At 37.3% G+C, this 144,179-nt stretch overlaps 7 protein-coding genes across 19 annotated transcripts; 2 read left to right on the top strand and 5 right to left on the bottom strand.

Moving 5' to 3' along the window:
* Positions 1-641: 641 nt before the first annotated feature.
* Positions 642-7,136, bottom strand: LOC115925442 (mucin-5AC-like). The gene is made up of 6 exons (XM_030989262.1): positions 6,960-7,136; positions 4,990-5,092; positions 4,654-4,688; positions 3,505-4,587; positions 2,808-2,958; positions 642-703 (listed from the first exon to the last, which is right to left on the bottom strand). Exons 1-6 carry the CDS (start codon positions 7,134-7,136, stop codon positions 642-644), a joined length of 1,611 nt encoding a protein of 536 aa, XP_030845122.1.
* A 26,223-nt stretch (positions 7,137-33,359) lies between these two features.
* LOC115925438 (neuromedin-U receptor 2-like) lies at positions 33,360-34,278 on the bottom strand. The gene is made up of 2 exons (XM_030989253.1): positions 33,836-34,278; positions 33,360-33,369 (listed from the first exon to the last, which is right to left on the bottom strand). Exons 1-2 carry the CDS (start codon positions 34,276-34,278, stop codon positions 33,360-33,362), a joined length of 453 nt encoding a protein of 150 aa, XP_030845113.1.
* A 3,815-nt stretch (positions 34,279-38,093) lies between these two features.
* On the bottom strand, positions 38,094-42,424 carry LOC115925434. The gene is made up of 4 exons (XM_030989246.1): positions 42,144-42,424; positions 39,504-39,709; positions 38,997-39,140; positions 38,094-38,113 (listed from the first exon to the last, which is right to left on the bottom strand). Exons 1-4 carry the CDS (start codon positions 42,422-42,424, stop codon positions 38,094-38,096), a joined length of 651 nt encoding a protein of 216 aa, XP_030845106.1.
* Positions 42,425-47,909: 5,485 nt separating this feature from the next.
* On the bottom strand, positions 47,910-48,944 carry LOC115925433 (somatostatin receptor type 5-like). Its single transcript, XM_030989236.1, has one exon. It carries the CDS (start codon positions 48,942-48,944, stop codon positions 47,910-47,912), a length of 1,035 nt encoding a protein of 344 aa, XP_030845096.1.
* Positions 48,945-53,706: 4,762 nt separating this feature from the next.
* On the top strand, positions 53,707-90,724 carry LOC100888195 (formin-like protein 7). Of its 10 annotated transcripts, XM_011683899.2 has the most exons (19): positions 53,707-54,160; positions 56,437-56,721; positions 59,827-59,898; positions 60,517-60,697; positions 61,991-62,146; positions 63,907-63,930; positions 65,481-65,531; positions 66,554-66,619; positions 68,331-68,483; positions 79,608-79,823; positions 80,518-80,715; positions 82,038-82,325; positions 83,435-83,485; positions 85,659-85,931; positions 86,836-86,906; positions 87,784-87,894; positions 89,034-89,128; positions 89,648-89,717; positions 90,079-90,724. In XM_011683899.2, exons 1-19 carry the CDS (start codon positions 53,897-53,899, stop codon positions 90,307-90,309), a joined length of 2,856 nt encoding a protein of 951 aa, XP_011682201.2. In that variant the 5' UTR covers positions 53,707-53,896; the 3' UTR covers positions 90,310-90,724. The 10 variants fall into 10 exon arrangements, with proteins under 10 accessions (XP_011682201.2, XP_030845313.1, XP_030845323.1 ...); XM_030989453.1 differs by lacking the exon at positions 63,907-63,930; XM_030989463.1 differs by lacking the exon at positions 66,554-66,619.
* A 15,242-nt stretch (positions 90,725-105,966) lies between these two features.
* LOC115918752 (gastrula zinc finger protein XlCGF57.1-like) lies at positions 105,967-117,198 on the top strand. 4 transcript variants are annotated; one of them, XM_030989430.1, is made up of 5 exons: positions 105,967-106,186; positions 109,348-109,461; positions 111,488-111,727; positions 113,412-114,837; positions 116,051-116,335. In XM_030989430.1, exons 1-4 carry the CDS (start codon positions 106,111-106,113, stop codon positions 114,833-114,835), a joined length of 1,854 nt encoding a protein of 617 aa, XP_030845290.1. In that variant the 5' UTR covers positions 105,967-106,110; the 3' UTR covers positions 114,836-114,837; positions 116,051-116,335. The 4 variants fall into 4 exon arrangements, 3 of the variants coding, with proteins under 3 accessions (XP_030845290.1, XP_030845294.1, XP_030845300.1); XR_004064742.1 differs by having other exon boundaries at positions 105,968-106,186; positions 113,412-114,895; positions 116,051-116,154; XM_030989434.1 differs by having other exon boundaries at positions 105,986-106,186; positions 113,412-113,600; positions 116,051-117,198.
* A 10,822-nt stretch (positions 117,199-128,020) lies between these two features.
* Positions 128,021-139,782, bottom strand: LOC100889805. The gene is made up of 11 exons (XM_030989419.1): positions 139,666-139,782; positions 138,880-139,161; positions 138,337-138,471; positions 137,368-137,517; positions 136,719-136,850; positions 135,671-135,841; positions 134,890-135,021; positions 133,258-133,554; positions 130,995-131,369; positions 130,142-130,253; positions 128,021-129,325 (listed from the first exon to the last, which is right to left on the bottom strand). Exons 2-11 carry the CDS (start codon positions 139,082-139,084, stop codon positions 129,094-129,096), a joined length of 1,941 nt encoding a protein of 646 aa, XP_030845279.1. The 5' UTR covers positions 139,085-139,161; positions 139,666-139,782; the 3' UTR covers positions 128,021-129,093.
* Positions 139,783-144,179: the final 4,397 nt, after the last annotated feature.

Below are 144,179 nucleotides of genomic sequence, written 5' to 3'. Positions count from 1 at the left end.
AGTAAAAAAAGTGGAATGGATTGTAAAGTTTAACGTCAAAATGACGGAGGTTTTTTTTCAAGTAAGGGCATGGTTTTACATAGAATGTAAAGGAAATGTTTCCTTCTTCTCATATCTCGATTGAGGATATTATACTCAATTTCGATTTTTAATGGTAAAGAAAAGTGTAAAAAGATGTCGAGAATTTTACAATATGTCATGTAATATAAAATGCGCGCGGGTCGGTTGATCACCCAAAAGGAGTGCGAAGGAATTGATATGCACCCTTGGTTTTGCAGGACGAATGCCGGCCTCATTCCCCAACGTGTATGCTGCCTCGTACATCTCACGGTGCTTACTTTCTAAGCAGTCGGTCCAGATCTAATGGGAGTTGAATAATTACAGAAAAGTTTGGTAAACATCTATAGCAAATAGGGAAAAAATAATATATCCAATTTTAATGTTTGATCATTAAATGCATGCATAAACATAATTGACTTGACTCACCTGTTGAAGCCTTTGTTCAACCATCTTCACCTGCATCAAGCCCAATGAAATGTCTCTCTGCCTCCTTTGTAGATTCCAACCCACAGATTTTATATACCCGAGACGATACCCAGCAGTGTATAGGCAAGTGACAAATGCAAACTTAGTAATCGCTGCTAGTAGTCCCACGGCATCTGTAGCAGTTTTCCTGGTTTAAAATCTTCCGATGTCGTCATGTCTGTGAGCGTTTCAACAATCTATATAAGATTTAATAGTAATTGGACTCTGTCAATGAAAAGTTTTCGTTATCAAACTGCCCTAAAATGTTGATTTGATCACAAATTCAATAGAAAACGTAAGTTTTAAACATACTTGAAAACATACTTGAAGAGAAAAAATATTCTCAAAAAGAATGAAATGCTGATAATACTCCTAAAACAATAACTAGGGGTTACTTGTAAATAAACTATAGGTCCTAATATGGAGGGAAAAAAGCATGATGAATGGACGTTTCTGCATTAAAAGTGTGCTGCGGGTGGTTGTAAGTTTCGTTATAATGAATTCCTTTTTTTGCTTGAAATTCCCTTTTTTTGCCATCATGTTTCCCTTTTTTGGTCGCACAAGGTTGGCAGCTCTGTCCTCATCTTTTACCTCATCCTGCTCCATCCTTATCTTTCACATCTCATCAATACCATCCTCTCTTCCATGATGGCCGGTCAGCATCATCCCTGTCAATGATCTCATGACATCGCTTGTTCCTTTTGGAGGAAATGTTGAAAAAGGAAACCACCTGAATTGTCTTTCAACCTGATTAGTTGCAAGTAGACTTCTGGAGCCTCATCTGTCCTGTCTACTAGTGCCTCCTTGCATTTATCACAGGACTGATTGTGAAAAAGAAAGAAATATGTATATATAATTGCGATCAGCTCCAGTGATTTACGTTCCCGGTTCTCCTTCATCATTATATTGTGATCAAGAAGCTTGATCTTGTAGTTATTCTTGCAACGGCCCTCCTTATACCCCTCTTGATCAAAAATATATATTCACAAGCATATCCTATGGTAAGCAAGCAAGTATAAATCACAAAAAAATGTCCGCTCCGTGCCTGATTTTTTAGTTTTTCAGTCGGAGGCAATGATGCGTCTCCATCAACTATCAAATCCTCTGGTTGTAGATTTTGTGAGTTATCTTTTTCAGAAAATAGTGGCCTGGTTATACCGGAGCAGCTAGAGGCAACTGCACCCTCTGAAAAAAGGAATAATCTGCCATTCCATTCTCATGTAGTTGGTCAGAAGTCTTCTTGAGTCTGAAAAAGGGACATCTGCTGTTGCTCCTTCATCTGGTTTTCTGAAAGAAAGGTATACCTCTTTCGAAAAGAACATTCTGCACCACACTGCAGGCAAGATGATGTGATGATGTCCCGCAGGAATTTCCCGGCGTCATGTTGCTCATTGTTGGCGTATTTGGGCATCAATTATTTAATCTCCATGACAGCCTACTTGACCCCGCAGTTTGTTCTTGCTGCCTTCAGTTGTAGGATTTTTTCTAATGATGGAATCTTGTGCTCTGTTTGCCCTGGATACTTCTGCGCCAATGGGGAGGCTCCAATCACTTGAGCCGTTGCGTCATATAACATGTGTTACCAAGGTTTGGTATTCCCTGTTTGAAATAAATGAAAGTTTTGTTTATCAAAATAAAGCAAATTTTATCAAATGTTGACAATGTTATGGGTATAAACTTATATTCACAGAAAAAATTTAATTGAACTTTGTGCATTCATGGATTTTGCTTCACAAATTAATGATTGTCTTGACTTAAGAAAATCATAATCACATGTCTTTTTGGTCTCTCTGATGATACCACATTATCTATCTTGTTTCTTTTGACTTCGGGGCTTCGGAGTCTCCAACTTCTTCTCCAGTTTGGACTTTCATTCCCTGAAAACAAGTCATGAGATAGACAGCTGAGAAAAAACAAACAATCAAGATTATACCACTTTAATTTTGATGTTGGCTGCAAATGGGATATAGTACCTTTAATTACTGATTAATTATCTTATAATGTTTTTTTTTTAAATCCTTCCTTGCATTTGTGACCTTGTATGCAAACTTTCGGGATACGTCTGCTGGAGTTAGCATTGCCTATCCCCTCTTCTTTGACAAGGCTAAGACGAATTCTGCAAGATAAAATGAAAGTTTCTGGATAAACTGACAGATATGTTGAATGATTCAATATGGAAGCAGACATTCTGACAACTTTGGTACACTACTTGTAAAATAGGAAAGGCTCTAACTGATCAAATAGGTTCACTTTGTATGATATATTAGAACATGCTGACATACCTTGCACTGCTTCAACTTTTGCAGAGTCCAGGGGCGCCTTGTTATTTTTCCTTTTGCCCATGCCCCCGGACTCTGCAAGTTCTTCCTTGGCAAAGACCAAATCAATCGCTCCATTCAACAGGATGACAACAGGCATTAGTGAGGCCCCTGCCTTCGTGATTAGGGAATGGAGCTCCTTGGATCGTACAAGGATTTTGTTGTACTTATTGTCCTTTTTATTAATCATAAGTGGAACTTGCAAACAGAAAACAAAACCACAGTTTATAAGAAATCTTTGACCGATATGTTTTATATTATCACTATTGATTGATTAAAGTGCTCACAGTAAATCTCAGTAAGTGCAATTGATGATCATGAAATCAGTTAGTCTGGATGTTGCTAATATTTAATTTTCAATTTAACAGAAGACAAAACCTCACTTCCGTACCCAAATCTGGAAATTTAAGGAAAAAAATTGTTTTTCTTTCATGTGGATGTGCTTGGCACAAATTTTTAGGCTGGTGGGAATTAATGCTTAAGCAATTTTATTTGCCCTTTTGATCCAATCTGTATCTCCAATACAAACCTTATCAATAAATTTACAATATTTTTGATTTCCTTATATCATGCATTGTTCTATGCTTAAGGTATATTCACATTTATAGACAATACAATTTGGAGAACACACATGTAGAAAAATGCAGAATTGGAAATACACTTCCCATTGGGTCTGTGTTATCAAGAGGTTGAGAAGTTTGAGGAGATGAGGAGTGGCATGAGGAGTGACGTGAGAGACATGAGAAGCGTTAGGAGTGGCATTAGGAGTGACATGAGGAGTGAGGGAAAAGGTTTGAGGATGATTGAAAGATGTGATAGGAGAGAAGGAAGACTCCGGAGGAGAGAAGGCAGAGGTGTTAGGAGCAGAAAAGGTTTCATGAGCAGAGAAGGAAGACTCCGGAGGAGAGAAGGCAGAGGTGTTAGGAGCAGAAAAGGTTTCATGAGCAGAGAAGGAAGACTCCGGAGGAGAGAAGGCAGCAGTGTTAGGAGCAGAGAAGGTTTCATGAGCAGAGAAGGAAGACTCCAGAGGAGAGAATGTGGCAGTGTCAGGAGCAGAGAAGGTTTCATGAGCAGAGAAGGAAGACTCCGGAGGAGAGAATGTGGCAGTGTTAGGAGCAGAGAAGGTTTCATGAGCAGAGAAGGAAGACTCCGGAGGAGAGAAGGCAGAGGTGTTAGGAGCAGAGAAGGTTTCATGAGCAGAGAAGGAAGACTCCGTAGGAGAGAAGGCAGAGGTGTTAGGAGCAGAGAAGGTTTCATGAGCAGAGAAGGAAGACTCCGGAGGAGAGAAGGCAGCAGTGTTAGGAGCAGAGGTTTCATGAGCAGAGAAGGAAGACTCCGGAGGAGAGAAGGCAGAGGTGTTAGGAGCAGAGAAGGTTTCATGAGCAGAGAAGGAAGACTCCGGAGGAGAGAAGGCAGAGGTGTTAGGAGCAGAAAAGGTTTCATGAGCAGAGAAGGAAGACTCCGGAGGAGAGAAGGCAGCAGTGTTAGGAGCAGAGAAGGTTTCGTGAGCAGAGAAGGAAGACTCCGGAGGAGAGAAGGCAGCAGTGTTAGGAGCAGAGAAAGTTTCATAAGCAGAGAAGGAAGACTCCGGAGGAGAGAAGGCAGCAGTGTTAGGAGCAGAGAAAGTGTCAGGAGAGAAGGCAGCAATGCTAGGAGCAGAGAAGGTGTCAGGAGGAGAGAAGGCAGAGAAAGAAGAGGCGTTATCGTGAGAGACAGATGTGTTAAGAGAAGAAAAGTTAGCTGGCTAGAAAGGAGAGGTATAAGGGCTGGGAGAAGATGAGTCTTGTCTCTGACATTGCACAATATACACTAAATTCTCCATGGTATTGATGTCATCTGCTGAACCTAGGGAAGAGAAAAATGAGAAATAAGTTTCAAAATTAGATTCATATTGGTGACCATGTGAATGCCATTGTATTGCGTTCAAATTATTTTAATATCTTGGGTTTTGTATTAAAATTTAGAATCCATCCCGACTTTTAATATGCATGTTTAGTTTAGGGCGTGTACGAAAGCATGTATGATAATGAACATAATGCCATATTTCACTCCTGTAAATAAGTTTTGGGTTGGTTAATACATTTTCAACTGGTAAGTTATGGCATGTCAAAACATTACAATGATATCAATTTTTTTAAAGACTTACCATCAGAAATTTTGCCAGCTTGAGCTCTCTTGACAGCTTTCTTGTTTACCTCTTCTGGTTTCTCTGTGAAATAATCGACAATAATGTCTTCAAAATAAGTGGCCTATTCAACAACAAGAGCAGCACAACAGCGGGTAGCATGGGTGTCGATTTGTATCCGTGGTTGGGGGGGGGGGGGGGGGGGGATGAAAGGTGTCAAAATATTTTTGGCAATGTATCAAAGCAACCAAGAGGTAGAAGCGTGTGGCAGGTTGCACCCCCTCCCTCCCAAGTTATTAACTTTTTCAAGTCACCCTCAATAAAGATAACATTTCAGAGAATATATGAGTGGTAATAAAATTAATAACATGCTAAATGTTAGTCCTGACTCTTGCCTGCAGTGTAGGCCTACCAGACTGATATCATCTATTTTTAAACAAAATTTAGACATTACCAACAAAAAATCAACTTGTGAAAGTATTGTGTTACCAGTGGGCAAATGCATTAGGTTGGTTTGGTTAACTTCCAAGGAATCCTTCCTCATCTCTTTCCCCTCCTTCATTGCTTGTGGACATGGTGGAAGGACCACTTAGATCATGTTCATCATTTGCCTCTGTAAGGACATTGGTTTTGGAACTTCTTTCTCAGATTCCTTGTCTCTTTGATCTATGTTTGGTTCATTTTGCAGGGCAGAACTTTCACCTTCTTTATCTTTTTCTTCTCTTCTAGTAGATACCTGGAAGAAATTGGTTATCTTGGAGTACTTCTTGCGCTTTGGGGGGGGGGGGGGGGGGGGGGGGGGGTACTCAGATTTTAGTCGGACGGAGGTGTGTGGCTGAGACCTCCAAACCCATACCCACATCCAAGGGTCCTTTTGCTGTAAATAATAGGTACCCATGTCTAAGAATTTTTTGTGAAATACGGACCCATGTCTAAGAATTTCAAACTTTAAATATTACATTTTTTTAGCTGTAATAATACAATGGCCAATCATTTTGCAGTTTTCAATAAAATTCTTTATCAGTAAACTGTACCATACTACATGTAGTTTACAAGTACCTCTAGCATCTGTTTTAATTGAAGGACTTTTCCTGTTTTAATTAAAAGATTTTTCAAAGTACACCAGAATTTTTGTTGTACCTAGTATAAACCATTTATACATTCCTTTTCAATATGACATGGTTACCTTTTATGTTCACTAAAATGCACTTTTATTGTACTTTAATTGTTTGTACACTATCAAAACAGAGCTATTTTAAATACATGATGATTACGGGTATGAATACACACAAGGGCCAATAGGTATAGAGGTTTGCAGCTGCTTGAAGCCTGTATTGTTCTAACCCATAGATAGAGGTACAGAGTTTTTGAAAGGTTTAAATGAGTCGGGATTTCCTCCTCAAATTGGCAACAACTATATCTGTATTTCACTCTGTATATCTGTATATCTGTATATCAAATGACCTAGTATAAAACAATTTATACACTCCTTTTCATATATGGCAAATATTTCCTTTATGTTTACTCTATGTTTTAACCATTTTTCTTGTACTTTCTTTGGACACTTTCATAGAGATCTTTTTCAAATACAGTCATGATGAATACACACAAGGTCCAATAGGAAGTGTGACTGATCTACATGTACTAACCAAGATAATAGATAGGCAACTATATTTGCTGTTACGAACAGAAAACTTACGGGTATTAAAAAGCCGTAATTTGTGGTAAACTTCACAAGTCTTGATGTTTTGAGTAAAATTATCAGGCTTGCATTAGGTGACATATTCAGTCGCAGTACGTGTACGTTTTAGATCGTCTTATTACTTCTACTTCTACGACGATACTCAGCAGGATCCATAAGTCAGGATGTATAGTGCTGAGGAATAAACTATCTAGTTCTTGGTCTAGATGCTGGGTGGAAGCGCTCCCTTGAAGCCCTCCAGTGAAGTAGCGTCAAGGGTGATCTTTGAAAGTGCATTCCACGCAGTTACTGTCCGAGGGAAAAATGAGTTCTGGTAGAGCTGGGTGCGGGATCGGATAGCCAGCAACTTCTTTGAGTGATACTGTCGTGTGTTGCTGGCAATCATGGGTGCTGTGTAATGGTGTGCATTGATGGCTACTGTGTTGTTTTGGATCTCCAGGCTCTCCCATTTCAGATGTTGAATCATGGCCGAGACACTGGTTAGAAGAAGGCTCTTCAGGACGAATGGTCACTCGCACAGTGCCATCAAAGCTGTCTTGCTCTCGCTCCCTTGGTCTTCTAGAAGTACATCTAGTTGTTTTTGCTCTTACCAAACTATCAGACTTTTTCCTGAGCTCTTCTATCTCTTCCTTTGGCGGAGTATAACTATCCCCCTTGCATGACAAATTCACTTTAGTAAAAATATCAACAAAGGCAATAGTGTTTACATCACTTACTTCTATGTAGTTCTGTGAACCATCTTCATTGAAGTCCACTAGCTGATATGGAGAAATAATAACACTAAGGGATGTCCTTTTCTCATTATTGTAATCCACATGTATACTGTAGTCTTTGCGTCCATGTTGCCCTGACAAAATAATGCGATTTACCTTACCCAAGTGAAAAGATTTAAAAGTTTGGTCAAAATATGCCTAGTCACTGGATTTCGAATAATTAATAATCTAAAGTAGATATTAAGTTAGACTTATTTTTGCCGGCTGATTCGAATTCGATCATTGAATTTCTATAATTTTTTTAGAAAACTGATTGTAAATAAGTGAGAATTAACCTCAAAATCCATGGCCGTAAAAGGCTCGTAAGGCTGTTCTCCCAGTGCTCCAGCTTGGGGCGTGATCGTCAGTTGGCGTTGACACAGCGTACAGCTAGCTGGCGGCACGTGGCGAATGGCGCTGCTGGACCGGTACTGTAGATATCGATGCATGCAGCTCAGCGCAGTACATGGATCTTCCGCAGCCGCCCCGTAGCCGTACACAAGTGCTCAAGCATCGGCTATATAGCTCCCTGCTTGAGCCTTTGAGCCCCGCTGCTTCCCGGCTGCTGAGCAGAGGGTACGGGCAGGGTATAGCTGCCGATCATATCATTTCCAGCGGAGAAAAAGAGGGGAGAGGAATAAATGAAAAAAGGGACCCATGTCTAAGTTTTTTTTTAGAATGGGACCCATGTCTAAGGATTGTTTTTAAATGAAAAAGGGGACCCATGTCTTAGGATCTGTCCTGAAAAAGTCACCATTCCGAGCACCCCCCCCCCCCCGTCGTCCTTTATTACGCAACATTTTGCGTTGACTTTGTGATCTTCTCTGTACAGTAAAGACTTTTGGTGCCGCTCGCAGATGTTTCCATTTTTTTTATTTAGCCTTCATCCACTTGATCGCTTCTTCTCTTCGGCACTCTCCCAATCTGCAGTGAATGATGCTGGAGTTGATGACAGCGAACCCTTCCTGATTCTAAGTTCTTTTGCAGCAGATTGTCCCCGCCATTAATTCTGTACTCCAGAAATGCTCAGAAATTGCCACAGTGGCTGATTTCATCGGCTGTCATCCATGTGGCCGCGGAGAGCACAATTCTGCCTACCACAAAGTAGGACCGTTTCAGCTTTGCCTGAAGCATTTGCTTTTTTTTTCTTCTTCCCGTTTTACAAGCATTTTATCCATGGTCGTGTTGTTGTTGTTTTTATTTCAGCAATTAAGCCCCCAAATCCCGTCTTTGATGTCGTTCATTTGCTTGTTTTTGCTAGCATTTATATTGCTGATCACTAGTCTCGTTCAGGTATCACGCGGTAAACCGCCGGAAAAACAAAAAATTATATAAACGCAAAAAAGGTCCCACGTACGCGTATTCACAGAGCTTGTGTTATGAAATGCAGATAAATATGAAGCGTATTCACTTTAATAGGCTGTCATTTAAAAAAAGAACCGCCTCTGTTTTACCTCCTCATTACTGAACGATCCTTAATTGAGACAAAATGGTAAAGAAAACAAAAAGCTTGTGTCATATGTATAAGAATATACCAAAATTGGAAAGAGGCCGAACAAAATGATATTTTTAATTGTAAATGATGTCATTTTATTGATATAGAGTCAACTTAAATAATTACTGAAGAAAGAAGTTATCTGAGTTATAGTGATGCACATAGTATTGTACAAACAACAGGGTCGTACTGTTCTAAATACCATTATCGAGTCTTACTATTAATGCTCGTGATAACATTTACATCATCGAAATGATTCACCTTGTACATGTTTATTATTTCTTCGATATATATATGTATATGCAACAATTTCAATGTTACGTTCCTTTCTTTCTTGATATGTGTTATATTGCCAATACTGTTTTAGTTGTAACTGCTGTATCGAGAGGGGAACAAATTAAAAATAAATGAATATGACCAGTATTTCCTTTTTGTCTTTCTTCTTTCTCTTTTAAAAATAACTGGTATAACAGAGTGAACTGTGTGGGGAGGGGGGGGGGGGGGGGGTGCTTTGTCTACGTGTAGGTGTATGACGCCGTCCCTAGGTAGTATTTACATTTCTAACAATGCTGCTACCAGTTTGTACAATGCACGTGACTCTGAGCAAGACAGAGCAAATCTATTATCATTTTTGACGATTCCAGAACCATCACAGTGTTCACCAATAGTTATGTGTTACATGATAGCCCTATTCTAATTGCTTGCATTATGGATCAATATTCCAAAAACACAGTCATAACAAAAATCATACATATAATAAATACATTAAAATAAAATTGATGCATTTTTCAACATCCTTTATCCTCAGCTCAGCTTCTATTAAACATAATGACAATCCTTTTGAATAGCAATACTCCACTGGGTTCATTGAGCTAACACTGGGAGAAATATCGGTTACTCGAAATGAATAATATCATGGCCTTAAGTAGAAGAACTGTCTTAAATGTAATGCAAAGTTTGGGTACGGGGTCATGAATTTGGTTCAAATAAACATTGAAAGTATATGCGATCCTACAATAACGTCGCGGTTGAAATCGAGTCTTAGGTGGTGAAATTGTAAGTTGTATAGCTCCCTCTCAAGTTCAAGATATACTACATATTCTGGATTTTTTTATGGTCGCAGCTACTACTATTGTATGGCCGTAGGGGTTATTTGAAATTCATGAAAATTTACCGGGAGCACCGGTACATTTTGATATTTACTTTTTCTCGAAAGCAGAAGTGTTTTAGGGGCTAAATTTTCTAGTGCTTAGTAAACATCACAGGGGGATCCAAATATATCAAAATTGTAAAAAAAAAACACTTTCCAGCCAATTTTCAAAATTTCCAAAACTTTATAATACCTTTAAAGGCCGTCTGTACTAGTTTGGCTAGGAGTGATTAGACCACCCAGGGTGGTCACTGACAGGTGGCTATCTCATCAACAAAAGAGGATCATGGGGGAACCAATGGTCACCGATTAGGCATGGTTTTCTATATGGAGGGAGCAAGTAGTTACAAGTAGTACAGTGGGGCTTTAAAGTGTTTTTTAAGGATTCTTTTAACCTTTCAACTCAAAACCGGGAACGTCGCCCGAATCTCTCAGGTTTCTAGCTGGTGCAGTACACACGTATATACACGGGGCCGGGGTCTACTTGTTTACGCTATCAGACTTTCGAAACTAGGGCAGAAAACGAGTGAGAATTTGGGATTAATTTGATGGTTGTATGTATTTATATCTCACTTAAAGGCCCACTGCACTACTTGTAGCTACTTGCGCCCTCTATATAACAACCAAAGCCTAATCGGTGACCATTGGTCCCCCATGATCCTCTTTTTCTTATGTTAACTGAGAGCTGAGTTGATGAGATAACCACCTGTCCAGTGACCTTGCAGAGCGCTCTAATCCCTCCTGTAAACTATGGCAGATAAGCTTTAAACAAACAAAATACATATTTGTTTAATCATTAAACGTTAGAAAACAAATTATTCAAAAGCCGGCCGTAGATTTTAAGATTTTTGGGTCGGCCGCATAGGGCAATACAACTCTTTTTATTTAACGCCTACTTGTATGACAATTATGTCTTTGCCTTCCCTCATTTCCACATTCTGACCGTGTAATGCTATCTTCCAAGTGTATTTTCGACGAAAAGAATAATACTGGCCGTAATAATTCCATCATAACAACATCAGTGGAAACATTAATGGAATAATCAATAACTGGCTATGCTAATCGCCTAAAAGTATTGATCATATGAATTGATTTTAAATGAAAAGGTTTATTGATAAAAATTAAAAAAAAAGCTAAAAGCTGAAACATGTTGAATTTACAACAAAAAAATGCAACGTATAACATACATGCAAATAGTAAAATGTAAAATAGGTAAATATATGAAATTAAAATATTCGGTTATTACACTGTTCAAGTTCAAGTTCATTTTATTAAAAACCACACAAAACGTGAAATATTAGTTTACATAAAAAAAAAAGGATAAGTAATAGTACATTAATCAACATATATAACATGATTACATTATGAAATGAATGGCTTTAGGACCCTTTTAGAAGCTAAGCTTATGATATGATAAAAGGCGTAGAAAAAAGAAGAAGAGAAAGAAGAAATATAGGAAGGAGGAGTAAACAAAAGAAACAAATAGAGAGAAAGAAGGAAGTAAGGTTTAAAGTGAAATAAGAGTTTACAATTGATGTTTATGAGGACCAGTAAAACACAGTAGGGGCCTACACACTATAAAGAAATAAGGGTGCAGATTTGCACCCACCTAGTACGGGTATTTCGCAGAGGGTGCTGATCTGTTCCTTTTAGGGTGCAGTATCTGACAAGCGGCGCAAATATGCACCTGTATGGATGCGAAAAGTTGTAGGGTGCGCAATATGCACCCGGCATAGTCTGTATCAAGGCCTAATAATAACTAAATGATAATTTAAAGTTGAATATGTCCTCAAATTTGTGCCGATATTCCAAGAACAAGATTAAACATGTTCAAAGATAAATTGATTTCACCTTTTCTTAATATAACTGTACAAAAAGCAATGAACTCAATATCACTTGAAACAAATTGAAGTCAGTACATCTTCTATACAGACTATCAATCCCTCTCAATAAGCGGACTGCGTCTTTGTTTCAAACTAGACCAGCCATCCGAGGAACTTTCAATTGGTAATCCGAGAGTAGTGGGTTCGAATTCCAGTAATCTTTCATTCCAATTTTTGCCTTTATAAATAATGAGGCAAATCAGCACAATCAATGAACAAAGTCTAATTGGTTATGACCGCTTTCAAAGCGGTTTTAATTAATTAATAGGATGGCTTGCCTAGGTAAAAACAACTGACGCAAGTGGACTTGTGTATTACCTTTAACTCGACAGACTACTATGTCGAGTCCAACTTTACTTCTGCTGAAGATGATTACGAAGGTCCAGGGAAGTACAACTGCATGTAGAGATTTTGGCAATTCTTCATGCATAACAGAACCGACAGTAGTGGAATTGCAGAACCAAATCTGACGGCCTGTTAATCAGTGAACCTGCTGAGAAAGCTGATGCCCTGAATAGACAGTTCAATATGGTTTACACAGGGAATTCCAACACAGAAAATTACATTTACGACCTGCCAGAAGACAAGCTCAACTCACCAATACGTCTCCTCGCAGACGACGACATCATCTACCTAGCAATCAATGGCAGACAAGATAAACTACAGGAGGACCTTAATAGACTTGCTAAATGGATGATGGAGCTCAATACGAGCTGAAAACGGACAAGTGCAAGGCCATCACAGTGTCCAGGAAGAAGAGCCAGATACGACACCAGTACATCCTGAACATCACACGACTGGAAGAAGTCTCGTTGAGTACAGTGCCACAGTGTGGGATCCCTCCTCTACAAACCACATCCATCAAATAGAAATGGTACAAAGACGGGTCGCTAGATTCACCCTAAATCGGTACCACAACACCTCTAGCGTGACCTCCATGCTCCAACAACTTGACTGGACCACACTCGAGCAACACAGAGAAGATTACAGACTGGTGATGCTGTACAAGCTCCACAACAATTAACCTTGTAGCATTCGACACCGCATCCTACATTAACCCTGTCACAAGACCCACATGAACTGCCCATGCACATAGCTACCAAGTTCCCGGCCGTTCAAGAACTGAGCAACAAAATCAGTCCTTCTCTCCCAGGACTGTGAGGAGTTGGAACTTGGAACAACCTGCCATCTGCTTATGCCTTCCGTCAATGCCTGACGGGAGGCCGCAACTTAGTCTGGGAACGGTTTACTTGCACCATGTAAATATCGTTGCACCATGTACCTGACTCTCGTTAACACACACACACACACACACACGCACACTCATCAGCTTGCAAGGATCTTCAACTGTGAAGGAGGTATAAACTTAACCCAAAGAAAAAGAAGAAGATCCGACGTCTACACCCTAAGGGTGCACATTCTGTTCCCTCTAGGGGCGAGTTTTCACCCCCCCCAAAGAATTGCACCCTAAAGTAGGTTGAAGCATTGCGCCCTATGGGCCACATGAGGTACATGTTAAAATTAACCGGGCACATATATGAAAAGGCGTACTTATGAGAAGGGGAAGGGGCACTTGTCAAAGTAAATCGAGTATCTCTCAGATTTGAATAATAATAATAATAATAATAGCTCGTTCTTATATAGCGCTTTTCAGGACCGGAGGCCCTCACAAAGCGCTTTACAGATAAGTATATTATTACCCCGGTCATTGGATTCAGACTTACCCGCACACAATGTATGCACATTCTCCACTCCCTGGGGAGCATTCCAGCCAGGCGTCATTTTTACATGCGCACACTTGCTAATCTAACCACATTAGCTTTCGCATCCTAGCGGGTACCCATTGAACACCTGGGTGGAGAGTGGCAAATGTAGATCAATGTCTTGCCAAAGGACATTAGTGCTGCGGCGGGACTTGAACCACGGACCTTGTGATCCACAGTCCGGCGACTTATCCACTCGTCCACAACACCTCTACGGGCAATTGTCGGAGCTGAAGGGGGCACTTATCTGAATTGAAAAGTAGTATCATCTCGTACCTAAAAAAAGGATCATTTACCAGAGATGAGGAGGGGCAGTTATAGAATGAAAATGGACACTTTTCAGAGATGAAAATGAGCATTTGTGAAAAGGGGTGAAGGGGCCTAACTATATGACGGTCAAGCTACGTCGTGCAGGCCTTGTGTGTATTACAAGCGCATGGTGGCATGTCAACGCCGACACTTCTGGGTGGATATTTTTAATGACTACAAACAAAGAAGACCTTTCCAGACTACGGACAGCCCACAAGCCCAATATTCTGGTGATATCGTCCAAATCTTCATTTACTTGCTCTTCCTGGTCAAATACTCTTCACAGGAAGTGCAGTTATCAAAGTGTCACGTTTGATAACGTTGTATTAATGCATGTCCGTGATGATTATTCCTCTAGTCATATTTGTTGCTACTCCCCAATGCTCAAGGTATAATACCCAGAAGCTCTAATTCTCTTAAATTAAGATTGTATCATAAGACTCCAATCTTCATTTTCCTCAGGCCGTGGCTGTGTCGTTCGTGTTCAGAATACAAATTAAAATGTCACTTTTGACAAGGCAGTGCCGTGTGGTGATATTAACTTATTTTGTTATGTCCTCATGCATGCATAGCCTACGGGGATGGTAAGGGGGTGGGGTAGATTGTAGGCTTCCCTAATTCCCAGCCAATTAGGATGTATTTTATGTGATTTAATTTTTAATGACGCAATTAATGTCCCGCTTTTAAAGATTTGTTAGGATGTTTGCTTGTTGCAACATTAAGAAAACAGAAAACCTGATATGGGGGGGGGGGGGGGGGGGGGGGGGGCGTTAGAACCTCCTCACTTTCAGATTATATCACAAGATTATTTCCTAAGAAATATTGTCTCAATGTATGGAGTCCACTTCATTTTAAAGCCATATTTAGTAACTTATGACTTATACTGATGGTTATCGAAAATACATTCCCAATAGTTGTATAGATTCTGTGCATGTATATGCATTGGTTTCTAAAGATTTATTTTCATATCCATATTTATATTATTTTGCGTGAATAGATACATACATGAAACTCGACCTCTACATATTTTTTGTGACATAAATATTTTGTAAAGTAAAGCTGTTGCACAGAAAAATCAACATCAGCATCATCATCATCATTATCACCATCATCACTATTTTCAAAGTCATCATGTATAGAACATTATCCTCACCATCATTCATAATAATAATAATAATAATAATAGCTAGTTCTTATATAGCGCTTTTCAGGACCGAAGACCCTCTCAAAGCGCTTTACATATATAAATATTATTACCCCGGTCATCAGATTCAGGCTTACCGGCACACAATTTATGCACATTCTCCACTCCATGGGGAGCATTCCAGCCAGGCGTCATTTTTACAAGCGCACAATTGCTAATCTAAGCGCATTAGCTTTTGCATCCTACCGGGTACCCATTTAACACCTGGGTGGAGAGTGGCAAATGTAGATCAATGTCTTGCTAAAGGACATTAGTGCCGCGGTGGGACTTGAACCGCCGACCTTGCGATCCTCAGTCCGGTGACATATACACCACCATCACAATTATCATTATATTTCCTCCTCCTCATCATCATCACAATTATCAACGGCATCATCTTCATCATCAGCACCAACATCACCATCATCTTCATCACCACTATCATCACCTGAATTGTAGGCCAATTTATAACATTATTTTATGTCCAATATTCACGCTTTTTGTCGACCTGACCCAATCCGTTACTGTGCAGCGAACCCACACATTTTCATTTGTGTCAAAGGAATTTCATCAAAATAGAGAAGAGGGATTTTGTGAAAAGGACCTAAACTTTACAAGCGCGTAGGATTTCATTTTAGGGGGCGGTAGTGCGAATCACTTAAAGTAGCGCGCTCCCTGAGGGGGTGGTTGCAGGAAGGGGGTAGTTTTCCCCCTCCCCCTCCCGCGCGAAGCGCGGAAGCTTTGAAAGAAGACAATTCGTTGTGCCTTTCTCGACTCATAATCCTTGTCTGAATTCAGTCCGCCCCTCCTGCGCATAGCGCGGAAGCTTTGACGTTTCATTAAGTTATTAGAGAAAGAAGACGATTCGTTGTACCGTTCTCGGCTCCTTTCCCTTTTTCTTCCTACGTCCACTTACTTTTTTTCTTCTCTTTCTCTTTTTTTTTTTGGCCGGCGTTTTTTTTTTTTTTTTTTTTTTTTTTTAATTTTCGCCCCCCCCCCTGGCTACGCGCCTGAAATAAATAATGGTTATGGTTGGTTATTTGTGTGTTATTTAAATTTTTGGTAACTTCAGGAAACACTATACGCCAACAAAATTATTTCTCAATTGATTTCCAAGCTCTTAAACCGCAAATATATGAGAGATAAGAAGGAAACAGAGATAAAGCGAGAAAGAGAGTGTGTGTGCGAGAGAAAGATAGATAGAGAGAGAGAGAGATAAAAAAAAAAATAGGGAGAGAGAGAGAGAGCATGAAGGTGGGCTGTAAAAAACTAGAAAACTTTGTTAAGTGATGTCATGCACATAATTGGTTGTCGATGTTCCGAGAAATTGAATGACTTTCAGTTGAAGGCCAGCGACTTCGCTCTAAATTTTGTAAGATGGGGAATGAATCAATCTGGAATGTTATTTGAAATATACGCTTAAAAGAACCCCTAATAGACGGGGGTATATTCTTTAAATTTGTTTGCATTTTTTTATAGAAGGAAACAAAATCGATAGCCATTAGGTATAACATGATAAACCTGACCTGATAAAAAGAGCTCTGAAACGAACATATAGATAGAAATAGAGAGAAGGTGAGAGAGAGAGAGAGAGAGAGTGATAAAGGAGGGGGAGAAACTGAAAAGGATGGATAAAAGGTATTGATTTCTTACTCCCTGTATTGGCTATTTAAAAGGAAAATAACATCTCACAAATTTGAAAAAAGGGTATCGATTTCTTGCTGGCGGTATTGGCTAATTCAAAAGGGAAATCAAATCTCACAAATTTGACACCTGAATGACTGCGAAGTTATTTACAATGACGTAGTTTTTTACCATAAGCAAATAGGTTAATGGTTAAAAAAAAGGTATTACAATTGCATTCAAGGTTTTTATTTATATGATAGGAGATCCGATCGACCTGATTTCAGGTCATAATCATAAATAAAATTGATAGAAAAGGGGGGAACCATAAACCAAGACCAATGAAAGGATATAGAGCAAGTTGACGGTTTTCTCTTATAAATCGTCTTTCCTGAAGGAAAAAAAGAGCAACTTGCTTATTGCCATATGTTCTATAGAATTGATTTGGAACTTCTTCATAGTATATATTTCTTTAAAATCCTACATGTCAAACTTTCTCCAATGAAAGAATGCGGAATCTTCAGCTTTCTTCCTAAGTGGCCTCAAACTTTTGTTGGCTAAGTCTTGTTGATCATGGTGTCGATGTAAGTTGCAGCTGCTCTTTTTATAATAAAGTAGGAATGAATTACAAGAATAAGTAGAAATAGAGGCCTGGGAAAAGAGAAAGAATAAGAGGCAGAGAAAGTAGAAAGGATGAGTGGAGAAAAGAAACCGCTGGCGCAGTTTAATCTTTGACTCGTACTTTTTCATAGTTCAAAATATATAGAAATATTTATGATGAAAATTTTTTCTTCCAGTTTCAACATAAATGAATTGATAGATTTGATGAAAAAATATTAGATAAAAGGATGATAGAGAAAGATAGAGCGTGTATATGTGTGTGTGTATATGTGTGTGTGTGTGAGAGAGAGAGAGAGAGAGGGACGGAGAAGGGGGAGGGTGTGGAAGAAAATGGACATATCGAGACATGAATGACGTACGAAAATGAGGAATATGGATCAAGCCCGCCCCTTCCCCGATACCTTGTAACAACAATAACCATTTCTGTTATTATTTTTCAGGTAAGATTATAGGTTTGAAGGCTAAAAACTTTTTAACGGAGTTTTCTTTTAGTAACTGATATTCATAGTCAGGATATTTTAAACTGACGAGACAGAAACGTGAATAAGTTCTAGGTGCGCGTAGGAGGAATTATATAGAGTGCAGACACATTTAAAAGATAGAGTAATGTAAGAAAGCTTCTCCTTATTCCCTCATCCCTTTATTCCACAAAATATAGCAGCATCTTCTCGATGAAATCTGATTTACATGTAAGTCTTTGCACTCTTTTTCCACACTCGGGCAAAGCAAAATAAAACTTTTAATGGAGTATATATAACTTTGAGATGTGGATTCCAAAAGAAAAATCAGGATCATGGCCAAAAGGGATTTGTACAATTATGAAGAAAACAGGTGAGATAGATAAAGTGGGATAAACAGGAAGACAAGAATGTGAATGGAGGAAAGAGATACTGACAGAGAAAGAGAGAGAGAGAGAGAGATTAAGAGAGATCTCGTAACGACAGGATCGAGGTTTTGACCGAGACATAATTTTCTTGTTAAGAAGACACGGTCATTTTCTTTCCCCTATTTTGTAGTTCCTTTTGTAGTTACAGATTAGTTAGTTTAATTACTCATTATTCATAAGTTTCATTTGAGGTGTTCACACTTGTACAAGCGTTGCTTTTTAGTGGACCCCTTTGTTTCCAACATGTATTTCTTAAATTCGTTTTAAATGCTGATAATTGATTTGTAATGTTTTGTTGGAAACAGGAATCAATTTAAAATTTGAAATTAGAAAATTAGCAGGACATTTACGTGTCCTGTTAACGACTGAATAATAGTATTACTGCTCTCTATGTACGTTTGGAGGCAGAGGAAACTTAAAAGCCTCCCAAGAAACAATATGTGTAATCGTTAATCATTATTTTATATTGTTTTGAAATTAGGGTTAGGGTAATATAACAGTTCTTATGATTTCCTGTTTATGTACCACTTAGGGTAATATATAGATATCCTGTTATAACAACATGTAGGGCTATATTATGTCATAAGCTTAAGCTATTTCGAAGCAAGTTTCGAAATTCATTCCATGAAGTTGAAATACTGTACGATTATATATGTCCTCGAGTTAAATTCTGTATATTCTTTGAGAAATACATTAAGCGATGAGGTTTATTAATTGTTCATATATACCTTGTTTTATGTATAAGATTATTATTCCTATTCTTCTGCTTCAATCTCTCTCTCTCTCTCTCTCTCTCTCTCTTTCTACCTCTCCCGCCCTTTAACTATTTCTTCAGCGCTTCCTATTTCTCTGGCTCTTTTTCCACCTCCCACACAATGTTAAGGCCTACCTCTCTTTACCATACAGTGTTCTTCACTAACACATGCACGCACATAAACACACACATGTACAAACTTGTTTTCATTGTTTCCTTTTTTGCGATGTTAATATCCTTGTATGAAGAATAAATGTATTAAGAGAGTGAACGAGAGAGGGAGAGTGAGAGATAGAGGGAGAGAGTGAGAGAGAGAGAGAGAGGGAGGGGGGGGGGGGGGTGAAAGACTTAAAAAAGGGTAGATTTAAAGACCACAGCATCGTAATTGATTTTCAAGTTAATTTTAAGACGAAGAATTCAAAGATGAGTTTATATTCACATGTTTTTTTCCAAAGTCACAAGATATGACAAATTTACTGCTCAATACTAACCGCTCAGTGTGGAATAATGATGAATATTATTATTATAATAATTTACAAGTACATAAAATTGTGCACTCGAACACATTTCAGCGAAGATTAGTAAAAAATTATTTTTAGATCTCTTTTTTTCTGAAGGTGTAAATGCCTCTACTGTTACAAATGCATGGTCACACGATCTTTAGATCTGTTTCTTTTCTTGATAATCACTGAACATACAATATCTACACTGTGTTCTCCTAATTGCCGCTACTATTAAAATGAATTTATCCTAACAAATAAAACAAATACACACGTTTTCCTTAGAATTATCATTAAAATCCTAAATATACAGATTTAGATCAAAATAACGAGTTGATTGAAGGATTTATTGAATATTATCCATTCTCGCAGTCCAAAGACTGAATTGCAATGTTTACAACATTTTACAATGTATATACATGATAAAAGCAAAATAAAATGAGTATTAAAACAGTCCAATTAAGCAATTTACAATGAAATTTAAATAAAAGTGATCAAATGACAATCATAATGGCTTCTATCATGACGTTTCATTAATTAGCAATGAAAATCTTAACTGAAACATTCTAACAATATAGCATTGAAATTGATATTAAAACCATTACTATTGCGAATTTGTCATGCCGTTGCAAATTTGTTGAAAATATTGCAAATATTGGAATTGAATTTCATAATGAATTGAGAAATAATGTGAATAATAATTATTGCAAATTCGCGAAGAATAGTACAATTTGTTGATAATAAAAAACAAAAAAACATGTTCCACTGGCTAAAATCCTCGGTGGTCAGTGTGAATTCATTCATATTCCAAAGTCAAAGAGCATATTCAAATAATATATACAATTCAACAGCATTAGACAATCCCTATGTAGTGATACTTCTAATGTACTCAAATTTATAGAAACATGTCAGGAATATTGATATTTAAATATCTACAGATATTAAGCAAATAATTACTGGTTTGTTGACAAACCAGGAGATAGCTTATTCACATCTACCATAGAGTGTATGGAATTAATGCTAATTCTAATTCCGTGTTTGCAGATGCCATATTTCTTTTGTTTGGAAAGGACCTTTAGGAGACGAAAGTCTCACTATGTTGTTCTAGTTAGCCAGGAAATGTCGCCATCGAAGTAAGTTTATCTATGAAATATCATGCTTTTCATATGTGGTGATTTTAGAATGTATTCGGTCAGGTTTATATGATATTACACAATCAATGTGTACCGAGCTACAAGACAAGTACGGTGTATAAATCGAATTGCACAAAACTGTATAATGATACGTAACTTACGTTGTATAAGTTACATTGGAAGTCTTATTATTTTTTAGTGATAATAATGCATGACATACAGACGCGATGTTAAATATCGCTACATTTATGAAGATATGTTTTTACAATGTATTCAGATGGTTTAATACATTATTTAAAATGGGGCTTATTGTTAGCCATTTAAAGTGATAGTTTAAGTGAGAAAGTTGAGTTAGTATAAATATAGAAATGAACAAAACAGAAAAAGTTTATAAACTGGAAATTTTTTCTCTATAATTTGAAATTTGTGATTAATGATGTAAACGAAGGACTAGGGGTTTAATCTTACATTTAATTAACGAGATGTTGTTTTGGCGATGTTTTGATAAGTATTTAGCGGGTAAGTTTCCCTGGTCTTATAGGCCCGAATTCACAAAGGAGGTTTGTCAACAAACCTAGGTTTATGTACGTCATATGACGCGTTTTGACTCGTTTTTTTTACAAACCTGGTTTGTAAAAACGCGTCGAAACGCGTCATATGACGCACGAAAACCTAGATTTGTCGACAAACCTCCTTTGTGAATTCGGGCCAGTGAGTTTGTTATAATGAGGTTCCACTGTACATTCACTTCGGAAAGATAACTACACCCAGATCGCCTTGGAAGTGATAGTTTGTCCCATCACCTTCACCAACGCTTATTATTTGTTTACTATCACTTCCGAGGCGATCTGGATCAGATCGCCGAGGAAATGATAGTTTGCCATCGCGTGAAACCAAAAGCTTATTATTTGCTTTATATTCCACATCGGTAACATTTCACTTCTTTCGTCATTTTAGACCAACAAGTCACCAAAACAGCTAACAAACGGTGTCCGATACGTACAGTGCATGCAGTACGTCCGTATTCGCAACCAATACAACGTAAACAATCTTCAGCGAAAGTACGTTGCACTGTATAGATAGTACTACTCAGGGGCGTACACAGGATTTTTTCAAGGAGGGTATTTTAAAATGTGAAAATCGCGCCGCCCGGAGGGGGGGGGGGGGGGGGGGGGGGGGGGGGAAAGGAGCATTCATCTTTTATTCAAAAACAAATTGAGTGGGGAGGTTAACCCGAAAAACACCCTCTCCCCTCCAGAATAACCCAGTCTAAAAGCAAAATATTCTCTTTTCCTTGAATACGAGCTAAATTTACTGATAATTCCTTTCACTACGCTTACTCAATTTTTGATTGTCGATTGTTTTGTAATAAAAAGTACTATTTGGTGAGCTTTACGTTTGTGTTTATATTTGACTTTGAAACGATTAATACATGAAACAAATAATGAAACCCTTGCATAGACGTTTGAAGGTCTTTGGCTCTTGGAATAGTATGTGAAATATTTGTCTTTAATAGTTAAAACATTAATCAGAAACGGTTTCACTTGTTGGTTGCCTAGCTTTGGATATTGTTCGGAGCTCTGCGATGTAGCGCTTTCTTGCATTCTTGCAAAAGACCTTTCTCAGACCTTTCTGAAACCAGCGATATTGAAATGAATAAATAAAAGGATTTATCCACATGTTACCGAACCCCAGAAACACAGAAATCTGGTACAGCAAGCTGTTCAAATCTACTCCACCACCACAGCAGTTGAAGATAAAAAGTGACACCATATTCGTGGACCAACATAACATGAAGAAGATCGAAACAATCAACAAAGTTTTTATTGTGTTTCTTCTCGCTCGACTACGATAATCGACGGTACACGAACTTTGGCTTGGTGTTGTTGAATCAGCTTTGGTTCGGCTGCGCTTAGACTGAAATGCGCGCATTCTGTCGCTTCGGAGCCGAACAGCGATTGCTGAGTAGACGAATATCATAGCCATTACAGGCAAGATGAATTCCAGGGAAACGGCTGCAGGTTGAAAAACAGTCTTGAAAGCGGGATGAGAGAAAAATGACACTATGCATTCGTTTCCGTCTAGACGGGCAAAATACTCTGAAGAAAGCTGAAACAGAAACCCGATAGCCCATGGGAGAAATGCGATAAACTTTAGGAGCTTCGAGTTGGTTTGTCTTCGGAAACGGATGGGGTAAAATACGGCGTAAAAACGTTCCAGTGTCATCAGGACAAGGTTTAAGGAGCTGGCAACGATGAGTGACCAGAACAGATACCTAGTGTACCAGTATTTGCAGAGAAACCTTGCCAGAGCTGGTCGATCTATCGGTAGTGGTGGTAGTGGTATGACATAATTGGCGATGAGGATAACAGATGTACATAGGTCGATCAGGGATTGGTTGGCAATGAAAAGATTGGTGACACCGTGGAGATCGTCGATTAGGGCAATGACAAAGAGCACGAGGCCATTGCCGACGATACCGAATATGCCAAACAAGGTGTACACAATCGTAGTTGGGAGGTAGCTAAAATCATCGGACTTCGAGTTTTGTGTAGTGTTATCCATATTTGAAAGAATTTCTTAACTGGTGACAGAAATCTATATAGTTTTGAAACTGAAAGAACAATTCGATTGCTTTCTCCTCACAGAATCCGTGGAAAATTCGTTAGAGGTCTTTACAATGAATCCTCGAGGAAAGTATTTAAATAAATATATACACGTATAATTATGCAATTAAAACGATAGGTTTCAAGCTATTCCTGCGCGTTGTTCAGTAGAAAGGATTGCCATCAAATGTGATCAGTTTGACAACAGCATTAAGTCCATCACTTATCACGTTTCCCTATGTGAAGTCTACCTAAAAGTATCCCCAATAAATATATGCAAACATGTTACTAAAGGTAGAAGCTCCCTGACCACCTTCCAGCTTCGAAAGGCAAAATGATAACGCCTGTATGACGTATGAGCTCTTTTTATAACAATTTTCCTCAATGATGAGAAAAAAAGTGAAAGGAAAAGAGTAAGATAGAGGGAGAGAGAGAGAGAGAGTTGATGAGTATGATCGCTCGGCATACACGCTAGGCTTATCATCGTGGGTGATCTGTCAAATCAGAATGAAACGCATGTCCTCGTATTTTATTAAAAGTTCATTTTTTTTATCGAACAGGCAGATTCCCGGTCAATTCATCTCTTCTCTGGATCGCAGTGCAAATTAATGTGAATGAACGCAATAAGCCAGTACACGGTTGCAGTCTGAGCATGAGCAGATAAAGGTTACTGCAGAACAAATTGTGAAATACACGGAGACGAAATACTGGATACGTGCTCATTAAAGTTATGTTATCATTATTCATTTATGCACTCCATGATACACAGGTGGAAGTATTCTTTGAAAAGGGGAAACAAAGGCTATTTATGTAGCACCTCCATCGCTGTAGGAGTGATTATTTCAAAATGTACAAAGTGGGACCTCTTCATATTTTGAAGATCTGTGGATATTCGGGGTCATTGCAGTAATGTGCTAACCGTGTACTGGTCTATTGAGCCAGACCATACATTAGCTTCCTTTCGAGCTATTTAGAATATATTTTTTTGAGTGCCATTATTTAATAATGACATGTCAAATTTACATGAACCTATATCAGCTACGATTTCTATTGCTATCAAAAGGGCAGTACTGGGTTTGTTTGTCTTTTTCAGAATATAGAAGGACATGTTATCTGCTTTAAAGTAATTGCAAATTAGAGTGAAAAAAAAAATAATTATCACATTTTTGCAATTATTTGCTAGTCTTCCTTCTCTTCTTTCTTTCTTTCATACTCTCTGTCATTTTCTCAATATTTCGCTCTCGCTTCGCCCTTCTTCTTCACCCCTCTTTTTATTGTGATCGTTTTACAATCGAAATATCGATAATATAAACGCATTGAACAATAACATATTCATAAATAGTAACTCGTCAAAACTTATAAAGAGCAACAAAGCTTTGAAAAAACAATAAATTATGTAATATCGACTTTCTTTTGACGAGTTTCTCTCTAATTGCCTGCTCTAGCTATGAGCTCTGTGTCTAACTAAAGGATGCTACCAAGAGTTTAGGAAAAGTTACATTGAAACACTATAGGCATCATATGGATATTGGGGAGAGTGAAAATAATAACATAAATGGTTTATCTTAATTAAATCGCATTTTTTTTTAGTTGAAACACATAATTCTCTTTCATTACTTGTCTCACGCTCGCTTGTTTTCAAAGTGACATAACATGACCTTAACGGTGGTTGTAACCAATCAGAAGCATGCTTTTAATTAACTTTCCCGAACCTCCAGGAAGGAAGACCTACGGTATATCAATATTAATAATATTCTGTGTTTATATGGCTCTTGATACATCGACGATGTCTCTAAAGAATAATATCACCCAAGTCATCGGATTCAGGCTCGCCTAAACACAATGTTCACTTATTCTCCGATCCCTGGGGAGAATTCCAGCCAGAAGCCATTAACAGACGCTTTCTACGCAGAGCAAACTACAATTACTTTTTTATTTTTGATTTCATTTGATTTGATTTCTGAATTTTTCCAAATATATCACTGAATAACAAAGAATATATAAATGTAAGGTATAATACAACATATACAAGCAATAATTTCTTCACTTGAAAACGTTTTTTTACATAATATATGTACATACAATAACGAAACTTAATATTTCCAAAAGATATCATAAATTTAAAGTATTATCCGAACTATCTGTTGGAAAAAGTGCAGGATACCGCAATTATAAGCGAACCTTGACAAGGATGGCGGCCTAAAAAAAAAAAATCAAAAAAATCTTAATGTAAAACTTAAAATAAAAGGGAGTTTAAACGATCTTTGTGTATGAGTTAGTGATTGTGTTGTGTAAGTGCATATAAGGTGTGTGCGCGTGTGTACGTGTGTTTGAGTGTGTGTGTAACGAATAGTGGATGTGCACGTAGCTCTATGTTGTATAGTGGAGTGTAAACAAATGTAGCCTTTTCAACAAAGAATACCAAGAATACAAAATTTGCAAAAATGAGTTGCAACGTGACCAAAATTTGAGATATCAATAATAATAGCCTACAGCATGTTGAAATCAGTTATACTTCGATATAAGAGTTATAAGAGATGCTTTAAAAGAATAGAGAGATGAACAATGTCTTATTGAATTTGGTAAAGAGTTCCAAACATCTGGTCTATGATGTCTTACTGACTTTTGGGCTAAAAAAGTAGTTTAGGGTTTTCCAAGTGATAATTTGTTTAACAACGGATGGGATATGTGTGAATGTTTGAGTTTAAACTGTAAATGTTGTGAAATAGGGATGGATCCTTCCGGGTACCCATTTAAGAACTGTGTGGAAAGTGGTAAATGTAGATTAATGTCTTGCCGAAGGACATTATAGTGCCGCAGCGGGACTCGAACCAAAAACGATGTGGTCCACAATCCTATGACATATCCACTTGACCACGACACCTCTACTTAGATGAGTTACCTAAATATGCGGATGTGGATAAAGAAAGTCATCGTTTCCTGAAAAGTTATAACGGGTTGGATCTTGGTGAAATAAAAGTATTTTTTCCTTAGAAAAGGGAAAAGACCAAATCGATATTTAAAATTAAAATGACCTAGAAAACTATGAGATGACAAAATGTCTGACCCGGATGTTATAGACCTACAAAAAGGCCTACATCATAGAGAGAGAGAGAGAGAGAGAGAAAAAAAGAGAATATCGAGAAAGTATGGTGTTCTGCTCGGAGTTCGAAAATACGTAAAATCCAAATCAATAATTGACGTCCGTACAAGAAGAATTTTTTTCTTCAAATTTAAAAAAAAATCTTTCTCAGGTTAAAAGTACATGACTCTTTTCCTGTTAAAATAAAAATTTCTTCTCAATGAACTCTCATTTTGCGTTATTTTGAGATGTACCAAATTAGCCAAATGAAACGAACCGTACCTATCAATCAAAGGTTTTGGCTTAATTTCGAGATATTCATAATTAAGCTATAAGAAGTTTACCCGTGATTGGTATTCAAAAAGGACGTATTCTGAAATATGCAGCTGTTCCAGAGCTAGATTTTATGAAGTTGTGGTCTACATTAAAAACGCATGTCCATTTATGGCAAAAGTTAATCTCATATTCTCAACGCGTTTTACTTTTTTATCTGCATTTCGGGTAACTCCAGATACTGTTACAACCTATTGGCTATGGTTATTTCTTGTGTTCCTGTAGAATAACTTTCTCCATTTGATTGTGTTTCTTGTTGCACGACTGCGGATCAACCCTGCTCTCTTCCCCGATACCTTGCAAAAACAAAAATATTTTCTGAAAAAACATGTCATTATTTTTTAAGGTAATATGCTGGTTTGAAAGCTAGAGAGTTTTAAAAGGAGTTATTTTAAAGTTATTTATATTCATAATCGGTACAATTTGAACTAACGTGACAGAAACGTGAATAAGTTACAAGTGCGCGGAGGAGGGTGATAAAGGGTGCTGACAAATGTAAAAGAGTATTATGTAAGAATGCTTGTTCTTATTTCCTTGTCCTTTTTGGGCATACAAAAAGCAGCACCTTTTCGATGAAATTTGACTTACATGTACTAAGTCTTCCCCCTTTTTTCACACTCGGGCAAATCAAATAAAAACTTTTAATGGAGTATGAATGACAAAGAGATGTGGATTCCGGAAAAATGAAAAAAAATGAAAATAAAAGACAGATTTAAAGACCACAGCATCGTAATAGAATTTCAACTTACTTTAGAACACAAAGAATTAAAAAAGGAATTGGTTTTCACATAATTTTTCACAGTTTTTTTTTAGGTGTAAGATTTTTTATTTAATTTGTTTCCAAACTGAAAGGCAGAATACATTTTTCAAAAGTCACAAGTTATAACAAATTTACTTTTTCTAGTTATATTCTCCTCGATACCAATGGCTCAATGAGGCATAATGCTTAATATTACAATAATACAATAATAATTTACAAACATATACAACTTTGTAGTTGAACACATTTTTAGCACCTGGTTTCAAAACTTTCCTGTTTGAAGAAAACCATTGCATTGTTGAATGTTTCAGTATAGTGTAACGTTCAACCTATAGTGAAAAATGCATTATCACACGATCTCTATATCTGTATGGTTTCTTGATAATCACTAAACATACAATATTTACAATGTGTTCTTCTAATTGATATAATTATTAAAATAACTTGATCCTAATAAAACAAATATTACAGACGGTTTTCTTACAATTATCATTGAAATCCTAAATTTAGAGATTTAGATCAAAATAACAAGTTACAAAGCATATTATAATAATACATACAATTCAACAGCAGTTAGCTTTTCGTAAGTAGTGATAATGCACTCAATTAGATGGAAACATGTCAGGAATATTGATACATGTATGTACATATTTACAGATATTGAGAGATATAGATATAAACATTCCATATCATATTTATATTTAGGAGTATCGTGGTCGAGTGGTTTATGGCGCTTGACTAGAGATGCAAAGGTCGAGGGTTCGAATCCCGACACGGCGCTAATATCCTTTGGCAAGATATTAACCTGCACTTGCTACTCTCCACCCAGGTGTTAAATAGGTACCCAGCAGGATGCGACCGTCATTGTTTGTCGGACAGTTTATGAGCGTCAAGTAACGCCCGAATGGAACGCTCCCCAGGGAGTGGACATTGTGCACACAGTGTGTACGGGCAAGTATTGATTCCAATGACCGGGGTAATAGTATATCTGTCCAGCGTCTAGGCGCTATATAAAATCGAAATATTATTATTATCATTACGAGGCAAGTTGGCTCAGTCGGTAAGGGGTCTGCCTGACGAACAAAAGATTGTGGGACAAATCCAACCCAGGCGGATAAATGGAGCTTGCGTTGTGTGTTAACGTACCTCTCCCCTTTTTCACCATGCAGGCTACGTTACAATGGAAAAACATTATGTTCCTCGGATAAGACGTTATACGTGGAGGCCCGTGTACAAAAGGCTCACCACATGTGCACGTTAAGCACCCATTACACTATCGAATAAGATAAGGGGAAAACCCCCGTGAAGTGGTCCACCTTTACAACACCACTTATTCTTAGCTTACAGAATAACCCCTCTTAAATTGATTTTATTTTCCTTGAATACGGGCCAAATTTACTGAAAATTTATTTCCATATTACTTTAATGTATGCTATGATTGGATTTGACTTTGAAATAATACAAAAATGAAACAAATGATGAAACCCTGGCATGGACGTTTGAAAGTCTTTTGCTCTGGGAACAGTGTGTGAAACATTGGTTTAGTGTTTGATAGTGAAAACATTAATCAGAAACGGTTTCACTTGTTGGTTGCCGCGCTTTGGATATTGTTGGGACCTCTGCGATGTGGCGCTTGGGTCTTGCATCCTTGCAAAAGACCTTTCTCAGCCCTTTCTGAAACCAGCGATATTGAAATGAATAAATAAAAGGATTTATCCACATGTTACCGAACCCCAGAAACACAGAAATCTGGTACAGCAAACCGTTCACATCCACTCCACCACCACAGCAGTTGACGATGAAAAGTGACACCATATTCGTGGACCAACATAAGATGAAGAAGATCGAAACAATCAACAAAGTTTTTATGGTGTTTCTTCTCGCTCGGCTGCGATAATCGACGGTACACGAACTTTGGCTTGGTGTTGTTGAATCAGCTTTGTTTCGGCTGCGCTTAGATTGGAATGCGCGCATTCCGTCGCTTCGGAGCTTAATGGCGATCGCTGAGTAGACGAATATCATAGCTATTACAGGCAAGATGAATTCCAGGAAAACGGCTGTAGGTTGAAAAACATTCTTGTAAGCGGGATGAGAGAAAGATGACAATATGCATTCGTTTCCGTCTAGACTGGCAAAATACCCCGAAGAAAGCTGAAACAGAAACCCGATAGCCCATGGGAGAAATGCAACGAACTTCAAGACCTTGGAGTTGGTTTGTCTTCGGAAACGGATGGGGTAAAATACGGCGTAAAAACGTTCCAGTGTCATCAGGACAAGGTTTAAGGAGCTGGCGGTGATGAGTGCCCAGAACGGATACCTAGTGTACCAGTATTTGCAGAGAAAACTTGCAAGAGCTGGACGATCTATCGGTAGTGGTGGTAGTGGTATGACATAATTGGCGATGAGGATAACAGATGTACATAGGTCGATCAGGGATTGGTTGGCAATGAAAAGATTGGTGACACCGTGGAGATCGTCGACTAGGGCGATGACAAGGAGCACGAGGCCATTGCCGACGATACCGAATATGCCAAACAAGGTGTACACAATCGTAGTTGGGAGGTAGCTCAAATCCTCAGACATCGAGTTTTGTGTAGTGTTATCCATTCTTAAAACAATTTCTCGACTGGTGACAGAAATCTATATAGTTTTGAAACTGGAATGACAACCCGACTGCTTTCTCATCACAGACTCAGTAGAAAAGTTGTTAAAGGTCTTTACAATGAATCCTCGAGCATTTATATATATATATATATTATATATGTATGCAATGAAAACGATAGGTTTCAGGCTATTCCTGCGCGTTGTTCATTAATTTAAAAGCGATTACCATCAAATGTAAGCAGTTTGACAATAGAATCAAATCCATCTATTTTCCCTATTTGAAGTCTAACTTAAAGTATCCCGTCAATAAATGTATCCAAACGAAGGAGTATATCCTTGTTACTAAAGGTAGAAGCACCTTGACCACCTTCCGGCTTCAAAAGGCAAAATGATTACCTCTGTATGAACGCAAGAGCTCTTTTTATAACAATTTTCCTCAACGATGAGAAAAAAGGGGAAGTAAGAGAGTAAGATAGAGGGAGAGAGAGTGGATAAGTAAGATCGCCATACACACTACGTTTTGTATTGTGGGTGATCTGTCAAATCAGAATGAAACGCAAGTCCTCAAATATCAATAAAGTTTATTTTTATTTTTTCTCGAACAGGCAGTTTCCTTGTCAATTTAATTTTTTTCTCTGGATCGCAGCGAAATGTGTATGAAAGCAATTCCATTAGCTTTTACTATATCAGACCTCAAATTTGCTTTCTTCTGAGCTATTACCAATTACTGAGTGACATTATTTAGTATTGACATGTCAAATTTACATTAACTGAGATCTGTCTTTTCATAATATAGTAGAAAACGTTACCTGCTTCAAGGTAATTGCAATTAAGAGGGGAAAAATGAATAAATTGATAATCACATTGTTACCATTATTTGCTTGTCTTTTTTCTCTCAAACTCTCTGTAATTTTCTCCATCCGCTTTCGCTTCCCCTCTCTTCTTCTCCCCTTTTAAAATCTAAACATCGATAATATTAACACATTGTACAATCACGTATTCATAACTAGTGACGTGACAAAATTTCCAAAGGGCAACACAGCTGTGCAAATGCAATAAATTTTGCAATATCGACTTTATGTTGACACATTTCTTTCTAATTGCCTGCTTTGACTATATTTGTGTATAGGCCTATGTCTATGTTTTTTGTAGGGGAGTTTTATAAATGGAGGTGCATTTTCACCACGCAGAATAACAGTGCAAGTCGATAGCCGACCAGCGGGCAATATCACACATGGCTGAAAAGAAAATATTCAAATGAAATAATTTAACATATTTCCCACATGCCTATAACAATGAAATCACACAGAATTGTAGTCAAAGGTATGCTTGAAATATATGTGAAATAAAAATTCAAAAATATTGTTTAGTTTTGTTTTAAATAAATTTACAGAATTCGCTATTTCTACCAACTGACTGCTGATGTGTGTGTGTCTGGCGCGCGCGCGTGGGGCAGACTGTGTGCATAGGCAGTGCGATCACCAACATAATACATACACTTAAACAGCAGTTAGCTATTCGTATGTAGTGATAATTCTAATGCACTCGATTATGCAGAAACATGTCAGGAATATTGATGTATGCATATCACAGATATTGAGAGATATTGATATGAATATCCCTCTTAATATTTTATATGAGGCGAGTTGGCTCAGTCGGTAAGGGGTCTGCCCCGGGGGTCTGCCTGTCGAACAAAAGGCAGATGAATGAAGCCTGCGTTGTTTCATAGACGCAGGCTATGCTAGAATGAAAAAACATTACGTTCCTATGATAAGACGTTAAATGGATGCCCGTGTAGAGAAGGTTCATCACCTTTGCACGTTAAGCACCCATTGTACTATCGTATACGAGAAGGGGAAACCTCCGTGAAGGGGTCCACGTACCTTTACAACCCCAATCACTCACAGGCATGCCCAGGTGACGCCAATTACTTAATAATGATAACAATAATGATAAATATAATAATGAAGATTTAGTGAAATCTATCTGTACCAGCAATCGGATTTTTTTTTTTTTTTTTTTTTGGGGGGGGGGGGGAGGACTTTATTCCAATTCCGGCATTATGGAGGGTTTATATCAACAATTTTTTGTATGGTGATTTTGAAAATCCCTTAAAAACTAGTTTCATGGAATTGGGGCAACGCAAACCTATACATAAGAAAATATTTTTTGTGAGATTATGAAAAACTGTATGTCAAATTTGAAAGGACATACCATTTAAATGACAAAATCTTATTTGTTTGATCAAAATCGGTTTAGAGACGGCTGAAATATTCATAAATATAACCATTTCTAATATTATGTGGGGCACCACAAATACTTGATAATTTTGAACCAGCCGTTAAAATTAAAAGATAGCGCCTTATACGATTTATTCCAGCCAATGCCAATGTTAGCTTTTTGTTGACCCGTGTATTGTTTTTATTAATTCATTAATTTATCAACAATCACCGTTTTTCTAAAAAGTGGAGCTGAATAGCCTTCATAGCATTTTCAGGTCCTAAAAGGGCACAGAAAATGTCATAAATATGAATAAGAGCAAAACCCATGCACTTTGAAAGCATTTGCAAGAACTCAAATATCCTTTTAAAAACAAACCCTTACGTTATTTGGACGAATTTTCTGAGGGTCATATCCAACCGACAAAAAGCCGCAAGACAATTATGTCCATCGTTTCTATAGCATTTGGCGGATATGCGTATTTCAAATTATTTAACACCAGTAGCGATTCTACAGGGGGGGGGGGGGGGCTCGGATAGGGCTTTAAGCCCACCACAGTATAAAGAAGTCCCCCCATCCTCATTGAATGAATTAAAACGAGAAACATGTAAACATGAATGCAGGAACTCATATAGGCAAAAACCAAACCAGTCTTTGGCGAAGTAATACATCAGGGTAATGATGCCTCGTGTAAAAATTTGCTTACAGAAAAACCCCGTATTCAATTAAATTATTTTCTTTGCCCGAAATACCAGCCAAACTTACTGATACTTTTGGTCAATAGTACTTAAACGTTTGCCTATAAAATGTTATTCGACTTTGGAACAATAACAAAAAAGGATAAACATATGAAACCCCTGGCATGGACGTTTGAAGGTCTTTGGCTCGTGAAACAGTTTGTGAAACACTGGTTCAGTCTTCGATAGTAAGAACATTAAACAGAAACGGTTTCTCTTGTTGGTTGACTAGCTTTGTATATTGTTTGGACCTCTGTGATGTGGCGCTTTCTTGCATTCTTACAAAAGAGCTTACTTAGACCTTTCTGAAACCAGCGATATTGAAATGAATAAATAAAAGGATTTATCCACATGTTACCGAACCCCAGAAACACAGATATCTGGTACAGCAAGCCGTTCACATCCACTCCACCACCACAGCAGTTGAAGATAAAAAGTGACACCATATTTATGGACCAACATAAGATGAAGAAGAACGAAACAATCAACAAAGTTTTTATGGTGTTTCTTCTCGCTCGACTGCGATAATCGACGGTACACGAACTTTGGCTTGGTGTTGTTAAATTAGCTTTGGTTCGGCTGCGCTTAGATTGGAATGCGCGCATTCCGTCGCTTCGGAGCCGAAAGGCGATCGCTGAGTAGACGAATATCATAGCTATCACAGGCAAGATGAATTTCAGAAAAACGGTTGCAGGTTGAAAAACAGTCTTGAAAGCGGGATGAGAGAAAAATGACACTTTGCATTCATTTCCGTCCAAACGGGCAAAATACCCCGAAGAAAGCTGAAACAGAAACCCGATAGCCCATGGGAGAAATGCGATGAACTTTAGGAGCTTCGAGTTGGTTTGTCTACGGAAACGGATGGGGTAAAATACGGCACAGAAACGTTCCAGTGTCATCAGGACAAGGTTTAAGGAGCTGGCGGTGATGAGTGCCCAGAACGGATACCTAGTGTACCAGTATTTGCAGAGAAAACTTGCCAGAGCTGGTCGATCTATCGGTAGTGGTGGTAGTGGTATGACATAATTGGCGATGAGGATAACAGATGTACATAGGTCGATCAGGGATTGGTTGGCAATGAAAAGATTAGTGACACCGTGGAGATCGTCGACTAGGGCGATGACAAGGAGCACGAGGCCATTGCCGACGATACCGAATATGCCAAACAAGGCGTACACAATCGTAGTTGGGAGGTAGCTCAAATCATCGGACATCGAGTTTTGTGTAGTGTTATCCATACTTGAGACAATTCCTCGACTAGTGACAGAAATCTATTTAGTTTTCAAACTGCAAGAACAATCCGACCGCTTACTCCTTACAGACTCCGTAGAAAAGTTGTTACAGGTCTTTACAATTGATCGTCGGGGAGTATTTACATATATATTTATAATCATATGCAATTAAAACGATAGGTTTCAGGCAATTCCTGCGCGTTGTCCATTAATTTAAAAGCTGTTGCTATCAAAATCAGTTTGACAACAGAATCAAGACCATCACTTATCACTTTTCCCTATTTGAAGTCTACCTAAAAGTATCCCGTCAATAAATATATGCAAAGATGTTACTAAAGGTAGAAGCTCCCTGACCACCTTCGAGCTTCGAAAGGCAAAATGATTACGCCTGTAGGACGTAAGAGCTCTTTTTATAACAATTTTCCTCAATGGTGAGAAAAAAAGGGAAAGTAAGAGAGAGTAGAGGGAGAGAGAGAGAGAGAGAGAGAGAGAGAGAGAGAGAGAGAGAGAGAGGAGAGAGAGAGAGAGAGAGAGAGTGAGTATGATCGCCTATACACACCAGGCTTTGCATTGTGGGTGATCTGTCAAATCATGATATACGCAAGTCATCAAATATCATTAAAGTTTTGTATATTTTGTTATCAAACAGGCGGATTCCTCGTCAATTCATTTTTTTTTCTCTGGATCGCAGCGAAATGTGTATGAAAGCGATTCCATGAGCTGTAACTATAGCAGACCATATATTTTCTTTGTTCGGAGCTATAAAGGATATATATTACTGAGTGACATTATTTAGTATTGACATGTCAAATTTACATTAACCGAGATCTGCTACGATTACCATTGCTCTCAATAGGTAGCACTGGGTTTGTGTGTCTTTTCAGAATATAGTAGAAAACGTTATCTGCTTCAAGGTAATTGCAATTAAGAGGGGAAAAAATGAATAAACTGATGATTACATTGCTACAATTATTTGCTAGTTTCGCTTCTTTTCTTTCTTTCTTTTAAACTCTCTGTAATTATCTCCATTCTTTTGCTCTCGCTTCCCCTTTCTTCTTCTCCCCTCTTTTATTATTATTGTTTTGCAATCTAAACATCGATAATATAAATACATTGTACAATAATATATTTATAACTAGTAACTTGGCAAAATTTCCAAAGGGCAAAAAGCCTTGAAAATACAATAAATTATGCAATATCGACTTTCTGTTGACATATTTCTCTCTAATTGCCTGCTTTGAATATATATATTTTTGTATAGGCCTATGTCTCACTAAATATCATGGCTATCATGGAATACTGTACACTCTAATGTCACTAATGTTAATAGAATAATTGTTTTTAACTTTGAACCAAGGTTCTTGCCTTTTTGTAAATATGTTATATACATCTTTATCTTTTATTTAGTATAAAATACCAAAGCTTTGTATTTAATCACAAAACATATTTACCCTAGATGTAGAAAAGCTTGTAGTTTAAGTATGTACTCATAGTTATTCGTATTTATTCATTACATTCTCATTCATTGCCGATACTTTTGTGTGTTAGTGGTACCAGACACGATTAGCATTAAATGCTATTTTCTGTTCCCATTTATCCTTTCAATGTTAACCATTCACATTTGATTGTTATATTGATGTACTTTTGTTTGGATAATAAAATTCAAACTCAAACTCAAACTCAAACTCACATGATATGGAAATTGGGGAGTGTAAAAAAAAAATAACATAAATTATGTATATCTAAATTAGATCCTCCTAAACAAGTGGTTTGAAATCGGACGGGAAAAAGAGACTGAAGTTTACTGCAAAAGAGGCGACCAATACCAATCGTGCAATTAGCAAGATATATTTGCTAATTCGAAATCCTACTTTCGGCAAAAGGTCATGAGGCTGAAATTTAATAGGCCCACTTGAGACGCAGCACCTTTTCGATGGAATCTGATTTACATGTATAAAGTCTTCGCACTTTTTTCACACTCCGGCAAATCAAATTAAATCTCCTAATGGAGTATGAATAACATTGAGATGTTTATTCCGAACAAATGAAAGATTTAAAACAAAATACAGATTGAAGGACCACAGAATCGATATCGAATTTCAATTTACTTTATGAGACAAAAAAAATCAAAGAGGAATCGGGTTTCATATGTTTTACACAGTTTTTTAGGTGTAAGATTTTTATTCAATTTGTTTCCATACTGAAATGTCGAATAACTTTTTCAAAAGTCACAAGATATAACAAATTTACCTTTTCTAGTTATATTCTGCTCGATACTAACCGCTTAGTATGGCATAATGATGAATATAATTATAATAATCTACAAACACATACGATTTTGTACTTTAACACATTTTTAGCAGCTGGTATTAAAACTTTCCTGTTTTAAAAAACCATTGCACTGTTGAATGTTTCATTATCTACGAGGTTAAGTGTAACAGTCAACCTATAGTTACAAATGCATGATTACACGATCTCTAGATCTGTTTTTTCCTTAATAATCACTCAACATACAATATATACATTGATCTAACTATTGAAATTACTTGATTCTTATGAAACAAAAATTACACATTCTCCATATTTCTTAGAATTATCATTGAACCCTAAATTTACAGATTTAGATTTAAAAAACGAGTTACAATGCACATTAAGTCAATATATACAATTAAACAGGAGTAAGCTATCTGTATGTAGTGATAATTCAGTACACTCAAATATATAGAAATATGTCAGGAATATTGATATATACATATTACTGCCGTTCCTCCTTACTACTATCACATTGCATGCAGTAACTAACTAAAATGATTGCTAGCCCTATTATCTAGGAAATGACATATAGTTATACATATTTTTTCCCCCTCTTTTCGTTTTCCCTGATTTTATTTTTCCTCTTTGTGTTGTTTCGTTTTTTTAACCATTTGTATAAAACTGCTATTTTGTTTGTAACTATACTCTTCAGATGATGTTTGAAGGTTTGCATGGTGGTATGAATAATCACGGAAGAGGTTTACGGTACACCATGTGTAAAGTCCTCGAGGGACTGAGGAAAGTGGATAGAAAATAGAAGTGAGATGGAAAGGCGAGAAAGTGGAGGTTGGAAGGAAGAGTATCTTTCCGAAGTGAGTATAGTCCTGAAAAGGACTGTAAACCAGAAAAGTTGTAGGAGGGATGAGAGGTTTGAGTAGAAGACTGGATTGAGTTGGAGAGTTGAGTAGGCGAGTAGAGTTGCAGAGCAGGAGCAGGAGAGTAGACTCGACGTTTCGGACAGGTTGACTGTCCGTCTTCAGGACTGTCCGTCTTCACTCCTGAAGACGGACAGTCAACCTGTCCGAAACGTCGAGTCTACTCTCCTGCTCCTGCTCTGCAACTCTACTCGCCTACTCAACTCTCCAACTCAATCCGGTCTTCTACTCAAACCTCTCATCCCTCCTACAACTTTTCTGGTTTACAGTCCTTTCCAGGACTATACTCACTTCGGAAAGATACTCTTCCTTCCAACCTCCACTTTCTCGCCTTTCCATCTCACTTCTATTTTCTATCCACTTTCCTCAGTCCCTCGAGGACTTTACACATGGTGTACCGTAAACCTCTTCCGTGATTAACTATACTCTTGTTATTAGTTCTTGAATTTTAATGTTCCTTCTTTATGCAGGACCATTTATGTAAAACTGCCTGCGAGCTGATCAATGTTTTCCTGTTAAAAGATTTTTAATAAATAAATAAATAAATGAGAGATATTGAGAGATATTGATATAAACATCCCATATCGTATTTATATGAGGTGAGTTGGTTCAGTCGGTAAGGGGTCTGCCTGTCAAACAAAAGATCGTGGGTTCAAATCCAACTCAGGCGGATGAATGAAGCCTGTGTTGTGTGTTAACGTACCTCTCCCCTGTTTCATGGTCGCAGGCTATGTTACAATTGAAAACATTACATTCCTCAGATAAGAAGATACATGGAGGCCCCTGTAACGACAATTTTACGAAGTCCCCCATCCTGATTGAATGAATTAAAACGAGGCACACGTAAACATGAATGCAGAAACTCAAATAGGCCAAAACCAAACCAGTCTTTCACGAAGTACTACATCAGGTTAATGATGCCTCGTGTAAAATTGGCTTACAGAATAACGCCGTCTTAAATTAAATTATTTTCTTTGCCGTGAATACGAGCCAAACTTACTGATACTTTTGTTCGATAGTACTTTAACGTTTGCGTATATATTCTACTTTGGAATGTTAAAAAAAAAATGGGAAAAAATGATGAAACCCTGGCATGGACGTTTGGAGGTCTTTTGCTATTGGAACAGTGTGTGAAACATTGGTTTAGAGTTTTAGAGTGAGAAATTTAAACAAAAACAGTTTCACTAGATGGTTGCCGCGCTTTGGATATTATTTGGACCTCTGCGATGTGGCGCTTTCTTGCATCCTTGCAAAAGACCTTTCTCAGACCTTTCTGAAACCAGCGATATTGAAATGAATAAATAAAAGGATTTATCCACATGTTACCGAACCCCAGAAACACAGAAATCTGGTACAGCAAACCGTTCACATCCACTCCACCACCACAGCAGTTGACGATGAAAAGTGACACCATATTCGTGGACCAACATAAGATGAAGAAGATCGAAACAATCATCAGAGTTTTTATGGTGTTTCTTCTCGCTCGACTGCGATAATCGACGGTACACGAACTTTGGCTTGGTGTTGTTGAATCAGCTTTGGTTCGGCTGCGCTTAGGTTGGAATGCGCGCATTCCGTCGCTTCGGAGCCGAAATGCGATCGCTGAGTAGACGAAGATCATAGCTATTACAGGCAAGAAGAATTCCAGGGTAAAGGCTGCAGGTTGAAAAACAGTCTTGAAAGCGGGATGAGAGAAATGTGACAAAATGCACTCGTTTCCCTCCAAACGGGAAAAATATCCCGAAGAAAGCTGAAACAGAAACCCGATAGCCCATGGGAGAAATGCAATGAACTTTAGGAGCTTGGAGTTGGTTTGTCTGCGGAAACGGATGGGGTAAAATACGGCAAAAAAACGTTCCAGTGTCATCAGGACAAGGTTTAAGGAGCTGGCCACTATGAGTGACCAGAACGCAGACCTAATGTACCAATATTTGCAGAGAAACCATGCAAGAGCTGGTCGATCTATCGGTAGTGGTGGTAGTGGTATGACATAATTGGCGATGAGGATAACAGATGTACATAGGTCGATCAGGGATTGGTTGGCAATGAAAAGATTGGTGACACCGTGGAGATCATCGACTAGGGCGATGACAAGGAGCACGAGGCCATTGCCGGCGATACCGAATATGCCAAACAAGGCGTACACAATCGTAGTTGGGAGGTAGTTCAAATCCTCGGACGTCGAGTTTTGCGTAGTGTTATCCATACTTGACACAAATTCTTGACTGATGACAGAAATCTATATGGTCTTCAAACCCGAAGAAACAATTCGATAGCTTTCTCCTCACAGACTTGTTGTAAAAAGCTCTTCAAAATGAATACTTGAGGAAAGTGTATACTTATATATGCAATTAACACGATGGATTTGCCGCTGTTCATTCAAAGACGATTGGCATCAAATGAGATCATTTTGACAACACCATCTGATCAATCACTTATCACTTCTTTCCCTATTTGAAGTCGTACTAAATGTGTGCAAACGACTGAATATCACTTATACTTTCGACCACCTACCAGCTTCAAAAGGCAAATTGATTACGCCTGTATGAATGAAACAGCTCTTTTTATAGTTATTTCCTCAAAGACGAGAGAAAAAGAGAAAGTAAGAGAGCAAGACAGAGAGAGAGAGAGAAAGAGAAAGAGAAAGAGAGAGAGAGAGAGGGGAGGAGTAAGATCGCGCGCACACACTACGTTTTGCATCATGGGTAATTCGTAAAATAAGGATGAAACGCAAGTCCTCATATTTAATTAAAATGTCAACTTATTTGTTTTCATCGAACAGGAAGATTCCTAGTCAAATCGTTTTTTTCTCTGGATCGCAGCGAAATGTGTATGAAAGCAATTCCCCTAGCTATATACCAGACCATATACTAGCTTCGTTTGGAGCTATTCAGGATATTTACTACTGAGTGCCATAATCTAATAATGATATATCGAATTTACATCATCGACCTGTATCTGCTACGACCAATATTACTATTAAAAGTATAGGCCTATATTAAAGAATCAAATTTATCGAAGTACCGGGTTCGTATGTCTTTTTCAGAGGATAGTGGAACAACTTATCTGCTTCAAAATTTTTCATATTAGTGAGAACAAAAATGAATAAATCAATTATTACATCATGACAATTATTTGCTAGTCTTGCTTTAGTTTTTATACTCTCTGTCATTTTATCCATTTTCGCTTTCGCTTCGCTTTTTTTTCTTCTTCCTTTTTTAAATGTGTACTTTTTTTTTAACAATCGAGAAATCTATAATATAAACACATTATACAATAATATATTTAAAACGTGCAATGTGACAGAGTTTCAAATGGGCAACCAAGCTTTGAAAATACAATAAATTATGCAATATCGAATTTCGTTAGACAAATCTCTCTCTAATTGCCTGCTTTAACTATCTTTTTGTATAGGCCTGTTTCTAACTAAAAGATGCTATCAAGAGTTTAAGAAAAATCACATTAAAACACTGTAGGCATGATATGGACACGGGGAGTGTGAAAAAGATAACATAAATTATGTATATCTAAATTAGATCCAAATACAAAGGTGGTTTGGAATTGGACAGAAAAAAAAGAGATTGAAGTTGAGATTCGACCGATACTAAACATGCAATTATCAAGATATATTTGCAAATTTGGATATCCTACTTTGAGTAAAAGGTCTAAATGCTGTAATTTCTAGGCCCACCTGCAATTTAAAAAAAGCTAGAATCCTCTTTTTGGTGACAATAGCTCTACTAATAATGGCAGGAACACATTATTTTCAATTCAATAACTACGTTTTCCTGAAATATGCATCAATGCTAGAGCGAGATTTTAAGAAGTTGTGTTCTACATAAAATAGAACACAAGTTTATACGCATGTCCAGATATGGATTTAGGAAATCTATCTGACATTCTCAACGTGCTTTATTTTTATCTGCATTTGGGGTAACTCTAAAAACTGTTACAACCTCTTGACTATGGTGGTTTCTTTTGTACCTGCAAAATACTTTTCTCAAACCTTTCTGAAACCAATGATATTGGAATGAATAGATAAGCGGATTGATCCACATATTTCCAAAACCCATAAACACAGAAATCCGGTAGAGCAGGCCATTAACGTCAATCCCACCACCACAACACATCAAAGAAAAAGCTACAAATTGGTTTAAAGACCAACATAAAATGAAAACGACTGAGACAATTAACACTGTTTTGATTGTGTTTCTTGTTGCACGACTGCGGTAATCGATGACTTTCTGGTTCCTTGAACTGGAGCCAGATTGTACCTGACCAGGCTGACGGCTTGTAGCAAGTGTGTCTATTCGCAACCGTATTGCAATAGACGTGTACACTACGATCATCACAATCACTGGAAATAACAATTCCAAGAAGATAGCTACGGCTCCAAAAGCTGTTTTTAAAACGGGGTCCGAGCCGGAAATAAATCGGAAAACACATTGGTTGTCTTCGAGGTGTGTGGAGAAAATCAGAGTTAACTGGAACAAAAAGCCGATGGTCCACGGGAGAACTGCGATTAGCTTCAAGCATCGAAAGTTGGTATGGCTCCGGTAGCGGATGGGATGGAAAATCGCACAAAGGCGTTCCAGTGTCATCAGGACAAGGTTCAGGGAGCTGGCGACTATGAGGGACCAGAAAAGGTACTTAGTGTACCAAAATCGGCAGAGAAACTGAGCAAGGATTGGTCGACCTGATGGCAACGGAGGTAGAGGTACGACGAAACTAGCGATGAGGACGACCGATGACGAAAGGTCGATTAAGGATTGGTTGGCGATAAAAAGATTGGTGACACCACGGAGATTTTTGACTAGGGCGATGACAAGGAGCACGAGACCGTTGCCGGTGATACCAAATATACCAAACACAGTGTACACAATCGTAGTGGAGAGCTGGTTCCATTCCGAAGTCGTCCCAGCTTGTGTAGCGTTATCCATACTTAACAAAACCTAAGAAGAATACCACCAGAATTATAGAAATATAGTACGATTCAAGGTTTGTTTAGAGTGGTTAAAATTATTTCTATGTCTCTTTAAATCCAAGTTCCTCAAAAGTATTTGTAGTAAATTTGTTCCTCTGTTATAAGCGAACACGAGAAAATCTTCCAGAAATCTTTGTTGTTTCTCATTTGAATATTTAGCATGTTTCAGGATATATTCACACATTCGTTTAAGATAAGTGGCAAAACTGATCTGTCACGTAATTCCTTTTAGGTACATGCAATGCAATCCAGTATTATCAGATTCGCGATTATGATCGAAGAGAGCCTAAAGGCACTGATGAGACAGCAGTTCAGGATCCATTCAAGAAAGACTGGGCAAGTTTCTAGTTGCATGCGAATAGCAAGGTGATGAGAATTAAGTCACTCACATATCACTTGTCATTTCTGTCAATAATCGTAATTGCTCTTGCTCGTCCCATCGACAAAGCTTCAGTCAAAGATATGCTATAATCTAAATTAAGCCGTTCACTTTGGAGGATCTACAAACAGCAAAAATATACACATCGCTCATGTCGGTGAGTCCGGCCATGGTACACACAGCTCTCCTTCGATCAAGTTGTTTGAGGAAGTTGAATGTGAGACTCATAAAAATGTGGCCATTTATATACATTTCCCACAAGACTTCATTCGATTTTCGTCAGTATAGGGAGATTTATGCCCGACAGCTCAGAATACCACGCTAACCTCTTGTGTTGAGTAACATAAGAGTGTTATCAAAACAAATGAAGTAAAGCCCTTCTTGTTCTTATAGCAAATGAATATATTTGCAATAAACATGAGAATTTATTCTCGACACACTCACTTTATATTTCATTTTGCGAAGTAGCTGAAAGGCCTTTAGAAAACACGTGACGGAAGTGAAAACAACCTTTAGAATGCAAGAACCGAACAACAACAAAAAACGGACAAAAATACATATTCATAATTTATATCACATTTTCTCTATATTATCCCCAATCATTGTACCATCGACGGTGCTGGCAATCCGAAAAGGACTGTCAACGTATAAAGGCCACACCCCTATTTCTTCACGTGCTTCATACAAATGTGTTTATTGGTTAAAATATATACCATGTGATAGCTTTATTGACTGATATCTGTATGTTGCTCTTACTATTAGCTAGTTTGTCCCATGTCGTCGGCTTCGAGCATTTTCACCAGAGACTTACACAAAGTGAATGAAAAATCAAGATTGTTGCTTTCTTTCGTCGTCTTCTTCTTTTTAGATAGTGAAAATTATAATGATCATTGTTCGACTCTCAGAATTGTAAGAATTACCTGAAAAAGGGCAGTGTCTAGCATCTACAGATTTTAAATTGTCCATATATCGAATGTACAAACTTACTTGCAAAACATTCAGACTCATTACCAAATATTTTTAGAGATACAATTAAATAGTGTGTATATGTATTTACCTTCAGAAAGAAAATGTCGAAATTGGCAGAAACTGAAATGATGTACGTCATGTCTATACTGTAATTATAAGGACTTTTGTAAATCCAGGTGGTTGCAATTTTTCCGTTTCTCCCTTTTCGTGAACACCAACCTGACCAAACAGAATAGCAACATAATATTATATTATACCCCAAAAGCCACCCTTTATCTTCACGATCATTAACAGAATCTCAACCAACGAACAAAGTAAAACGAAACTTAGCTCTCAATCACAGGTTAAGGATGGGGGGGGGGGGGGTATTCGTAATTGGCCTACTCTGTCATGACAAAAGATGTTTTGTCGTTAGTGGAAAATTAATACGAATTCTTAAATATGCAGCTGTTCCGGAGCGATATTTTAAGGAGTTTTGTTCTACATTTAAATGCATGTCCAGATATGGACATAGGAAATATATCCGATATTCTCAACGTGTTTTATTTTGTACCTGTTTTGGGGTAACTCTAGACACTGTTACAACCTCTTGGCTATGGTGGTTTCTTGTGTACCTGCAAAATACTTTTCTCAAACCTTTCTGAAACCAATGATATTGGAATGAATAGATAAGCGGATTGATCCACATATTTCCAAAACCCATAAACACAGAAATCCGGTAGAGCAGGCCATTAACGTCAATCCCACCACCACAACAAATCAAAGAAAAAACTACAACTTGGTTCAAAGACCAACATAAAATGAAAACGATTGAGACAATTAACACTGTTTTGATTGTGTTTCTTGTTGCACGACTGCGGTAATCGATGACTTTCTGGTTCCTTGAACTGGAGCCAGATTGTACCTGACCAGGCTGACGGCTTGTAGCAAGTGTGTCTATTCGCAACCGTATTGCAATAGACGTGTACACTACGATCATCACAATCACTGGAAATAACAATTCCAAGAAGATAGCTACGGCTCCGAAAGCTGTTTTTAAAACGGGGTCCGAGCCGGAAATAAATCGGAAAACACATTGGTTGTCTTCGACGTGTGTGGAGAATATCAGAGTTAACTGGAACAAAAAGCCGATGGTCCACGGGAGAACTGCGATTAGCTTCAAGCATCGAAAGTTGGTATGGCTCCGGTAGCGGATGGGATGGAAAATCGCACAAAGACGTTCCAGTGTCATCAGGACAAGGTTCAGGGAGCTGGCGACTATGAGTGACCAGAATAGGTACTTGGTGTACCAAAATCGGCAGAGAAACTGAGCAAGGGTTGGTCGACCTGATGGCAACGGAGGTAGAGGTACGACGAAACTAGCGATGAGGACGACCGATGACGAAAGGTCGATTAAGGATTGATTGGCGATAAAAAGATTGGTGACACCACGGAGATTTTTGACTAAGGCGATGACAAGGAGCACGAGACCGTTGCCGGTGATACCCAATATACCAAACACAGTGTACACAATCGTAGTGGAGAGCTGGTTCCATTCCGAAGTCGTCCCAGCTTGAGTACCGTTATCCATACTTAACAAAACCTAAGAAGAATACCACCAAAATTCCACCAGAATTATAGAAATATAGTGCAATTCAAGGTTTTTAGATAAGTTAAAATAATTTCGATGTCTCTTTAAATCCAAGTTCCTCAAAACTATTTGTAGTAAATTTTTTCCTCTGTTATAAGCAAACACGAGAAAATCTTCCAGAAATCTTTGTCGTTTCTCATTTAAATATTTAGCATGTTTCAGGATATTTTCACACATTCGTTTAAGATAAGTGGTAAAACTAATCTGTCACTAATTCCTTTTTAGGTATATGCAATCCAGTTCCATCCGATTGGCGATTATGACAAAAGAGTGCCAAAAGGCGCTGATGAGACAGCAGCCGATGATCAATTTAAGAAATACTGGACAAGTTTCTAGTCGCATGCAAGTAGCAAGGTGATGAAAATTCAGTCACTCACATATCACTTGTCATTTTTGTTAATGATCGTCATCGCTCTTGCTCGTCCCATCCACAAAGCTTCAGTCAAAGATACAAACCAAGCCGTTCACTTTCGAGGATCTACAAACACCAAAAATATACACATCACTCGTGTTGGTGAGTCAGGCCAGGCTACAAACAGCTCTCCTTCGATCAAGTGGGTTGAGGAACTTGAATCTGAGACTTATAAGAAGTGTGCCCATTTATATACATTTGCCATAAGCTAAGTTTTCATTCAAGCAACAACAAAAGAAAAACCATTTAAATCCCATTTTCTCTCAAATATTCTCCATCACTGTACCATCGACGGCGCTGACAATCCGGAAAGGACTGAAAAGGTGTGAAGGACACACCTCTATATCCTCACGTGCTTCATACAAATACGGTCATTGGCTAAAATATACCATGTGACAGACTAATATTTGTATGATAATTTTACCGATCTCATTTGTCGTCGGCTTTGAGCATGTTTGCCAGAGACTTGCACAAACTTAACGAAAAATCAGGTTGTTTTATTTATTTTATTTTTGTATATTTCTCTCAAATAGCGAAAATCATGATATGATCATTCGTCTACTCTCGGAATTGTAGGAATTACCTGAAAAGTGTTTCGCACCCTTTCTCCCAACAAATGTTTACATAATCTCAACCCACATCAAGATTTATATAAAATAAAAATATTATTTTGTGCAACAGTATCTCGATCACAAAAATGAGAGCATAGTTTTCCAATAAACTCATTTGCTGAAATGTTGAAAGTTGTGAAGAATATTTTTTCAAGTTGAAGCACAGACTGCGGCAAAATTTTCAGTTCATGCTGTGTCAGCCTTTCTTTTGTAACATAAGCTTTTAAAATCTGAATGAAATTTTATTGCAAATTTATAAGCCGGAACGATGGACATTTAACACGTATCCATACAATTTGTTTGAATCAAATTATCGCCTATTTTTAATAATCCATGGATAATACAACGTAATAAATGATGAAGAGCGTTATTATGACAAACAGAAATTAAAGTTTAAACCGGCACTTTATTTGACTTGATATGCAATTTTGAATTGTTAAAATCGGTGAAACGTAGGCCTAAAAGGCTTTTATAGAATGGCACCATATCTCTCTCCCTTAAATAAGTACTGATCAACAAAAAAAAAATCGCATTTGATTATATTTGTTGACAAAATGGCAAAAATAGCAAGTTTTTTGGAGCAAGTTTAACGTCATACAATTCCTTCTATAAAAACCTTGTTATACTATCTTGGTCTACAATACGTCCTCATTTTTCGGCACTGGTCAGCGAACAACGCAACGGGGACTCCCGAATTTTTGGAAATGTTAAAACCTTCTGCAAAAGACCACTGTACGTCACTATTGCGTTCTGACGTCGTTATTAAGTTATCATATCCCATACGACGCGGTGCCGGTGGATAATCATGGTAGTACAAAACTTGGCCGTCGAAAAATCTCAATTGCTGAAGACATATTCAAATCTTTAGAAAAGTGTTAAGGACCTTTAAAGAGAAGGTTGAGTTCTGAGACAGAGATATAATGAACAATATCTGAGCTTTTTCATTCCTTTCATGTTAGTGTGGAAGAATATCCTAGAAAAAGTGTCTCCTGAAAAAAACTGCTGTTCAATTGGTTTGCCATCAATCGAAATATGACAAGAATAGATGAGGATGTGTTCGGACCAGACTTTTAACAAACCTGTTTGGGTAGTTCGTCTCATTTTAATAATAATAATAATATTAATGATTCCAAACACCTTACTATGTAGCACATTCTCATGTGGTGCATAGTCCAGTGGGGGGTTTCACAAAGATCCTTATTCTAAAAGGCATACAATGTTGATTCAAATCATTCATATTTTCTATCGTCAAAGAGATTTCGTGCATGTTTTTAATGTGGAATTTATGCAAAGTCTAAGATATATATTCTATTTAAAGGCTACAAATGGCTCCCCCTAATGTTTAAGTCAAACTGAGAGTTAAGTTCGACTTAGGATCCTTGTGAAACACCCCCAAAGACGGTTAAATTCAATCGCATGATCAGAACTTCATCCTTATCTTTAAACAGACACCGTTTCATTTGAACTTGTCTTAGCTGTAGATATTGTTGGCATCTCCTTGCTATGGCGGCTCCTTGTCTTCTTGCAGAAGACCTTCCTCAGACCTTTCTGGAACCAACGGTACTGAAACGAATAGATGAAAGGATTAATCCACATGTTACCGAACCCCATGAAAACAGATATTTGATATAGCAAGCTGTTGAGGTCCACTCCTCCGCCACAGCAACTGAACACGATAAATAACACCTGATTCAAGGACCAACATACGATGAAAAAGAGTGACACGATCAACATCGTTTTTATGGTGTTTCGTCGAGCACGACTTCGGTAATCAATGGCTTGTTGGGGCCTTGATGCTGCACCAACTCTTGTTCGAAGTCGTGGAGAATCAAATGCGCGCATTCCGTCGCTTCGTAGCTTTATGACGATAGATGTGTACACGATGAGCATCACAAGTACAGGCAAGATGAATTCCAGAAAGATGGCTACAGGTTGAAACACTCTCCTGAAGAGGGGGTTAGAGAAAAATGTGAAGATACATCTGTTGTCCTCGAGATGGGCAAAGAAGCCCGACGAGAGCTGAAACAGGAATCCGATAGCCCATGGGAGAGTTGCTATGAGCTTCATGCATCTGGAGTTAGGCTGACTCCGGAAGCGGATGGGGAAGAAAACCGCACAAAAACGCTCAAGTGTCATTAGGGTGAGGTTTAGAGAACTGGCAACTATCAGAGACCAAAAGGGATAGCCAGTGTACCAGAAACGGCAGAGGAATCGGGCAAGAGTTGGTCGATCTATCGGTATTGGCGGCAGTGGAACGACATATAAAGCGATGATGAAAACCGATGTTAAGAAGTCGATCAGGGATTGGTTGGCGATGAAAAGATTGGTAACACTGTTGAGATCATCGACTAGGAAGATGACAAGGAGCACGAGGCCGTTTCCGGCGATACCGAATACACCAAACGTAGTGTATACAATCGTTGTGGAGAGCTGGTTAGATCCTTCATTCGTTGCAACTTCTGTACCGTTATCCATGTTATAAAAGTCACACTGTAATGCGATTTGGTTATCGCAACATAAATTTTAAAACAATTCTGTTGACGGCTGTTTGATTTTGCTATTGCAGCAACTGCTTCAAATATTATCTTTAAGTCATTTAACGGGCGTATAATTTTGCTATTGCAGCAGTTTGCTTAAAGTATATCTTTAAGTCCTTTGAGGCCGTATGATTTTGCTATTGCAGCAATTGCTGAAAAGTTATTTTTGAGTCCTTTGACGGTTGTATGATTTCGCTATTGCTTAAGATATAACTTTAAGTCCTTTGCTGGCTGTATGGTTTTGCTACTGCAGCAATTTCTTAAAAGGTATTTGAAGTCCTTTTACTGCTGTATGTGGGTAATTTTTAAGTGGAATGTCTCTTTAAATAGCCTGTTGAGGCAACCCTAATGCTCAGCGAGCGCGTTTTTTTTGCGTAATGAGGTAAGGTCATTTGGAAACGCGTTTGAGAAAGGAGCTCTCTGGCCGAAACTGATTTTAAAAGGTTTACTTTGTAGCACGTAACAATGGACGTATGCTGTGATTTGTGAGGTTTTGGAATCAACACATTGATAAGAACTCGACTCGGTCTCCTTGAATTAACATGCACTGTAAACAGAAAATGTTTATAACTATTTGAGACTACTCAAACATGCGGCATGAAAGTTTGGTTCAAACACATAAGATGTTTCTTGTTACGTTTTGAATATGAGGGAATTTAAAGAGTAATCCTTTAGAGACATTCGTCTATAAAAAGAGTAACAAAGCTCACACATCATATAGACAAATGTGCTGCTGCTGATTTCATTGTACAGATCGAGTTGGTGATGAAAAAAAAGAAGCTTCAAACACTACAACGAACCGTCTTCTTTTTCTCATAATTCAATGAAACGTCAAAGCTTCCTCGCTTCGCGCGGGAGGGGGAACTGAATTCAGACGATAAGGGTTAAGAGTCGAGAACGGTACAACAAATCGTCTTCTGTCTATAATAATTTAATGAAACGTCAAAGCTGCCGCATTTTGCGCGGGATGGGGGAAACTGAATTCTGAATTCAGACAATTAGGGTTAAGAGTCGAGAACGGTACTTCAAATCGTCTTCTTTCTATAATAAGTTAATGAAACGTCTAAGCTTCCGCGCTTCCCGCGGGAGGTAGGGGGGGGGGGGTGGACTGAATACATATGAGAGAAAGCCGGCGATTCGCTGTACTCCCAGATCGAAATTCCGATAGGATCCAATAGCTTAATGGACCATCAGAAACAATTAGAGATATTGGTGTATATTGGTTTCAATAGGGAAAGTGAAATATTGGACCAACAGAAACCAATAGAAAATATTTATTGGACCAACACCAACCCACAGAAAAAAATGCAGATGGACCAACAGAAAGCTTCTATTGGACCAACATCCACCCACGTCTTCTATGGGTTTCTGTTGGTCCATTAGATATTTTCTATGGGTTCCTGTTGGTCCATTGGAGATCTTTCTATGGGTTTCTAATGGTCCCATTTTCTGAATTCCCTATCGAAACCAATAGGCCTATTGGTTTTTAATGGTTGAATAGTCTATTGGCTTCTATTATTAAATCAATAATGATAAATCAAAATTCGATTTTAGCAACTGTTCACCAAAAAGGTATATTCTAATCTCAATTGCATTAACACTCACATAGTTCACTTGAAGTAAGTTTAAGAATATCCTTTATGTATCTAAAGGCTTGTACTACTCCATTTAATAAACATACATCAGGAAGCTGTAATGAATGGAGATCCCGTCCAAGAGGCTCCTTTGAAGTCATCCGTGGTACCGCGCGTCTTTTGTTTCCCCTACCGTAATCCCCTTAATCCCTTACAGCTCCCTAGTAGCACTAAGTCCTCCCTTTCCACACACAGCCCAGCCCAGCGAGCACGGCGGTTTTTGCTTTGCCGGCCCGTACTTTGGGTGAATAGTGGTGCTAACTTGACAACTTCTAGCCCTAAATCAATAAATGCGCAAACATATAACACAATTTCATTTAGTTCTTTAGGAAGATAAACCTTTGGACTACCTTCCTAGCTATGTACAAATTTCGGAAATTTTCGGAAAATGTCAATAATTAGATGAGAAAATCATGATTATGAAAATCTTTCATTCGCTCTAACTCATGATTTCCTTGGTCGATTTCGCTGGTTAAAATGGCCATGTCTTCAGTAGAGCTATCCGAGAACGGAAAACGCATTTGATGACTAATAGAAAGTTGCATTGGTCATAGCTTCCTGCATACATGTTGTTTCTTGGTTAGTAATCATTATAATCAATCTATCTATTGCTAAAACGTGAATGTAATTGTAACATGATCAGACAAGTAATCTATTGGTCATTAATTGCCGAAAGAAAATACAAATCACAAAACTGATGTGCATTGTCATATTAAGTTGCTTAACAAATTATAATAAATGTATTTAATACATTTATTATAATTTGTTAAGCAACTTAATCATGATAACTTTAAAAGTAATCATGAATATGCATGAGATAGATTTAGCTGTTGGTTTCTATTGGTTTCTATGTTTCTTAATTCTATTGGTCATAATGGTTTCTAGTCCCATTGGGTTCTAATTGGTCTCATTGGTTTTCTATATTGGTCCTATATTGTCCTATCTGTTCTATTGGTTTATATTGGTATTATTGGTTTCTACTGGTCCTATTGGTTTCTATTGGTCTTGTTGGTTTCTATTGGGTTTATATGGGTTTCTGATGGTTTGATTGGTCTCTTTTGGATTCAATTCTATGGGTCCAATAGAAGCCATTATAGACCAATATAATTTTTTCTCATGGTCTCTATTGGTCTCTATGGGATTTTCGACCTTGGCTGTTCTCAACTCTTAATCCATTTCTGAATTCAGTCCCCCCCCCCCCTCCTGCGCGAAGCGCGGAAGATTAGACGTTTCATTAAATTATTAGAGAATGAAAACGATTCGTTGTACCGTTTTCGACTCTTAATTAGCCCTACTAATGTCTGAATTCAGATTCCCTTTATCGCGCGAAGCGCGGAAGCTCTGACGTTTCCTTAAATCATTAGAGAAAGCAGACGATCTGTTGTACTGTTCTCGACTCTTAATCCTTATCTGAATCCAATTTCCCCCTCCCGCGCGAATCGCGGAGGTCTTGATGTTTTCTTAAATTATTAGAGAAAGCAGACGATTGGTTATACCGTTCTAATCCTTGTCTAAATGGAGTTTCCCCTCCAGCGCGATGCGCGGAAGCTTTGGCGTTTCATTAAAGACCGTCAATACTACTGGGCCAGAAGGGATTAGACCACCCAGCCAGGTCACTAACCGGTGGCTATCTCATCAACTCAGCTCTCAACTAACATAAGCAAAGAGGATCATGGGGGACCAACAGGCACCGATTGGGGTCGTTTTCTATCTAGAGGGAGCAAGTAGCTAAAAGTAGGACAGTAAGGCTTTAAAATATAAGAGAAAAATGAAGATTCGTTGTACCGTTCTTGACCCTTGTTTGAATTTAGTTTAACTGAAAAATTTAAACCTCTGATTTCTTTAGCTGATATTATAGGAAAGTGAAACTTCGAGAAAATACAGTCTCCCTCGATGTCGTCACAGCGGATTAAAAGTCACAGTTCGTAGGGGAAAAAAACATCGTCGGCCAACCAACTTTATACATCTCACCGACTTTAAACTTCCGCATTTATATTATAGTACACGAGGATCGAGCAAGAATACCGACACAGCTGACCCGACACAGCAACGTATTTATGCATGTCTTTCTTGCTCCCTGTACGAGACAACTCCACCCCCCCCCCCCCGTGGCGGATCCTGGGAAAAAAACCCGCTAATTTTACTTTTTTGGGGCGATGGACCCCCCTGGCGGTCAAGGGGGGGGGGGGGGGGTTGCAATTTTTCGAATTTTCGAGCGCCCTTGCTTCCTTTTGTCTTTAAAAAAAATAAAATCATTTTCTCCTTTTCTTTCTTTTGCTTTCTTTCCTCTTCACCCTCTTTTTCTTTTTTCTCTTTTCTTTCCTTTCTTTTCATTTTTGCTTTCTCTTGCTTTCTTTGCTTTCTTTTCCTTCCTTTCCTTTCTTTTCCTTTTTTCCCTTTCTTTTCCTTTTCTTTTTTTTCTTCTTTCCCTTTCCCTCTCTTTTTTTCTCTCTCCCTTTTCTCTTTTCCCCGACGGCAGCGCAATTTTACCGACAATATCCTGACAGGTGGGGGTGGAGCACTGATCTCTACGGATTTTTCCGTAGAGATCAGTGGGGTGGAGGCGTCACACCTTACCCCCGTTTGACGCCCCTGCCGGAAAGCCTCGGGTGAGATTTCCGTGGTCTAGAACAACTTTTGTTTAAAAAAGTCTGCAATATATTTTAATTTGTTAGTAGACCGGTCTGACTATTGGCTGCACACGAAAGTCAAAAGAGAGGAAGACAGTTCATTCAAAAAGTCAGAGCGCCACCATAAACCGTATAACAACAAAAGCAAGCAAAGTTTTCAAACAATATGACAGGTGTATCGATCGGACGAATCGATTCACCGTAACCAGGGATATTTAACAGATCAATAAGGATGTATAAGGTTATATGAAGCCAACTAAACCTTAATAAAATATTAATTATAGATTTTTTCAAACAATTAAAAGTGACATGAAGAGTTGTGCAATGTTTAAATGGTCAAATTTCAAGAAATTCAGAACTATAATTATTTTTTATTTCAATTGATAATATGTAACCCCTCTTCGCGGAATGGAACTGTCCGCTAACAAAGGCTGTTTTGTACACAGCGAACCCTGCGAAGGGAATTGTATACCTGGAGCATTTCACGTATTTGCGCGTGTACTATTTATTTTTCAGTACTGAAATTGCAGCACTACTATGCAGGATACAAGTTTAACATCGGTATTACATCAATTCAAAGGGAAAATGTCAGAATCATGTAGGAAAGTGAACAAAAACGTGTCGTAATGGCACAGCTACCAACACTTTGTATGGTCAATTATGACCAAGAAGAACCGCCAGGTTTTCGGTACCGCTTGCCGCCGGATCTCGGGCGTCGACGCCGTGGGAATCCCGATCCTTCGTCGCGGCACGCCTTCTCTTCTCTTCCCAACTCGCCGAGATGTGCTCGAACACGTAGCGCCCAAGCAGGCCAGGGGCATTCGTCTGCACTTCCCCCTGGCCAGAGACAGGGCCTGCTCACCTCCAAAGATGACTCCTATGCAACTCAGGTATGCATGAATAGCCTATAAGAAAAGCACAAGCAATGGATTAAAGTATTTATAAACAAAGATATCTTGAATCTAAATAAGATTAAAAGAGATTTAAAAAAAATAATATTTGAACTTTAAAGAGAATTATATTGAACAATTAAGGCAAAACGCTTGGCGTAATTATTTTAATCATTAATACTGCTTAATCAGATTTTGTTCTTCACAATTAGGCGTTGACCTTGAGTTATTTTTCGTAATTGCACTTTAAGTTGCAAATTATCACCCTGCAATGCGCGATTGCCAAATGAATTTGTCACTTACAGAAAAATGAAGCTGTGATCAATTACCTCATATTGTTTTATGGGCTGTTATGCCAATGGAAGGGTAAGAAATTATATAGACTCAATGGGAAATTACACAAATTTCTTGCCAAACCCCCGGCCCCCCCACTCAGGTTTCGAAATGACCGCATGCGTGTTGCCAAAATGTCCGGTAAAGGGGTACTTTTCGTGCGACAAAGTCCGGCCCGAGAATTGTAAAAAAAGGGGTGTATTTGACTTTTCACCCGGCGATTTCTTTAAAAAGGGGGTGTTTTTTCTTTTTTTCTCTCATCTATTGGACTCCTGAGAAATTATTCCGAATTTAGGGGGGTACATTGAGCATTTTTCCTAATTTAGGGGGGTCTCCAAGGCAGGAAAAGCTAGCGAAAAGCCCGCGAAAGGGGGGTTCGGAAATGTTGGCAGTCCTCAGATAGGGGGTGATTTCAAAAAGTGGGAACGAGCATATGCGTACCCTAAATAACACTGAGTGGGGGGGCCGGGGCCAAACCAGAAGGCTAACATACAAAGCCAAAAGGCTTATAGTATTTTTTTAAAGCAATATTATCTATGAAATGTCAATTGCATGTGTCGTGTTGTGATTTATACATTGAAAGGGCAAGGCTGATAGTAGTCCGGGGCTTTCTTGATACTAACGACAAGACAGTCGTAACTTATTCGCCAACTACGAAGTAATTACTACGAAGATGTATCTAATCTTCCTAACCAGTTTCATAAAGAGCTTACTAGCTAGAAATCTTGTGAAATCGATACTATCGGCGAGGAGAGAAGCCAATGCATATGTAGCCTCAGTCGCACTTCCACAGGATAAACAAAAGTGAAAACTGCAATAATTTTATAAATTAGGAATAAAAAAGGTTGAAATTAGTACCAGGGAATAAGAGATCCAAGATACTAAAAAATTTGTTTAGATTATATCATTATACCATATAATTACTTGTAAAATACAAGTGTGAGTATTTCTTTTATTGACCGCTGAATCAGTTTTGTTTTTGAGATGGGTAAACCCCAGGATTTTTTCATTTTATTGTTTATTAAAATACACCCTTAATATTATTCTTAGCAAAAATACAATTGCTTTGAAAGTTTTGTCCAATGTTATAGGCTTTAAAAAAATATAAAAATGACAAAACTTCAAGATTCCAAATATTAAAACACATGTTTTAAAATATTCAGTTTACACAAGTAAATGTATTAGGAGATAGAATCCTGAAAACTAGAGAATATACTTCTGACCATGGCTGGCCAGCCATAGCAGATTACCCATCCCTTCAAGGATTTTACAATGTGGAAGTCATTTTGTATAATTAGTTACATTGTAAGTCAAGAGGAAAAAGCATGGCATATTTTTATAGCATTTTCAAATATAAATAAGGATCTTACTCTCTGTATTTGTAATTGTTGTAGAAAGATCATACATCATGTAGCTGAAGGATTTCTTGTCCTTTTTTGACAGCCATAGTCTTTCCAATAAATGACATGTGATGGCGCTGTCCATCAAGTACACAAAGTTATGACAGAGATCTATGACGGTGTCAGAGGCATCGTAACTACCGGTACTTAGTCAGGATGTTGTCCTTGATCTTGGCAAAGAGGGCTTGGTGAAATACGTAGTGGACAACTGCCAAGTAACTTACTAACGCTGATTTAGTCGAGAAGTTAGACTTAAGATGGTTTAGAAAATCAGGCCCTTGGAGTACTGATCAACCCTATTATTAGTGGAGAGTTTTAAGTCAACAGTAATGTTCAGCAATTTTGTGAAAAAAATTTATTGACGAATGGATTTCCTGACCAGATATAGAATTATTTATATATAGAAAGTTGTTTTGAGAGTCTTAAAGTATAAAATAACAAAATGGGTCTTGGAAAAAAAAGTAGAATGTTCTATATTATGTACATTACATACTGGTATACCAATGGGATGAATTTATGTTTGACTCTCATCAATTTCTATAGATAAAAAACAGCTCTTCCTTGCCGCTCGCCTATCGGGAGAGACGCCGATCCCAGAGCCAAGATGCCCTTCCACTTATCTTCTCCGAATCTTTCAACTCACGTACGCCTTACAATAGCACAGCGGATCCGCTGAGCCGGGAGGCACAGCAGGTCAAAGTGAACCCTTCCTATACCCAGCTACCACCTCTGAAGACCATGGGGGAGACCAGTCTTACGGCCAATGCAGAACTACTAGATGCTCCAATATGGAATGAGTATCTGCAAGCATGGGTCTCTAGCTCACAGGTAAGGCCTCAAATAAAAACTTGTTGTATTGCCCTTTGAGTGCCAAAAACTTTTTTTTGTCGCCCTCTTGGGCCGATATTTTTCAGATTTGAAGGTTTTTGTTTTTGTTTTCATTTTTTCCTGCCCTCTTTTAGCTGATATTTCTCAGTTTTTAATGCTTTAATACATGTCTTTCAGCGTCATCATTCCATTGATATCTATTTCTCCCCATAATTATCCATGGTTAAGACGAGTGAGAATTTTGGAATAATTTGAATTTGTGCATTTATATGCCAGTTAAACAAACAAAATAAATATTTATTTATTCATTAATAAAAAAAAAGTTTTTATTTTAGGCCTAATGGCTTTTAGCAAGTTACATAGTAATCGTACTTCTAGCTTTACTTTATATCTTTAATAGGCAATTGTTGGAACTGTATCTATTAATGTCACAGGGACTGCCTCGACAGAACCTTACGGTTTTACATGTACAGTATTTGCAGTTTCCTCAGTCCATTTCTATTGCTGATTAACTTTGTATAATTCTGGTATATTTGTAGACATGTTTCCATTTTGTGTGTGATCTCTGTTTTCTATATATAATCTGAATCTTATGTGTTTTTTATGGATTTGAATTAAAATAAAACTTGAAAACTTGAAAATACCTATGCCTCAAAGGCTCATAGGAGATATACATGTACATGTAGGTGAATTGAGAGATTAAAAAAGTGATTGTATGATACATTTTGTAGAATACAGGACATATATGTTTTCTGATCAACAATTTGATTTCATCTTTGAATTTAAATTAGTTTAAGAACAGTTTTATGTTCAGCATAATGGATCATACAGTGTATAAGAGAAAATAACGTAAAATAAATAAATGTTGAAAACTTTTAGTAATTAATGTGATCATGTTGACCGAAAACCTAAAAACTTTCCTGTTAAAACATGTACATGTACAGTAGTTGGCTTGCAAATTGTGCTATTTATGATACTGTAAAAGGACCAAAAGTTTTACACCTATGTCATATTATCCTTGATCAGTACAATAATTACAATGTAAATGTTTCTTAATGTACCAGTACATGTGCTAAGGGATTATATTGATTTTACAAGGGATTTGCATGTTTGTATTTACACAGTCCCAGAAATTTCCGTCAACAATTCAAAAGGAACAAAGATTCCATTCCGAACCTAAAGACTATAGTCTTATACATTTACTGTATTCAAAAGATACAGGGAAGGGACCGGAATGCTAGACTGAGCATATTGATCCAACTACATGTATTGCGGTGCAACAATAGCAACGGCCAATTGTGATTAGGTCTCATTCAGAAACCCTACTTTTACATGCTTCACGGACACTAAACAGGTTGTACAGTCAATGAATGGCTTTGCGGCGTGTTGCTATGCATGCTGGCTACATATGGCTTCAAGACTATAGATTGTCACAGCTCATTGGTACTGTCATGGCACTGTCATGGCTGTTAGAACTTTTGGAGAAATGTGAATCAAGTCAATTAATTCTCCTTTGATATTTTGTTTTAAGAACATTCAATTAAACAGACCATGATCTTCTAAACTACTGTACTTAACGTATTTGCATTAATATTCACAAACCTGTAAATGTTAGTTTCCATTCACATTCAACAGTACATGTATAGTCAGGGGTTTATGTTGGACAAGCCCATTTTAGTCATTAATTGTTTTTAGAACCTTAGGGTTAAATTCACACGCCCATGATCTAAACTATTTTCCATGTAGGTCCTCGTGTAGACATTACCTTGTGAATTCTTTGAGCCTTACATGTATAAAAAAAATATTATTGCCACGCAGCCTTTTCTTCCTGGAGTATATGTTTTTAACGAAAAACTGTTAAAATAAATATTAATTGATATTTATAATCGCAAATTGGGCCTATATATGAATTCTTATATAAAAGACAATATACCATAATAGATTTTTGATACATGCACATAAATATAATGTTTGTAATGTCCATATTGGAAAGTCATTGTCTGTCACCTTCTTAGAATTATTGTGGGATATTAGTTTTTGAATAGGTTTAGAAAACAACTTATTTCATTGGTTAGCATCTAGACCTTCATTGGAAACCATATGTACGTGTAGTCTTGTGTATCTAAACATGAATTTAAATACCTGTGATACATATACAGTAGGCTACCGGTACTTGGATATACAACAAAAACATACAGTATATATGCAACACAGAATTTTTTTTGAAATAAATTTTAAATTAAAGCTGATTATTCATTTTTTGCCCTCTAGTAAACGACTACGGGTAGATAGTCTTGTATGATGTTATTTTTGAAAAAAATTAAAAAGAAAATCTGTTTCTGCTCCAAGACTATAGCCCCAATCAGAATATATTAACAACTGTAGATCATGATCATGAGCAGAGAGAGTCAATGGAATTATTGATTCTGGTTACGGGTGTATTTATTTATTCTTGACCGTTATTCAGTCAACAATCAATAAAGGCTCTTATAGAGGTCAATAGCCACCAAATACACACAGATTAGATGTCTTGAGTTGAATCATATATTTTTATCATCATAATCATCATTATTGCTTTTATCATTATCATTATTATTATTATTGTTAATATCGCCACTCTCGCCACCTGTCCCCTCCAAGCTAAGAAAGATAACCAACAGTCTTTATCAGGACTACACACACCCAAGAAAGAAAGGTTATCGACAGTCCTTTTCAGGACTTCCCAATCCTCCCTCTCTCTCACATGGTGCAACCGCAAGCCTTCTGTATATCGTTATTATTAGAAGTACATATATATATGTATTTTTTCATTTATAAATTTAGCTGTAGCGTATGCATAACAGATCAGTGAAACATACAATTCTACAAATGTAGATGTGTAATTCAACCACTGGAATGCAAATGAGACGGACAAATTTAACCTAATAATTGTTGCATAAAGGCTTCTGTCCCATTTCCAGTAGTTATAAAAGCATTAAATACCTGGATTATCCTCAATTTTTACAAGAATACCCAATATATGAATTACAATGTCATCATCTTCAAAGTAAAAGATATTATTATTATTAATTACTTCATTTACTTTATTTTATGGTATGTTTCCAGGGTACAGCCTTTGCCTACATCAGCTTTGCAGGTGCATTCTCTCTCCATGACAGAGGCATATATGACATAAGGGTAGGTAGTGTACTTGAATACTTGAAACTTATTTTAGCATATTCCCATGCTTTGAAGAAATAATTGGACAAAAAAGAAGAAGAGAAAAAAAAGAAAAATGCATTGGTAAATTATCCTAATCACTTAGTGTACAGCTTAGAAACCGTGACTTTATATAGACATGTATATACTTTCAAGCCTCTACGTTGTAATATACACTTTTTTGGCATTGTGAATCAAATTATAGGACTTTAAAGAAGGAGACTTGTTTAGTGCTTGACCTGATGACTATACTTGAACCATCCAGGGGAGTGTTTCACAAAGACTTAATCAACTCAAATCTACAGAATTTGTATTCTTTGATGATTCATTATTGAAAGGAAAACATATTATTTAAAGATCATGATAGTGAGAGCAACCAGTGTCATGAATGGCCTGCCATTGTCAAGTCTAACTTTAAGTAGATCTTAGTCTTTGTGAAATACCCCCCTGCAGCTCGAGTAGGCAATGGATCAATAAAAAACTAACTAAAATACTACGGTATATCATATATATATTTGAACAAATAACATGTTTAATCTGTGTACACATATATGTGAAAGCTCAATTTTATTACAAACAAAATCATTTGTTCCATAGCCTGAATTTGAGGATGCCGCTGTAGGCCCATGCCCTCGATTCTTTGCCCACATGCACCGGGTCCCTCAACCCAAGTCAGAGCTCAAAGAGGTTCGGAAAAGAGTTACCAAGAAGCCAGAGTTCTGGACGTGGAAAGGACGGACCCCAATCTCTGTTCCTAAACCAAGACCCAAGAGAAAAGGTAAGAGGAGTTTTAAACTTCTGTATCATGTGTTTGGAGCCAGAAGGTCATTAGCTCATACATGTATAATATCATTACAGTCTTAATGATGTTTCTAAGCCAACATAGCTGCAAGTTATCACAATTTGGGGTCTGCAAACCCTTGCAAGATCATCAAAAACAACAATTACTACTGCCATGAAGAGACTAAAGAATTCAAAGAATAGAAATATCTTGCATTTCAGTTTTCCAAGTCTTGTGAAGAAATATAAAGCAAGTTTCAAAGTCCTTTCCACTTATCGCTTACCAAAAAACAACAACATTAAAGAAATTGCATAAAATGAGAAATGAAAAACCTTGATACATGAGTATTACATGTCGTTAATTCTGTAAAGTGGTTTTGCAACACAAATTAGTGTATACACAGTGTGCAGTGCTGTATTGTCAACATCCACTTTGCATTCTCAAATGATGTGCCTTGATTTCATGTACAACTTACTTGCACCTATCCTGATTTATCTGTATTGTACAGGTATTTTCCTATTTCTATATCTCTCGATTAGAATTTTAAAATAAAGACAAAGAAAAAAAAACATGGAACCCAGAGCAAAAATATTTGTTGACTTTAACTTCTTGCTTTGATGAACCATCGTACACTGTATGTGGTCTTAATAGATGCAGTAAAGGGTTTCAACTTATTTTCTTACTTCTTTTCTACTGCAAACATATTTCAATTCTAAAGATACATGCAAATCCACACAAATGTGTAGTACAAAATAATCTTCACCAACCTCTCTACTTTCAATAAAAAATTATTGTTTTATATATTTTTAAAGCAAAATTTACAGTTTCTACATTATGCATCTCATTTCTCATCATGCATCTCTAGCTAATTTAATGGTAGGTATTTTGATTAAGATTCCCCAAATATTCAAACGAGAAAGACTTTGAGCGATGCTTTCTACCAGCTGCTGCCAAAGGGAATACATGTAGGTCTATATTGATTATATTGGATTGATTTGTCAAATTTCAATAGTTCGTTTTCAAATTAGAACTGTGATTTGCACTTTTCATGCAAAACATATTGAAAATAAAACCATCTTATATAATGTCAAAAATCATGTAAAATACTCTTCCATTTGACATATTTGCTCTATTACATTCTTGTATTACTTTAAATTTACACTATTATACTTTCTTTACTACTATCTCTAAATTTACACTTTTGCACCCTCTATATTCTATTGACTGTGTGCATGCTGTGTGTTAACACTTTATTCTCCACCCTCTATCTCAACCCCCACCCCACCCTAGTGACCCCTCCTCACCTTTCTCCTCTACCCCCTCCTAACACCCAACCTACCCCACCCTCCGATCAAACAGTGACCCCTACCCTGTCAGAGAATATGTCATCCGTTGACCTTTCATCTCAAGAAACGGACAGTGATGAGCTGCTCCCAATCCCTCCAGGTAATGTATCTTTCACTCCTTCTTTTTTTCCTGGGGATGGTTGCTTGATTTTATGAAGTTTTTTGATTTTGAAGGATTATGAATTCCTTGACTAGTTAGTTGACTGGTAAGGAAATAAGTGTAGTTGTGTAATCCCTTAATCTAATGATTACTTAATCCAACTTGAAGGAGGTTAAAATAATTCATTTTTTTGATAGGGAAACTTTCTTTCTCTTGCAAAACATTGATAAACATTCTAGTTACAAGTATCCATTTGCATTGCAATTGGCTCTCTTTTAACTAGTTTGGACGAATTGCCCTCATTTTCCTTTTTTTTTTTACAGATCCAAATCTTTGTCTTTTCTCTCTTTGCATTTTAAACTCTTGTCTTCAATTTGCAAGATGTTCCATCACCAACTTCTCTTGCATGCCTTAACGATAACTACATATATTGCATGTCAATTTCTCTATCCTTTTAATATATGTACACCCATATTTCTCAAAACAAATAAATAAAAAGGAAATAAAATGTTTTTTTAAAAAAAAACAGCATGAATGGCATCAGAACATAAGTTTCCAAACAATGTTCTTTCAAACAAACATGATAACAAGACAAAGCAGAAACAAAGCAAAATCAATCTTCTCTTATTGAAAGTTGAAAGATTTCTGTGGACGTCAAGTGTAAGTATGAAATTAATGTGGTCATAATACAAACTCTCCTATATGTCGGTTGTTTTATTAATGCACTTTTCTTCTATGTTTTTCACCTAATGGTTAGCCCCAGCACAATGTTACATTGTAGTCTGGAATTTGACCGATGTAATGTGAAAAATATCTTCACCACCTTGATCTCCATCAACATGTACAGTTGTACTTGCTGCTAGCTGAAGATGAAGTAATCCCCAAGTTAGTACGCCCAACAAAAAATCAGTCTGGGCATACAAATTTGTATGGCATACCATATAATCTTTGGCATGCAGCAGTTATTTGATAGAGATCTTGTAATGTTTCTTTAATGGCAGGATTTGCCTTTGGGACTACACTTAGTTGCAGTGTTGCGCACATTACATGTACACATACATGTTTCCTGATACTTACATTCTAGATCTATCTATTATTCCAGAGCAGTACAGTGTTACCTTCTGGTGATTTTTTGCATTATCCGTCGATCCAGAATGCTAGGAGCTACACATTACACATGAGCAGAAAGAACAAAAATCACAGGCAATTTTGAGTCAATTTTAAATGCAGTATGTTGTGCTTTTCCTGAATTAGAGAAATTTGATTGTGACAAATCATTAAAGTCTCTACATTTGCAAAGCAATGTAAAAATATAAAATCACTTTCTTTGTGTACAAATTGGCAATTTTTTGGCTAAATTATGCAATTTTCTTTTGCATTGGTTCATCCTATAAATATTTATAAATGTTGACAAATGATGAAGGAGTGCAAAATAAGATTAATTTGAGGAGGAAAAGCTGATCAATTAGGAAATAAGGTAACTTTGAAGTGCTATGGGATAATACAAGTTTAATGATGTCTGATGATTTTCAATTGGAACAGCACATTGAAAATTGATGGACTTTCTGAATATCTAATAATATTTTTCTCATTTTTGCTATTACTTCAAAGGTATGGAAAAAAATGTTAAAAGCTTGTCCATTGTACACATTGTCTATCATTGGACAGTTTGTGATCTTCTTAAACTCTCAGTATGTCCTGTTGCCTTAATTAGTTGCATTTTCTTTATTTTACTTTAATTTCATTTATGCAAACTAAAGTTAAATTTGAGGAGAGGATAAAGGGTAAGTCCTTCTGAGTTTGAGTTTTATTTGCATTTTTGTGTGCACAACTTTTTTTCTTCTTTGTTTTTCCATAAAAGAGGGTGAGAGTTTTTCTTCAAGTTGTGTATATATTGAATTGAGATTGTTTGTAAAAGTTGTTCTTCCACATTATTGTTGAACTAACCCTATTTTCCATAAATGAATCATCCCTCGCCCAAGCTTGACAAAACAAGGCTTTGTGTTACAGATGTGTAATTTTAGATAATGACTATATTGAAAAGGATTTTAACTTTGTACACAAAATGTGTGAATTAACAAAAAGAAATGTTGCCTGAAATAAAAACATTAATTAACATATTTGTTTTAATTATAGATAAAAATTACCTGTAAACATGGGTCTTAATCAGAATTACATACTGTACCTTTATACATATATCCATGTACATTGAATACAGGACTTTTATTGTCCAATACAAGTTATGTTTTGTATGTGTAACCACCAGTTAAGCAACATGTAATAACAGCTTTTTAAATGATACCGGTAATTGTTCTCCTTAATTTTACGAGAAATTTGAAGTCTAGACTTTGTTATGGTATACTGCATACCGGTAGGTGTGTGTTGTTTGTTTGTGGGGTTAATTTATTATTATTATTATTATTATATTACTTGTAAGTTGTTTGATTTTTTTGTTTTTTGTTGACATTAATGAGTTTTAAATACATTTGAAAAATGTACAAATGTGCAGTTAAAAAAAATTGTTAGTAAGAGAAAATGTCCATGTAGATAATGAGACTTATTGGAAACATTTTGAGAAGTCTTTCTACTCTATTGATAAGCTGAGAACAATGAGCACACAGCAATTTCATGTGAAAAGCTGCAATAGCATCTATCAATTTGATTAATTTGTTGAAAAATCTGACTTCACAAAAGTAATGCATGTACATGGGCAAGTCCAAGCTATTTAGTCCTGTTAGTAGCTTTTCTAGAGAATGAAGTGGACAAATTAAGCAAAATTATTATGTTGACTTACTTTTTGTTAATAGCTGCACCATGCGTGGTAACATTAAATACACTCTCCACTCAGGCTTTAAATAGGGACTTTTAGATTTGCACGTCGACATAGTGGACTGCTACGTGTTACGTCCTTTAAGGCACTGTGACTCCTTTTAAGGCATTGCCATTGCCTTAAAAGGACGTCACACGTGGCAGTTCACTAGATGTCAATGTGCAAATCTAAAAGTCCCTAATGTTTATCAGTAGGAAGGAATTCAATGAATAATGTGAACACTGAAACCAATAGCCTAGCTTTAGCTGGGACAATAGTGAAGCACATTGAACACTTTGTATGGTGAATATGAGAGCACTATAGAAATGTGCATTATTAAATTATTTTGATAAATACATGGAACAACAAATAGCCAAATATCTTAAGACTTGCCCATACGTACATTAAGCTTGCAATCCCACTTTAACATGATCATCCTGACACATCATCATAATCGTAGCACTATTTTTTAATGTTATTAACGACCTTTCACCTTCACACGCACGCATCATTTGATTGACACAGCTCCTAGCATCGATGAGTTTGATAGCAGCGACTATGGTTCTCTTTCCTCGGGTAAGACAATGTTGAAGGGTTTTTGTGATTATAACGTCCCAACAAGTTGACTCCTTGTAGTGTAGTGATATAGGAAAACTATTGCCTCAATGTGACATCAAGGCTATAATTCAACTTTGATCCCCCCTAAAAAAACAACCGTCAGCATTTCAGGGAAGGAAATAAAAAAGAAAGAAATGTTGTGTAGCGTATTGTAATTCAGATATTAAAGGTAAAGACCAGCTTTTGAATCGCCCCCCTCTCAAAAATGTAATGGAAGCTCTTATTACCAATCATGTGAAAGAATATGGTTTGGCTAATACGTGATGATACAAATTTTGCCGGGAAACCGCCTTCAAATTGATATATTTGGCAAATTATTATATCTGTCCGAACTGGATAGATATCGCGCACATGTCCCGTAGTCCCATATACATCTTTCTGTGCACAGTGCTTTACCAATTTACCAATACTGGGCCAAATTTCTTATCATTTTGATGATTCCAGAACCTAACAGTACACACCAATACTTAAATGCTAGATGATCAACCTTTTCTGATCGATTCCACAACGTTTCTTTCAAAATGCAATTAAATGACCAGAACTGGTCTTTACCTTTAAACGTAGTATATAGAGAGAGCATGCCTATTTTCCTGGCAGACTCTTTAAGTTTATTGGTACATGTAATAGAATGCAACTGTGCAACCAATTGTTCATGAGAGAATGAGTTAATATCACTGCGCAACGAACTGTATAAATCACACCCACAAGATTTTAATAGTTTGTATGTCTCGGCATGAATTACACTTTTGCACAATCAAAGTGTTCATATCACACACAAAAGTAAAAATATCTTGTTTATAATCGTTTAAAACACTGTTATGATGCATATTATGTTTTAGTCACAGTGTTTTAATCTAAGTGATTCACTCAAGCACACACAAATGTGTCAATTAGTTAAATTAGTTAATTAATATGCATATATTCTTGATGTGATGTTTGATTTTTGCCACCCACATCATGCACACAATTTCCTTATAAAGGAACAAGCACTCAAGTGAGAACGGAGTCTCACTCGCATCATTCTGCAAAATCAGCAGTTTCGAGTGGTAAGATAAGATACACTCCATTTCACACCACTTTAGAAGCTTCCGCAAAGCACATACTTATAAACCACCAGCTTAGCTTTAGCACATCACCACTCGACTACCATGTACACGTACAATCAACAATGCTACTGCTTCTTATTTTTATAAGGCCTAAAAAAGAAAGACGTTGAATTGGCCTTTGCGACCGACCCCAAAATTGTATAATCTATGGTTGGCTTTAAAAAAAAAAAAAAATTGTTTACCATTTTTTTTAGAAATAAAATGTGTTAAAGCATTCAAAACTGAGAAATATCAGCCTGAAGAGGGAGAAAAAAAAGAAAGAAAAAGATTTCTGACTGACCGACCTATGTTTTGGCGCCTAAAGGGCAATACAACATCTTTTTTTGTAGGCCTTATTATGATCTCCCATCTCAAAGTAATTTATTTTTTGTTATATTATTTATCATGATATTTTCATATCTATTATTATTTATAACCCCCCCCCCCCGTACTTTGGAGACTTGAATCCATTTGGTCTAGTAAATTTGATGACTTGTTTCTCATCCCAAACTTTTGGAAATGAGGAGGAGGGGGTTCCATTTTGTTTGATATGAGTGATATTTCCGGTACATCTAAATACCATTGGGTCAATGTCAACAAAAATTGTTGATTCAATTTCAAGCATTAGCACTACATTAACGATTCAAACCCTATTTCTACTTTATTTGCACGGTGCACCAATATGTAATGCTATAGCCTCATACATGTAGCTGCCTTGTTTTTACTGTGCTTCGAAGATATACATATCTTGAAATATATATTTGCCATTCCTGCGTAGACAACATCAGTATATAATCATTGATTTAGTTTATTCTATAGTTCTGTTGTAAAATTATAAATTGCTCTTTCATATGTACCTTGAGCAATACAGTATAGCTCTTTTAATCAACAAATGGGGAAATATACTCCCCCCCCAAAAAAAAAAAAAGAAGAAGAAAAGAAATTAGTACACTTGAGGTATCTTGTGTGTAAACCTGTACCGGTAGTCACAATGAATACAGAACAAAGAAAAAAATGTGAAGTATTCAAGTTGCACATCACGATTAATTTATACAATGGAACCTTGCTATAGAGAACAGTGACAATTATAGTTAATCTTGATGGATTCCCATTTTGTTGTAATATATCTTTTATTATCAGGTTTTAGCCCTGATATAACAGGGTTTCAAAGAAGGTAAATTCCCTGATGCAATTAGTTGGTAATACCAAGGTTCCTTTGTGTAAATATCCATGTAAAACATTACACTAATTGGCACCCCCATTCACTAACTCACGCTGTGATGACACTTTTTATAAAAAAGATCAAAAAATATTTTGAAATCTGGCATTGAAATGGTAAGTATTGGCCTATGTGCACCGTGCTAGCAGAATTGAGCAATTTTCTTCTTAAAGCCAAATGAATAATTGTATGTGAATTGTGAATGAAAAATTAAGTGAAAAATTTATTCAGCAACTTCTAATATGAAGAAATTAATTTGTAAAAGGAATTTGAGCATGCAGTTTATATCCAAAGCAACTATTATTAGTATACTGTGCAGGCATGGAACTTTTTTGTTTCGTGACCTGGTCCCTTTAAACATTTTAGCTCACTTGACATTTATTTCCCCTGATACGTGATATATTAACATGTTAACAACATCTAATTCCACACTAATTGCCACCCATCTACCAGCACATGCACCTGTATGCATGATGTCACCGCCATCCTCCAATAGCAATGGAGATGTACAGATCCTTGAGCACACAGTAGAGCTGACCACAGTGTCACCAGAGCCCACAGTCAACTGCTCATGTTCTGCAGAATCATGTACATGTAAAATACATGGTAAGACATGTCTGTGGTTAAGATTTGTGCACTTGCCACAGTTGTGGGTTTCATCCAGCACTGGTGTGTGTAATATTTACCACAGTTGTGTGTAACATTCCATATTTCTACACCTGCCACAGTTGTGGGTTTTATCCAGCACTGGTGTGTGTAATATTTACCACAGTTGTGTGTAACATTCCCTATTTCTACACGTGCCACAGTTGTGGGTTTTATCCAGCACTGGTGTGTGTAATATTTACCACAGTTGTGTGTAACATTCCCTATTTCTACACGTGCCACAGTTGTGGGTTTCATCCAGCACCGGTGTGTGTAATATTTACCGCAGTTGTGTGAAACATTCCCTATAGGTTATTGTGAGTTCAATTCATTACATTTGTGTGTTCTGCACCTGTTAAAGTACTATGACCTTCATTCCATGTTAGACTTGGTGTACACTAACCACAGATGTGTGTGCCACACATTCCAAGAGTGTCGGAACTGCAGTTTAGGAATCTTTGTTTGATGAGTTCTAAATTCCTTTCTTTTATTTGCAACAAGTACCGGTAATACTACATCACTGTGGTCATATGACCACAGTTGTGAGCTGGTCACAATATTAAGTATTTTTGTGGGATACTATGATAATCTTGGCGTGGTTGTGCTTTCCATAATTGCAACAGTGCTGTGTGAACCCAACAATATTAGTTCTGTGGATGATATTTTGTTGCCTGTAAATTTATTGATGACAGTACATCACAGACATTGGGTGATCTCCTCTTTTTTGTGGACTGTGGTACAAAATGTATTTTTCAACTACCCCGCCCCTTAGTACAGTCTCAATGTAAATGTTCCTTTTGTGGAGTTGATATGTAATAATTGGGTCTTTAGATGTCTATTTTGCACAATAGGGTATTATAATGATTGATGTGGAATTACATGTAGTGACATATTTATATTTGCATTTTTGCATTCAGAGTTGGTACATGGGTTTTAGGTGTAATTGTTTCTGGAACTTGTAAGATCATAGGATGTTCTTCAGTGTTGTTGTCATCACTCTACTTGAAAGAAAATATGAAGAGTCACAACACTTTATTAATTTTTTATGTCATAAAAATGTTGCTCAAAGAAGTCAATGTTTTAACGTGATGAAATTTTATTGAGGCATTCACTTTTTAAAAAGTATAGATACATATACACTTCTCCACATATGAGTCCTTAGGGTGTTGGTTTTTGTCTGGAGATGTTTTATAGAAATGTTTGCTTAAAGCTTCAGGGGAGTGCCGGTACCTATTCTTAGCACTCTTTTGCGAAGTCTTTTGATGAGATCCTGCACAGCGATGTCTGGACCCGAAAGTGATCCCAGAAGTATGAATTTGAGGACTCGCAAACACCCTACAAACGCGAAACCCAAACCTACCACGGAGCCACGTACTGCTACCAATAGGAGCCCGCCAAACTCCCGCCAGGGAAGCCCGCCAAATTCAAATTTACGGAGCCCGGTTACAACGACGATGCCTATGCTACAGGAATGTGACCCCATTGTGCCGGCTACTACCAACAATGAAGACGCGGAGCTCTCCAGGAATACCGCAGCTGGGTCGGACCAGGTCGTCGATAACCCGTCACCAGGTTTACCTAATCTCGACAACTTCTTCAAAGAAGCTTCTGTAAAATTTGAAAAAATGATTAGAAGCGCGGTGGATAATTTCATTGCCAAGTTGAAGGATCTTGAAGCCAATGTGGGAGCCTCGTTGGAGTTTGAGCGTGAACGTGTCGATAACCTGGAAAAGAATCAAGAGAAAATGGAAAAGCAAATCGGTGAAATGAAAAAGGAAATATCAACCTTCAAAGTTCAGATTGAAAAGTATGAAAGTGATGCAAATAAAAATGAGCGTTTCTCCAGGCGAAATAACATTCGCCTTGTAGGGATCCCTGAGCCTCCGGAAGGTCATCATGATGATTGTATTCAGATAGCTGAAAGCATCATTCGCACCCATTTCGACATAGAAAGCAGAGTTGAGCGCGCCCATAGAGATGGAAAAAAGGTCGAGGATAGGCCACGTCATGTCCTGATGAAGCTGCTATCCTATCGAGATAAAGTGAACATAATGCGGAAACATAGAGAGGCTCTGAAAGATAAGAATTTCTTCATTATAGATGACCACACGCCCGTCGACCTGCGAGAGAAGCAAAAATGGAGCAAACAAGTCCGAGATCTGTACCAAGCAGGCACTAGACTCCGATTTTACGCTGGAAAATGGCGCCAAGCGGGTGGTACTCCGTTCAAATTTGAATAAGTATATACCTTTTCACCTTTGTCGAATCGTGATTTTACATTATACTTGAAGATGCTTTTATAAGCTCATTATATTCTTCATACCCGAAAGAGGTATGATGCATCTCGTTTGTATTGAAACAAACACTTCTTGATAAACTATATACATGTGAATTTCAATGACTAGGTTTGTATTAGTTATTGATACATTAATCTGGTTTAACACGAAAGTGTTTTGTGTTTTTTGTTCTTATTTGGTTTGTCTTTCTTCAAGCATTCTTATCATACATCCATTACTTACGCATGTAAAATACACTTTAAGGTTAGTTTTGCTTGGTACGATGTTCTAGATGTATTTATGCATACAAGGGCTAGTATGTCAAAATATATTATGATAATTCATATTCACATGATACAATTTGGGTTTGGTTTTGCTTGATATGCTATTCTGGATGTATTTATGCATACAGGCATTTAAGCTTATGTAGGAATATATTATGATAGTTTATGATAATTCACTTTCTCATGATACACAATGAGAACTTTAAGTGTTCTTCGTTTGTTATTCAATTTAAAGAATACTCATTTATATGCATGTATGTGTCTACTTAATACATCTAGTATAACTCAAATTTCATTAAGGAGACGCATACTTCACATGCACAAGTTAAACTTATGAGCGTTTATAGCATGGTTTATAGTACCCGTTTTTTCATCATAAATCGCGAGCCACAAATGTATAAATGTTGAAATATAAACATGTATACAATTTAAATATGATTTGCAAAGCATATTGCTCAATAAATTATGCATATTGTTATTCTGGTGTGATAAGCCATTTGTCACATCGAACACCCAAGATGCTGGTGATAATATCATATGCTTTTGCGTAAGATAATTAGGGGTACATGTTTCATAATGTTGTGATATTTTTCTATTTTCAATCACATCAATGATAATTTATAAAGGCAAATCAAGCCTGCCCAATGTGTTAGGCCTGCGTTTCAAGGATACATTTTGTAGTTATTAGTACTTACTAACAAGTTTTACACATGAGCCTTTATTTGTATAGATACATTTATAACTAAATGTAAGGTATTCATGGGTGGCTTGCATAGATAGAACATACACAATGTTCTTGGACGGTGCGGACTATTTCACATGACCTGTGTCGTTGATTGAATGGTCCTTTTTCGTGATTTAATCTTTGTTGGCTGCCTCGCTACGGGTCTGTTCTTTCGCCTGCTACGGGTGATTGTGTTTCGGTGGTCGGGTGAATGGCGTACGTTTCTTTGTTGCTAGGTGAGACAAGCATTAATGCCTTTCCTGCCTGGCGGCACGTAGTGTGCGCGGTTTGCTTTCTGGCTGTCGGGATGCAGTTATTCGTGGCGGGTGGGTTGAATGGCTTTGAGGCGGGGCGCTCGTCTGGGCTTAGTGCATTGGATTCGGTTTCGTGTGTTCTTGAATTATATGCCAACAAGGTTCTGGCTCGTACATACAGCTGCTCGTACTCTGACTGTTGTCAATGTCTCCCATAATTTGTTTAGTCTAATCACGAGTGCAAATTAGACCTTTCTGTTGGTTAAGTTTAGGATCTTTTTTCTTCTTTTTTTTTTAAAAGAAAGTTTTACATATTACATTACATGAGGTTATTTAAAAACATAAATGATATTGCATGTTTAAAGTGCGCATTAGATTGAGCTTAATCTCTATACTTTTTCTTTTAAATTCGATTCTCTATGTTCACAATTCATGATAAAGTTATGAGAATACCAAAGAGATAACTCGATATACTTGCATAATTAATTTGAAAAGCTGTATTAATGTCCCATGGGCTACAACACTTTGCTTTTGAGACCTGTAAGTGATTATGATTATGTTGCCATTTTTACCTTTACTTATGTTTTCTTACAACACTTTTATTTTCAGCACTAGCACAACCATGTACACAAGAACGTACACACGTTCACAGAATTACATGCACAGACTCACACTTCCACACATGGACAAAAACTCACACAGCGTGCTCTCTGTGGTTTTTCTTGTATACTTGAGATATTCCAGAATTCTTAATGATTTTTCCTAACGCAAATTTTGACCAAGGTTTGATAAATGTTGAAAGCAAGTATTATACAGTAGAAGAATTTAATTCTAGTTTTAATTCATCCAATAATAACGATCAAATGTACGATGATTCAAACTCCATGAATCTTCAAGCCAATCCTGACTTTAGCCTATTTCACGTTAATAGTAGAAGTATGAATAAGAATTTTGAGTCCGTACAAGAACTTTTTTTACAATTAAATAACTTCCAGTTTTCCATAATAGGCTTATCTGAAACTTGGCTCCATAACAATTCCCTACCTCTATTTAATATACCAAACTATCACATGTTTCGTTCTGATCGTGACAATGGTAGAGGGGGCGGAGTAGCGCTATACATACATAATCATTTTAAAATTAAAGTTAGGTCTGACTTACACACTGAAGGTGCTGAAGATTTATATATTGAAATATTAAATGATAAAACCAAAAACATAATAGTTGGCATAATGTATAGACCCCCTAATCATAATGTAGACATTTTCTTGGACAATTTTGATAGATGTCTTGATACTGTTTCCCGAGAAAATAAAGAAGTTTATATAATGGGCGATTTTAACATTAATCTTTTAAATTCTGATGATAACCACATTGTGAAATTTAGTAGTACACTGCAATCTTACGCATTTAACCCACATATTGATAAACCAACAAGAATTTCATGTATTTCTCAAACTCTCATTGACAATATTTTTTCGAATGTAGCTCATAACAATTTTACAAATGGTCTGTTGTATTACGATATTTCTGACCATTTACCGATATTTATTATTTCTAAAGTTCACCTTGTTAAAAAAATTACTAAAAATAATTGTGCAATGCATAGAAAACAAACAAAACATAATATTGAATCATTAAACTTTGATTTAGCCAAAGAAGATTGGGTCGAGGTATTATGTGTATCTGACGTAAATGTAGCATATGAAAAATTTCTAGAAATTGTATTACATTATTATCATAAGAATATACCCCTTGTCAAAATAAAAAAAGGTAAAAAGGCTAAACAACCATGGATTACTAAGGGTATTTTGCGTTCCATAGTCGCCCGTAATAAGTTGTATAAGGAAGCCCTTACAAGTCAATGTAACGACAAGCTTAAGAAGTATAAAACGTATAGGAATCATCTTACATCTCTTATACGATTGTCTAAGAAGTTATATTATTCTAACAACATAGAAAGTAATAAAAGTAACAATAATTTATTATGGAAAACTGTAAAGGAACTCTTAGGCAAGAAAAAGACAGAAAGTAATAAATGTTTCTTAATTGATGAACAACAAATAACAGATCCAATTAAAATTTCAAAAGCTTTTAATGAGTATTATATAGATGTAGGCCCTAATTTAGCAGCTAATATTGATTCAGGTGACATGGACTACAATAAGTCCTTGAATTTCCCACGTGAAAATTCCTTATTTCTTACTCCAACCAATGATTATGAAATTATTAATGTAGTTCAACACCTTAATTCTACAAAATCTAGTGGCCATGATAGTATAAGTGTTCACTTATTGAAACAAATAATCTTTAATATGGTAACCCCCCTGACATATATATTTAATTTATCAATTTCAACGGGTGTATTCCCACATTTGCTTAAAATCGCTAAAGTGATTCCTATTTATAAAAAGGACGACTCCTCAGTAATAAGTAATTATAGGCCAATTTCATTATTACCAAGTATCTCTAAAATTCTCGAAAAAATAATATATAAAAGACTTAACACTTTCTTACAAAAAAATAATTCATTGATTCCTAACCAGTTCGGATTCAGAATTGGTCATTCTACCGATTACGCAATTCTGCATATGTATGATAAAATAATTGAGGCTTTTGCGAACAGTGAACATATTGTTGGAGTATTTATGGACTTGTCAAAAGCTTTCGATACGATTGATCATAAAATATTAATACATAAATTACAATACTATGGCGTAAGAGGTCAAGCTCTTTCATGGTTCACTAATTATTTACAAGACAGACAACAATACGTATCTTTCCAAAATCATGAATCAACAAAATTAACAATTAAATGTGGAGTACCGCAAGGATCTATATTGGGTCCACTGCTATTTATTATTTATATAAATGATATTATTGAAACCTCTTCACTTTTAAATTTTATCATCTTTGCTGATGATACGAGTATTTCTTATTCCCATAAAAACTTTGATACGCTCATAACGCGGTTAAACTGTGAATTAATGAAAATTTCTAGGTGGTTTAAATCTAATAAATTGTCATTAAACCTTAGTAAAACAAATTTCATTCATTTTAAACAGACCAACGTACATGATATGAGAAATTGTAATATTGAGATTGATGGCTTGCCTCTCATTGAAAAACAATCTGTTAAATTTTTAGGAGTCTCTATTGACTCTCATCTAAATTTTAATGAGCATATACGTAATATACATACATCAATATCAAGGAATATTGGAATACTGTATAAGTTAAAACAAATTCTTTCTGAAAGATCTATGATTATATTATACAATTCTCTAATTTTATCACATGTGATTTATTGTAATATTGTATGGGGTAATTGTAGCTTAACAAGAATTAATTCCTTATTTTTGCTTCAAAAGAGAGCGATTCGCATGATCACTAACTCACATTATATATCACACACGGAACCTTTATTTCAGCGTTTAAAACCATTAAAAATACAAGATATCCACATTTTTCAGACATGCATTTTTATGTATAAATATTCTCATAATCAATTACCATCCCTATTTCACAATATTTACAGTTTAAACTCAAACATTCACACATACCCCACACGTTGTTCAACAAATTATCACTTAGAAAATCCTAAAATACTTTTAGCACAAAAATCAGTAAGACATCATGGACCAGATGTTTGGAACTCCTTACCAAATTCAATAAGGCATTGTTCATCTCTCTATTCTTTTAAAGCATCTCTCAAAAAAACTCTTATATCGAAGTATCTACATAACTGATTTCAACATGCAGTAGGCAATTGTCAAATTTCGGTCACATTGCAACTCAGTTTTGCAAATTTTGTTTTCTATTTCGTATTTCTTAATTTCCTTTATTGTAAAGGCTGTATTTGTTTCTACTCGACTATACCACACAGAGCTACGTACACTTCCACTATTTGTTACAAACACATACAAACACGCACGCTCGCGTGCACGTGCACACACACACACACCCACACATGCACACACGCACACACACACAATATATATATATATATATACACTTGCACAACACACTCACCAACTCATACACAAAGATCGCTTGAACACTTTTTCATTTTAAGTTTTACCTTAAGATTTTTTTTTGTTTTGTTCTTGTTTTTTTTGTTTTTTTTTAGGCCGCCATCCTTGTCAAGCTTTGCTTATGATTGCGGTCTCCTGCACTTTTCCACCAGAATAGTTAGGATAATACTTTAAATTTATGATAATATGTTATGGAAATAATAAGTTTCGTTATTATAATTATGTACATATATTATGTAAAAAAACATTTTGACATGAAGAAATTATTGTTTGTTTATGTTGTATTATACCTTACATGTATATTATGTTATTTGTTATTCAGTTATATTTTATTTGGAAAAAATGCAGAAATAAAATCAAAAAAAAAATCAAAACATTATACCGGTAATCTCTTTTCTGGGAGACATCCTATTTTTTCAATACTTTCCTTCCGATTTTAGTTAAAGTCGAGAGAAAGTAAGGTTTCATTATTTTCTTTTGGGTGTTCTGGTCTAGTCTTGTCCACATACTAATGTAGGATTTTGTTTTCAACAATCCTATATGTATCTAGTGTGAAATATTATGTGCTAAAACAAGTGTGATTGGAACACAGGAGTTCTTTTGTTTGTTTTTTGGGTGAATTTTATGAATTTGATATTATACAGGTATTGAAGGACAGTAAAAGAGTTAAAGTAAGTGATTTTAAACCCTTCCATACCAAGGTTATTCTACTTTATGATGTGACCGTTTTTATATGAATAGACAGTCGACAAGCATTAAAGAATGCAAATTAATTCCCTTAAATTCTGGGAAATTGAAGGGAAGTTAACCTAAGAAAAAATACTTTCATATCAGTTTTTAGTTGAAGTATGTGTAGACTTAACCTGTGTGCTACGTTCCTGTAGGCAGAAATGGTGCTCTAGTAACAGTTGCTCCGGATTTTATTTTGTTTATATTATAGATTTAGGATTGCAATGGAATTTTAGGTTAGGTTGAGGTGTAGGGCCAGAGGGTTAGGTATACTGTTAGGCCCTGGGTTGAAGTTAGACACTAGGACAGCAACATCACGATGCTTCTAAACCTGTAACAGTCAAAGTGAACATAACTCTTAAGGAAATCTCACTTTAATGGAAAAAAGGGATTTACGTGTAGCATGGCCACAGATTACACAAGTCGTGTAAAACTGCATGTTATCATTTTAAGGACAGGTGATGCCTTTAAGAAAAGATTAATATTGATAACATAAAGAGTCCTACAAGAAAAAGGAACATTTTAAAAGCATTTGGTGCCCGAACTCTCTTTTCATGAACTTCAGTTATCAAAAACTGAGATACTGAATCTTTGAGCATAGGTACTATTAAAGCGCAGACAGCTTAGCGTTTGAGCGATTGTGCAAATAGTCCTTTGTAGGGTTTCTATTCATCCCCAGATACTCATCCGCTCTTTGTGGTTGCTCAAACACATTGGGGAATGTTTGTTGAGCAAACAGACTTGAAAAGCTTCTTGACAACTACCTGTTGGTAGTTACCTTTGGGGTGTTCCTTTGACATAGGGTGTTATTATAATGTACTTCTAAATATGACTTTATAATTCTATGCAAGCTTACTAGCTGTTGGTCTTGTTTAATATCCTTTTCAACAAAAAAGGCAAATCCAGAAAGGCTTGGCATGAATTTGTTTCTTTCTCTCTTGTATGGATTTTGATAGAATGTTCTCTTGATCTTTCTAAGTCATGAATTTACTACAATTCTATATATAGGACTATAGTATAATTCCCTTGAGGTTCTTTTCTTGAAGGGTGGTAAACCAAATAATGTTCTAACGTACACGATTAATGAAAATGTATGCTTTATTGTTAACTGTTTATGAAACGTTCTAGTTTCCAACAAGGTTCCTTTGTTAGAAATGCGTCAAGGTTCCAAAGATACTTCAAAAGATATAAATGCCTGGCCTCATGCTTATGACTTCTGATGTTACATTACCTATGATCAATACAAGCTTTACAGTCTTTAATTTTGTTTGTATGTACTACAATAGTTGACTGGTAGCCTATATTCACTGCAAATTAAACAAAAATTTCATCCCTATATTCAATTGTAGTACATCTATGCACCTCATGCTGTTTGATTACATTAGTGTGTTTTATTGTAACTTCAAATGCAGTTTGATATCATATCATATTTACCTGTATAGCAAACAATATGTTTGATTGTTTATAATGGAAAGGCTTGTATAATCAAACTTATTAGTATATCATGTGGCAAAATTGTCATGCATATGTATTGTTGTTCATTGTCAAATATTATTTACACCCTGCTTTGTTGAAAGATTTTTTGCCTCCATATTGCATCCATTCTTCATCATGATAGCATGTATAAGCTTGTACTCTTCATAATTATTTGGATTTTGTAAAATTTGAGAGTTTAAATATAACTTGTATATTTATCAATCTGTAAAAAGCCATGATGGAAACTTGAAAAACAGTTCTGATTTACTTGTATAGAAAACTTACCATACTTTTGTGGTTAGATTTTGGTTGCTATATCTAAAAGTTATCCCACCTTCTAGATGTTGCTATTACATACTAACAAATCTGAAACTTTTGTGTGCATGAAATGTTATGAGTGGTTTAGATTCATGAAAATTCATGCCATGAAATAATTGGTTACTTTTTAACCTTATTGCTAAGAAACCATGCATGCTTGTATAAAGTAAGTAACCAGGGGACCTACACTTTTAAGTCCTCTCTGAGGGAGGGAGGGACCTGGTAATGAGGATTAATGCCTTACCAAAAGGCACTAGCGCATTGAATTGGTTTCGAGCCTGGGACCTCCCGTTTACAAGACCACTGCTCTACCACTGAGCCATCGTGCGCCTCACTCAATTGAATCCCAATTGGCACAACACTAGCTTCCTGGCAGGGCAGGGGTAAACTACTTGCGACAGTATGTGGTATGATTTGGGATAGAAAGGAGGGAAGTGAATATGACGACTAATACAAAATGAGAGCATTCATACCGATTGTGTATAGAAGATTTATTTCTCATGCTTAGTCACCATTCAGCTGAGCCTCTATGCAATACCAGGGGGGTGTTTCACAAAGATCCAAAGTTGAACTTATCTCCAAGTTGGACTAAGCAATTATGAAAAGCCGTTAGCATCTTTGAAAATATTTTGTAAAAGTTATTTAAAAGGCATAAAATGTTGATTCAAACCATTCATGTTTTCTATTACCATGGGAGATTTCATATCTTGATGTGGAATTTATGAAAAGTCTAAAATACTTGAATTTCCTCTTTTTTATATATTTTATTTTAAGGCTACAAATGGCTCTCCATAATGTTTAAGTGCAACTTAGAATTAAGTTTGACTTAGTATCTTCGTGAAACACCGCCCTGGAATGTCTTCGTTTATTTTGTAGATTTTTTATTGACTGCATAGTACTTTCAGAAGTTATTACCAATCTTTTGGTTTTTCAGCTTCCAATGTCTTCATAGATAGGAAATTCAAGTCTCATTTCTGATTGTTCCCCCAGTCAAAACTCCCTTGGATCTCCTACGGCTCTCCAGCCTGCCTCACACCCCTACCACAGTCGCCTGGGATGAAGTCTTCAGTATGGCCAGTGGAGATGGCCAATTTGAGGAAGATGATGAGGGTAATATCATTATTCCTGATGCCGTTGATGCTGCCAATCTTCTCCCGCTTCACTTCATGGTGGATTATATAGAAGTGCTCCAACCTGAAGTATATGGTAAGTCCTGCTTTAAAGCCCCACTGCACTACTTATAGCTACTTGCGCCCTCTATGTAGCAAACAATTCCTAAGCGGTGATCATTGGTCCCCAATGATCCCCTTTTTCTTATGTTATTGAGAACTGATTTTATGAGATAACCACCTGTCAATGACCATGCAGGGAGGTCTAATCCCTCCTGGCCAAACAAGTGCAGAGGAGCTTTAATGCAAGAAGGATAGTAGGTCTTTCTTCCTTTGGCTGTAAAAGGAAATTAACAAAGGTGATTAAGATGTACATGTGAGAATGTAGACCGTGGTTTAAATTACCAGTGTACAATTTGCAGCCAAGCAGGGTAATTATAAAACTGACAAAAACAGTAACACAAAGCAGAATAAATAATCATATCTTTTTTTCTCTATTTTTCAAACAAAAGAAGACTTACTGAGCTAAAAATAGAAAACAAAAGTAACCAGATAGTGAAAATATAATAGTAATACTCCTGCTACTACTTCTAATGATAATGATAATGATAATGAGGAGAATGATGATAATGATAGGAATGATAACAATATTGTGAATATTAACAATATTAATAATTAAAAATACTACAAATAATAACAATACTGTTTTTTTTATAGTGCATACTACTGCAATAGCATCTCTATTAGATCACAAAGCTCAACTTGAATGTTTTTTTTCTTGCCACCTGTAGGTGAAGCTTTATCGACCAGTGCAGGTGAACTTGCCAATGTTGGGATTGTCAGCGGTCTCAAGGTCAAAGTTGATCGTCCACTGAAGATTGAGAGACCCTGGATACCCAAGGTTCAAGGCCTTGATCGGATCAAGATTCAGAGCCCTCCTCCCGCTCCCATTCCTACCCCCAAAGTACCTACCCCACCCCCTCCTAAAGGTAAGTTAGGTCACCTTTAAATGTACTATGTCCCATTTGCAGGCCAAAAATGAAAAGGGTAAATTCCAACAGCATTTGAAAGATAATACTAATTTAGAACTTCCCTAAAAAAAAGGGGGCTTGAAAATGTCTTTAAGTGGGAAAATAACGAATATTAGTTGTCAAATCAACTTAAGAGCTATAGAGCCAGTAAGTAATACCAGTAGTTGATTTTTCAGACTCTTGTACCGAATGGTCCTACATTTTATGCTGCACAAAGATTCAATCAGTTTAATTTTGGCCATTACAAGAAGTGGGTCATCGATGTAGACAAATGCTCATGGACCCTGTACAGCTAATTTTATGTATGTTATTACCAAAGAAGAGAAAAGGCCAGTCAGTCACTCAATAGTGTCTGACAGTGAAGTCTAGCAAGTAAACAGGTTTCCTTGCATAACTTGAAAATCAGGACACTGCTAACATTTAAATTTCACAGTTAGGACATACATGACATATTCATAATTCCTGCAGAGTTCTACAGAATTTGATGTTGGCTGCAAAAGGGACATAGTATCTTTAAAAGAAAATTCAACCCTAATAGCAAACTACTCCTAGCCCTGTTAAAGGTAAATCCAATGTAATATACAGCTGCGAAGCAGAAATATTAGAGAAGCAGACTGGTAAAAGTTTGAAGGACAAAAGGACAAGAAATTAGAAAGCTAAACATTTTAAAAACTTGTAATCACGATTTATATTATATGTATGAGAACTTCAAATAAATGTTATCAGTAACGTCACTGTGATGTAGCTCTGAAATGACTTAACTGTAAAGTTTGCAAAACGTATGACTCGGAAGGGCCTTTTTTTTTAGGACCTCTCTAATTTATTTTGAGTAGTGGCCTAAGGGAGAATATATTTGAGAGAAAAATAGAAATTAGGGATATTTTTGTTATCAACTAACGAAATTGCTATAATCCACTGGCCAGTAAGATATTTGAGATTCGCCTAGATTCAGTGATTTCAAATTTTCAGAACTCTATGGTTAGTCCTTTTGGTTTTGCTATAAATAAACATATAATAAAGGTACATGTAATGAAAGAAATGTGATTGTGTCTTTTACTTGAGAATCAAGAGAAGCAGATTTATTTATTACCGGTAAGTTTGTTCTCCATTGGTACATGTAAGAGGCAAATCTAATTTGCATGTACATACATTAGGGGATTGCATGTAAAAGATATTTCATAAAATTGTACAACTCTTCTTTTCTTTCAAACATTTTTTTTTTGGTGGCATTTTATTGTTTCATACCTTCAATGAATTTTGTTTTATCCTTGTTTTTACAGAACCAACACCACCACCACCAACACCAACTCCTCCACCAAAGTCACCTACCCCACCCCCAAAGGAGCCTACACCTCCCCCTCCCAAGCCTAAACCCAAGCGTAAGGCAATCGTCAAGAAGACCAAAGCAGTCCCACCACCCCCTCCACCAAAGACCCCCACCCCTCAACCTCCCACCCCCAAGCCACCAACCCCCAAAATACCAACTCCTCAGCCACCCACCCCTACCCCAACACCCCCTAAAGACCCCACCCCTCCCCCTCCTTTACCGCCACCGAAAGTCACACTTGGTAAGTTCATGTGTACATGTTTTGTTCTTTTTAAAATTCAAATCTATATTGAAAATTGTCATGATGGCTTTTCATATTACCAATACTTTTGTTTGTCTGATATTTATTTTCAGTTCATTTATTTTTAGCAAGCTCCAAATTATTGTTGAAATGAAAAATAAAGTTCAATTAAATTACACTTTCCATTAATTGCTCAAAACTAAAAGTCTACATGATTGAAAAAAAAATATATACACAGGGTTATATTGCCCCTAGAAGTAAAGTAATACCCCCTCCTTTCCTGCAGTGAGTATCATATTTGACATGTTGAAGATGGATAAATATTTCTAATGTTTCTTGATGCTTCAATTTATTTGGTTGCCCTAAGGGTAATTGAAAAGCTGGCATATCATGGCTATTTGAAATTCATTTCTTTGCATGCCAATGTACCATCCAAGCCTCATAAATGTGATTGACATGTACTCGTGTACAACAATTTGCTTCAACTTAATCATGCAAAACAACAAAAATATATCATTGATTACCCACCATTATTAGAACATTGATGTTAACCTTTAATGATTTTTTTTAATTATGCATATGCAATGTCCATGCAGTAGCTTTTGACTTTCCATTACCAAAAGGTAAAAAACAAAACTGTTTAAAAAATCTTATTCTTCTGGGCCTGTGTGAATAATGGAATAAAAGAGATGTACACAAGTTTTTTAATTCAGGGGATGGTGATGGTGAATTTAAAAGGAGGTGAAAGGGGGAATCCCATGTTTAAGGGTTTATTTGAAACTTTGTAAGCACACATTGAAAACAGGTACTACAACATGCACGGTACACTACAGCACTAATTTCACAACAATCTGCAAAAGAAATGTGTATATGATTACATGTATTGCTAAGAAAGCATCAATATCTGTTGCCAGACCTAGGCAACTGTTAAGATATTTCATCTTTATTTTCTTTCCCACACAAAATCTACTTGCCCTTTCCATCTAAGCATAGTCTATTCTAGAGTTGAGGAACATCTTTAACTTTAATTATACCTGACACTTTTAATCATGAATGACTTCTTTCTTGCATGCTCTATCTATTACCAATCTATCTTCATCATGTTTTAGATCTTTCTTCATTTCTAAGCATGCTCTCTCCACCTGTAGAAGGTGCACCATGTAAGAAAGAATCTTTAAAGAGAACTTTGGTGGCTGGCTATGAATTGTAAAATCTAAAATTAATTCTCAAGGAATCTCTTGTCTATATTGATACTATTATTTGTTGTTGGTCAGCTAGTGACCAACTTATCATATCCATCTGTTCCTTATTTCATACGAGTTTCAGCATCTTCAATATTTAGTCACATTTCTTGATATACTAAAGATTATACAATTTATTACTACCTACATGTTTATCTTCCTTCTTTTTTTTCATTTTTCTTTTTTTAACTGGAGGGAAACTATATGGTTTCAAGTTATCTTGTGTCAAGTAATTTCATTTTCATTGTCACCATCATGTAATAACTTGAGGATGGGATATCACTTTTCTTTCATTTTTCCATTCCATATGTCATTTTTCTTTTCTTTCGTCATCCACGCCTTTCACTTCTTTCATCGGTATCAGAGCTTCCTTCATTACCGCCAGTGATCTACCGAGATCCAACGCCTCTTCCTCCGCCACTCCCGACTCTAGTCCCAAAATGTAAATAAATATGTGAATGTCAGACCGTGAAATTAACTGCACACTTTTTACCAAATTATTTGCTTGCTGTTGCTTTTTATATGCACTTGAAAGCCTGCTGTGGATAGTTGAAATATATATTATGTCTTTGGAGCCAGAAGGGTATTAAATCTGAATAGAAATGATTTGAGTTAATGCCCTTTTGGCTCTAAAACAGAAGATACATTTATGCAAGATTGTGTAGCACAAGTTACCACAGCATTAAAAGGTGTATCTCTCGCAATTCTACGTAGCCCACTTACTGTAAACTTTTTGGTGCAAGGTACAGTACATATGCACAACTCTAGAGCAATTCAAATTTATGCACATCTTCTGGTAGATATATACATGAATATCTACCAATGGTTTGTCAAAGAAGTATTTTCTTCTTGCTGTTATTGATGCTACTTATTGAAAGCTGTTATTAAAAGCAGATACTTAGCATAATACAGTATATGAACTTTTTGTAGGACTTTTTCTAATGCACCATTGAATAAATTATCTACATTTAGTTTTTGATTGATTGCTAAACTAGATACCTGTTTGTTTGCTTGCATAATTGATTGTTGGTCTATTTTACTAATAGGCTAATTGGAAAGTGAGTGAAATCATGTCATTTGACCTGTAAAATAATTAATATGTTTGCTTAATTAACCAAATATCTCTAAAGGGCAGTATTTTTAAAAATTAAAGACATACCTAACTTTTCATTTCAAACAAACAAAACTTGGTATTTAAGAGTAAAGTTACATTTTCATAGAATACCAGAATTAGAAGTATAAATAAACTTAAAACAAAGTGCAACACAAATTATTTGTAAATAACATTCCTTCACCTCAATGTCTTGAACATGCATATCTAATGGCTTTGATCATAAGATTTCATCAATGATATCAGTTCCCCATGATATACCAAATACAACTTTGAAAGGAGCTTGAAAAGTGCTTAAATTGAATCATGTAAAACTAATCTATAATTATCGGCACTGTTATTGTGTGTAAAATAATTATCTACACTATATGTGTTTATCAATTTACTAACTGTATTTACTCTGTTACTAATAATTATCTGATACTAATCTCTGCAATGTGTAGCTTGCATGTACAATACACAGCTCTTATTTGTTGTTTGCTTTTAATATCTTGCATTTACCAGTGAATACTATCTTCAAATATATTACTTGAATTGTTTTTTCAAACCTTGGTATAAAGAGAATGTGCATCACAATACTAGGAAGCAGTTTTATACATACAGGTACCTTTGTAGGACAACTTTCAAGTGGAAAGCTTGTTTTGTAGTGTATTTGGTCAACCCATTGTCTACCTGAACTGGATAGTTTCTGTATAAATTTTTTAGGTTCTACCCACAACAAATAAGATGTCATTAAGGATACGTGGTGAGTATTTACAACAGTTGCACAAGAGCATCTCGATTAGGCATAATGTTGGCTAAAATTTCACTCAGATACGTCAAAAAGGTATTCTTGATTAACAAACATCATTAACTACTATGCATTTTGCATTCCGGACGCGTCTTTTCATGCTTCACTACTACATTTCGCTATTAAAGCTACCTAAAATCATTTAATTTCAGAATAATGAATGTATTATCTTCTCCCTGTTATCCCTATAGCTCCTACTCCAGAGCCAACTCCAGAACCACCACCAGCTATCCCTACCCCTGTCCCGCCCACTCCCACCCCTGTACCCCCTACGCCCTCACCGGAGGCCACAAGGAAGTCCCTTCCACCAGCTGAGAGGGATCCGTCATTCCTTGCTGAGATGGAGAGACAGCGTCTGGCAGAGGTGCGCAGGATGAAGGCTATGGCAGCCTTCGACAGCTTGAAGAATAAGAAGTTTGTGATTAAGAAAAAGCCCATCCCGGAGGAGCTGACTTTCAGAGAATGTAAGTCTACATGTCCCTCAAAATTTCTCCCGGTCTGTGTTCTTTTTTCTCTTTAGATGTTAAAGCCCCACTGTACTACTTGTAGCTACTTGCTCCCTTTATATAGAAAGAATGCCTAATCGATGCCTGTTGTTCCCTCATGATCCTCTTTTTCTTATCTTAATTGAGATCTGAGTTGATGAGATAGCCACCTGTCAGTGACCTTGCTGGGTGGTCTTATCCCTCCTGTCCACACTAGTACAGGCAGTCTTTAAATCTTTGTCTTTGTTCTTCCACCTTGCATTGTTTTTCCTAGTTCCAATTTATTTTTCATACCATTTCTCATATTTGTTTGCTTTCTACTACCTACTCTTAAATTTTTCATGATGTCGTTGCTCTCTCGAAGGAGCAGTTCTTCAGTCATGTCGTTTCTTATATGTTGGTGTATATCTGGCTATTTGTCCTCTTCTTTCTCATCATTTCAGTGATCCCTGTCTTACATCACATGGCTCTTTTTAATTATTGATTGCATAGTCATATTCTCTCTTCCTCTGTTAATCCCTCCAGCTTTCTCTCTCTCTCTCTCTCTCTTTCTCTTCTCTCTCTTTCTCTTCTCTCTCTCTTTCTCTTCTCTCTCTCTCTTTCTCTTCTCTCTCTCTTTCTCTTTCTCTTCCCTCTCTCTTTCTCTTCTCTCTCTCTTTCTCTTTCTCCTGTACCTTCTGTTCCTGTCACTTCCATTCTCTTCTAATGAAAATAAGTGTACATTATTTGTCTATGCATCCTAACATCTTACATACATACACACATATTGATATTTATATAGCGTCTTTACATAAACATGCTCAAAGCGCATCTTATTGCTACTTATTTCTATTTTCTTTCATATGTATTTTCTTTCCTTTCTGTCTTCATATTTTATTTCTAGATGGCTGGCTAGCCCAGTTCTGTATACTCAAAGAGGAGAAAGTCAGAATGTACAAGATGGCATTTGATACGGTAAGTTTTCGGTTCGTTTAAGTTTAACATGACAAAAGGAGATAATGCTGAAATAACATTGAGGGTAAATACTGATATATTTCAGCTACATGCAGTATTTTGTTGAAAGTGGCCGGAATTATCATTTTACTGGAATAACAAATTACATACTTTGATAAAACGACATGTTTATATTGGAGAAAACTTCTTGTCATTGAGTACAAATTGGGGGTAAAGTTATTTTTAAATTTTTTTTTAGTCCGTTGTGGTCTGGTGTTTGTCTCATTGGAGTGACTAGGGTGTGAGTAGTCATGTATATGCTTGTAAATTACAAGCAACCCAAAAGATCGACGGTTTTAAATACCCTCTAAGGGACTTGGTAATGATAATCAATTTTTTTTTCTCCAAATGGCAATAACCTTGGTATCGAACCCAGAACCTTCCGATCTTGAGATCACTGCTCTACACCACTAAGCCATCACACCACCTCTTGATGTCTGCAATATCATTTCATCTGCAGAATATAATTCATGCTTAAAATGAAGGTTGAGTTCTTGGAAAGGCAAACATGATTTTGAGCTTTTTCATTCTTTTATATTAGTGTTGCAAGACTATCATAGAATTAATGTCCATTAAGAAAAGATGGCTCCTCAAATGTCTTCATATCCAAAATATAACAAGTACCAGCTAATGATTGTGGAGCACACTTTCATGTCGCATGTTTGTTTTGTCCCATTAAACACATTTTTGCATACAGTGCATGTGACTTTAAGCAAGACTGGGCCAATGATCATTTTGATGATCAGCTTTTTTCAATCACTTTGACACAGTATTTTTTGTAATGCAATTGCATGACCAGAACAAGGGATTTAATAGAGATATTTTTGTTTTGTTTCAGATTGATGAAGATGAAGATGGATTCTTAAATCCGTTTGAGACTTTGATGGCATTGAAAGGCATCACTGGTTCTTCCAGTCTCTCAGAGAAAGAAGAGGCCTATATCTTGAGGGTAAGCACCACACCATGTATGACTAAAGGCTTGTTCACATATATATCATTGGCCGGGTGGCAGCAGGGCGTTAGCGCGCGAGCGACTCAAAAACTACTTTTTGAATTATTTGCATTTAAAGATTTGTTTTATATGTTAACTGCTTTTCGTCCCGAAAATTGGTTTAAAACATAAAAGACTAATGGAAATGTTGGAGTAGAACACGGCCACAATTTTTTTCTCGGAAATAAGTCAGTTTTATAAAAGTTTGAGGCAATTTAGTGCTAACGCCCTTCTGCTTAAAGTTTCATTATGGACCTGAAATTCGAGCTAACGCCCTTCTGCCAGCCAGGCGACGATATTGTGGTATGGCAGTTTACCGTGAGGATTTCTAAAAGTAATTAAGCAAAGTGCTCTACACCTTTGTGAATCGTATAACACACAGATAGGGAGTATGCGTAGGATCAATCTTGTACATAGCTACTTCTTTCATCTTGCTGCTATTCATTTAGTACATCAAAAAAATGTTGGGGTTTACTGGGGTATATGTGATCAAGCCTCTATGTTGCAGTTACGTGGGGGTGAATCAAAAAGAAAAAAAAAATCTTTTTGACTTTGTTGCGGTTCTTTTAATTCATTAAGTTGTGAAAGAATTAAATAGGGTTTACAGGAAAAAATAGGTATGTGAAAAACACCTTTCCAGCTCATTATCAAGTCCTTCGGAAAGGACCTAAAGCTGTCGGTCCTCTGGTTGCTTACTTACAAGCATTTATGCTTTCTTAGCAGTCAGGTAAATAACCACCATTACCACTATCCTTGTTCACTCTGATTTTCTCATTCACCTCATTTATTGCAGTTCAGCAAAATAAAGAGGGATGCGAAGCTATGTTTGGAAAGTTTTAACATTACCATAAGTAACAAATCATGTGTAGATGATTTATGAATATCGCTTGTATGTCCTTCAAATGTATAAATAATCAGTATTCAATGGTTCAAAGGAGGGGGGGGGGGTGCAGTTTGACTTCAGAGAAATGGCAGAATTGATCTCTGACACTAAATGAGACTTCAAGCTGTAACTCTATGCAGCAACGTAAATGGAAAACTGTTTTCACTCTCACTCTCAGTAACTTACTTGGATCTGTTGTCTTTTCCCTCAACAGGTTCTTGATTTAGCAGACTACAATATGACACATGGAACCGATTTCAGATTATTCTCCATTATGGCTGCACTATACCAAAGGATATCTTCGATTGAGTAAGTATACCTTACTCGTTTCTATCTTATGTAGGCATGATTTTGTGATGGAAAAAACATCAAAAAAGAAAACATTCCATAAATTAAAATGGATAAGGGTTTCAAACTTTTGATGAAAATTTGCCTTTTTCTTGAGCAATATGAAAAGTAATGATATTCACATCATTTTTTAAATAAAAAGAAAAATTACTTTTGAAATTTACATTTTATTTGAATTTTACAATCATACTTGCAATAAAGGATGTAATTTTTATCCATGCATTATCATGAATTTTCTCATTATTGTAGCCCGCTCTAGACTAGTCAATGTGTACTGAATATATCGCATAACATTCATTCTCGGTTCTCCTATTGTGTCAAGACAGGGTTTTCTAAGGCTTCGTTTTCTTGGGGTTAATAGTGTGAAATCTTTGTAAAAAATAGCATTTTGTCCTATTGCCTAATGATATTAATGTGCAATAACAGATCTGTGCTATGGTATAATGTATTTCAATATGATTTTTTTTTACTTTTATACAGCAAATTTGTGAAAAATGTGATTGAAAAGATGGATCTCCAAACACTAGACTGGAAAATATTCCGTGCAAAGGTGAGCATTATGTTTTATAACTTTGAATAGTAGTTGAGGTGGGAATACTCTGTAAATGCATGTACCCGTTCATTAAATTTGTTGATATGGTCTTCATTTATTAAAAATTACAGCAAATGAAGACCCATACCAGTTTGATTTTTGCATACTGCAACCCGACTATTTTTTATGTTGTGATGATAATATAAACTTTTATTTTTTACTGCCTCAAGATTCCATATTCTTGCGAAATGTTCAGGAGTTGTTCAAATTTGTTATGTAAGAGGAAAATCATTTGTTCAGAATACACGTGGGAATTATGCAAATCATGTATCTTTTTTTCTCACACTAAATTCAATATTGTTGTTTCCACCATTTTCAGGATTTGTTCAATTGGTGCCTAGATGAAAAGACAAGACATTTCAAGATGGACAGGCTGTTAATAGAGCTTAGAGCAGGTGGAGTCAGTCTGGAACATCAGCTAGAGTGTGAGGACATACTGGGCCCCAAGGGTCCCATGGACATGCTAGACTTTCTCACGTACCTACCGCTTTTCATCCTCATGCATGACTCTGTTGTTGACAATCCTCTTGATATGTCCATGGATAAGTGAACGATCATGACAAAGTACTACTTTCGAACATCAGCAAGAGTATGAAGACACTTTGCCCAAAGTGTCCTATGGACCTTTTAGAATTTCTCATGTATCTTCTGCTTTTTGTGAGCGTGCATGACTCTGTTCTTAAAAACTGTTTAGATATGACCGTGGATAAGTGATAGAGCCAAATGTGGGAGTAGCAAGTCTGGGATATCAGCTAGAGTTTGAAGACATCACTGGCCAGAATTCCTTCAACAACCTGACTGCTTGACATGTCTGTGGATGACTTAGAGTGATGGATCTCCAATGGTTATGGAGCTGGTATTGCACTGAATATCCATCTCTTAAAGGCCGTCTGTACTAGTTTGGCCAAGGGGGATAAGACCACCCTGCGAGGTCACTGACAGGTAGTTATCTCATCAGATCAGCTCTCAATTAACATAAGAAAAAGGGGATCACTGGGGACCAACAGGCACCGATTAGACATTGTTTGCTATATAGAGGGCGCAAGTAGCTACAAGTAGTGCCGTGGGGCTTTAATGGAGAGACAGGGATGGAGATGATTCTCTGGACAAGTGATTCATTGTCACAGGGTTAGTGAGGCCATGATCAACAACTAGTTTCCCTTCATGAAGCATCCCTGTACCACTGGAGAGACTGGGATGGAGATGATTCTCTGGACAAGTGATTCATTGTCACAGGGTTGGTGAGGCCATGATCAACCTCTGGTTTCCCCTTCATGAAGCATCCCTGTACTAATGGAGAGATGAGGATGGAGATGATTCTCTGGACAAGTGATTCATTGTCACAGGGTTGGTGAGGCCATGATCAACAACTAGTTTCCCTTCATGAAGCATCCCTGTACCACTGGAGAGACGGGGATGGAGATGATTCTCTGGACAAGTGATTCATTGTCACAGGGTTGGTGAGGCCATGATCAACCTCTGGTTTCCCCTTCATGAAGCATCCCTGTACTAATGGAGAGATGAGGATGGAGATGATTCTCTGGACGAGTGATTCATTGTCACAGGGTTGGTGAGGCCATGATCAACCACTGGTTTCCCTTCATGGAGCGCCCTTGTACTAATGGAGAGACGGGGATGGAGATCATTTTCTGTGCAAGTGATTCATTGTCACAGAGTTGGTGAGGCCATGATCAACAACTGGTTTCCCTTCATGGAGCATCCCTGTACCATTGGAGAGATCAGGATGGACAAAAGCAATGCAATCATGTTTTTTTTTTATCATGCGGAGGGGAGACTATGGACCAATGGTACTAATACCAATGCTCTTCTTAGAAAACAAAAAACAAATCATCTTTGATAGTCCCCGCTTGGAGGGAGAAACGGGGAAGGTGATGAGATCTTTATGGCCATGGACAAATCATGTTGTTACTATTATGTGTTTTAAAGGTATAGACCAGTTTCGGAAACGCCCCCCTCTCAAAAAATGAAATGGAAGCTCTTATTACCAATCATGTAAAAGAATATGTTTTGACTAATATGTGATGATACAAATTTTGCCGGGAAACCGCCTACTAATTGATATGTTTAGTAAATTATCATATCTATCCAGCCTGGATAGATATCGCGTAGTCCCATATACATCTTTCTGTGTACAGTGCTTGTAACTTTACCGAGACTGGGCCAAATTTTGTATTTTTTTGGTGATTCCAGAACCTTGCAGTACACACCGATACTTATATGCTACATGATCAACCTTTTCTGATCAATTCCACAACGTTTCTTTCACAATGCAATCGCATGACCAGAACTGGTCTATACCTTTAATGATAATGACGCCAACTTTGCTGTTATGTGGACCTTGTGGTGATTACGATACATGGATAGAGGCATGTCCATTGTCAGGGATGCCAGCCATTTATAAAAGTTTTGAAGAGTAATTTTTATCTTATATATATTTGTTTTGATAGAGCTATATCTGTGGATGTTTTACGAGTTTGAATATATATCGTCGCTGTTTTCACGAAGTGACGGTAGTGAAAAAAAATTGCATTCACTTTGCGTTACGATTTTCCTCACTACTGTCACTTCGTGAAAACAAGGACGATATGTGTCATTTAATGCAAAAACTAAAATAATTTTCATTCTTGCCAGCATGTATTTGATAGAGGAGATTCTCTGTTTTTACTTTCAGTAGGAACCAAATTTAAAGATGGACCAGTCTGATCGGTGAAGAAAATCATTGATAAAAATATCTGTTCTTCAGGCCATCAGTATCAGACCAAAATGAGCTTGCCAAGTCTCATTGTGAGCTTACGATGCACTAGTACTTAACAGTTACTGTATTTCTCAACTGATAGTATGGCTTACATAAGAACAAGGAGCTTTGTTGTTGAAAGCCTAAAGACACCTTGACTCTCGCATGCAACATGATGAGAGAGTCATGACTTGCTCATGGGAATGTGCAGTAGAGGAAGAAAAATGCAAGCCAGATTTTAACCAGTTGACTACTGATGTTTTGTATTCCCATAGAGTTAACACAGGGACCATTCTGTTCCTGTAGCCAATGGGTTAATTTTTTTCAAAATTTGTTGTGACTTATTTTTCTGGCAACCTTTTGTGAACAGTTCATGAACTATGCACAACCTTTATACCTCGGTTCAAGTGATTTCATGATAAATCATGGTAATGCTTGAATACTGCTTGAATAACCAATGATGTCTTAAAATTGATGTATAGGTCCAACATTGCCATACCATTTTGTGTAGCATTCCACAAAATGGCATGGACCAAAGTGGACGACCATAATTCTTGCTAAGTACTGTCATGGCACCTTTTCCCTATACCTCAAATTTCGAGCATTTTTTCTTCTTCCCAGAAATCATCCCCTATTAAAAATGGAATCCTAGTATGGTAATGCCTTTTTCTTGAAGATAAGTTTCTAATCTCAATGTTTGTATTGGCTTGATGCAAACCTTCCTTGAAAATACATGTCGCTCAAATTTGATAAGCATAGTGATTATGTTTAAGTTGCTTTTCTTACAGTACTGTTTAGGTTTGTTTGAATCACTTTTCGGTTTAGGAAAATCATTAGTTCAACATATCCTTTTAATCTTTGTCCTTGACTCGTGTACATGTTCCTTTATTAGAATGAAATCCATTTACATGTATGTGTTTCTATCATGGTGAAATGTCTGCTATGGTTTCATACAAATGTAAAATCTGTGAACTTTAAATGCATGAATACTATACATGTATATTCATATCAAATGTCTGCATAATGCTCTGTGTAATCCAGTCTTTGTGCAATCTCTATATATTCTGTGTGTCAATTATATACTGCAATCTAATCTCCAGGTCTATTATTTACCATTTACTGTGCATTTCATGAATGCCGAAGGCCTTTTTATACTTCATCAACAGACTTCATAAGGTGAAGGGGTTGATACCTTGCAATGTTTCGCGTTTGACACATTTCTTTCCTTCAATTTCTTTCATGTGATTACATTTTTTTTATATGACCTTTAATAATGTTAATGATACCAGAAATAACTAGGAAATTATTCAAAGCTCATATCAGAATTTCTTCATTTTTCAATGACATGAATGGAGAAACATATGTCATACGGGACACATTGCAAGGAGTCAGGACAAGATTGAAAGCCTGTTTTTCAGTGTTGGTTATTCTTTTTGCTACGTCTCTAGGTACACATTATTCTGCATTTCTTGATCAATAGGAAATCACTGATTTTTTCCTCTGGTTCTTAACATTACGAACCAGAGCAAAATAACAGTGATTTACCATTGAAATCTATTTATTTGGTTGGTCATATCTCAGCTAATACTAAACAATTGGTTTTCAACATATTGACATTATTTTGTATGCTCTTTCAGAAAATGAAGTTCAAATTTAGAAACTCTAAAAGTAATTTTTTGATGACGTCACACTTGACCACTCTATTGTCTTCTATGCTTGTCTCCTGCTCCCTTTAATCTTCTATCTTATCTCATTTCTTGTGGTTTCGTTTTAGTCATGGGAGGGGGGGGGGCCTAGTTGTCATAATATATAAGTTTTTATGAACTATTTTTCAGTGCATTTCCGGTCATATCAGAATAAATTGTATCTTCTCTTGTTTCATTTTTATATAAACTCACATATCACACACTAAATGGAAATTTAACCCTGATTCTCAAAGTATGTATAATCTTACCATGCTTTTTTCACTACATGACATATGTATTATTTTCATGGTGTGTTTATATTTTTGCAACTTGGTTTTGTGATTTGCAATATTGTGTTATATATACCTTCAATTAATAAAGGCAATATAATAAAATTCAAGAATAAAAAATTATTTACCGCTATTCATTTGTGTTTGTATAAGGCGTATTATTCATTATACAAAATAAATTATGTGTTATATGTACTACAGTTAGACCTGTACAGCCCAAGGGAGATGTATAGAGCAGTCATTGTTTAGGAAAATCGTATCCTATGCAATTACTTTTGCTCAACGGGGGGGGGGGGGGGGGGGGGGGGGAGTGGGTGTTGAGAAAATTGCTCCCCCCCCCCCTTCGTTGAGCAAAATAATTGCTTAGGAAACGGTAAGCTGGTTCATTTTACACGTTTGGTGGGAGGTTTTTAATTCAAATGAACAGTGGAAAAACATCAAATCACTTAAAAGGCATTCAAATATTACCAAAAAGATTACAAGAGGAGAAAAGATACAAGGAAATGGGTAGAAAGTAGAGAAGGGAAAAGAAAAAGAAAGAAAGAGAGGGAGAGAGAGAGAGAAATAATTTTCTTGTTGACTCGATCGTGCAATCACCCTCTGTGACACTGGCGTACCTATGGGGGGGGGCAGGGGGGCAGAGTGCCCCCCTGACGGGCTCCAGGGGAAAAAAAAGAAAAAGGGGAAAGAAAAGAAAAGAAAGGGAAAGGAAAGAAAAAGAAAAAAGGAAAAGGAAAGAAAAAAGGAAAGAAAGAGAAAAAAGGAAAAAAAGGAAAGAAAAAAGGAAGAAGAAGAGAAAGGGAAAAGAAAAGGAAAGGAATAAAAATGGGAAAAAAAATAAAGAACATGGCCGTAAGGACCAGGGGGGGGGGGGCAGTTGACCCCAGATATTTTGAAATCGTACAGTTTTTTTCCTGAAAATGTAGTGTAGGCCTATACCAAATCCTTCAATTCTACTTTTGAAAATGCAAAAGTACCCTCATGACCAGTTCGGTCGCTCGAACTCCCTTCACTCCTTTTGCTTTTGAGATTCTTCGAAAACTTTTAACGCATCTTTCCCCCTTCCCCCATCAGAAAAATATTCCGCATACGGCCCTGAAAAATAAAACAAATGAAAATAGGAAAATATAAGTGATATAACAAATTTGAAACTCTTCGCTGGCGCGAACTGCTTGCTAGCCTATTTTGTATTAAATGTTTTCACTTCCTCGTCCCCCTGAAAAAAGAAAAGGATTAGTATTGCCTAGAATACAATTGTGCCTGCCCCGACGGGCCCCGACCTGCAACCATGGCAACAATAATTTTAACACACAATATATGTACCAAATGTTACTAAAAGAGACTAATTCATTTTTCTCGCTCGCTACACTCGCTCGCGAATAAAATGAATAGACATTGCTTTGGAAACAATTGTGCCCACCCTTGACCTGCAACAATATCATTAAAAATGGAAGAGTTTTTTCGCCCTCTCGCCAAAAAGGAATTGAATCGCGTTAAACGCGATTGCGTCCATCCTGACCTGCACCAATAAAAACAAGTTTATTTATTAATTTCTATTAAAAGAGAATTTTTTTTTTTTGCTTGCTCGCTATGCTCGCTCGCCAAAATGGAATTGACACCGCTTACGTGCCCGCCCCAACCTGCAACAACCAGTTAATAATTATGTACGAAACGTTATTCAAAGAAGTTTTGGTGTGCTCGTGCTCGCCAAAACGGAATTAACATCACCTTAGACATAATTGTGTAAGCCCTGCCCTGCAACAAAAAAATCTGAAATTTATGAACCAATTATCATTACAAAAATTTTGCTCGCTACGCTCGCTCGCCAAAATAGAAATAACACCGCTTTTAATAATCACGTCCCTGACATGGAACAATTAAACCAAGTTTATATACCATATTTTCCCTATAAAGAGAAGTGATTTTTTTTTGCTCGCTCGCTACGCTCGCTCGCCAAAATAGAATTAACAGTACCGCTTTTAATAATCACGTCCCTGACATGGAACAATGATCCCAAGTTTTATGTACCATATTTTCCCTATAAAAGAAAAGTGATTTTTTTTTTCGCTCGCTACGCTCGCTAGCTCGTGGAATTATGTGCCCACCACTAACCTGCTACAATATCATTGAAAAGAGAAATGTAGGGGGTTGCCTGCCCGCCAAAATGGGATTGACATTGCCTTAAACACGATTGTGCCCGCCCCCTACCTGCAACAATGAAACAAATTATTGAGAGAAAGATGTATTTTCGCTCGCTAGCTAAAATGGGTATAAATTCACCCTAAACACAATATTGTTCCCGCGCCCTGCATGGGACAATTGAACCAAGTTTAAGTGGCAATTATTAAAAAAGAAGTGATTTTTTTCTTGCTCGCTACACTAGTTTGCAAATAAATGAAATTAACGTCGCTAACAAGTGAATGTTCCCACCCCCAACTTGCAACAATACCAGTTTATATACCAAACGTTACTTAAAGATATTTTTTTGCTCGCTCGCTCGCTCGCCAGAAGTGAAAATTAGCATCGCCTTTTTTGTTTGTTTCGGTCGCTTGCCCCCCTTGACGGAGTACCCCAGGTACGCCACTGCTCTGTGAGACAATATTCTTAAAGGCAAAATACATCAGTGTATTAAAACCCTGAGCTTGACTATCCCTACAATATGAAAAACCGAATCTATTGAGAAGATACATGTATTCAATATTTTGAAGCCAGTACTAGCTGATTCACCCTACTTTTCATGTATTAATCTATACCAGAACATCAACATAAGACTGGAAATATATTCTGATTTATACCCAGTTCACCAGTATAATGCACGATTGGGAGTCAACTTATGGACAAGAAGACCTTTTTTTTACAACATTTCCAATACAAATAAAATTCAATTCTATTAAACAGTATTGGTTGGACCGTTTGAATTGCATTTTTGGGGCATAATTAGAGGATCTTGAAGCCTGGTGCCCTTTGTTATTTCGACCAGCGAGACTGGAGAGTGACATTCGACCAACGACATCGGAGATCAATTGTTTTATTTCATAAAGTCGGTGAACGCACAATAAACTTCGTATTCTTCACCTTCAATTACCAGTCTAAAACTTGATTTCATAGTGAAAATATGTATACAAGATACACGAATATCCACCACTAAATAACCCCCCCCCCCCCGATTCTGCATAATTTTCTTTTTGATTGGAAAACTGGAGGACACCGTATCATCAGATACTCAATATTAGTATTGATAGGTCGGTGGATAGGTCGCACGGATAGGTCGCACTCTCACCTTACTCTTGGATTATCTTTGACTTTGTTTCTCATATGGAAATTGGGTTGTTCTTTTTGAAGTTTTTTGTTTTGGATTTATGTGACCACTTTTGGAATAGGAATTTTTCGTACTGAGGTAAGCAAACACTGTGGGCTTTTCATTTCATTTCATTTCACTTCATTGTGGTTAGCTGCACGATACGCGCTATTCAAATTTCGCGCCTTTTTTCGAAAGCCAATCATGGCGGCTCACGCCTCCGAGCCGGAAAGATCCATGATGAGCGAGGATGAAATGGTTTTTCAAACTGTGCAAAACAGGAATCCTGCAAAAAGGCAACGTGGGAGAAGCTCTACTAATATAGAGAACTTAAAACACGCCTCAGAATCATACTCTTCGAACACCACTTTCCACACCACTTCCCCAAACCCAAACCCAAAGGGCTTTAACATTTTCATAACCCCAATAGATAGGACAAAATCTTTGAACAAAGTAAATCCCATACAAATAGCCAAGGCAATTCGGGAAGTTTGCGTGAACCCTGTAGATTTTATCAAAACCACTAATACGGGACTCTTAATCAAGTGTAAAAATACTAAGCAGGTGAAGGCTATCTCAGAGATTAACAAAATAGGAAGTGTTGATGTAAAAGTCAGTGAAGGAGTGAATGGATCAAAGGGAGTCATTTATGACATCCCACAAGAAATGAAGGAAGAGGAAATTCTTAATGAATTGAAAACTCAGAATGTGATTGGGGTGAAGAGGATGGTGAAAAGAGTCCGAACAGATGAAACAATAGAAGGAAAGCGCCAAATCTCTCAAATTCCCATGCGCTGCGTTATTCTAACCTTCAGTAAAGTCACTATCCCCCTGAAATCCACTTATGTTTCCAAATCAAGCGCGTAAAACAATATGTCCCACCTGTAATTAGATGTTATCAATGCCAAAGATTCGGACACAATGCTTCACAATGTAATTCCCAAAAAAGATGCGTCAGATGTGGAGAAAACCACTCGTTCGATGACTGTAAAAAAAAAGAAGAACGAAAGTGCGTAAATTGCGGGGAAAACCACTCTGCAGCCTACAGCGGCTGCGCACAAGCAAAAAAGGCAAAGCAGGTTCAACAGATACGGTATGAAAAGGGGCTATCGTACGCAGAAGCAACTCAGTCCTGGCAGCAACAAAACAAAAAAGTATCAAATCCACAGCCTATTCAACAGAAAAATAAAGCCAACAAAACATTGAGTAAGGAAACAGAAAAACAAACAAACGAACTTCCAGTGCGGAATGTTGGTAAACCTAATAGTACCTACGCACAAGCAGCTGTTCCGTCATTCCTGACCAGAGCAAACACCACCCCACAATTTCAAAACCAGGTTATTCCTCAGGTACCACAGAGTAAAGAGACCATTAATAATCAAGGAACGTCAAATGAAACACCACAAGGCACTCCACCTATGACCAACTTCATAGCCTCGGCTAGTGATGAACAAATTATAGATTTTATTTGCCAACTAATTTTTAAATTCACAGAAGGTAGAACTGAAAAAGAATTGAATACTCTTGTTTGCGTTGCAGCCAAAAGGGCGCTGCAACAAAATAGTACATATGATAGAACAAATGATAGTGATTAATTTACTCATGTCACTTTCCATTATACACTGGAACGCCCAGGGACTCTTAGGGCACGGCAATGAATTATTAAATTATTTAAACTTACACAAGGATTTTAAATATGATATTATTTGCATACAGGAGACCTGGTTTCATAATAACATTATTTTGAATATTCCAGAATATACATGCTTTCCTAGAAACAGACAAAATAATATTAGAGGAGGCTGTGCTATATATGTTCATGATAGGATTAAGTATGAGGGTCCTTTCACAGATGCAAACTTAGAATTACAACAAATGAATGTTTACATAGGGGGGAAAAAATTGTCAATCATTAATTATTATAACCCTTGTAATAAACTGAATGAAAATATTATGAATAAGTTAATGGAAAATGTATCTAACAATGAAAACGTCCTTATAATGGGAGATTTTAATGCTCACAATGTTTTATGGGGCAGCGAGAAAACAGACAAAAACGGTGAAGTAATAGAACATTTTTTGAATAAGAACAGTTTGATTATTTTGAACAATGGAGAGGGGACCAGATTAGACCCACGAACGGGGAAAACATCATGTCTGGATCCAGTGGCGTACCTGGGGTACTCCGTCAGGGGGGGCAAGCGACCGAAACAAACAAAAAAGGCGATGCTAATTTTCACTTCTGGCGAGCGAGCGAGCAAAAAAAAATCTTTAAGTAACGTTTGGTATATAAACTGGTATTGTTGCAAGTTGGGGGTGGGAACATTCACTTGTTAGCGACGTTAATTCCATTTTTTTTGCAAAGGAGCGTAGCGAGCAAGAAAAAAATCACTTCTTTTTTAATAATTGCCACTTAAACTTGGTTCAATTGTCCCATGCAGGGCGCGGGAACAATATTGTGTTTAGGGTGATTTTATACCCATTTTAGCTAGCGAGCCAAAATACATCTTTCTCTCAATGAATTGCTATATAAAATTTGTTTCATTGTTGCAGGTCGGGGGCGGGCACAATCGTGTTTAAGGCAATGTCAATCCCATTTTGGCGGGCAGGCAACCCCCTACATTTCTCTTTTTAATGATATTGTAGCAGGTTAGTGGTGGGCACATAATTCCACGAGCTCGCGAGCGTAGCGAGCGAGCGAAAAAAAATCACTTCTCTTTTATAGGGAAAATATGGTACATAAAACTTGGGTTCATTGTTCCATGTCAGGGAAGTGATTATTAAAAGCGGTGTTATTTCTATTTTGGCGAGCGAGCGTAGCGAGCGAGCAAAAAAATCACTTCTCTTTTATAGGGAAAATATGGTACATAAACTTGGGTTCATTGTTCCATGTCAGGGACGTGATTATTAAAAGCGGTGTTATTTCTATTTTGGCGAGCGAGCGTAGCGAGCGAGCAAAATTTTTGTAATGATAATTGGTTCAGAAATTTCAGATTTTTTTGTTGCAGGGCAGGGCTTACACAATCATGTCTAAGGTGATGTTAATTCCGTTTTGGCGAGCACGAGCACACCAAAACTTCTTTGAATAACGTTTGGTACATAATTATTAACTGGTTGTTGCAGGTTGGGGCGGGCACGTTAGCGGTGTCAATTCCATTTTGGCGAGCGAGCATAGCGAGCAAGCAAAAAAAAAATTCTCTTTTAATAGTAATTAATAAATAAACTTGTTTTTATTGGTGCAGGTCAGGATGGACGCAATCGCGTTTTACGCGATTCAATTCCTTTTTGGCGAGAGGGCGAAAAAACTCTTCCATTTTTAATGATATTGTTGCAGGTCAAGGGTGGGCACAATTATTTCCAAAGCAATATCCATTCATTTTATTCGCGAGCAAGTGTAGCGAGCGAGAAAAATGAATTACTTTCTTTAGTAACATTTGGTACATACACTGTGTGTTATTGTTGCCATGGTTGCAGGTCGTGGCCAGTCGGGGCAGGCACAATTGTATTCTAGGCAATGCTAATCCTTTTCTTTTTTCAGGGGGACGAGCAAGTGAAAACATTTAATACAAAATAGGCTAGCAAGCAGTTCGCGCCAGCGAAGAGTTTCGAATTTGTTATATCACTTATATTTTCCTATTTTCATTTGTCTTAATTTTTCAGGGCCGTATGCGGAATATTTTTCTAGTGGGGGAGGGGGAAAGATGCGTTAAAAGTTTTCGAAGAATCTCAAAAGCAAAAGGAGTGAAGGGAGTTCGAGCGACCGAACTGGTCATGAGGGTACTTTTGCATTTTCAAAAGTAGAATTGAAGGATTTGGTATAGGCCTACACTACATTTTCAGGAAAAAAACTGTACGTTTTCAAAATATCTGGGGTCAACTGCCCCCCCCCCCCTCTGGTGCGTACGGCCATGGTCTTTTTTTTTAATTTCCCCATTTTTTTCCTTTCCTTTTCTTTTCCCTTTTTCTTCCTTTTCTCTTCTTCTTCCTTTTTTTTTCCTTTTTCTTTTTTTCCTTTTTTCTCTTTTTTTCCTTTTTTTCTTCCCTTTTCTTTTTTTCTTTTTCTTTCTTTTCCTTTCTTTTCTTTTCTTTCCCCTTTTTTTTTTCGCCTGGAGCCCGTCAGGGGGGGCACTCTGCCCCCCCTGCCCCCCCCATAGGTACGCCAGTGTCTGGATCTAAGTATCACATCTCCTTCTCTGGCGTGTAAGTCTACATGGGGAGTCATGCGGAGTACTTTTGGTAGTGACCACTTCCCAATCTCTCTCCAAGTGTCTCTCGAAAAAAGTACAGATCCGCATAGAGCAAATGCAGGTATGCCTAATGGAAATGTGGTAGAAAAGCCTTTTTCTTTTAAGAATATAAGCTGGTCTAACTTTGCAAAGAAATGTGAAGAAGTATTAAATGGACAGATTACATTAAAAAACACAAATGTAAAGGAAATGTACACCCAATTTATGGAGTACCTAAAAGAAGTTATAAAGGAAGCTGTTCCCCAAAAGAGTAAAAAGAAACAAAACCCGGTCCCATGGTGGACAAAAGAATGTTCTGCTAAAATTAAAGAAAGAAATAAAGCGAGTAACAAGCTCTCTAAAGGTAGAATGATAACGCTGGAGAATATAGATGATTATAGTAACAAGAAAAAAATGGCACAACGAGTTCTCCGCCAAGCAGAACAAAAATATTGGCAAGCGTTTTGCACGAAACTGGACCGTTACATGCCTGAGTCAAAAATCTGGACCTGCATAAAACGACTAAATGGTGTTCCAGGTGCGAGGTCAAAAAATATGTCATCATTGACAGAAAATGACAAAGAAATAACTCGGGAGGATGAAAAGGTGGATGTTTTTGGACGCTACTTTCAATCTTTAGGAATGAGAGAAGATAGGGTAAATGAACAGTATTTAGCTTTAGTAAAGAATAGCATGAATATTCAGGAGAGTGTTATCAATGAACCCTTTTTACTCATTGAATTAGAAAAGGCAGTACAGTCAAAAAAGCGGACTGCCCCTGGTCAAGATAACATTCCTTATGAGGTGTATGAAAACTTTCCTAAAGAAACTAAAAAGGTTATGTTAGATATAATAAACAGGATTTGGGGAACAGGGGAAATACCCCTCCCACTGAAGCACTCTATTTTGATACCAATTTTGAAACCTGGAAAAGATCCCCGGAAAGCGTCTTCATATAGACCCATTTCACTCACATCATGCTTCGCCAAAATAATCGAGCGTTTGATCAAAGAAAGGTTACAATGGTATGTAGAAAAACATGAGTTACTACCTAATTTTATTAGCGGGTTTAGAAAAGGGCGGAGTGCCATAGACAACATAGTTCTCCTAGAAAACGATATTCAGAAAAGTATCAATTGTAATGAACACATAATAGCTGTGTTCCTAGATATTGAGAAAGCTTATGATAAATTATGGATAAACGGACTACTATTCAAACTCGCCCAAAAAGGAATAGAAGGAAATTTGTTACAATATCTACAAAATTATTTGACAGGACGTACCTTTCAGGTAAGAATTAATAATACTGAATCAAAAACATATGATATGCATAATGGACTCCCACAAGGAAGTATTTTGAGTCCACTGCTATTTAATTTAATGATTAGTGATATCCCTACAGATCCTTCAGTGCCCTTAGCTGTATATGCTGATGATTTTGTCATATGGGCATCAGGTAGGGATATCCTTCAAATATCAAGCAAACTTCAGGAATACCTGAATAGACTCCAGACTTGGTTTCGCAGATGGGGATTTCGGCTTTCGGCTGATAAGACAGTCCCTATATTTTTTACAAAAAGTACAATGAATCTCTCACCACCGCAAGTAGAATTAGACGGGAAAAAAGTGCCCTTTCAGAATACTCATCATTTTTTGGGGGTAACTTTTGATAAGAAATTGACCTGGAAGCCACACGTGGAAAATGTTGTAAAGAGATGTAAAAGAAAATTGAATATCCTAAGATGTTTAACGGGAACTAAATGGGGGAGCTCTTCTAAATCCCTCGTAAAGGTTTACAGGGCATTCATAAGATCTTTACTCGACTATGGATGTGAGGCCTACGATAGCGCTACTACCACCACAAAAAAGGCACTTGATTCGGTGCAATACCAGGCGCTACGGATTTGTGCGGGAGGACTACCTCTCACTTCCCTACAATCCTTACAAGTGGAAATGGGGGAATTTCCCTTGGATCTAAGGAGACAAATTGTGTCAAGTAAATATAGACAAAGTATCGAAAGATCCCCAAACCACCCATTATCACAAAACATAGGGCCATGTTGGCAATTTGATTATCTAAAGGGAAAAGACTTTCTTAGTAAACCTTTCGGGTATAGAACCCAGAGTAAAATAAAAAACTTCATGACAGAAACTGCCGTACCATCCCCATTTCCGCCATGGCTTTTTGAACCCCCACTGGTTTCGACCGAGTTGAGCTCTCGGATTTCAAAAGCCGACCATCCGAATGAACTACAGCAACAAAGCTTAAAATTGATTAATACAAAATGGTCGAACCAGTTGCATATATATACAGATGGATCTAAGTTTCCGGAGAAGGGCCAATGCTCGGCTGCTTTCTATATCCCACACTTTTCTGTACACCAATGTAAAAGATTAGCGAATTTTACCTCATCGTATAGAGCCGAGTTGGCTGCAATTGTTCTTGCCCTTCAATGGATCGAAGAAACAAACATCTATACAGGTGCAGTCATTTTTAGCGACTGCTTAAGTGCCCTCACAGCCTTGAAACATTTTAGTGACGAATCCTTTGTCACAGAAATATTCATAATAACGACCCGATTGAAATATAGAGGGATCGAAATCGCTTTGGAATGGATTCCAGGCCACTGTGGGATAGTGGGAAATGAAAAGGCAGACTTCTACGCAAAAAAAGCTCTAACTCAGGAAATTGAAATGCATAATAAATTGACTTTATTTGAAAAGACAAGTTTAATTTTGTACAGTTCAAAGTTACTTTGGCAAGAAAGGTGGAATGATACCCAATCGGCATTAAAAATCCTTCAGCCAAATGTTATCTCACAATATTCTTGTAAATTGGGAAGAAAAACTGAAACTATTCTTAGGCGACTACGCCTGGGAGTGTCTGGACTCAACCAAGACCTCTTGCGTTTGGGCATCCACTCCACAGGTTTCTGTGACAGCTGCCCAACATTAGAAACGGTCAGACATTTTTTGATAGAATGTCCAAAGTATATAATAGAAAGGGCCATGTTAATGTCAGAAGTTAATATTTCCAAGGAAGAGGACATTATGATATGTTTACGAAACAGTGACTCTCATGTACAAATGGCAATTTCTCGCTTCGTTTTTAGAACGAAGCGATTATGTAAAAAGTAAAATCAAAAAGAGATGAAAAACAGAAACCGCAATCAATTTGAGCTGAATAGAAGAGAAAATAGGTTTTTTGTGTATAACCTTATGCCTACACCTGTATTAGTGTCTTATTTGAAGTTTTGATCGTATAGACCTATATATCTTATTTAGGCCTCTTTTAATTTAAAAAAAAAAATAATGATTGAAACAATTTAACATTATTTATTTGACCAATCGAAAAACATATCTTAATACATACACACAACTTTAGGGAAGTGGAGAGGAGAGAGAGAGAGAGAAGGATACATGAAATCTGCTGGGGAAAAAAAAAAAAGCAATTAAAACTTGCTATATCATTACTCGAAAGCATGTCACCCCCCAATGATTATAGTAGTTAAAAGTCATGCGCTATATAAATAATCTCATGAACTAACTCATATAAACTAATAAAGCCCACAAGTGTTTTGCTTATGCAGTTGTCTTTCTCCTAATAAATAAATAAACCCTCTAAACATACAGGTACACGACGCCCCCTTGTCTATGCCAGAGTGACCTAGGTTGAGTTTATCAACCGAGAAGCGTACGGCGTAACATAACTCGCTGGGCTGGTAAGAAGGCATCATAGAAAGGACAGGGCCAGCGTGAGTTGGAACTGTGTGCGGATCGTGGTTTAATTTGAAATAATTTTTTGTTTTTATTTTTTTGTAGACTATGACTAATATTATATTAAAATGAGATTGGAAAAAGAAAGAAAGAAATAATAATTTTACCAAGACATTAAAAGAAAGAGATGCGATGAAATTGGCAACAATAGTCAAATTTGACTAATAGCCATTATAATACCAAACGAACAACAACAACATTTCAACAACAACATTTCGTTTGTAAAATCGAAGAGATAGGCTAGCGCTAGCAGGCTAGTGACGAATGTTATCATTTTTTTCTCTCTAAATGCCGAGTTGCCGAGTCTCAACATACGTTGAATGATGGACACCGGGGACCTAGATGAAGTAACAGGAGAATTAGAGCAACCCCATCACCCACCTGATCAAGGAGATGGTAAGAATTTTTCATTTATTTTAATTCCTCATCTCGTTTCACTCAGCTCAGCTCCGCCACATCTTCTTCTTCTTGCCTAATCTTGGTTTCCTCTAGCCGAACTCCAGGAAGCTCCGACGCCGACGCATGCAGGGCCGAAGGCGTCGGAGCTTCAGAGGGTCGAGGGTGAACAGGAAAGCGATTTAAACGGCGGATTGGAATTGGGCGACATTAGGCCTATCTCAAAACATGCAAAGCCAAAGAGAGTAACCTAGATCGGCAGTAGGTCTAGTGTAGTTCCGTATCCATTTTTTTAGCAGTTTAATATCCATTCTTAGCAAAGGAATTTTAGCCCAATTTTTTACTAATTTTAATCATAATCATATAGGCCTAGGCCTAGATCTAGATCTATTGCATTTTCCACCTGAATTTGGATCACATCCGACAACCTCCGTATAGGGCTTGGATGTTGACGTCGTCGCTCAGTACTGTAGAAATATGAGTGTGCGGTAAAAGTAGGGCGAATGTAAGAGCCGCTACATTACTCCCCTGCCAGAATTGAAGCTGTGTATGCAATACACAGATGAGAGGCGAAAAAGATTTACATGAGCAAAGTACAAAATGTCACAAGAATCAATGGCTGATAAAAATGTAAAAGTGCATGTACATGTAGACCTATTGTATTCTATAGTGTATGCAGTAATTATTTACAGCAGCCTAAGAAATGTACAAGCATGGCATGTTGAAAGAATGTAATACAACAAGCATGGTATGCGAACGGCTGTTTAGTCGCCAAATATTGAACAGTGAGTATTGACATGGTATGCATCGAATAAACGTGTATAAATGCAAGAGCATAAAAAACATTTGATACATAATCCAGAATGAATACATTTTATAAAACATTGTTAAGTCCAAAAAATCTGGGAATAATAAAATCGTACAACCAAGCTTCCAAGTAAACGAGGGGTCACCAATGTAGAGATATGAGTGTGCGGTAAAAGTAGGGCGAATGTAAGAGCCGCTACAGTACCGTCTCTATGGCTACGCGCTAGCTAGGCACCTCAAACTGAAGCTATTAGTCCAAATTATGATGTCCTTTGCCTACGACCATACCATGCTGAATATACCGGTTCTCGTCCGATCACCGAAGTCGAGCAATCTATGCAAACTTCTCGTATGGTTTACGGAATTACGCGCATGCACGATACCATAACCCATACGAGAAGTTTGCATAATTTTGGACTGATAGCTTCAGTTTGAGTTGCAAAGCTATACTAGCGTAGAGACGGTACTGAGCGACGACATCGACATCGAAGCCTTAAACGGAGGCTTCCGATTTTGGATGTGGTCAAATTTAAGTGTATATGTGATATATGATTATGATTAAAATTAGTAAAAAATTGGGCTAAATTTCCTTTGCTAAGAATGGATATGAAACTGCTAAAAAAATGGATACGGAACTACACTAGCACCCCCTAGATCTAATTACAATTTGGACTAACATGTACTAAGTTGCTCGACTCCTCTGGGCCTGGGCATCTTGCCGGCTGCTTGAAATTATAATTTGAAAGCATCTTCGATTGGGAAAAAGGGGGTGATTCTTCGTCCTGCCCCGACGATTCATCCATGTTGTCTCGTAGATTCAACATGGCGAAGAGAAAGTACACATGCAAGGACTACCGTGCATGTGTACTTTCTCCTCGCCATGTTGAATCGGCGAGTTCACATATTATGACGTCAGCATATTTTTGGAAAATTGATTGTACTTTTGTAGATCTATCTCTGTTAATATTGATCAATTTTCTTCCAAATTTTGATATGTTCTAGCTGAGACAATCTCCACAAATGCACTCTCCACGATTTTTCATTTTGACAAAGGGATCATGGCATATATTTGCGATTAAAGGAGGCATGTCAATTTTTCACTTTTTGCGTGTACTGATGGGACATCAAAACTGGGTTCTACATTCTCGTCTTTCGCAAGCAATATCTCCATCGTTTTATCTTCGTTTATGCTGAGCTTTGAGTATGTTGTAGCTGAGACAATAAGCTATCAGAGGTGTGCCCTTTATATTTCGATCAGATGCCGGGATCATGCTCATATTTCACTTGCAAAGCGGGATTTGAGAATTCCATTTTCCGTTTACGTGTAATCGCTATGGGAAATGTTTTGGTACATCGGTAACGCACTTGACTTCCAACCTCAAAACCCCTGGTTCGAGTCCAGGCGTCTCGAACGATTTGTTTCTTCACTTTTTTTTTTCTTTTTGACCTTTCACTGTACCATCTCCTTTGAATATTAAAACACGTAGAATCGCAAATCGTGTAATAAGCAACCATATTTACTTTATTAGTACCCTATTTTCACTGGATCCATTACTTTTTGTGTGTAATTCCTATGGGAGGTGACTTTTTCTCAAATCTGGATTCTATATTCTTGTCTTTTGCGAGCAATATTGACGTTATTTCTGCTTAAATTTTTGAGTATGTTATAGCTGAGACTATATGCTGTCTAAATCATCCCTCATTTTTTCAATAAGATGTCAGGATCACGTTCATGATCATGACCATCATCATCATCATCAACATCATCATCATCACGATCATGATCATTATCATGATAATCATTATTATTATCGTCATCATCATCACCATTATTGTCATCATGACAATCATGATCAGGATCAAGTAGATCATTTCTCAATACTTTGTTTCATATTTACATCATTAGGCCTACCGTAATTATTTTGATATTTTGTTGCATTTAATTTGATCATGATCATTATGCATGATGATGATCATGATAATTTCTAAATATTTCATTCATCAGTTCAGCTCATTAGCTTAGTTTGGTTCATCAGTTCATCAGTTTAGCTCATCAATTCAGTTCATTTTACGTCAGTTCAATCTATCAGTTCATCAGTTCATCAGTACTTCATTCATCCATTCATATCTTAATACATAATTTTACATTAACATCATTATATTGGATAATTGAATTGAAGATGAGCATGATCATAAGAATTGAAGACAGACCACCTAATTCGTCCTCATGACGAATTAAATTTCTAGTATTATTATAATTGTCATTTCTATTATTATTATTATTATTATCATTATTATTATTTTTAGTACTATTATTATTATTATTATTAATTTTGTAACCCTTATCTTATCAGGGGGAAGTAGAACCATACTCATCAAAATAGAACCCTTGGATGAAGAACAATCCACGGACCAGTGGTTGAACCTAGCCAACAATCAAAATCCAGAAACAAGATTGAATCCAGCAGGTAGGTATTTACTACTCGGGTCATTTAGGACGAACAGCAGAGTTCTCACCAGGGAAAAAAAATTTAAAACATTTCGGGGGCTACTTTTCAAGCTTGCTTGCATGAAAATAACACTCTTCAATTTGTTTTGCATTGAACTCTATGCAAATTTTTGTTGGGCTCTTTTATGACTTTGGGGAGCTCTTTTTGGCATTCATGGGCTATTTTGCCCTGAGCCCCCATGTATTTTTTTCCCTGGTTCTCATGGTCATGGAAGAACCTGGAAATTCTTGGAAAATTACGGAATTTGATTGTGGGTGTGGCCATATGTGGCTATTGCAACGCAACCTCCCATGAAATATGGCTGTGTGGTATTTGTATGCTGCTTGGATGCTGCAACCCATATCAAAATAGTACTTATCTGGTCATGGAAACAGACAAAAATGGGTCATGGAAAGTTAGGGAACTTGGTTCCCAAATGCTCGTTAGAATCCTGTTACAGAAGGTGAATACACATACCACACTGACATAGTAACCCTGAGAAATAAAAAAACAAAATACCAGGGCACCGTCTTACAAAGAGTTGCGATTGATCCAAATCAATCGCAAGTCCTCCAATCAATCGCAAGTTTGCAGTCTCCTGTCTCTTTTGTACATAGTTGCGATTGATATCAACTCGTTGTACTAAGACGGGGCCCTGATCTAAAGTACCGGTATGAAAATGAATTAGATTCTTACATGTACTTAGTAGTGTATTGTGTTGGAAAGTCCCTATTGTTTGATGAGCAGCTAACCCATAACGTCAGGATTGGGCATTCAAAGTGTACTAATATGATCTTGGTTCCCTGTGCAGCCTTTTCTAAGTGAGTGTCTGCTTCCTAGTCTACTCAACAAGTCATTTTACTGTTTACAGGGGGTACATGTACATGTAGCTGCAACATAATATTAGAAATAATATTTGAAGCTCATACCATATTTTCAATACCATATAGCAACATGGACCCTTATATCACGAGCAAAATGTGTGTTGGTGATTGGTACACGTTAAAGGTACTATGTCCCTTTTGCAGGCCAAAAAATGAAAGGTTAAATTCCAACGGCATTTGAAAGATAATACTAATTTAGAACTTCCCTAAAAAAAAGGGGGCTTGAAAATGTCTTTAAGTGGGAAAATAATGACTATCAGTTGTCAAATCGACTTAAGAGCTATAGAGTCAGTAAGTAATAGTCTGATTTATCAGACCATTGTATGGAATGGTTGTACATGTACGTTTCATGCTGCGCAAAGATTCAATCAGTTTAATTTTGGCCATTACAAGAAGTGGGTTATTGATGTAGACGAATGCTCATGTACCCTTTACAGCTCATTATGTGTCATTACCAAAGAAGAAAAAAAGCCAGCCAGTCACTCAATAGTGTCTGACAGTGAAGTCTAGCAAGTAAACAGGTTTCCTTGTATAATTTGAATATTAGGACACTGCTAACGTTTAAATTTCTGCAAAGTTCTATAGAAATTGATGTTGGCTACAATAGGGACAGTTTCTTTAAGGCATTAAATATTGCCTTTGGTGATATTTATCTTTTGACTACCGGTACAAAGTTCCTGTATACATGTGATCTGAGAGATTAGATGCAGTTCCCGCTTGACTATTCACTTGCTCATTGCTATAACATTATTGCTATAACAGAAACCAAAATAATGGCTCCCGTCGGAAATGTAAAATGCCATGATATGCCTGAATAGTTTCCCAAAGTCCTTTTGTTGAGTTATTACTGAGTTATTACTGGATAAAGAATACAACATGGGAATAAAGATCTGATATTAAAAACTATTTAATATTGCTGTTTTCAGTATTGAACCTTTTTTGTTGTTGGAAAGTCTGAACTCAATGAAAAAAACTTGCGATGGAATAGGTGAAAGATATTTCATGGTTGGGTCGCATCACAGGAAAGACATGCTACATAAGTCACTGCAACAACAACAAATTCATCCTCTTTGTACAATTACTTTTCTATCTTGTCCAACATTTCTTTGTTTCACTACTAGGTGTGAAAAGGGAGCCTGATGAAAGCTTTGAAGATGAGAAGCAGAGGGTAAAAAATATTAAGGAGGAGGAGAAGGAGGATGAAAGGGATGGCTCATTGTCTTCAGAGGAGGAAAGAACCAAAAGCTCATCAGAGGATGAGGGGGAGGAGAATGAGAAGGGGCAGGAAGATTCCGGGGATGGCTGGATAGAAGAAGATGAACCCCAAGATGAGATGGAGGATGCAGAGAAACACAGTGCAGGTAATCATGAGTGTCTCTTACATTCCTTTTAACCGCTAAGGCTCATTCAAACATGATACTTTAAAGCCCCACTGTACTACTTTTAGCTACTTGCTCCCTCTATATAGAAAACAGTGCCTAATCGGTGCCACTTGGTCCCCTGTGATTGATGAGTTGATGAGATAGCCACCTGTCAATGGGTCACTGGGTGGTCTAATCCCTCCTGCCTACACTAGAACAGACAGCCTTTAATCCATCTCAGAAAACTGCTGCGGTAAGAGACCACTTTGCAGTTTACACTTGTGCAAGGCAGGGGTCGGGGTGTGGGGGAGGGGGGGGGGGCACATATAGGCACACTCGCTCACTAGCTGTTTGTTGTTAGATATAGAAATGTGAAACAAATTAAATGCCACCATAAAACACACATGTAGATAATAACAAAAAATGGAGAGAAAAAAATGCTGTGATTTACTACATCATATATGAACAAGCCTGTTCCATGTGTAAGTAATGCCTAGCCTAGGTCACATCTGCTCTAGGATACGGCAGCCATAGGCCCTCAAAATCAAGAGATACATGTACTTGCTGAGGCTGCAGAGGATCTGCGGTGGCCTTAGGGTCACCCTAGGGCGTATCCCTATCTTTACAGGCTGTACGGGTCGCCATGGGATTATAGCGCGGAGTTATAACTTTTTTCATTTCTAGGTTCACCGTAGCAATTAGACAATTAGACACACTGTAGCCATATGCCTAGGAGAAATTCCATGGCGACCATGCGTTGGGCATACAGTGGCCTTGCTACTACTTTGTGTCTGCCTTGGTATTTGTCAAAAACCTTCGGCCGCAGCAGGGACGCCCCTGGGTCATCACTTCAAAAGCCGTACGGTAGCCGCAGGTTTTCTGAATCCACAAATTCAAAATTCGCGATGCGGCTACCCTAACATGTGACTGCTACCATATGTGACCGTGGGAATTCTGCGGTCGCCCTATAATTGCTATTGGTCTTAGATATTTTAGACCCCATGTGACCTAGGCAGTAATGACTAGCTCGGTGAAAAGAAAAGGAGCTGTCCTCAATGAAGGCCCCTGTTACAGTACATGTGCATGCAGTTGTGTATTATCAGAGACACAAACAAGCGCGAGGGATTCATTGTCATTTTAGTTTGCTATAGGCTCATGGCAGTTTTGATCTAGATGGTTTATTTCATTAACTGGAATAAACACTACTCTCACCTTTAAGATGGCTATTAAAGCAGTAGAGGAGATCGAAGCCCAAATAATGCCTCAATGTGTAGGATAACACAAAATAATGATGGCTTCTTTTTAACCACCAAAACACGTCTCAGCAGGATGCTCGTAGTGTTTGCGTTGTAAAAACATTTCTCACAGAGTTGAGAAATAATTGTTTGGGGTCAGTGCTTCAATCTTGAAAGTTTTATTTTTCCCATCAATCAATACCACAACTAAGTGTGGGACAAAATTCAGCTGCAGTACTATTCACTTTATTCTCTTGAAATTCATAGCACTTATACCTTGATATTCTTCATCATAGATTTTATCATTAATTTTGCTAAAGTGAATTACATCAGAATCAGTGCAGATATTACATTGCCTCAAACTTGAAACTTGAATATTTGAACTACATGTACTGTACTTCCAAATCCTGACAAGCTACATTTGTGGGAAATCTTCTATTTATTCACAGATGAAAAATCCGATTTGGAAGCAAGTGAAAAGGATTCCAGTCAATCTCTCAACCAGGAGGTATGCTGTCAAGTGAAGAGCAATAAAGACATGGTCAGCTGCAGGAATGCATCAACTCAATTTACTTGCCATGGAAAACTTGGTGAAAATAATCCTGACAGACCTAACAAGTTTGATAGGCAATCTGAAGGTACAAGGAGCATTTCTGCCAAAGAGAACAGTAAAAACAAACGATTTGTGTGTTTTATGTGTGACCAGAGATTTTTGAGGAAGAACGGGTTAAAGATTCATATGAGAGCTCATACAGGAGTAAAACCATATCAGTGCTCTTCATGCGACTCCAGATTTACTCAAAAGTATCGTCTGAACGTACACATGAAGGTCCACACAGGTGAAACACCACTCTTTAAGTGTTCAGATTGTGGCAAAACATTTTACGAAAGGAGTACTCTCAAGAAGCATATGAAAATTCACAATGGAGCAAAGCTTTACACGTGTCAAGACTGTAATAAGAGCTTTATGTATAAGAATGAACTTAGCCGGCATGCCAGATGCCACACAGGAGAAAAACCTTTTGATTGTCCAAGCTGTGACAAGAAATTTTCCTGTGGGGGTGCCCTTGCACGCCATGACAGAACACACACGGGTGAAAAGCCATATCAATGTTTGGAATGCACTATGGGATTTAGACAAATAAGTCATCTAGCAGGACATATGAAAACCCACACTGGAGAGAAGCCGTTTGAGTGCCTTGAGTGCAGTAAGAGATTTCCCGGCAAGAGTGAGCTCTCACGGCATGCCAAAACCCACAGTAGAGAAAAGCAGTGCTATAAGTGTCCTGATTGTGATGACATGTTCTCCGACAAGAGGCGTCTCAAGAAGCATGTTGGAATCCACACTGCAGAGAAATATTATGAATATCCTGACTGTCCTAATAATTTGTCTATCAAGAGTAGTGTCGCATTGTACAGCAGACAGCATGCAGGAGAACTGCATTATCAATGTGCACAGTGTGACAAGCATTTTCCTTGCAAGAGTAAGCTTTCACGTCATGCCAGGTCTCACTCGGGAGATAAGCCTTATCAATGTGTAGAGTGTAACATGGAATTCAGACAAAAGTCTCATCTTGCGGGACATATGAAAACCCATACGGGGGAGAAGCCCTACGAGTGTCCCACCTGCCACAAGCGATTCACCACCAGGAGCCTGCGCTCGCGACATACCAGAATTCACTCGGGAGAAAGACCCTACCAATGCACCATATGCAACAAGAGTTTCTCTTACAAGAGAACCCTTACAGAACATATGAATAGCCACACAGGAGCAGAGCCGTACCATTGTCTTATTTGTGATAAGAGATTCAGATATAGCAGTGGTCTTTCAGAACATAAGAAATCACACAAGGGAGAAAAACTTGAACTATAAAGGTACCTTACAGAAATATGTTGGCAGATGGCACCTTGAAAGCAAAAGGCAAGATTATCGGTAAATCTGAAAGTGTGATACAGCTTTTCTCATGTACAGTTTCAGTATGATATAATACCTTGGGGCAAGAGGGGTGTACACCATAAATCTCCTTGTATAAGATGCATCTGTGTATTTTTTTTTTTTTTTTGTGTGTGCAGACTCCGTAGGCAGCAAGCCAGGTCCGTGTTAAAAAAACCACGGGGGAAGGACTTTCATTGCGAGGTGCAGTTAAAGGGGCCGATTTGTGCTTGTGAACATGTCACAAGTAATAGTAACAATGTCGTTTTTAGAAGAATGTGTAAGATCATTAATGTAAATTAAAAACAGTAAAGGACCTACACCTGTAGGATAGAACCTTGTGGTACGCCGTGTGTAATAGAAGAAAATTGGAGGAAATATTATTATATACTACATATTGAGATCTATTAGAAAGAAAACTTTCCAACCAAGATCACAGACAAATATGAGTGTTATTCTGGTTTCCGAGTGGTGAGTCAACACACCGATTACTAAGCTGGAAGACATTGCCAGGCATTTTTTTTTGTACCTGTGTATTAGACGCACCCCCAACTTTCAATTTTTTCCGGCGGCAAAAAAGTGCGTCTTATACACAGAGATTTATGGCATGTATACTAGGTTCATATCCTTTAGCAATGTGTGAAGTTACCCAACAGTGCAATGTATGACACCTCTTGATTTAAGCGTTACAAAGTAAGCATTTATGCAACCGTCTCACCTTACAATCCAAGGGATCTCTTTGGCTCTGTTAAAAGAGCACAAAAGAGCCCATCTCATTCGGCAGTTTTACAGAACACACTTTGAATACAGGATATAGAGTTGATGGGAGTTTGATGCAGGATATAAAACAAACATACCATGCCTTCTATTTGAGGTACTGGTTAAAACTATGGGACTCCAAAAGTACCATTTGCGCATAGTTTTAACCAGAACCTTTCAAGACAGTGTATATTTGTATAATATTTGCAGTAGTGTGTGATACATGGTATCTGTACAAACCATCAACAGTTTTTCGAATAAAATTTACAGCTTAGTGGAAAAAGAATACTTAATTATGTGAGAATACTTTGTTTTTCTTTCCCATTTCTTTATAGATTATAAATGTGTATTTACTTTATTGAAATTCTGTCATATATCTTTCCCATTTTTGCACAGATCAGTTGACTATAGACGGCATAAGCATTGAGGATGGAGATTCCGAGGAAGACTTTGACGTAGACATGTACAACTCTAGTGAGGGGTTGACAGAACAGGAGGACCTTGCAGGACCTAGGGATACCCACATAGGAGAAAAGTCCACTACTGCAGGGAAGCCATATCAATGTGCAAACTGTGGAAAGACATTCCGCCGTAAGGGGAATCTCTCAAATCATTTGGTCAGCCACAATGAGGACAAACCTTTTCGTTGTGCTCAGTGGGACAAGAGATTTTCGGAGCATGCCAAGTTCACCAGACATATGAAACACCACTCGAGCTTTAAGCCCCACGTGTGTCCAAATTGCAACAAGAGCTTCCCCTTCAGGTGTAAATTAACCGCTCATATGATGGTTCATACAGGAGAGAAGCCGTTTCAATGTCCTCAATGCAAGAAGAGATTCACACATGAGTATAACCTAGCAAGTCATATGTTTATCCACACAGGACAGACACGCCATCGGTGCCCACACTGTGGTAAGGGGTTTTACTCAAACAATGATCTCCTAAGGCACGTTCGCAGCCATACAGGCGAGAAGCCCTTTAAATGTTCAGTATGCAGTAGAATTTTCACGCGCAAGTCAACTCTAAAGGCACACATGATCATCCATACTGGGGAGAAGCCATTTGAGTGTCTGTACTGTGACATGACATTTCCGCGTAAGATTACGTTACAGAAGCATATGAATAGCCACACTGGCGAAAGCCCAAACCAATGTCATGTTTGTGAGAAGAGATTCACTACCAGAAGCAGTCTTAAACGACATACCAGAATTCACTCAGGAGAAAGACCTTACCAATGCACCATATGCAACAAGAGTTTCTCATACAAGAGAACCCTTAAAGAACATATGAATAGCCACACAGGAGCAGAGCCAGGGGCAGTCTCAAACAACATCTCGCCCAGAAACACAGCAGTGAGAAAACTTAACTAATGGCTGGAATACGAGTTATTGATAATGATAATGATAATAAGTATAATTTTTATTACCCAGAGAAGCTTTTATATCAGCATAAATGCTGTTCCCAATGGCCCTGTAATTCTGATTACCCCATCAATTGCTAGGTACCCACCTGGGTTGAGAGTGGCAAATGTGGATTAATGTCCTGCCAAAGGAAGTTATCACCCGGCTGGCGTTCAAACCTTAAGCCCTTGTTAATTTATTTAGTCATTTATTTCTGATAGTTATACACGGTAGCACATTTTCATCAATTATGGCACTCGTCTTTCATGAAGCCCTGATTAGTAAAAATAATACCAACACTTATGAATATAAACTGATAATAGCTACAAACCAAAATACAGAAGAAAATGAAAAAATAGCTGTACCACTAAACCACAACACTGGGCAGGGCCGGGCGGATCCAGCCGGCGGCATGGGAGAGCGGGAGGGTGAGGGAGGGGGCTTATTTCAAGAAATTATTTGAGAATCTTCCCCCCCCCCCAAAAAAAAAAAAAAAAAAAATGAATATGGGGGCATCACCATTCTTTGCCCTCCCCTCATCCCTTGGTTTGAATTATAATTATTTTTTGGAGGGAGGACTATGTCCCTAAAGCCTCCTCCCCCCCCCCTCCCCGGCTATTGATATAAGATTATCTTTCACACTATTGTCTCTAATACTCTCTATCAATGTATACTGTTCATTGTAACATCTCAATTGTTTTTTTTATGATGAATGTAAATAAATGAATAATTATTAATTTAATTGATAAACTTTGATGAACATTGTACATGTATCTGCATTTTCTTATTTTTTTCCTTCACATTAATACATATTCTGGAATGAAAAGTACCCTTTTGAAGTTCACTATAGTTGATGTCCTTCTGGCCCTTAACATCAGCCCTTATTAAGCCAGTTCTGTAATTGTATGGTAGGGGAAGAGAATCTTGATGACGAGAAATGGATAGAACAAAAGTATATTGTGAGGACAATGAACAAATGTTTGAGAGTCTGGGAAAAAAATTAAGTCGGAGATTGAGAAGCAGGCAGGGCTGTGGGTTGGGGGGGGGGGGGGGAGGGGGTATAGAGCGATAGAAGTTGCGATCAATAAAAATGACATAGAGGGAGGGGGCGGTTAGACATGAAATTAAAGTTAAGGGCAATATAAGTGAAAGAGAGAGAGACATAGACAGGAAGATAGTTAAGAGCAAAACAAGTAAAGTATTAGAGAGAGAAGGGAGGTGTACGTGGTAGAAGTTAAGAGTAATAATGGTGTGTGAGAGAGGGGAGAGATACAGAATCGCGTGTGGATTTTGTAATAACGTCGAAAAGAAAAAATTCACCAAAAGCATAATGTACTTTTTTTTTTTTAAAGAGCACAATTAACACACCCTCGGATTGAGCATTCTATCTCATTCAGACGAAGCTGAACCCGCCCTGAATACTTGACACACTGCCCGCGTTATTGTGTTAATTTGATAGGCACTTATGGTCGCTCGTTTGTGTCTCCTTAGATCAAGGTAGTTATGTAAATTTCCTTAATAAAATTAACATTAAATTAAGTTCTTTCATCGCCCGATTGCTGCAATGGCCGTTTCATTAACAAGGGCCAGATCTTCATGGTCGAGATATAGATGAAAGAATTCGTCTAAATGAAAATGATCAATCCCTCACTGAAAAAGGAAACCTGGCTTTTACTTTTCCCCTACCTTCACTCCAGTGATTTCGAGGTAGCTAGCTCAGCAAGACATAGTGCAAATAGTCCTAAGCCTATTACAGGGGTGCTGGGCGAAAGCTTAATTGCTTACTAAATTTCCAGGTTGGTAGAAGCGGGGTACAAGCTTGAACTACGTGAAACACACTTATTCCTAAGGACAATTTTATCCACCAAAAGGCTGTCTTGGGAACCACTTCTATATCTATACTTTTGAGGTCCAGGGGCAGAGCCTTTGCCCGGAGTCTTGTCTATAGGGGGCTGAGCCTCGGGAAGTTTTTGAATTATTTAACAAGGAAGAAAATTCAAAATGGCCATCACGAGCTATAGAAATGGTAATTTCTTCCTCGAATATCACGCGTAGCCCCTATCATTTCATTTGAAAAATAACATCTCTTTCTCTTTTAAAGACAATTTTCAGAACTTTTTTCTAGTAGGGTCCTACTGTTTTACTTTCGTACGCAGTCTTCGTTTATAGGCACATGTCTAGCCAATTACCCATCAGAAATTTAATCTCTTTGTTTAAATTCAAGTTTCATGTTTTTCCTTTTTTTACTTTCTGTCAACTCTCCATTCTTTCTCCTCCACCCTCTCTCTTCTTCCTTCTTTTTTTAAACCTCCATTTCTCTTACTTTTTTTTCATTTTCTTCCGTCGCTCTCTCTTCCCCTTTATTCTTTGAGGCAGCCCGTCGCTGTTCTTGGTTAATACAAAACTAAAGATAGAACAATATGTTAATTTTTGTTCTTACATTCCTTAAGATGTATTGTTTGTATTGTATTGTATTTATTAAACTTCATTGATGTACATCAATATTCTGTTTATAAACATATAATTACTTTACAATGTAATGTAACAATAAAAATTCCGTTTGGGAACATATACATCATATAAGTCAATTTACAATGTAATGTAACATATTAATATTCTGTAAAAATATATACCGTATAAATCAATTTACAATGCATTGTTAATAGCAAAATTCAGAACAAAAATTATACCCAGCAGAAACACTCTTTTTTTCTTTTTAGTAATAACGTGACATGATGCATATAGTAATATAATGTACCATAAAACACCCGAAGATTTAGATATATAAAACATAATACAGCACTTTTCTAAATAAATTATAACTCATGCAATACAAAATAGGTAAATGGAATGCCTAAACAAAATGACGTAATAGTACACATAACTGCGACCTACTGCAGAACTAAACCAAAAGCATAAGATTGTACATTTCTACTTTGTTATAACATATAGTATCTAAAAATTACCCCTCATTTCAATTATGTTTTTGGTGAACAAAGAAAAACTATCTATTACAACTTCATTGTATAATCTCATTATAAATATGAATTTTTCTTGACTATCCAAATTACTAAAATTTTCTTCCAGATTACTAATTTTTTCTATAAAATCTACTGGTAAGTCTTTATACTTGTCACATTTCATAATTATATGGAATTCATCACCTACAAGATTCATATTACAGTCTTCACAGACTCGTAGATTCGGGGGCGTTTTTTCTAGTCTTTTATATGTATAATATATCTCTGCACTGAACACTGTGTGTTGTGGTCAACTTTATATGAGACAAATCCAATTCAGCAAACGTTTCCATATGTCGGCGAAAGCAGAGAGAAGAGGAAGAAAGTTGTATGTGGTCGTGAGAACGACAGATCGAGAGAATTTAAGAGAGAATGCTGAAACACTACGCTCATTTAGGATATTTCCTACACCACGCGGCCGATCACACAGAGTCAATGAGAAATTCAGACTTCGAAAAAAAAATCCCATCCTCCATTCACATAACAAATACTAGTAGAAACCATAATGGCAGAGTTTGGCAGTCTTTACCTAAATCGGAATTTTGACCACAATCACGTCTTCTGATCGCAAAATTAATCATTGTAATTTTGTAGAGTAAAGTCTCAGCTACAAGATGATAACATATATAAGACACACATACCACAGTAGGGATAGCCGAGATAGGCCTATATTTTTTAAACAACAATTAACGGCAATTACATACCTAATTGAATCAAATTCAATTTGTTTTCCTTTAAGTGGCACTATGTTAACGTCAAAACATTCTAACAGCAAACGTGAAACATGAAATTACATTTTTAATTCATACCCTATCAGAACATGAAATAAAAATTAGGTATAACCATGCCATTCTGAAGAGTTATAGCGGATTTAAAATGGGTACTTTTTGGACCACTTTTGGCAATTTTTTGCATATTTGTGCGTGTGTCAATTTTGAGGTTTAACGAACGTCTTGGAGCTAAAATTAGGTCAATAATTGCTAAAAGGGATATCAGCAACACAATTCAAGTGAACTTAATTGAATTAATACATTCAGTAAGGACGGCACACGCAACAACGCGCGTCACTTAAAAAAAAAAAATGTTCAATTAGGTCTGAAACGAGTAGTGACTTGGTCCAATTAAAAATAATGCAACAGTGTTTATTTAGGATGACAAGTCAGGTATTAAACAATACTGGAATGAGGAAGTGTATTTACATCAAAAATACATAAATGATATAGTCGTAGTACAAACTGCCGTACAATATATGTTGTGTTCATAAAATTTGAATCCCAAGAACAGACATTCAAACACAACGCTTGTTCTTAATATACAATAGCGCATATAAACATACCTAAATATTTAATGAACAAATTTAAGTATACATAACAAACAGCATTAATATATATACATGACGTAGATGACATTTTTGTTTATATTAACGCATATTAAAAAGACGTACTCTACAGAACGTTCATATTTCTTTCCATCTGTCATTAATCACAATTTGTTGTAAGTTCATTTATTTGTAGTATTACACGGATACAAATATGCTGCTCGTCGGTTCAAAGATTAAATGGTTTTGATATATGACAATGTATCTGGACACCTACCCCCTGGGAATCCACCCCCGGATAACCACACCCAGTCAATTACCCCCTTGGACAACTACCCCCTAGGACAACCACCTCAAGAATGACTACCCCCGGGATAACTACCCCCGAACAACTACCCCCAGACAACTACATGCTAGGAAAACAACCCCCGGACAACTACCCCCGGACAACTATACCCACGGACAACTACCCCTTAGATAGTTGTCCGAGGGGTGGTTGTCCTAGATGATAGTTGTCGTTTGAAGTAGTTGTCTTGGAGGTAGTTGTCCAAGGGTAGTTGTCCTAGGTGGTAGTTGTCCCTGGGGTAGTTGTTCTAGGGGATGGTTGTCTGGGGGTAGTTGTCCGGGGGTAGGTGTCCTAGAACCACATATATGACGCATGATTGATCAAGAAATGTACAACTTGACACCTGCCCCCGGGCACCAACCGTATGACAATTCACCTTCAAGATAGTTGTCCGAGGGGTGGTTGTCCTAGAGGATTGTTGTCGTTTGGGGTAGTTGTCTTGGGGGTAGTTGTCTGGGGGTAGTTTTCCTAGGGGGTAGTTGTCCTGGGGTAGTTGTTCTAGGGGATATTGTCTGGGGGTAGTTGTCCGGGGGGTAGGTGTCCTAGAACTACATACATGACACATAATTGATCAAGAAATTTACAACTTGAAAACTGCCCCCGGGCACCAACCGTATGACAATTTACCTTCAAGATAGTTGTCGGAGGGGTGGTTGTCCGGGGGGTAGTTGTCCTAGGGGATAGTTGTCTGGGGATAGTTGTCCGGGGGTAGTTGTCCTAGGGGATAGTTGTAAGGGGGTAGGTGTCCTAGAACCACATATATGACACATGATTGATCAAGAAATGTACAACTTGACACCTGCCCCCGGGCACCAACCGTATGACAATTCACCTTCAAGATAGTTGTCCGAGGGGTGGTTGTCCTAGAGGATTGTTGTCGTTTGGGGTAGTTGTCTTGGGGGTAGTTGTCTGGGGGTAGTTGTCCTAGGGGGTAGTTGTCCTGGGGTAGTTGTTCTAGGGGATATTGTCTGGGGGTAGTTGTCCGGGGGTAGGTGTCCTAGAACCACATATATGACGCATGATTGATCAAGAAATGTACAACTTGACACCTGCCCCCGGGCACCAACCGTATGACAATTCACCTTCAAGATAGTTGTCCGAGGGGTGGTTGTCCTAGAGGATTGTTGTCGTTTGGGGTAGTTGTCTTGGGGTAGTTGTCCTAGGGGGTAGTTGTCCTGGGGTAGTTGTCCTAGGGGATATTGTCTGGGGGTAGTTGTCCGGGGGGTAGGTGTCCTAGAACTACATACATGACACATAATTGATCAAGAAATTTACAACTTAAAAACTGCCCCCGGGCACCAACCGTATGACAATTTACCTTCAAGATAGTTGTCGGAGGGGTGGTTGTCCGGGGGGGGGGGGTAGTTTTCCTAGGGGATAGTTGTCTGGGGGTAGTTGTCCGGGGGTAGTTGTCCTAGGGGAAAGTTGTAAGGGGGTAGGTGTCCTAGAACCACATATATGACACATGATTGATCAAGAAATGTACAAGTTGACACCTGCCCCCGGGCACCAACCGTATGACAATTCACCTTCAAGATAGTTGTCCGAGGGGTGGTTGTCCTAGAGGATGGTTGTCGTTTGGGGTAGTTATCTTGGGGGTAGTTGTCTGGGGGTAGTTGTCCTAGGGGGTAGTTGTCCTGGGGTAGTTGTTCTAGGGGATATTGTCTGGGGGTAGTTGTCCGGGGGGTAGGTGTCCTGGAACTACATACATGACACATGATTGATCAAGAAATTTACAACTTGACAACTGCCCCCGGGCTCCAACAGTATGACAATTCACCTTCAAGATAGTTGTCCGAGGGGTGGTTGTCCGGGGGGTAGTTGTCCTAGGGGATAGTTGTCCGGGGTAGTTTTCCGGGGGTAGTTGTCCTAGGGGATAGTTGTAAGGGGGTAGGTGTCCTAGAACCACATATATGACACATGATTGATCAAGAAATGTACAAATTGACACCATGCCCCCGGGCACCAACCGTATGACAATTCACCTTCAAGATAGTTGTCCGAGGGGTGGTTGTCCTAGAGGATGGTTGTCGTTTGGGGTAGGTGTCTTGGGGGTAGTTGTCTGGGGGGTAGTTGTCCTAGGGGGTAGTTCTCCTGGAGTGGTTGTTCTAGGGGATATTGTCTGGGGGTAGTTGTCCGGGGGGTAGGTGTCCTAGAACCACATACATGACACATGATTGATCAAGAAATTTACAACATGACAACTGCCCCCGGGCACCGACCGTATGACAATTCACCTTCAAGATAGTTGTCCGAGGGGTGGTTGTCCGGGGGTAGTTGTCCTAGGGGATAGTTGTCCGAGGGTATTTGTCCGGGGGTAGTTGTCCTTGAAGATAGTTGTAAGGGGGTAGGTGTCCTAGAACCACATATATGACACATGATTGATCAAAAAATGTACAACTTGACACCTGCCCCCGGGCACCAACCGTATGACAATTCGCCTTCAAGATAGTTGTCCGAGGGGTGGTTGTCCTAGAGGATGGTTGTCGTTTGGGGTAGTTGTCTTGGGGGTAGTTGTCTGGGGGTAGTTGTCCTAGGGGGTAGTTGTCCTGGGGTAGTTGTTCTAGGGGATATTGTCTGGGGGTAGTTGTCCGGGGGGTAGGTGTCCTAGAACCACATACATGACACATGATTGATCAAGAAATTTACAACTTGACAACTGCCCCCGGGCACCAACCGTATGACAATTCACCTTCAAGATAGTTGTCCGAGGGGTGGTTGTCCGGGGGGTAGTTGTCCTAGGGTATAGTTGTCTGGGGGTAGTTGTCCGGGGGTAGTTGTCCTTGGGGATAGTTGTAAGGGGGTAGGTGTCCTAGAACCACATAATTATATGACACATGATTGATCAAGAAATGTACAACTTGACACCTGCCCCCGGGCACCAACCGTATGACAATTTACCTTCAAGTTCATCTGTCTTTCATAAATCACATGTAATAAAATATAATCGTAACAGTACAAATGTATCGTATATATACACTGTATTCCATAGCAAAGTAAAGTAAAACAAAAAGAAAGACGAGGAGACCTTGGTTGAAGCACAGCTTGTTAAGTTAAGGCCCCTCAGATGATGTGACAAAGATAACTGATTCATGATTCATTCAATTAGCAGATGTACGAGATTTATTGTATTATTACCAACGCTCCTTCTCTCCCCTTTCCTTTTCTTCTCTGCAAGTCAGTCTTTTCTATTAGTATATATTATTGTTGTTGTATCTAAGTTGAGGGCTGCGGGCATGTCAAGCTATTTTGCTTATTTCTGTAGCCCTCCTGCATCTTATGTATGTTAATTATGCATTCATTATATTTGTTTAAATTCGTTTATTATCTGTATAAAATTATATACACTTAAAATATTGTATCAAACCATATTATGTTCATGAAAATGTATGATGAAAAAAAGATAAAAAGATACAGAAACCAATAAATCAAATCAAATCAAATGAAAACAAACAACAAATAATATATGGAATATATAAAGCTATTTAAAAAATTCACTCAGAAAAAAAAAACTAACAACAATGCATGGACCACAGCAAGGCGCTACTATACTGAGTAGTAGGTTCACGAGTCATGACCACAACAACTACTCGAAGATGCGCACATCCCCATCACATCAGGTGCTAACAAACTCACCGTGTGTGTGAACATAAGTGTCATATGAGCACTAACCACCCACCCATGGCAGCAATAACTTGCACAAGCCCAAGCTGACACCACATCGAAACATCAATTATTGCTCTCTGAGTGCAGAGGACAAGCACGAATTATGGTTTATGTACAGATGGGAAGAAATAAAAAGAAGAGGGATCAAAGGGATTATGTTAAGGTCGAGAAATAACGATAGATCGAGAGTAGAGTTAGGTATATCCTACAGTACACAACAAAAAGTACAATTATAAAGCTTGATAACACATTCACGTGCAATTCACATACTTGTCAAGTAAATGACTTAAGTCTACGTTTAAAAACTGAGATACTTGGAGCATTCGTTACAGTAGAATCAAGTGAATACCAGAACCTGGGACTAAGTGGACATTAGAGTATTCAGAGTGAATGTTGTCCTTGCATATGGTACATGGAGAGCAGAAGCCTGTCTAGTATTATGGCTGTGAATTAGGTTATTTCTTCTTAAAGGCCCACTGCACTACTGGTAGCTACTTGCGCCCTCTATATAACAAACAATGCCTAATCGGTGACCATTGGTCCCCCATGATCCTCTTTTTCTTATGTTAACTGAGAGCTGAGTTGATGAGATAACCACCTGGATTTGATCAAGCTAGGGCAGAAGGGTAGTCCCCAAAGTGAATGCTAAACATAAGCGTTCCAAGTTGCATTAAATAGAGATCATTTAGTTTTAGAATACTGTTTTCATATCAAAATAGATTTGTACGTGCAAGATAATTCGCTTTACAAACTATTCTAATAACCCTATATGAATTTGAGTTTTGGATGATTTGTCCCATGCCAACATACCATAATTAATATATGATAAATTAAGAGTAGAGTACAAATGAACAATTCCTCTTGAGGTGACATGATCTGAACTAATAAATAATACCAGTACTTTTTGACACCACTTTACTTACTTGTCCACATGATTTTTCCAATTCGTATATACCAAGACATTTTGCTGAAGTTACTCTCTCAATAGGGACATTATCCAATGTCACCTCGCCTGGCCAAAAATCGACTGAATTAATGAACGGCATATAATTAGTTTTTTTTTTGAAGATTCAAGGTTAACTAATAAGCATAAATCTACTTCATTACTTTTCGAAATTCTTCATTCACAGTTTTCAACAATATTTGTGGACATTTTTGAGAAAGAAATACGATCGAGTCATCAGCAAAAAAAAAAGAAAAAAAAAAGATAATACACTTTATGAGCGTTGGAAATCGTTAATATACAAGATAAATAAAAGTGATCCCAAAATGGATCCCTGGGGAACACCACATGTTACTTTGTTGGGGGGGGGGGGGGGGGGGAGTCAATTCCATACAAGGACATACATTGCTTTCTATCCGTAAGATAACTTCTAAACCAATCCAAAGCGACTCCCCTGACACCATAATGACATAATTTACTCAAGAGAATTTCATGGTCTACACTCTACAGTATCAAAGGCTTAGGAAAAGTCTAAAAAATGTACCGATGGTGTGTAAGTGACTATCTAAGGCAAAAGCAAGTTTATCTATAAGATGTAAAATTGCATGTGTTGTTGTTTGCTTTTCCCGAAAACCAAATTGATAATTACTAAAGACAAATGTTTTGTTAAAAATGTTATAGTTCTTAAATAAGTTTTCCAGATCTTTGAAAAACATGATAACCAAGAAATCGGACGATAATTTGTCAATAATTGAGACTCACCATTTTTCAAAGTTGGTACAACTTTTGCGATGTACATGTTTATCGGAACAACTCCGCTTGACATAGACAAATTAAAAATATGAACTAGTGGTTGAAGAATACCGACGACAACTTGCTTAATAAGTTAAATTACCAATATGATAATACCCATGACTTTTCTTGTTCTTGAGGCCTCTTACAATACCAAGCAATTCTTCGTCGCGCGTGGGCACCACAAATAAATTTGGCATGTTAGGTTCTCATAAATAATCTTGAAATCAGTTTGACCGTTTGAAATATTTTTTTTCTTCAGATTCGGGCCAGTATTAAAAAAATATTCATTAAACTTTTCCACTACAATATCTTTATCTCCAACCAGCTGGTCATCTTTATTCAATTGTCTTATACTTGTTACTTTATATGGTGCTCGAAATACATTTCTTATCACCTTCCACGTGCCCTTGATATAATTACAAGCTGCTTGAAACTGTATAAAATAGAATTTTTGTTTGGCTTCACGCAGCACAGAAGTCAGAGTATTGCTGTAAACAGAATTTTTCCTTTTTAGAACTTCCGTCCCTACATTCTTATGCTTGTATAACAGCTCATTTGTCTCATTTATTGATTTTAGCATAGCATTGGTGACCGACAGAATACGTGGGTTTCTTCTACGGTTGTTTTTACTCTTTATTACTGGAACATTAGCATTGTACACCAATAAAACCTATTCATGAACATATCGAAGACACCCTCAACTCGCTGATTTGAAAGAATATCACTCCAGTCTGTCGCCAATAATGCCCCTCTAAACTAATTAATATTTTCAGGAGTGCTTCTTTTAAAGCCCCACCGTCCTACTTGTAGCTACTTGCTCCCTTTATATAGGAAACTTCCCCAATCGGTGCCTGTTGGTCCCCCAGGATCCTCTTTTTCGTATGTTAGTTGAGAGCTGAGTTAATGAGATAGCCACCTGTCAGTGACCTCGCTGTGTGGTCTAATCTCTTCTAGCTCAGTAGCATTGACGGTCTTTAACATACATGTTCTAGAACAATGACGATAACCTAATACCCTCTATCCCTCACATACACAACGCTACTACGTGTAGGAAAACTTATAGCAATATACAATTATAATGAATAAATGTGACATATTTGTAAAGCTTAGAAGACGAAAGACTTGATGCATGGATGATCGTCAACGAGACGGAGTTAGGTCTTTTGTCAACTCTGTTTGTTGCTACGGCAGGCAGCCAGTGAAAACGAACTCGTCTAATCAAATTATGGAAATGCAAGCATTATTTTAAACAAACGGAACTTTGTTCTTCCTGGCTCATTTTTCCTGATTGAGGTGTCATAATTTATGAAAGGTCAGAAATTGAACTTCCTAGAAATGTGATATTCTCTTTGAAATTCAGATACCGCCCGCCAAATGATTTTTTGATTTCCTCTCTTAAAATTGTTTTCAATCTCTCATGCGTGACATATGTATCATATGAGTTGCATCAAATGAAAGAAGAGGATCTAAGCTTTACGAATATGTGCCATTTATTAATTATAATTGCGATTAAGTTAGGTTAAAACATCGATAATTCTCGGTTTCGTTTTTTCTGGGACGTACGGTATATACAATATTTCTAACAATGGCGTCTGTTTTATAGCTAGTTAAAGGACCTGCGGCATGGTAAACAAGATTTTATCCAAAATTCCTATCAAAGCAGTACAGGCACAGTACAGTACTAAGAATATACCTGTATCATTAAATACAATAGGCTATATTCTTCATAACTTTTCAAAATGTTTTGTGTAAAAGTATTGCTTTTTTTTTTACTGTTACCCTTGCCAATGATTAGTATCATTTGATTAAGACTTGTTATAAAAGCAATACTCGCTTTCAAAAGCCTGATAATAACTGAATTAATTCATTGGTGTTGTTCTCTGTAGATGGAAATCAAGAGACGAAAAATTGCTGAAAAGCATATTGTGTTTCTCTGAAGCTTCCAATTGTCTTAATCTACAGTCTCATAATCGACATCACCTTTTATTTCGTTTGCAAATTGCGCAACATTCTGGTTCTCATAAATCAGGTTCGATGATGGTAGACGTCTTTCTTCTGGTCTTTTCGATGAAGCCGTGGAGGTGATATCCATCTCCTGGTATGTCGTGTCTGCCTCGGGTCTGGGTGTTAGATCCATGTAAGGATCTGGTTTGTTCTCTCTAGTCCTGGTCGGTACTTTGCGTCTGTTACAGAAAAACAAAATCACTGAATAAATACATATTAATCCACAACCACCACCCTACTCCTAGGTGTTAAATGGGTACCAGGTAGGATGCAAAAGTCATTGTAGTTTCGGTGCTCAGCATTGTGAACGTTTCTATATAATAGCTCCTGTCTGAAATGCTCCCCATGGAGTGGAGAAAGTTGATACATTTTGTGTGGGCAAGCCTGAATCATAATTCCGGGCTAATATTACATCTGTAAAGCGCTCAGAGATATCGTAGATGTAGTTTATACCCCTAATATTATTGATAATATTGTTATTATAAATGTTTTGATTTAACAATTGCTAGAAATAAAGCAAAGCGCTCAGAGACACCGTAGATGTATTTTATACCCCTAATATTATTGATAATTGAAGTTTGAGTCTGGTTAAAATGTGGATTCATATGTCAAACAACCTTATACCAGATGAATATTTGATTGACATATCTTGTCATAATTAGTAAAATGATACAACCCTCAAAAACTCATTAGTTGTAACATGCATACTAGGATACAGCTCTTTGATGGTAGCACATTTCTGCAATTGTTCATTTCGTGAAATACAGGTCAAGAATAAATTGCATAAAACCTAAATTACCTGAGCTGAATAAGCAAGAAATTAATAGCAACTGCAAGCCGAGAAATCAACAAAGGGAATCTATCACCTTTGCGAAATGTGCGAACATCGAAACGATATGATTTCTAGAAAGTCTTCGCGATCTTGTGGGGAGGTTAGAAGCGAATTGAGTAAGGGTTTATAGACGTACACATTTTCTTTTAGATAATTGGTTTACCTTCTCCTCCTTACTACAATGATGACGATGACAATAAGCAGTAGAACGAAGATTATTCCTCCTACTGCCCCACCAACGCTGGCGCCAATTGCAGAAGAGACAGGAGGGGGTGCTATGGATTAAAGAAGGTGTAAAATATAAACTTTATATGGCAGATCATTAGAATAATTATTGAGTGATGGTATTTGTTTGATGAGTTCTTGTCTCCATTTTATCATGGCCATGCTCGAATATCTCATTAATAAGTTTACACGGATCATGATGATAATGATATTAACATTAATATACATGATCAAAGAAGTTTTAACAACGATACAGGCTATAATTATAACAATAATCATGATTATGGTGAAATACACTCAGCAAAATAGAAAATGTCATTTTCAAGTTTGGTAAATAAAATGTATGAAAAAAGAGAAGAAAAAAATACACAACCGACATGAATCAAGATCAAGATTTTAGGTTGCCCGCATTGATGGGCACATGCATTATACAACGCGGTTACCGCGTCCTGTGCGAAGCTTCTGCGACAATTACTCTTCGTAATAAGTGCTATACTAACTGAATCCCCAATTTCAACCCGAGACCCAACACTATACTTAACCCTACTCATAACTCAAGACCTAACCTAAATTCTGAATCCGGCCGAAACCCTAGCATCACATGTTTGACAAGACAAAGCGTAGACCAAATATCGAATCACACCTTGAGACATTTACTATCCCTCATCCTAATCATATCCTTAAATCTAACCTTATGCCCAATTGCTACCTAAATCTGAACTCTATACTTTCGACGAAATAAATTCCGATCAATTGTCGCCGGAGCAACTATCGGATCACCAAGGACTCACCTATCTTCAGAGTTGTAACACTCAGAGCAGGTCCTTTCTCTCCTTCACCGTTAAGTCCCTCACGAACTGCTGAAATTTGAATCTCATATGCTTGACCATCACCCAGACCAGTTACGTTGTACATCAGTAGCCCTTCATCTTCTTGTCTTCTCTTCCTTGAAGATACAATCCCCGAGGATTCCATCTCCATCAGAGCCCCTGAGGATGCTATGAAGGTGTTTCTTTCGTTCCCATCTGAAGTAGTAACGTAGACCTTGTACCCAATGATAGGACCTTCACCAACATCAACATTACCGTTCCAAGAATCCCAAGCAATGATGACATAGTTGAAACCTAGTTCTGCTACCTCAGGCGCCTTGTTGAAGACCGGGAGAACTGGAAATAATACGACAAACGTCAAGGATGCAGTAAAAATTAACAGTGTCAATGGAATGGTATTTTAGTGGTTGTAAAGCCCAAATTTCTGATGAAACATGACTCCTAAACTTAACATATGGTACCCTGATCGCAAATTAGGTACAACTTCTTCGAATTCATATGTATTTTCATTTTCAATTAAAAAAGGTTTTATTCTTACTTGTATGGATATAGACTTTTTGAACAACACTACACTGTAAAAAAGAATTTGTTCATTGGTAATTTTTACGTATTTTTTCCATGTAGAATTTACTTGAAAATATTAGTTTTGCCACTTACGCACTAAACTTAAGTCTTGCTAACTCAAACTTTCAATTTAGTAGAACATACGTAGAATATTTAAGTAAAATCAAATACATAATAACTTTAAGTAATTTCAGCTTGTATTAATTTAGTAATTTTAACTCAAAATCAGAAATTATACGTATTACTCAAACAATTTATGTTGATTATTCTTATCTTTTTAAAGTAAGGACCGATGCAGTGCGTAATATAAATATTTACATAATTTATGAATATCCATTAAGACCAAATTAAACTCTTTTTTAAATAAAACAATTCTTTTTTGTGGTTGAATGAAAATTTAAGGACTTTAAAAATTTACTAATTCATTTAACATGGCTAAGCAAAGACAAGACAATGTTTGATTGTTACCCAGTTCAAAACAAATCAAAATTTGATATTTCAGGAAATTGTCAACCAATTTTCCTTTTAAGATGCTACGATCAAGTATATATAAAATTTGGAGCCTTTCAATATGTGTCGAATTGAAGCGTATGTAATAGTTTGTGATGGTGGTAGATATATATATACGGTTAAATCTTAAATAGAAGTAGTGAATGATTAATGGATGTTACTTGTTAGATTAGATGGGTACCAAATCGTGCAATATGTAATCCTATCATAGCTTTTTTTGAATTATCTAAAATGATTACAATACTTAAATTATTTACGTTAATGTAACTCGATTTAACTGAGTAAAAATTTATTCAGCAAAATAAGTAAATTCTACTTAAGATGCCGTAGGTAATATTTACTTAATAAAAATAAGGCAATTCTTTTTCTCAATTTTATTGAGTTATTTCGACTATTATTTTTTTACAGTGTAGAAACATTCTTCATGACTTGTCCTTATGTTATTATCACGCACACTAAAATGTAGATGGTTCTAGAAAGATGTATATCGCTTTGTCGGTGTTTTTTTTAAATGTGTATCTCTTCGGACAGAAGCCAATATGATCCCCTTTTGATAAACCTGATCAATTGTCCATATTTCATTTCAAATTTATATGTGAATGTAAATTCATTTAAAGTCACAAGGTAATCAAGATAACATTGGTTTAATTGAATTTCACCTTTCTCACCAAACATTGGTGTTTTCTTTACCTCACACACATACACACACACATTCACACACACACACGCACACATACACACGCACACACACACACACACACACACACACGCTCTCTCTCTTTTGGGTTGGATTGTTTGAATCCTTTTTTTCCAGTTTACTGATATATGTAATCATATGTACATATTGGTGTGTGCTGCAAGCTTCTGGAATCATCAAAATGATAATAAATTTGGCCCAGTCTTGGTAAAGTTACAAGCACTGTACACAGAAAGATGTATATGGGACTTCACGAACATGTGGCATCAAAATCCGCCCCGTTTGTTATGATGTTACATGCCATATTTAGAATATTAAGGCATTTGAACAGCCATGCTTTTCAGGAAACATCTTTTATCTGATGTTCTTCCACACTTGCATCATACAATGATAACGCTCACAAATTATTTTTCACCTCTTCCCATAACTCAACTTTTTTTTTAAAGCACCTACCGAATGTTTCAGGCAGTGGCAATCTGATAAAAGCAAATCCAATGTCACTTGTTGATGTGCCAATAAAACAGTAGATGGGTTGATTTCCGTTGACATTAACGGAAAACGAAAAGTATGATTGAACTGAAGATTGATCGGTAGCAGTATTTGCGGCCTGTGCGTTTTCCCAGTTTTCCATTGAGAAATCCCCCACAGTAGCCTTAATGGAAGGGATGTTGCCACTTGTGTCGGTAGAAAATATGCAGAAAAACATCGCAACACCTGGGTTGGTTTTTGCTCGTGAAATGCTAAAGCGATCTTCAAATACAAAATATGTACAATAGATAATCAACAAATTAATGAATGAAAAAGAAAATCACTGAAAAAGAAAGTAATAATATTTTAAGCTCCATTTTTGTACGAGTCACTATATATCGCAATCCATTACATATTGAACCAAATATATTGGCCTTTAAATTACAATATTTTGATTTAAAGAACCATTCAGGATCAAAATATGAGTATAATTTGCACTGCTTACTGAACTTCATGTTGTATCAATAATTATAAATAACTTGTCGAGGAATGTATGCGTCCAATTTCTCGCATTTTATTGAGCCTTGAGTGTTACTGCTGGTAAAAATGACAGCATGTATTGTTGATCTGAAGTCAAAATATTCGTTCACAATTGAATGAGTTAGCCCTGTAATACCCCGAACTATTTAATAAACACAAGCAACCCTCATTTTATTTTATTCATGTTATCTCTAAGTTCATTCAAGTTTGATAAAGCCCACGCATATTGTTTCTGTTAACAATTCAACAAGAATACAAATGACATTAACCGGCTTAGTTGAAAACTATTGTAAAATATCCTGATAAGAATGGTTACCGATAGAAAGGCGAAATACTTTGGCCAAAATCAGATTCACTTCGAGATGAAGGATATCTTGAAAGAAAAGGTAGAAGGTAGCAGACCAAGACGAAAACCAAGAACCAACAAGGATAGGAACATTAAGACACGGAGTCGAATGACACTGCAAGGGTGTACTAGAATAGCGGAGAATAGAGATGTGTGGGAAAAAGCTACAATCAACCTCCGAGTTGGGATAACAAACCTTGATAGTTTCTTTTATAAATGTAATGCTTCCTGGGAGAAATTTCAATAGTTTGAACATATTTGTGGCTTACACCCAGTAAATAAGATCGATTGACCGATTTGTAATTGAAAAACAAGTCAGAAAAAATCTTGGAACCAGCGGGATTTGAACCTGCCGGGCAGCGACTCAATCTTATTTACTGGGTGTAAGCCACTAATATGTTCAAACTATTGAAATTTCTCCCAGGAAGCATTACATTTATACAAAAAAGTTATTGTCCTATGGCGGACTAGTGAATATTAATAAGTCGGAATGAATCAGGAGAGGCTTGGGTATTTGTTTCTAGTTGATCGTGACTGTGCTATTGACCAGTGATGGCCTGGTGGTAGAGTCGCTGCCCGGCAAGCAGTAGATGGCAGGTTCAAATCCCGCTGGTTCCAAGATTTGTTCTGACTTGATTTTCAATTACAGATCGATCAATCAATCTTATTTACTGGGTGTAAGACGCAAATATGTTCAAACCTTGATAGATAGATAAGTAAATAGTACTAACCCGTTTGACATTTGTCTCCCATCCATCGTGGATCGCATGTACCTTGAGAGCACGTCCCGGTCACCTGGTTACAGTCCTCGACACCACCAGCACAGTGACATGTCTTAGAACAAGACTCGAAACATCCGGAAACTAAATTAAGTTAACATATCGGATGTGAGGAAAGAACTACTGAGCAGTTTCAAAATTTTGCATTCACAACATTTAGTTTATTACGATTTCCTTAAAGTGCGTTTGGAATATTAACATTATTAATTACATAATTAAATATTGCACGAGGGGAGTAGCAAGCTAAATCCACTGGAGCCTCCGGGCCCCACTTTCCTGTACAATTGATTGGGATGTGCTGGGGTGACTGGGGTTTCCCCTATTCATTATAATCATGAACCAAGAATGCAGTACGTTCTCAGTGTCCTCAGCAAGGTGGTGACTGAACACTACCAAGACTGGTTGTGGTTGTTGTTATTTAAGTTTGATTATCAAACATAAGCTGGTAATGCATGGCAAATTTATGCGAAACAGTCTTAACATCAACGTTTTAATAATTGGTCAATAAGTTGCTGTTGCAGTAAAGTGATTATATTGGATATAGGCCAGGTTCTTGTGACATAACTATTTATAAGGCAGTTTTCGCAAGGTTAGTGTAAATTCATAAAGCACAAAAATAATAGAAGCGGTTTATACACGAATGTAAAATGCACATACTTCCGTTATATCCTGGGTTATTGTTAATATTAATCGCTGTTTTATGGTTATCCATAGCTAAAGTAAAATTTCTTACATCTGACACATCCATCTGGTCTCTGTGGAGACTCAGCAACATAGCCAATCTCACATTGTCCTCCCGATGATGTACAGAAACCAGAGTCCTTCTCACATTTCGAGTACTCAGGACAGTTACATAACTCTGTGCAACTTATTCCAAAATAACCGACTGGACAGACAGGGGGAACTGCGAAAATGGTATGTGTATTCAAAGATATAGATATCATTATAATGATATAAACAATACCAACGATATAAATAACATAATCAATAACAATAATAATGAATATAGACGACACAATTATTTTGAATGCATAGATGTGAGATTTCTCTGGTAAAACCCTTCCCGATTGCCTGATGTCATTTCCAGGTTTGCCCACACACTATGTAGGCACCCTTTTCACTCCATTGAAAGCATTCCTGGCAGGCATCCTTTTAGAGACGTCCAAAATACTGAACAAACCACAATAACTTTCGCGTTTGACCTATCATTAGGACGGAATATGGCGAAATGTTAAGTATTAAACAACATGTTTCATCATTACTGTTCTTACCAAAGGAGAATACTCAAATGGGAGGGCAGCGAAATCTTTGTCTGCATACACATTCTATTTTGATATACATATTTTTTTTTTTTTCAATACCTAGTCTAGCTATAAGAGTTTATGGCTGTCCCAAAGGTAGGTACAGTACAGAGCCTATGAAATGTAGTAGATCATGCAATCTACATAGTCTTAGTTCAGACACTGTTCCACATTACGACTGACTAGGGATAAAGAGACCAATGATCTGACAGTATTGTCCGGTGATATATGTATTAGATTGTATACCCACCAATGGACATCATGATTGGAGATATTCTCGACCAACATGGACATCACAACATCCTGCCAAAACTGAATGCGACCGACTCTAACAGGAAAATCTAACACATAGTTACCAATGCAACCCATTAAATACAATCATGTACATTTCAGCTACCTAACATGCATGACCAACTGATACAGAAGATATATGTTTATATTATAATATACCCGCAAGTCTACAAAAGAAATTAGGCATACCTTGACACCCTTCTCCTGACCAACCATCCTCACAGTCTCCCTCACATCTTCCCGTGAAGGCGTCACATGGCATGCCTCCTACACAGTGGCAATCTTGAAAGCAGTCAACACCAAACTTACCCGGAAAGCATTCTGTAATTAGATTCACGACAGTAAAGAATAGAAAAGTAAGGAAATATAAAGGGGACATTCCGCATGCGCATTGACAATCTTGAAGCCAGTCAACACCGAGCCTTCTGGTAGAACATCCTGAAATTTAACTCACGACATTAGATCTGATTTAAAAAGTAAATAACGAAATACATAGGGGACTTCCTAATGCAGACAAAAACATCCTGGAGGCAGCGCATCGAGCTTTCCCGGAAACAGGCTCAAATGTAGTTCAATTAATCCAGCGGATTTAAATATGAATAATAAAAATGTTATACTCCTTGATTTTAAAAGCGGTAACAAAAAATATATATTGTATCATTAAATTCTTTTCGATTGGGTGACTCATAAAAACTAAATAAATCATGTTTGAATGTACGTAATGTGTCATTGCAATGTTCTCACACGCAAACGGGTGATGGCCATGGCGCTTTAGATTGCTTTACGTTGGTCTTTTGAAAGACATGTAGTCTTCTTATGCTACATTAATGTATCTTACGTTCGTCGCAGTTTATTCCTGTAAAACCAGCCAGGCAGTTGCATCCATATGGATCGGGTAGACACACCTGGCTTCCACTGCAGGCTTCTAGAGCATTCCCAGCACCACATTCAAGTTCACACTCCCATCCAAAACGATTTTCATCGCATGCTGTTCCAGAAAAATTGAAGAAATACATAATTAATAGAATCATGCTCTCAATTTATTCTCTTGCTATAATATGCAGCACTTGCACTTGAACATAATTATTTGTCTCTATTATCCATTTAATTATTTGATTCTTACAAATATAAAAGTTCAAGTTTGCAATTCAATCCAAAACGGTTATCAAAGCATCCTCTTAAATGTGAAAAAAATCTAAATAAAAAGCCATTGTATTTTGTTGCAAGTAGTAGGCAACACAGCTAGTGAATACTACATTATATTTTATTGTTTGTACCTATGAAGGTACCCTATACCTCCCTTCCAAAAAGAGAAAAGAAAGGTAAACCTCATCACACTGAGAATAATTAATGATTTATAAGGCTTACCGTTTTTTTAAATTCATTGTTTCGACTGCATGAAATTTAATATAGACTGATAATAATTGAATTATATATTACATGTACATAATTTGTCTGTTTTTATCTCAATAACTCAAGTTACATCAAGAAAAATATGTGGTCTCATATACCTTTGCAAAAAGCCTCAATGACTGAACAGTCAGCGTTATCTGAAATTGCATACTTCAGTTGCAATGGAATCCACGAGGGTGTGGGTGCAGCGTGTTTGTTTGTTTGCGTGCGTTTCTTTGGGTGCGTGGTTATGTTCGTGAGTATAGCATTGTGTATCGCAGATAAGTAGTGAACACTTTTGCGGCTTTTTAATTGTTTCCTTGTCATTGGGCCAGGAGTAAAGTGGAACTCATACTGTGATTTAGTCTTTACTGAGGTGTTTACTTCGCCATTGAGAAATATTTTGAAGTCTCACCAGTCAGACAGTTTTTGCCCATGAATCCTGGAGGACAGATACAGGTTCCTGATTGAGGATGACAAATCCCTCCATTGTAGCAATTATCACACAGACGATCACAGGGTGGGATGTTCCATCGGCCACTCGGACAATCTATAGGAATAAAATGGAATCAATGTGGCATAATATTTGGTTGAATCTTGAATTTTATATAACTTGTCACACATTATTATAATGGTTGGCTATAGGGCTAGTAACAAAATACAGTTACAGTGCTTTTATCATTACGTATGGTAATCTTCATAGTGTATTGAGCCCATTAGTACAAACAAATGGTAAGGTTCAAGAAAGCTTTATCGAATAATACACAGTTTGAAACTTATGTTATGATTGTAATTCCTTCAGATAGTATCATAACTTTCCAATTATAATAAAAGCGTATTTTTGAAGAAAGGAACAAAATTACAGAGAGATTTCGTATACATAAAACAGATAGTTCCTTTATAGATTTTTCAGATTATTAGAACAACGGAATGGATAAAACGAAATCTATTCTTTTACCACTGACAATGACGCGAATCAAGCTGTACATTAGATTTTCAACCATGCCGTTTTGAACCATTCCGTAGATATCAGCATTTCTCTTCGTCGCCGATCGAATGGTATAGGTCAGAGTCCCGTCTCCCTCTGGAGACAAAGATCCTTCAGCGAGGTTTGAGAAGGTCCTCCATCGGATTTCATCTTCTCCAGCTGTGTACGTATCCATGGTAGAAACTGAAAGTGTGATGTCGTCACCTGGATAAATCGTTTTCGTGAGACGGCCGTCAGTTGGTTGAAAATGTCCTTGGAAAACAAGAAGAAAGAAGGTAAAAGGGCTTCTTACTATGAATACTAAGTATGAACGAGAAACGATCGATAATGAAATACATCAAAGTATTTTTCATTAATTGTCTTAATGATCAAACTGGAAGCTCGTAAAAAGATATAAGTATTCTTTAAAAGAATGTTTGCATTTCAAAATCTTGATATGCATTTCTATGTCTTGCCTCACAATATGCAAAAAAATCGAAATAAAGCCCAAATTATTCAATTTCCACCAAAAAAAAAATAAGACAAGTTTGAAATATTAACGTGTGAGTATTATGCAGTGGTAAGGATGATGAAGAAGATGACGTCGACGCCGGTTATGATGATAGTGCTTCAGACTATTTATATTGCGCCATATTTCTGTTAAATACATTTAAAGACACAGAATGTCCTTGCAATGTTTTTTTTAAAGTTATTTATTATTGTGTCAGTCCTATTCGCAAGCACTCTTTGCTCGATTGCAAATTTAATTATACCTACTGTCTTTTGAGAGAATTGTTACATCTGCCGATGTTGAAATACCAGTAGTTGTAGATGTACTCGAACACTTATAAAGACCAACGGATGTCACATCACCAGGTAGATCCTGTATAAATCCACCAGGCTGAGTTATCTTTGTGCCCGGGACGTCCAGTGTGTACCCATCTGTTGTGAGGCTCCGAACAACTACTCTCTCTGTATAGGTTACAGAGTCTTCTGTGTTGTCAGGAGGGCCGAGTATGCAGGAGAAACGAGGAGTAGCTCCCGAACTCCCGAAAGGTGTTGACGTCATGACGAGTAGATGGAGTGGTGGGGCTGGGTAGAGAGATTATGTGTTATACGCTATAAAAGAACTGAGTATTATTATTATTATTATTATTATCAGAAAAAGATTATTGGTAATAATGCATTACCCAATCGTCTGTCTTATTAGTGTATTTCTATATTGATTGAGAATAAGAAGGTCCTTAAGTCTAAAGAAAGCAGTACCTTAAGTTTCTTATTCTCACCGATGTTATATTTTCTACATGTGGCTCGCTTATTTCTCATTTGTAATATGTAATCTAACTCCATCCCCTCTCCTCTAGAACCGTTACTGAGTGTATTGAGAATATCCGCCTATTTCGCCCTTCCGTCATTAAACAGAAATATGTTTCCTGTGTCACGGGTATCATGCATGGGAATGAGAAAGTTCACGGGACAACACTGATTAATGTATACGATAAACTCCAAATCGTTACCCAAAGTCTGGTAATTCTAATGCAAATATTTAGTGATTTTACAACATTCTATGTCTCCAATTTACATCTAGAAAGAACAAATTTAAATATGGCTTGGCCATCGAACTCAGCTGATTTTGTTCAGACTAATAGTGGCTTTGTTAAATGTGATAGCGTGTTATTCGATTGCTGTTTACGTGAAAATGGATAACAATGTCATTAATTTATATCTATTCATAGTTTCAGCCAGGGGCGTACGCAGGGGGGGGGGGGGGTTGGGGGTTCAAACTCCCCCCCCCCCTTTGTTTTTTTTTTTTTTTTTTTTTTTTTAATTATTAAAAAAAAAAAAAAAAAAAAAAAATTATACCCACGGTTAACCTAAAAAAGGTGACCCCCCCCCCCCCCAACGAAGAAAAATGTCAAATTTTGAAATTTCGAGACCAAAAAAAAAAAAAGTGTCCGCTTATTCCCCCCTAAAAACACGCCCCCCCCCCCCCCTTTGGGTTTTTTTTTTTTTTTTTTTTTTTTTTTTTTAATTATTAAAAAAAAAATTATACCCACGGTTAACCTAAAAAAGGTGACCTTACCCCCCCCCCCCCCCCCCCCAACGAAGAAAAATGTCAAATTTTGAAATTTCGAGACCAAAAAAAAAAAAAGTGTCCGCTTATTCCCCCCCCCCCCCCCCCCCCCCCCCCCCCTGAGCGACTTTTCGGCCGGCGCGATTTTCAAATTTTCGGGAGCAAACCCCCCCCCCCCCCCCTTGAAAAAATCCTGCGTACGCCCCTGGTTTCAGCAGAATCCTTAGTAATTATAGGTTAGAAGTTAGGTCACATGTTATCACGTCTATCACATTGTTTATTTGATATTTAAATAATATGACATACCCTCTGATTTCTCGCAGACAAACCTTCGTGAATATCCGCTACAAGGTATGTCAATCCAGCCGTTGTTTCCAGTTTCTACACAGTGTTCGTACCCATCGAAATTATCTGGATTCCCGCCACCCCATTCAGTGAATCTGCATATTCGAAGTTATAACAGTTTCGTGATATTCCTTTTTTAAATTTGTAGTACCGTGATGAATCAAATATCAGGAATTAGATTATCTTTGATGTTAAACAAACAAAGAAAAAAGGTATGTAGGAAACTAACGTTTGCCGTTTTCATAGTAAATCAATCCAAAACAATAAACAAATAACAATTTGTAGGGGTGGCTTATCAGAAAAAAAGCTGAAAGCCCTAAACAATGCAACAGTGATCGTCAGAAAGAAACAAAGATTGGTTCCATGAGCTGTAAATATGTTAATACAATGGCTCTTAAAACTAGCGAAATTGCAATTTTCTTAGTAAATCGATCGAGAACAATAGAAAATAACAATTTATAGGGGTGGCTTAACAGAAAAAAGCTGAAAGCCCTAATCTACGCAACAGTGATCGTCAGAAGATAAAAAATTGGTTCCATGAGTTGTAAATATGTTACTACAATGGCTCTTCTCGCTTTTTAAAGAAAACCGCACCCCGAAGAATGAGTGCGTAGATATTCTGAAAAATGAGATGTATTTCTGATGCATCAAGTCCTTTCGTCTTCTTTGTGCATGGCTGTTCGTCAACGAAACGGAGTTAAGTCTTTTGTCAACTCTGTTTGTTGCTACGGCAGGCAGCCAGTGAAAACGAGTTTGTTTAGTCAAATGATGGAAATGCAAGCATTAATTTAAACCTACATAACTTTGTTATTCCTGGCTCATTTCTGCTGATTGAGGTGTCGTATAAAAGGGCTGAAACTGATCTTTCTGGAAGTGTGATTTTCTCTTTGAAATTCAGACACTGCCCGCCAAATGACTTTTGGGTTTCCCCTCTTAAAATTGTTTTTAATCGTAAACTTTTTACACGTAAACCAACTGGGATCTAAGCAAAATTTATTTATGCGGCCCATTACCCTGGGCAATGGCAATCTTTTAAAAAGTATTGACCGATAGAATCACGACTCCAATTTCGACCAATCAGATGACTAGATTTATTCAACATCCTAAAGAGAGGTATATCATAGTTACTAATCAAGACCGGCAATGGGTAGTGGCATTATGTTGCACAAAGCAATCCTTCTCCCAACTGGTACCTATTGTTTTGTACAAAAATGCGTGTGTGGTAAACGGGCGACCGTGCAGATCTAGAGGTGAAGTGTGGAATGTGTAAAAAATATGAATGAATCGTTGTTTACTCTGCAACCAGTTTCGTTTAATAGCCAATAGTCTATTCCCATATGGTATACACACGGACCGGCTCCTATCGATGTGGTACAATCATCATTGCCTACTTATCAATTGGTCTTATTCCAAGTTTGTATAATGGCCATTCGTCTATTATTCATATGGTTTAATAATCATTCATTCATAATTATTAATAGTCATCAAATGATTATTAGACCTTGTGGATGGAAGACAAAATCGACATTGGACGAACTTTGAATTAAACGGACTTGAAATTAGAGTAAATGAGCGATAGACAAAAGGGTAGTAAACTTATTGGATATTGGACCGATTGGAAATTAGACCACATGATTATTAGCGCAAATGGTCATTAGACAAAATGATAGGTTGACAGATTATTAGACCATGTGGATAGTACACACGGCGGGTATAGACCAGTGGCGGATCAGGGGGGGGGGGGGGGCCCGGGCCCCCCCCCTTGAGAAAAAAAATCATGTAAAATCACGTGATTTTTACCTTTTTGGGGGGTTGGGCCCCCCCCCCTGGCGCTCAAGGGGGGGTGCAAATTGAAATTTTTTGAGGATCAAAAAAAAAAATGTGCTCACTACACCCCCCCCCCCCCCCCCCCCCACTGAGCGAATTTTTGGCCGGCGCGTTTTTCAAATTTTCGGGAGCAAAAAAAAAAAAAAAAAAAAAAATTGTGCTCTGCTCTGTACCCCCCCCCCCACTGAGCGACTTTTCGGCCAGCGCGATTTTCAAATTTTCGGGAGCAAAAAAAAAGAAGAAGTTGGGCCCCCTCCCCTAAGAAATCCTGGATCCGCGTCTGGTATAGACCATATCGTCGGTGGGGTGACAAAACCTCGTCTAAAAATCATGAATTTTCAGGAGAGCGAAACAACTTTCCTGTCTCAACAAATTTAGTGCTGTGACACCGTCTTTTCTTTTTAAAACTGGAATATTTATACAATTTTTTAATGTCATCGTTGAAATACAGTAAAATAATTGTTTTTAAATTTGAAAGTGAGTTACGAGGTTTTAGTTGTTATTCAAATTGAGTTACGAGTTCTTACTTTCAACTCTGAATGAGTTACGAGGTTTTGGTTGAATAAGTTACGAGGATTTGAATACACTAACTTCGGTACTGTTAGGCCGTGTGTGAGTTACGAGGAAAAGGAATTACGTATCTTATGTTACGAGGTTTTGTCAGTGCAGCTTCAAAGGGGGTTAAAGTTACGAGGTTTAGTATAAGGGTGTTTGTGTGGATTTGTGAAAAACCGAGACAGGAGGCGTTCCATGGATTTATCAGGTGGTGTCGTAGGCCATTAGCTACAAAATTATGCAAACAAAATCAAAATCTCAAAAAATTGAGATACGAGGTTTTGTCACCCCACCGACGATATAGACCAATTGGGTAGCAGACGAACTGGTTGTAGATCAGAAGAATATAAACCGTATACTGTTTATACATCTACCTCGAAATGCCCAAGTAAAGAGAGAGGGAGGGTGAGGATGGGGATGGGGGGAGAGGGAGATGGAAAGAGAGAAAAGAGAAAGAGAGAGAGAGCGAGAGAGAGAGAGAGAGAGAGAG

The sequence above is a fragment of the Strongylocentrotus purpuratus genome, unplaced genomic scaffold (assembly GCF_000002235.5).
Source record: "Strongylocentrotus purpuratus isolate Spur 01 unplaced genomic scaffold, Spur_5.0 spur5_contig_842, whole genome shotgun sequence".
Taxonomy (NCBI): domain Eukaryota; kingdom Metazoa; phylum Echinodermata; class Echinoidea; order Camarodonta; family Strongylocentrotidae; genus Strongylocentrotus; species Strongylocentrotus purpuratus.
Note: the sequence above shows the minus strand (reverse complement) of the source record. Positions and strands in the feature narration are given on the sequence as shown.

What these genes read in the sequence shown, in the direction of transcription:
- LOC115925442 (XM_030989262.1), bottom strand. Translation starts at nt 7,136, where the DNA reads ATGATTCAACATCTGAAATGGGAGAGCCTGGAGATCCAAAACAACACA. An exon ending in ACTCATTTTTCCCTCGGACA is followed by an intron (nt 5,093 to 6,959) that starts GTAACTGCGTGG and finishes GTTGTTGAATAG; the next exon opens with GCCACTTATTTTGAAGACAT. An exon ending in AAAAGTTGAAGCAGTGCAAG is followed by an intron (nt 704 to 2,807) that starts GTATGTCAGCAT and finishes AAACGCTCACAG; the next exon opens with ACATGACGACATCGGAAGAT.
- LOC115925438 (XM_030989253.1), bottom strand. Translation starts at nt 34,278, where the DNA reads ATGTCCGATGATTTGAGCTACCTCCCAACTACGATTGTGTACGCCTTG.
- LOC115925434 (XM_030989246.1), bottom strand. Translation starts at nt 42,424, where the DNA reads ATGGATAACGCTACACAAGCTGGGACGACTTCGGAATGGAACCAGCTC. An exon ending in CAGTTTCTCTGCCGATTTTG is followed by an intron (nt 39,710 to 42,143) that starts GTACACTAAGTA and finishes TTCTGTCATCAG; the next exon opens with TCAAGAATTTGTGTCAAGTA. An exon ending in TTCAACAACACCAAGCCAAA is followed by an intron (nt 38,114 to 38,996) that starts GTTCGTGTACCG and finishes TTTGTTTGACAG; the next exon opens with GCAGACCCCTTACCGACTGA.
- LOC115925433 (XM_030989236.1), bottom strand. Translation starts at nt 48,944, where the DNA reads ATGGATAACGGTACAGAAGTTGCAACGAATGAAGGATCTAACCAGCTC.
- LOC100888195 (XM_011683899.2), top strand. Translation starts at nt 53,897, where the DNA reads ATGGCACAGCTACCAACACTTTGTATGGTCAATTATGACCAAGAAGAA. An exon ending in AAAATCAGCAGTTTCGAGTG is followed by an intron (nt 66,620 to 68,330) that starts GTAAGATAAGAT and finishes CCCATCTACCAG; the next exon opens with CACATGCACCTGTATGCATG. An exon ending in ACAAGATGGCATTTGATACG is followed by an intron (nt 86,907 to 87,783) that starts GTAAGTTTTCGG and finishes GTTTTGTTTCAG; the next exon opens with ATTGATGAAGATGAAGATGG.
- LOC115918752 (XM_030989430.1), top strand. Translation starts at nt 106,111, where the DNA reads ATGATGGACACCGGGGACCTAGATGAAGTAACAGGAGAATTAGAGCAA. An exon ending in CCCACCTGATCAAGGAGATG is followed by an intron (nt 106,187 to 109,347) that starts GTAAGAATTTTT and finishes TTATCTTATCAG; the next exon opens with GGGGAAGTAGAACCATACTC. An exon ending in AACAAGATTGAATCCAGCAG is followed by an intron (nt 109,462 to 111,487) that starts GTAGGTATTTAC and finishes TTTCACTACTAG; the next exon opens with GTGTGAAAAGGGAGCCTGAT.
- LOC100889805 (XM_030989419.1), bottom strand. Translation starts at nt 139,084, where the DNA reads ATGGATACGTACACAGCTGGAGAAGATGAAATCCGATGGAGGACCTTC. An exon ending in GTCAGGAGAAGGGTGTCAAG is followed by an intron (nt 135,842 to 136,718) that starts GTATGCCTAATT and finishes CCATTTTCGCAG; the next exon opens with TTCCCCCTGTCTGTCCAGTC. An exon ending in ATTGTAGTAAGGAGGAGAAG is followed by an intron (nt 129,326 to 130,141) that starts GTAAACCAATTA and finishes TTTCTGTAACAG; the next exon opens with ACGCAAAGTACCGACCAGGA.